The sequence below is a fragment of the Labrus mixtus genome, chromosome 16 (assembly GCF_963584025.1).
Source record: "Labrus mixtus chromosome 16, fLabMix1.1, whole genome shotgun sequence".
NCBI lineage: Eukaryota > Metazoa > Chordata > Actinopteri > Labriformes > Labridae > Labrus > Labrus mixtus.
In genome coordinates, this window is record NC_083627.1 from 6,483,721 (window position 1) to 6,627,899 (window position 144,179).

The 144,179-nt window shown below is 43.1% G+C and overlaps 4 protein-coding genes and 1 long non-coding RNA gene across 5 annotated transcripts in view; 1 reads left to right on the plus strand and 4 right to left on the minus strand.

Annotated features, from left to right (window-relative positions):
* Nucleotides 1-891, minus strand: part of gsk3aa (glycogen synthase kinase 3 alpha a) — a 12,843-nt gene extending 11,952 nt beyond the window's left edge. Inside the window, exon 1 of the mRNA XM_061058988.1 lies at nt 541-891. Coding sequence (XP_060914971.1) covers nt 541-715 — 175 coding nt within the window. The 5' untranslated portion in view covers nt 716-891. The remainder of the gene's footprint in view (nt 1-540) is intronic.
* A 1,230-nt stretch (nt 892-2,121) lies between these two features.
* Nucleotides 2,122-43,682, minus strand: cica (capicua transcriptional repressor a). Its single transcript, XM_061060301.1, has 22 exons — nt 43,502-43,682; nt 35,035-38,720; nt 34,167-34,443; nt 25,966-26,097; nt 23,809-23,962; nt 19,040-19,139; nt 18,632-18,814; nt 18,370-18,496; nt 17,912-18,078; nt 17,048-17,180; nt 16,539-16,621; nt 14,734-15,595; nt 14,075-14,217; nt 12,926-13,107; nt 11,548-11,791; nt 9,977-10,289; nt 9,619-9,740; nt 8,775-8,917; nt 7,888-8,039; nt 6,321-6,455; nt 6,117-6,242; nt 2,122-5,428 (listed from the first exon to the last, which is right to left on the minus strand). The coding sequence occupies exons 2-22, from the start codon at nt 38,503-38,505 to the stop codon at nt 5,166-5,168; spliced, it is 7,512 nt and encodes a 2,503-aa protein (XP_060916284.1). The 5' UTR covers nt 38,506-38,720; nt 43,502-43,682; the 3' UTR covers nt 2,122-5,165.
* Nucleotides 43,683-44,137: 455 nt separating this feature from the next.
* Nucleotides 44,138-49,481, plus strand: LOC132990668 (uncharacterized). Its single transcript, XR_009676087.1, has 3 exons — nt 44,138-44,579; nt 48,582-48,682; nt 49,383-49,481. It is a non-coding gene; the product is annotated as an uncharacterized LOC132990668 (long non-coding RNA).
* Nucleotides 49,482-55,153: 5,672 nt separating this feature from the next.
* Nucleotides 55,154-93,581, minus strand: erf (Ets2 repressor factor). Its single transcript, XM_061058982.1, has 5 exons — nt 93,409-93,581; nt 70,893-71,127; nt 63,488-63,600; nt 60,017-60,912; nt 55,154-59,886 (listed from the first exon to the last, which is right to left on the minus strand). The coding sequence occupies exons 1-5, from the start codon at nt 93,428-93,430 to the stop codon at nt 59,254-59,256; spliced, it is 1,899 nt and encodes a 632-aa protein (XP_060914965.1). The 5' UTR covers nt 93,431-93,581; the 3' UTR covers nt 55,154-59,253.
* Nucleotides 93,582-123,035: 29,454 nt separating this feature from the next.
* The window catches only part of pou2f2a (POU class 2 homeobox 2a), a 62,370-nt gene continuing 41,226 nt past the window's right edge, over nt 123,036-144,179 (minus strand). Inside the window, exons 2-16 of the mRNA XM_061058977.1 lie at nt 137,218-137,283; nt 136,931-136,959; nt 136,559-136,615; nt 134,809-135,054; nt 133,737-133,991; nt 133,475-133,589; nt 132,163-132,254; nt 130,866-131,138; nt 130,613-130,754; nt 130,264-130,412; nt 129,952-130,149; nt 129,758-129,806; nt 129,005-129,152; nt 127,924-127,997; nt 123,036-125,103 (exon numbers count right to left, since the gene is read on the minus strand). Of these exons, the coding sequence (XP_060914960.1) occupies nt 124,724-125,103; nt 127,924-127,997; nt 129,005-129,152; nt 129,758-129,806; nt 129,952-130,149; nt 130,264-130,412; nt 130,613-130,754; nt 130,866-131,138; nt 132,163-132,254; nt 133,475-133,589; nt 133,737-133,991; nt 134,809-135,054; nt 136,559-136,615; nt 136,931-136,959; nt 137,218-137,283 (2,273 nt within the window). The 3' untranslated portion in view covers nt 123,036-124,723. The remainder of the gene's footprint in view (nt 125,104-127,923; nt 127,998-129,004; nt 129,153-129,757; nt 129,807-129,951; nt 130,150-130,263; nt 130,413-130,612; nt 130,755-130,865; nt 131,139-132,162; nt 132,255-133,474; nt 133,590-133,736; nt 133,992-134,808; nt 135,055-136,558; nt 136,616-136,930; nt 136,960-137,217; nt 137,284-144,179) is intronic.

The window sequence follows — 144,179 nt, forward strand, 5'->3', positions numbered from 1 at the left end:
CAGGTGACCTTGGTGAAAAGGCAACTCTGCGTCCAAACCCGTCTTCAGGGAGAGCCAGACTGAAAGCTAAAGCCACACTCTCAACAACACCCCCAATACAGAACAGTGAATGTAGCAATCAAGCTTACGTGTACGAGTCCCGCTTGACCACAAAGAACAACAGAGCCCGTTTTCCTGCTCAATCCCAGTGACCACAGTGAATTCACAAAAGATCCTCCACTCTAATTAACAGATTAATATTGATCAATTTGACTGTTATTACACTGAGTAAAAGCGGTGATCATCAAGCTGCTTATTTGACATCAATGGGGATAAATACATCCGTCGGCCGGGCAGTGAACCAGTAACATACAAAACAAGTAGCTAACGTTAGCTGGCTAGTTAGCATGTTAGCAAGTTACATAGCACCACAGGAGCTTTACCGATTTATATTGAGGTTATAACACAAAACACTTACATATATTTTGAGGTAAAGGCAAACCTTAAAGTGTATTGGATGGGCAGACTCAGAGAAAGATTATGTAGCTGATTTGAACTTACTGGCAAGCTTTAGGTTCGAGCATCCCGACGAGCTGCTGCCGGAGGCCTGCGGGACCCCGGACTTTCCTGTGCTGCTCCCCACGGCAGCGGCTGATCCGGTGGACGCGGCGGCGGTTCCTGGAACACCTGGCGGCTCAGCAAACGAGCTGGTCCTGGGCCGCCCGCTGCCGCTCATATCTCTGTGCAGGGGTCAGGGTTGTTTTTTCCACTATTTCAGCCAATTGACTACTATATGTGAACACCCGGCAGCGAATAATCGTGGAAAGACACACCGAGAATTAGCGCTCCCGTTGCCGCCGGCTGTCTGGGCTGGTAGCTGTTGCTAGACACCTAGAAACAGACCGCTCGCAATGCCACCTGGGAGATGGAGTTCGAAGTGGTAATCGGTCAGGTTTGCTGCCCAGGCTTCCGAAAAACTAAACTACAGATTTAAAATCTAATCTAAAATTATAAAATTATATATATAAAAACAATTAGAACCCAGTATGTTTCTAGAAACATGATGAAACGTGTTAAACTTTTGTTCGTGATCTTCTTTGAATGTTATAAAATAAATTGTAACAGGATGTGGATGGCAGCAATTTTTTTTTTTTATTATAGGCTACGTTTTGTTTATTATGGTGTAGTGAAAGAGGGGCAAATTATATTAAATTATTCTTCTGTCTTCTCCTTTATTTCAAGTTTTGTGATGTCATTGTTGTTTAATTGTTTTGTTTGGTCGATGAATTAAATTCACTTTTTTTTTTACTTTATAAAGACTTAGCAGCAGTAGGCCAAACACTACGCAGCAGTTAAAGGTTATATCGAAAGAAAAAACGGTCCAGAAAGTCTAGATTTTAAACTAAAAATCCTGTGAAAATGACGGATTTGTTTTACTGCTTGTGGCAAGTTGTTCAACAACATCCTCATAATACAGTTTTCACTTTTACATCACAAATGAGTGTCACTCCCAGAAAAACATTTATTTTAGTCTTCTGATGACAATTATTTAAAAATATGATTGAAGTAACAATAACAATGGGTATACCATGACTCTCTCGAGGTCCAGCATTGTGATACATTTAATATTTCTTTTGGATTTGTCTGTCTGGGCATTTTCTGTAGTCTTATTACATATAATCACTGTGATGTAAATAAAATATCTGATTGGGCTTCCAGTCTGTCGTCTCCAGCTTCCCAGTTTTTTTTCTGAATTAAAAGGCTCCCTGACCCAGTCTCCTTACCTTAGCCCACCTCTCACCCAATACGACCCGACATGAAACGCTACACTAATCCAATAAACTCTCTTAGCACTGATATGCTTGACAAAGGCCAGCTAGAGAAGTACACTGTGTTTGTTCCAGGGATTTTGGGGACTTGCCTGGTAGGTCCAGTTGGCTGCATCTGTAGATCCTGTTCATTAGTCTGCAGCCAAATGTGTTCTCTTCCGTTGCCATTTCGGAAAAAGCAAAGTCTGAGTGGCGACTTTGAAAAAAAAAAAGAAAACCTGGGGGAGCGAATCATTGAAATCTGACCCTGATCACAAATAAGGCAGAAACATATAAACTCTAGAGAAATCCAAAAAAGAAAACAGGCATCAAACATTGTGTTAGGTCTTTAATATTTTCAATATTTAGTTTTTTTGTTGTTTAGAAATATTGCACATGGTCAACATGCCTGCTTATGAGATACACTCACATCGCTCATCCTAAAATTCCTTCTCCAAAGTAAGGACAGTTTATTTTTAAGCACAATCATACAGTGTACACGCATACATGTGTGTGTGTGCACATATGTCTGTGTTGGTGTGTGTGCACGTGTGCATGTGATTGCACATGCATGCAGATGGACACTTAACAGCCCTAACCCCAGAGGTGAGAATTGATAGTCGTTGTATTACCTGTGTGTCTTTATATATATATTTATATATATATATATATCCTGAATATATATCGTGTATATATCCTGAATCAACTTGGTTCAATAACAGTCAAGATGGTGGACAAAATAGTCTTGGTGACTATAAAAATACTGTCTCTAGAGTAGAATATAGAATGTTGAATACAATGAAAAATATACTATTGATTATGTTGCTTAGTGGAGAAAGAACGAGAGGTTGGTCGTGTACACACACTACCTGCATGTGCTAAAACATTCACACACACCCAAACACAGACCTAAATGCACATATATGGAAATACCGGTATATATATTTTTGCACACATCCAACTGTATACAGAGAAACAAAAGAGATACCCATAATAATAACTACCCCACTCTTCACCGAGGAAGCAAAGAGCCAAAAAGTGCTATTCAAAAGTTGTCTTTGACTTTTAGTAAGTTAAACCCTCTATCTCTTCAACAAGAACAACAACTGTGTGATTCTTTTTTTTTTGTTTGTTTTATACCATAGTTAAAGATAGTATCACAACATCTCATTCCTCTCACTGACTGACTGCACTGGGTTTAATATCTATGGCACGGAGCCTTTCCCCCGGAAACAAAATAACCCACCCACTTCCAAAAAAGAAATGTCCTATTGCACCATTTGACGGGAAAGGATAAAGTGTCAAGAAGAGAGGGAAGAGGGGAGGGCTCCAGAGACTGCCCTCCAGGGCTGGTCTAGGATCTGCTTTCCCTGAACTAACCCTAACCAGAGCCATCCTGAGCTACATAGCGCTTGACCCGGGACCAGTGCTTAAGGGCACTTTCTAACAACACTTGAGGGGGTCGTAGAGACCCGATTGAGGTAAGGAAGGGAGGATGGACAGGACTGAGGAGAAATGACAGGAGAGGGAAAGAAAGGGAGGACCAGGGGAGGAAAAGAGGGGGTTGATAACATACGGAACAAGGTTATTATTTTTTCTACTAAAACAATCTCTAAAAACAATACTTTCCTGATTTAACTTGCGGCGGTCCCAGACGAGAGGGGCCGCACAAATTGTGCAAACACCTGAATTCTGCGTTTTTAACAAAACGACAAACACCCCTGCTCCCCCTCTTCTGTCTGGTGAGAAATCGTAGCAGAGAGAAGGGGGGAGGCTGGGTGGAGAACCGCCCCAGGTATGATTAAAAGTAGGGGCTGCCACCAACTGATTTGTCCCCTTCTTTGTCCAAAGTTTTTTTTTTCTTTTTTGTTGTGATTTTTTTTTTATGCTGGAGAAGAAACACAATAGAGCCACGAGAGAAAAACAGGCCACGGTAAAACTGGTTATTTCCACGGCAACGATAACGAGAGAAAGCAACATTATATCCACTGGGAGATTCAGAGAAGTTTGGTTAAAATTCTACTTTTTCACTCTCTTCTTGTCCTTATTCGCTATTATTATCTGTGTTCCTATAGTTGGAATATGAAACTCCCGTCCAATGAACATCATCCAGTTTCTTCTTCAGTGTTTTCCCTGCGCGCTCTGATGAGAGCCAGTCAGTGTCGAACTTTACGTTGAATCTTCAAAGCCTCACAACCATTAGTCTCTTTACATAATCTCTTTACGGAGCCTGTTCACACAGGTTTCGGGGAGGGCGCCCCGACAGACATACAGACATATATAATCAGCTCCCGCCAATGAGGACTCAGTCTTTCATAATGGCAATAACTGAAGGTGCAAATATTGGTCACACTACATCCCAACTCCTGCTCTTCCTTTTCTTTTCCAGGAGCGAATAGATTTCATGCGTTCAGCTTCTCTTCTCACTACAATCACTAAAAACTGTGCAGGCCGATGGCTTGGTCAGACCAGGGTTGACGATGTTTGTGTACAAGTGCTCACACTGCACAGATGTGTCCATGTTTGTGTGTCTGCGTGTAATGTACAGTATATTTATGTCTGTGTGTGCTGTCTGTCTTGCAGCATCGAGGGGCTGTGGAATATAAGTGGAGGTCGTTGGGGTTGTGTTTTGTGTCCCGACCACTGTGCTGAGGAGTGGAGGGGGCGAGAAGGAGGTCAAGTCAATGGCATCTGAGGGCTGGCTGGCTGGCTGGCAACAGCAAACTGCATCTGCACAATAAGTGACAAAGTGCCTTTGTGTGTCGTGGTCATTGGTGGCGGCCCTTGTGGACTTCCAACCAAGAGTAACAGTCTGATTTGGTAAGTGTGTGTGTGTATGTGTGTGTGTGTGTGTGTGCATGTGTGTATATCTGGGATCATGTGCATGCTGGAGATTACATATGCACCAGTGTGTGTGTGTGTGTGTGTGTGTGTGTGTGTGTATGTGCCAGAGATAGAGAGTGTGTGTTTGTGTCTTAAACTACAAACTACTGTACAAATGTGCTGAGAGCAGACCTGGGCAGAGTGTTAACTGAAAATATTCTTCATAATTGGAAAGAAAAAGAAAACTACGAGGAGCACTTGACTCATCAGGACTTGCATGTTGTTCATCCACTTCGAGGCTCTTCTTGAGTCGTGAATGTCTGATTAGACAAATCAAGCGCTACCTTGTGTAGTTTGAATATTAGTGACCATAGTCAAAGGACTTTTTTTTTTTTGCCCAGGTCTGGTGGAGATTTTAGTGCCAGTAGATCGGATCCCGCTGGAGAACTGGTGCAACACATACAAGAACATTCTGCGGGGATGACACACTCCCTTCTCTCTCTCGCTTCTTCCTTTTCTCAATTTCTCCACTTTTTTTTTTAAAACCCCTCCAGATTAAGATCCTTCGCTTTTTGGCTCCTCAGGGCTCCGGCCTTTGTCTCCATGCTGCTCCGCCCCTCCGTCCTCCCGGGTTGATTGATTGTAGGAGGAACTGTGGGGCGGGGCAGGGCTGGTTTCGGCTGGCACTCCGAGCTCGAAGGTTCCGGGTGTGGCCGTCTGCATGATCTTCTGACGGACCTCTCGGATCTTCAGCTGCAGACACACCTTGGTGGGGAAGGTGTCCGAGTAGCGTGCCTGGAAGGCCGCAGTGGCCTGAGCTGAAAGGAGAGAGAGAGAGAGAGAGAGAGAGAGAGAGAGAGAGAGAGAGAGAGAGAGAGAGAGAGAGCGAGAGAGAGAGAGAGGAAATAACTTATCAGCATACTTTTATAACACTTTAAAAATGTTTCCAAGTGTCCAAAGGTATAAATTATCAAGTTTTTCTGTTCAATAAAAATCAAAGATTTTATCTCTTGATGAGTAAGGCCCCGTTTCCAATTAGTACTTTTTTCTGAGCGCCAGCTTCTTTTTCCAATTTTTTTAAATAAGTAGAGAGCGTTTGGAAGAAGCGCAGCGCCCAGCGTATTTTTTTTTTTTTTGTGCAGCCACTCCGAGCGCTCAAGTTGACAAAATTGCTCAACTTTTCAGAACGGCACTTTTGATGTCGCCGGCGCTCTTTTCCTATTGTAAGATATTTCCTGTATTTTTGCTGCCTATGGATCGTGTCTTGTACCCTCCTCGCTCCGTGTCTGATCGGGTAAAAAACAATTTAAAATATAAAACGTAACAGAGCCTTGTCGGTCAAACAGCGGCTGTTGACAACAGACTGTTGTCATAGAGACAGGACGGATGTGCAGCGCTTTTCTTCTCAGCCAACAAACGCTTCATGCAAGTGCTCCAGAGCGAGCTTTTCTGCTAGGTGGACATGAGGCCGAAGTTCTTCCCACTGTCAAATCATTTACTTTCTACCTGAAGGAAAGAAGCCGTGCTCCTGAAACAGCTGCATGACCAGGGCCCGGCGCTGATCCAGAGTTCTACGCAGAGAAGAATAGGGGACCCGGTCTATATCTCCGAGAAGATCCTCTCCTTCAGTACCTGGTTAAAGAAAGAAAACGTCTCATTACTTTTAATACATATTCACGAGCTGTCCTGCAGCTATTGCACGCGGTGTACCTGGTCTGTCGAAGGTGAAGATCTCGCCCTCACACTTGGCTGCACTCTTCGGGGTGTTGGGCTCGGAGCTGCAGCTGGAGAGACGGCGAGTCTTCCTCCTTGGGGAGCTGGGCTCTTCTGCTGTCGGCTCCAGCTCTAAAAAAAACCAGGACATTTAAAGGGTTAAGGAAGGGAATGAGGATGAAAAGTGGAACCAGAAGAGTGTGAAACGATGGTGGAATGGGGCAGAGAGATGTTGTTGTGGAGAGGACAGTGGAGATATAATAATCCATGAGGGAGTAAAAGAAGGGAAGGAAGAATCAGAATGAGGCAGGGTGAAAAACATCCATGACAACATGAGAATGGGAGAAATTGAGTTTAAAAAGAGAAGGATAAGGTAAGTTAAAAAAAGAAGCAACTGCTTTACTTATAATTTCCACTGTAAATCACCATTTCCACCAAACACAGAGAGCATTTCATAGAATTGGTTTTGCTTTATTAGAGCGAAGGGATTAAGGATAGAAATGTACTAATTAAATTTTACATGCTATTTTGTCCCATTTGGCGCTCTGTACATAAAGCCACTGCAGCGTCTTCCTGCTGCAGCGATGGAACATAACGACACCACGGAGCTCAAAGTAATACGCGCCTCGTGTCCAACGGAATTAAAATATCACTGAAGCACTTTGAGTTTGAGCTACCACCTACGAGCTAATCATACAAACGCTTGATAATCAGACTGATGTCAGTGGGCAACCGCATCATCAGCGCAGGCCGAGCACTATTTTGGAGTGTGCAAAATCACCACAGACATGGAGCAAACATAGTGATGACACGGTGATGACTGATCCACCGTATATAATTACACTTAGAGGTAATGGAGCGATGCATTATTTTTGTTTGTTTGCACTTTATTGAAATGTGCTGCACATTCATGCACTCCTGCATGTTTCTGATCTAACATGGTTATCTTTCAAAACAATAAAAAATAAGCACTTTGAAACTGTCTCCTAGCTCCACGTCCTGGTTTCAGACCAATGCAGCACTTACCTGATTGATAAATCTAAAAGTCCAGATTATGAAGCACATTTCTTTACAATCATTTGACTCCCAAATCAAAACACTGGTGAGAGGACTTTAGCCTCTGTACATGGGGCGTGCAACATGACCGCTAGGCTATCGGTGCTCCCCCTGCGTTGCAACATTAATTTGAACTTAAAAACCTGTTTTGAAATGCAAAATTACAGAATTTCAAACATGCATTTAAAATCGAATAACCATGATTAACTTTTATATTCAGTGATAAATCCCGATTAAAACACTCCAGCAGCCCTAATTTTTTGCTTTTCATGCATTACTGATATGAAACTGTGTTTGCAATTAAATGAGCATTTTGACAACATTTTTGTGTTAAACTCAGGAGACTCATTTTGCTGAACAGCATGGGACTAATTTGCAGAGAGAGCAAGCTCTAATTCATGAGCTCAAATCTCCAGGGGCAAGGAGATGGTTGAGGGCGTTCGTTCTATATCACTTCAGGTATTTTGTTGAATCTAAGTGTGTGAGTCTCTCTCTCTCTGCCTCTCACCGGTGGAGTTGCGTCTCTTCCTGCGGTAGCTTCCCAGGATGGCTCGAGGTGAGGTGGCCAGACTCTGCAGAGTGGGCGAAGGAAGGACCTCCTCAGGGTTAAACTCTGGAAGCTCGGCAAAACGCTCCTCGAAGTACGTCTCAGACAAAACCCTGCACGCAGAGAACACAGCGGTCATTTCAATCTCTAGTCCATTAAACTGTTGGATGCAGTATCCAGGGATGTCCTCTGCATGTATACACATTTCTCATGCCTGAGGGCTGAGATCTGCCATGTGACCTCAACACCACTCCGCTGCTGTCTAAATAAAGAATATAAAGGGTGAGCACTCCACCCACTCACATCCAGTAGACAAAGAGCTTCCACCATCATTTCATAAAGTTGGGAGGTTTGGCCACGAACTAAAAATGGAGCTCGACGACACAATGTGTGAAAATCAGTGTTAAACCGAGTCAACAAATGAAGTCCTTTCCAGATTTGTGCGTCTCATCTTCAAGCTGCTTTCCACCACAATGACAGAAGACAAGCTACTGTTCAATGAGCCCTCTCAGCTTGAGAAGATGTAAACTGTTAAAATAGAGGGAACATTGTCTTACAATGACCGAGACAGAAGGATCAGCAGACTTGTGTTGTTTGAGTTTGGCACTGGTTCTACAAGAGAGAGAACTAAAGTCTGATCTCAGAGAAAGGCTCCGGAAAGACGAGATGGAGCTTCAACTAAACGCTCGAGTCTCATACTCACTTTCACTTCTCGTTTACACAATTAACCATTTCATGCTCACTCTGATTTCTTCCTTCAAACCAAAGAGAACATGAGAACTCCTAAAAAAAGGTTTGCACAGATTGTAATATTAATGACGCCTCCTGTGATTTAATGTGCTGCTTACTTGTCGAGAGAGTCAGGTGTCTTTTTGAGTGGTGGGGGTCTGAACTTGATCTTCTTTGAGGCAGAGGGGGGCTCTCTTTCCGAAGGGGGAGGTGGAGGGGGGTCCAAACCTGAGGTTGCTGGAGGAGTGGAACGAGGTCCAGCCTGGGAGAGAGAGAGAGAGAGAGAGAGAGAGAGAAAGAGAGAGAGAGAGATGGGTGAGATAACTCTTTAACCTAATAAAGACTCTCTGTAGTCAATGTCAGGTATCAAATGTTCTTTTCGACTCTTCTATTCCTCGATTTTTCCTTAAAGATATTTTAGTGAGCTGGTCTCCTTTCTCTGTTTTCTTGTATCAGTTCTCAGACCAGCTCTAAGTGGTTGAACAGACTGCTCTGATGTAAGTTATTAAAGTGTAAAAACAGGAAACTGGAAAAACAGAATTTCTTGCAAAGTTGTCGTTTGTAAAATATACAAAAGTTCTGATTCCCTTAGAGAATGTATTGATGAGCTCCTTAGATTGATGAATGTGGGGGTAAAGGATAAGCCGAAGACTTAAGCCACCCAGGCGCTGCCCCTGGATTTACAAACTGACACACTAATGTTACCTTGTCCAAATCAAATTGCACTGTTGATCATGGCGTTCTTTGATTTCACACTTTTTCACTGGCTTCACATGTCCATATTTCTGTACCAAAAACACTGGCACCAACTGCTAAGCAGTCAAAAAACATTTTTTTCCATCCGGGTGAAACACCTGACCAGTATCAAAGGTTCCTTCCTTATATAGATAACCGTCAATCACCCCGTGAGATCCTTTACTGCGGGGTTTGATCATAAAAGACTGAATGAACATCTCTTCTCACCTCTCTGCTGCTGTCCTCTCTGTCTGTCTCTGAGTTCTCTCGCTCCTTTTCCATCTCGCTGTTGTGTCCGTCTCTCAGATTTTCCTCTTTGATTTGCAGACAGACGTCCTCCTCTTTTTTAACTGCAACAGATACAGATGATTGTTTACTTAGATATAAGAGAACTGATCCACACAGATGACTAGTTGGCAAATATCTGATGATTCTGCAAAAAATGTCAAAGTAAAGGGCGATGAAGTGAGTGACAATCAATAAGTTGATACCAGTGCTGACATTTTATTTGGAGATTGGGGAAAATAAGACGAGATTCAAGCTGATTTTTGAGACTCTAAACCGAGAGTAACCAGTGGAGCTTTACCTGTTATCATGTTACTCATACAGGTGGCCAATGAGGAACTGAACGCGCAGCTCGTCAACCCCTTCAATCCGTCCTCAGTGTGACCATCTGATTGTCTCTCCTTCTTCACCTCCACCTTTGGCTGCAACTCCACTGCAACGTTAGGCTGAGGGGTCGTTGCAGGTGAGCCCTGGACTCCTGTTGCAGATGGGGAGGAGGGTTTTATCAGGTCCTGGGCCGGGGCGGCCACTGCAGTTGTAAGACCGCGAGAGACCGCGGACACCACACCAGTAGGCAGTGCAATGGTTGGTGCAGGATAGATGGCAGTAAGTACCTGAAGAAGAAGAAGAAGAAGAAAGCAAAGCAAGGATGTCAGGAGAGGAGACAACATGTGGGTAATATGTGGCAGAAGGGCTTTCCTGGGTTGTTTTGAGGTGTAACATACAGACGGATAAAAAAGTGGAAACAGCTTTAAAGGTCACATATTATTCAAAATACACTTCACCATGTTTCTCTAAAACTAATATGTGTCTCTAGTCTGTCTACAAACCCCCCATTGACGAGAAAAGTCCATCCTCTCTGTCTTTTAACCTGCTCCACTTTTCAGAAAATGTGTGCTCAAACAGGCCGTTAGGAGATTTTCCCTTCATGACATCACAAAGGGCAGTAGCCCCTCCCCCAGGTGGGTGACACTCCCACAGCTAGGTGTTTGTTCTGCCCTCTGAGTCTGCCTTCTCACAGTAAACAATAGGACATGGTGAGAGAAAGCCAGAGCCAACCCAAGCCCTTCCAGAGAGGGGCGTGGTCAAACACAGCTCATTTACATATTTAAAGGTACAGACACAGAAACAGCCTGTTCTGAGCAGGGCTGAAATAGAGGGGTTTATAGACATGATCAAATACAGGATCAGAGTGGATTTAGAACAAGAAACTTCACACACATGTTTTGGGGAGCTCTGAGACTTATTTAAACTGGTTGAAGAGGAGGAGAATATGTTACCTTTAAAGGATAGAATTTAAGCTAAAGTCCAGACCTCTGAAAGTGAAATTCAATATATTGATTTCTTGTAGAGTAAAAAAAAGAATCTGTGTGCTTTAAATGAACCCAATAGTTTCAAAATGTTACCACAAAATGCAAAGTCTTCAAGTGACGTCCAATGTGTTTCTCTTGTGTGTTTACTGCAGTTTCCCTGAAGTCTCAAAACAAATGTAGTGATGATTTGTTGAAACCAGAATGCTATATCTAGCACCTTTGAGCCAGCTGCCTTTTCAAATCAAACACTTTTTTTTTTCTCGCACTGAACTTTTGATTGGGTTTAATTAATTCATAAATCTTTATATAAATCATAGACACTTTTGTGCAATCATGAAATTAAAACTGAAAAGTAAAAGAATCACATATTAATTAAATGGTAATGCGCAGCAGGGACTTCATTAACCTTCATGTCTACAAATGATCTTTTGAAGCAAATAAACCCTGATGAAAAGGCAGACTGCTTTTAATATGCCTCTCGTTAAACGCTTCTTTTGACGTGAAAGATTTAAAATTTTTGACCACACACCTACACACTGGGCTTTAAAAGTATATTTACCTGACGCACAGCGGTTCCTGAGGCCTGACCTGGAGGGGTCTGTGATTGACAGCTCAGGGGCGGGGCGGGTGCTAGGAGTGGTGGTTGACCAACAATCGGCTGAACCATGGTCTGCCCAGGAGGGGCGACGGCAGCGAAGCCAAGAGTGGCCAGAGATGATGGGAGATAGGCGGGGCCTTGGGTGGGTGTGGCCTGCTGTGGTAATGCTGTTGTAACTCCAGGGCCAGACTGGACGTAAGAGATCCTACAGAAAAGAGAGGTGAGCGTCAGTAACAGTAACTGAACGGAGCAGCTCTACGGCGACAACACAAATATTAAACAAATACAAAAAACTGATCATGATATATCGTTAAAATCCGGAACAAAAGTCACAGCGCTGTATAAGATGCAGTCTGATTTTGGAGATCTCCCAGAGAGAGAAAAAAAGGTTTAAACTGTTTCCTTTGTGTTCACGTTCGCACTCCTACTAGCTACGGTACGATAGTTGAGCTCTCAGCCGACGGTGAAAGTTGTGATGTACAGACCCTCGTCCATAGAGCCGTGCTGAACACCTCCGCTGGTCGCTCCTTGTCTTTAATTAAGGAGTATTTCAATCAAACCAGCACTCCACAAGCTTCAACCACCGTTTGCTTTAAATGCACCATTATGACCTCATGACGGAGGAAAGACAGTAAAAAAGTGGCGCCGCCAGCCTCGTCAGCATCGCCATGTTTCCCTGCACAGCTTGCAATACTAAAAGAATGGGAGTGAATTAAACTGGTATATTGGTCGCACTGGTTTATAGGACGCAACAACGTGTAAAAATAGGTATCATAAGTGTGTCTTATGGGCTGGATTTCACGTTACTCATTACATTTGAAAAATCAACTATCTAACTGATTTTTCTGGCTATCATTTTCTGTTAAATTTATTATTTAAGTACTTAAAAAAACATTTTAGAAACAGGAAGTTGTTCAGTTTAAGATTATAGAAAACTAGAGAAAAACTCAAATCAACAGCGTATGAAACGAGATGAAACAAGTGGATCTGGGGCGTTTTTCTGGGTGGTCTGGGGCGACATAGTAATTATGGAAACTGTGGTTGGTTCACACTCAGTCAACGGACCGATTTAATTAAACTCTCATGATTTCAGCTTTCAAAATCAAATCAAAATAAGCATCAGTGCACACACAGCTCACATGAATGACAACACAGACACAGTACAAAAACAAACCACACACACACACACACACACGTATTGTCTGAACTTGAAGTATAATTCATGTTACCGGCTGAAATCTTTTATTGCTGCTCCACTGAAGAATGTGAATCAGTCGCTGAGGAAAATAAAAGCAGGTACACGCTGCTGTCTTTCAGGTGTTCGGCCTGCGTTACTGACCTGGTGGGTGGAGAGGTCAGGAGAACGGTCTGTGGAGGCGTGGCACCGGGAGCCATCACCGTTGCCACAGAAACAGGAAAGGGGCTCCCAGGATGCACTGCTGCTGCTGCTGCTGCTGCTGCTGCTGCACCACCAGGATGAACGCTGGTCTGGACCACAGGCATGGGAGCTATCTGGATAATCTTCAGGGGAGGAGACAACATCACAAAGAAAGGATTTTATCATCGATCAGCTAAAAAATACACGCATCTGATTATGAAACACTTATAAGTTAGGTGTATACCAAATGTTTTATGGTCTTTAGAAGAATTCTAGCTCTTCTAGTCCTCTGCACAGATGCGGCAAAGCCTTTGAGCTCAAACGTCTACATTTTGTGATTACATTTGAAAAAAATATTCACAAGGAATGTCATGCAGCAACCAACTGTTATTAGAATAATTAGAAAAAAGGTTGAAACGAGGGCTGCACTGGGTCAAAACATGTGGAGGGACAAAAAGAAGCAGGAAATCCTCACATTCAAGACGGCAGAACAGCCAATATTTAACATTTTGCTTGAAAAATTTACCTAAGTGATTCATCTTTTTTAAAAGTAGTGATGCTCTTTTATTTGTCGAACAGTCCAAACCTCTAAATTATTCACTTTGGACAATATCAAAGGGAAAGAGGAAGCAAATCACTGCATTTTCAAAAAGCTTGAAGAACACAAAATTTACATTTTCCCCCCCAAAAAAACGACTTTCAAGATAACACTACAAACAAATTAATGTTCTGCCTTCTGAATGCATTTAACAGTTTCAGCATCACACACAAGTTTTCAGTCCTTTAGACTTTTCTCTCTATGATTTTTTTAAGGTGATCTCCGCATCCAGCTGCATCGTCAGACCGATCCACACATATATAACGACGCAGCACATGAGCACAGAGCAGACTTCCTCCTAATGTTCTTTTCACCACCCAGACTCTCTGTAGCCCACTTTGTACTCTCCAGGAACATGTGTCGTCTCCGTCTACTTTACTTGCTGCTGCTGATGTTCAGGATCTAACTACTTTGCCGCCTGTCAGCAACCGGGGGGGGGGGGGGGGGGGGGGGGTCTATTTATCTGTAACCGCTGTTGACACTTGTTTCGGTGAACGCGTTGACATTCTTACCTTGTTTCCTGTCGCGGTGCCGTTCTGCACAGGAAGGGGCGGAGCAACCAGGGAGATGGAAGGATGAGGAGGAGTAGACCCTGTTCTGACTGTTGCCATGGGAACCAACATCTTGCTCTGCAAGACGGGCGACTGGGTTTGGACTAATGAGTGAGAAGAGCATATAGAGAGAGAGGGAGAGAGGGAGAGAGAGAGAGAGAGAGAGAAATTAAAAAACACCCAGCTTGAGAAACAGATGAATCGAGCCAAAATAAGAGAGGTGAAGAAGACACAGGAGCGACTGGTGGGCGGAGACGCTCTGAGAGAGAAAGGACATTTCAGACTGTTAATAGTGAAATTTCTAGCTGATAACAGGTTGGAACAATGTTCTGTTGCTTCTGACTCTTATGAATAGAGAGTGATTAAGGCCTGGGTGGGCGGCAGGCATTCATACTCATGTCAACAGTGTTTCTCCTGTCAATCATTTTTCTCCCGTTTATGTAAGCCAATCAAATCTATTTTAAGTGCTTCCTGTGGATGTGATTATTTTGGGGAAAAAAATCAAAAATCAAAGCAGTGTTTCTTTTTTCTTTTAGTTTTTAGAAGGCCAGTGTAAACATTAAGATTCAAATTTAGCTTTTTTTCTTTTAAGCTCAGCCAGTCGTTGCTCGCTGTCTCACCTCTGGTCCCAGGGCTGACTGACGCAACTCTGATCCCCGCCCCCGAGTGCACGCCATTGGCCAGGGCAGTATTGGTGGGCAGGGAGATAATTTGCTGGTGGGTGAGTTGAGGTGAGGAGGGGCTCTCTGTTGGCAGGATGTACTGGACCTGAGCTAGAGGCTTGAGGCTGGCGGGAGGTGTGTGATAGGAGGTGGCAGTAGTTGGGGGGAGAACAGGAAGCGGGGGCTGCGGGGTGAGAAGCTGTATTGGTTGGGCAGCAGGAAAGGGCCCACTGAGAACTAGGCTAGTGACCAGGCCGCTGCTGCCCACAGGGGTTACACTGACTTGACCAGGAGAGGAGGATGAGGACAGGTACCCACCCCCTGTGGCGCCTGGCAGCTGCTGAGTCCCGCCTCCTCCAATCAGGAGAGCGGTTTTCTTGTCCTGGGGCAGAGAGGTGAGGGGGACGGCTCCTTCCACCGACTTGCTGGCGATGGGAATTGGTGTGCTGGCGATTGGTCTTACCACATTGGTCACCATAGTGGGGGCCATGCGGACAGGGCCGAGGACCTGGGTCAAACCGGACTGAGCGAAAGTGAGGGGTGGCTGGACGCCAGGTGTCGAGGCAGCCATGGACAGAGAGGAGACAATTTTCCCACCTCCTTCTCCTCCCCCTGCTGCTGTCTCCTCTCTCCTGGATCCTCCCTCGCTCCCCTCTTCTCCTCCATGTGCACCTCTCTTTCTCTTCCTCTCAGATCCCTCCTCGGCACCACCACCGCCTCCTCCCCCTCCGCCGTTCCCTTTAGATGAGGTGGAGTCAGAGTGAGGGATGGAGGGAGAGGAAGAGGGGAGCGAGGAGCGAGCCGCTGGCTGGAAGCCATGCTGCAGGGAAGAGAGAGAGAGAGAGAGAGAGAGAGAGAGAGAGAAAGAGATCAAAGCCGGGAAAGTTACTTATGTAAACTTCTTCTCATCTTTGTGAGCACACAAGTCTCTCAACTTATAGGAACTCTTTGGGTTTTTAAAGTTTGCTGGGAAAAATGAATTCAGAAAGACAAAAGCTTAAATTAAAGCACCAACGATACGACGCCTTACATGCAGGATTAAGTGAAAGTCTTCAAGGCTCGACCATGAAAAATCTAACTGCATCGACACTTAACCTAAACGGCTAGATTCAGTTTTGAATGAGTAGAAAATGTATTTACGGTGTAGCGTGATGTAGAGACTATATACAGGTAAGAAAAAAAGTCATGGATAAAAACAAAGATACCAATAAAAACAATCAGCTCAGCCCAGCTGGGCGAACCTGAGAACATATAGGCTGTGCACGGGGTATCCTGTTGGCCATTTATATTATCCTTTATACTGTACACACTCAGTTTCACCAAGCTCAAAGTAAACTCCAATAAATATATAGCATGGATCCATTGTGTCCTGTGGCCACTCCAGGTACTGCAGCAAAAACTCCCCTGCATTTTCTTCAAAGGCCGTTTTTATAAAACAGCTGTCTGTGTTTACAGGAAATCTTACACTGTAAAAAAATGTTGATTCTTCTTCTTTTTATCATGAATACTTAAACTAAATGCATAGAGGTTATACATTTGTAAAAATGTTCTCACACTGAAGCAAGCAGTTTAAAATCTGTGAGAGAAACACTACAGCTCAGATTCATTGGGCTGCAAACTTCAGGAGTTCACCTAGAAGTCACAGACTTTTCTGGCATTACCTAGTGGACTGAACAGGAGCCATCTTTGGGTCTTTTCTCCAGGTTTTATTAATTCATCCACGGTGGATAGTAGTCCGTGTTATTGATAATTAGTGCAGCTACCTGTCCATCCGGTTCGTCCTCGTCACTGTCTGTCACTCTCTCTTTACACTTGAGGTCAATGGAGCCTTCAGGACAGGAATCCTCTGAGGGTGAGACATGGACATCAGCTGTTAGCATTAAAACAATTTAAGCATGCATGATATTAATCTTTCAACTGTTTCCTGGTTATGATTTCATTTCCATTTACAGCTGAGTGAGAGAAGCAAACCTGCTATCCAGGCATTCATTAAAAGACAGCTGCCTTTAAACCATCTACTCACCACCAAAGCAAATGGTGTGTTTTTGTTACTGCTCTATTTTAACACGAGTGATTAACAGTCCATGACGGGAGCTCGGCAGATGACACAGCATTTTTTTTTTTTTTTGCTGACATTGTTATTTAGACTGAGAAGGCTGAAGCTTTTCAAAGACACACTGATTGTTATGGGAACTGAAACTTTGACCTTGTGGTTACGCAACAGTCTCTTTAACCACCACAGGATCACTCTGCGGCTGCTCGTCTAACTCACCCATGACATCATCGTCCCCCTCTTCCTCACAGATGACCATACGCTCCTCATCGCTGGTCACGTCCTCACTGGCCCCGCCCTGGTACATGGACTGAGGCATGGGTCGTTGGCGAAACAAGCCTGCGCCGCCGTCCTGTAGAGAAAACCAACTACTTCTTAAAATGATTTTTTTTTTTATATTTGAAAGTAGTTTTTGTTGTCGAAAAAACACTGATTATAAACTCAAAACTAAAAAGAAAACCTGAGTTTCTCGGGAACACTTCAGACTTTTTATTCCCCCCAAAGCATTCATACATGCAGCATAACATGAATGCCTTCAAAACAAAAGAGCTCACATGCAGACCTATTCCTCTGTGATTAGGAGCGAAGCAGCAAACACCAGTCTCGCACCTTCAAAGGCACTAAAAAAGGAGAAAGTGAAACCTTTGAAGTTGGAGGCTGAGCTCCCCCAGAGCTTTCAGTGGGTTTTTCAGCAGCAACGACTCGAGCCCTCACACAAAGAACAAAGAGCGTCCATTTGAACTGTTTTTTCAACAGCGCGCTTTCAGTTGAAGAGTTCAACAGAAACGCTCTGTGGTGTGAAGGACACACGTCTGCTGTGTGTTTGGATTCATGGGCACTCACAAACATTGTTCTGCTTCTCGTCTGCCACTTTGATTTTCTGCCCCTTTTATTTGTTTGACTTTTTCCTTTGTTCTCTTAGATGCAGCAGACTTGTTAGAAGTGCTTTAATAATACTCCTGACAAGACTGGGAGCACATGATTTAAGCTTTAAGATTAAAAACTAGCTAGTGATCTGAAACCGTTTCTTTAATCTCCAGAGTCTGTTCTCCGCCTTTGAGCTACAGATTAACAACCTCGTACCTTCTCCAGGTCTCTCTCCCTCTGCTCCAGGGTGTGCACAGCACTCTGGGAAAAGGCTCTGGGACGGGGGTGCTGCCCCACAAACAGACCCCCTCGACGCTCTGATCCCGCAGGCCAGTTTGGGCCTCCTCCCTTCACCTCCAGCACCTGAGACTCCAAATGAGGATCTGTAGAAGAACATGGATTAAATATCACGCTGTACTTTCATGGAATAGATCAATAAAACAAAGAACCAGCTACATTAAGTCCACACCGACGCACATGTAAGAACAAAATTCCTGCAATATCTAATAAATATTGTAATTTTTCCCCCAGATAAGGCTCAATTTGAACTTTGGACTTATTTTAAGCAATTACAAAGTCCAAAAGAGACAAAAATGATAACAAGCACGAGTAGATTAAAAATGTTCCCTGGTCTAAGAAGACATGACTAGAACAGCTAAATAACACACACACACCTATGCTCTCTGACATGCTCCTCTCCCGAAGATCCTTTGGCGTCCCACGGCCCTCTGACAGCGACTTCCTGCGGTCCTTGTTGCACCACTTCCAATCTGGATGTGCTCTGAAGTGGGCCTCTTTCACCTGAAGCAGGAGGAGACAGTCTGTCTTAACAACTAATTCAGCAAGTAAGTTCTTTTCACTGTTGATTCAACTGGATGTCTAGAGCACATCATCAGCTAAAGAGTAGCTTAGGCATTATGGTGAAAAGATATGAACCTGGAAGGCCAGATCGTGGTACTGCTGCTTCTCGTTGGGCCCCAGAGCATACCACCACTCCCCCAGGATCTTGCTGACTGTGCGGTTGTCCTGATTGGGATGTCGCTGGTGCACCAGGGCGCGATGGCGTTTACTGAAGATCATGAATGCATTCATAGGACGGCGGATGTGGTCTTTCTCTCTCTGTTTGAGGGTTTGAAAGAGGACACAGAGTTAAGACATCAAATCAGTGCTCAGGGATGTGATGGTACAAAACTTAAAACCAGATACATACATGCAGCCTTTGGATAAAGATCACATGTCGCTCTGAATGACTTTACTTGAGTTTTATTTATGCAGTTGTAATGATGCTTTTTCAATCCTGTTTTAAATAACCCAATCCATACTGACGCTGCACGGTGCACTGACCTTTCTGTCTCCGTCCTTGGGCAGGGCGCTGAGGGACTGTGTACGTCTCTTCATAGGGCCAGAGGAGGGAGCTGGATCGTTGGCCACACCTGGGGAAAACCTGCGTTCACACGCACAGAAGGAAAGTGAAACTGTGAGACTGCTAGAGACGGATACGAGGGAACATGACTCACACTGTGAGGGACTTTCAGTGAAGTCACAAGGCTAAAGGAAACTAAGACAGCAGTCCATGTACTTTAGCTGGTTTCACATTTACACTCCTGAAAATATCGAGATCATTTCAGGAGGACTGCTCTGGAGATTCTCCTGACCTGGGTGTTCACATATGCTCCTCACAGCTGGAGACTCCAGTCACATGATATAAACGTCACTCCCCGCTCCGACTGACTCGAGGTGAATTCTCCTGATAATATTCAGTTGAGTTCTCACATCAGCTCACTCGTACTCGCTGGGGGAAAAATACTAGGGGTCTGTCAGGAGTAACTCCAGATGAAGTCAGAGTGAAAAATTATTTCACATATACAGCTCCTCCTGCAAATATCAGGAGTTTTCTGCAAGTGTGATTATTTTTAAAGTACTCTTTAATCTGACTTTTGTTTTGTTATCTTTGCATTCACCATTTCCCCCTCTCATTAGCTGTTCAAGTAATCAAAAACCTTTTTGTTATCTGTTCAGCGTGTTCAGTGTTCGGTTATTTAATACTGAAAAATCGTTTTAATCCTTTCTCAGAAACGGCTCTTTCCAGTAATACTTCATTGCCCTCTTCTTGTGAGCCACTGGATTGTTTCCAGATAAAAGACCAGACCAGACACGGGGTAAATAAAATAAAGCAAATACAGATGCTGTTACAAACTGAGTGAGGTGTGCATTACTATTCTCTTATCATGGTTGGAGAAACAGCTTTAAAATGTTACTACACTAATAGAACTCTCTGTTATACATTCAAAAAAGAGCGCCACACCTCAGGAGAGACAACAAGACGCTTCAGATACTGATACAGGAAGGTCAACTCAACAAGTCTAATAGTGGTTTTAAATTGTGGTTTTCACATTGACAACAGATTTCCTAATTTTGGACTAAAAAGGAAGAAGTGAATAAACGTGGTTTACAGTTTTGTCAGTGCACCTCGCAGGAAAACCGTTCAACTGTGAGCTCAGTTTTGACCACGAGAAAAGATTTTTTTTAACTGTGAGCTGGCAGAGAGACGGTTTAGCTCTCTCATAGTCACCTCAGTCTCCATCTTGTTTATTTTCTCTGGTGGAGCTTGTCAGAGACACTTTTATTACTGACAACAAAAATACAAAAGAGAAACACACACAGTCTCTACGAAGGCAGAAATGTAGCTGAGAAAAGGAAAACTTTACGAGTACCGCAGCAATCACAAGGTCTCACAGAGATTGAGGTTACGTAATAATTTGGTTGGGGTTCAGTCAGATGTGTGTGTTTGAAGGCATACGCCTGAATGTGTGTGTGTGGTTGTGTGTGAGGGTGGAGTAAAAGATTTCTTTGTACTGGAAACATCAGGAACCATAATGGGACATAATAGGTGACAGAAGGCTCATTGAATACTGCTGGTGATTTATTGTAGGCCACTCGTATGAATGAGTTCTTCTCTGAACATGACTGAAACAAACTTCTGTTACATCAGACACATGAATATTAACTGATGTTAGCATAATATGTGCCTATCGTCATCGGCTCATTTTATCTCCAATATGCACTGATATTACTAGATTTAATCAGCAGTCAAACAGCATCGTAATTGTAGTACTTTAGCCTCCCTTTCCCTCCCTTAAATCGGTATCTTTCCCCAAAATCAGATATCTGGTGGGCCGTTCTCCTGCATAATCCTGCATGCAGGTCATATGAGTGTTATTATTATTGCATCACCTGACTCAGTAAATAAAGACTAAGACTTCTCAAAGATCCAACCGAAAAGACTCGGAGAAAACCAGATATTTTTTTTATTTGATTGAAAACAATGACTGCTAACTAACTTTACGTTCTCTTGGTACAGCTCCCTGTTGCAGCTCAAATTTATATTGTTGCAACTCAGACATCAATTTTTTTAAAGCGAGGAACAAGTCCACTACTAAACTGTGGCATCTGATTGGTGCACTGTCTGGCTTCCTCTTAAGTACTTGACACTTACACTATCAGAGGCACGTTACCTGTTTTAATATTAGAGCTGTCAAACAAGTAATAACGATTAACTGTGATTAATCGCATGTTTGATATCCAATTATTTTGCATTTTAAAACAGTTTTCATTTCGCTTTTATTTTATATTAACTACATCCTTAAGCTAGGGATACTTTACTTCCTGTTTCATAATAAAAATACTTTTATTTTGAAGGAACATAAGGCACCTCTGGTTCATCAAAGTTACAACTTAACCATGAAAAAAGGAGCTTGTGATGGATTAAAAGTAAATCAAAATTGCTAAAAGTAATGGTTAAAAAGATGCATATTCCTCCCGACTTGTCAACAGATTCTTTTATTGTGAAATGAGCCATTCAGAGGCGCAGCGGTTCTGTCTTTCCATTACTGCAGGAGCAGGAAGACAGTGCGCCAGAAGGGACAAAATGGCATGCAACGAAAAAAGAAAAGGAAAAGAATGCATTCATGTCGGGCCTTAATTTTATCGAGATATACGGGTGGGTGTTACAGCTGATGGCCCTAATATCTGAACAACTAAAAAATACAGATCAAGGAGGTAGCAAAAGTATGCATAAAAGGAAGTAGACAACAATAAAATTCAAAAGAAACTATCCAAGTTATTTTACCTTAAACTTATTGATATTGTTCTGTCTGCAAACTTGCAGCAGTTGTACTCCCCTTGTGCACATTGCAGAGTAAAGGAGCTGATAAATGGTTGTTAAATATGTCGACTTTGTTTCCATGAATGCCATTAGTTTCTCCATTGAGATGTAGCCGGATAACAGGTGTAACCACTGCACCACTCAGAGCCGGCTGAAGCTTTTCCTTTTGTGCTCTCAATGATGGCGGCTCTATAGAGAGAGAGCCGCCATCATTGAGAGCACAGTGACCCTGAAACATTCAAAACCACACTACCAGCCAGACAGCCACGCAGCCCGTCTGAGTCACTCTGAAAGAGCAGTAACCCAGCCAGACGCAGAGCCCGAGTCTGAGTGGAATGAGCAAGCACAGACTGTACAACTCCTGCCAAAGACACACACACACTCATGCAGTTGGTACTAAAGTAGTTTGTTGTTGTTTGCTTTCTTTGAATTTTGTTGTCACCGGTGGATTTCAGTGCACCTGTTCTGAGCGTCGTGTCAGAGTGTTAAAGGGGACATATTTCGAAAAATCCACTTCGACAGTGTTTTTGAACATATATTTGGGTAACCTGAGTGTCTACCGACCCACAGGGGTTAATGAGGAAACACATCTAGGGCTGGATGATATGGCCTGAAAATTAAAATCTCCGACCTTTTCACACCACACTCGATTTACAATTTGTTTTCTCCCCAAATGACTCAAAAAAATTTTTGCTTTATTTTAACATTAAAATCTAACAAAATTAAACTGAATTTCTCTTCTTGGATTAATGAAGTATCCTGAATTTCCCTTTTCATGTGTTTTCAAACGTGTCTCTAAAAGTGCACTATTCAGGATTCGGGTAAAGCAAAAGTACAGATGTGGGAGAGCAACTTCAGCAAAATCCTTGTGGCTGGGCAGCACATACCTGGGGCCAAAGTTTTAGGCATGTGGATAAACCCAGCAGGTTTTTCCACTGTATATATGGGCACCATATCTTTAGTGATATTCAGTGTGTCTGCATCAGTAATAGCTTTTCACTGAGTCCCTTTCTTGTCATACCTAATGAAATTATTTATCTAATGTTAGCTGCTTTTCAGCAGGTGTTTGTGTTCTGTAGCTGCCTCGTGATCTTGTAGTGAGACACAGTTCTCCCACTCGGCTGCAGGCCTCTGTTTGAGATGTTTGTGATAAATCGGTCGTGCTGCTGAAACAGCCTTTGAACAATCTTTGCAGCGGACTCTGGTTTTATTCGAGGTCTGACGCTGCAAAACCAAACCAGTTCCCAACGACTGACCAGATTGTTTTATTGGGAACAAACTCTTCTTTAATGCTGCTGGCAGCCATGTTGTTGTTGTGTGTGTCTCTGTAGGAAGCAATCGAGGGGGGAGGATGTGGAGCAGTGGAGGAAGTTAAGGAGAAAATCTAGATTTAAATTTTTACAAAACCTCCTGGACCTCAAAATCGATTTATTTCTCAGCCCTAAACACATCACGTTTAAGGTGAGGGAAGTAGAATTAGCTCAATTTAGGGATATATCTTAATAAATTATAATTTACCAAAGAACAAACACCTTGATACTTTGTGAATGAACACAATTCTAACAATTTAAAATAAACAGTTTGGATACTACTCCACAGAAAACAAAACGACCACACTTGCATGTAAACAAGACCTAAATTGGATCAGAGTCTGTCTGGTTGTTTTCTCGGTCTGACTGGCCGCCTGGTCTCGTTTCACAATGTGGTCAATGTGCCACAGCGTTGCTCTACACCTGAATATCAATCAAATCTTTTGTTTTCTGAGCTTCGTCCCTCTTCTTCTTCTCTTGATTCAGTTTGATAACCGTAGCTGTGGCTACACTTTGACAAACAGAAGCATGGCCGAGCACTCAAAATGTGACCTTTTCTTTACAATAATTCAGTTTGGATAAACACACTATCAGGTCTGGCCTTGATGATACGAGGTAAGAGGCTTCTTTGTACTCACGGGTCATCTGTATCACTTTCTGTTTCGCTGTCAGCCCCGCCCCTCTCTGAAGGAGGATTGTCATTGGTCGGGGGAGGGCACGACGGAGATCCCCTCTCGAGGTCTGGCGGACCAGTCCGCCCGTCGCTCACCAGGGCCACAGCGCATCGAGGCTCTGAAAAAAACAGTCAGACATTTATAGGCCTGGTAGAGAGAAGCTATGTGAAAGTAACAGTGCCATATGTGTAAACGCAGGGCTTGCAGCTCGTTGATGGAAAGCTCTATTCTGGCCAACTGACAGTGGGAGGTGTGAGAATCTGCGACTACGTTATGTGATAATCTGCTGCAGTAGTAAGAGAAATGTGAGACTGAGCAGAAGACTACTCACACATAAAGAAAGAAAATGTTCCCTCAAGGGTTCAATACATCTGACGAATATAACAGAAATAATTAAATCCTGTAATTATCAAATATTCTGTACACGGTGTTAATTTGATTCTGCACTTGTTAACAACTTGTTTCCTTTCACAGCATTTGTACCGAATAGCCTTCATCAGGGGTGATGATTTCTTAAAGCAAATCACCCAAATGAAAGGTCGAGTGTAAAACATTTTGGAATCTATCGGTAGCCCTTGATTTGTATTCAGCTCTGCAGGGTAAACCAAACACTGGCTCTAGAGAGGGCCTTTCCTATTTTACACAGCTGGAAGCTATTCATTGTTTCACAATGGTCCGTTAGAGTTATTCTAAACTCCGTGTTCTACTGGTAATGAGACACAACCATGAAGGAGATCCCCTCAAACTTGTGTTTACAACTGTCCAAAACTGAGATAATTTGTCAGTTTTCGATTAGCTAACAATCGGTTGCCAGCTATGCAGCTATTTGAGAAAAATGTATTTATTGATTTAATTTTTAATCGTAAAGAGACTACGGCCCGACCGATATGGGATTTTTGGATTTCATACCGATTTACCGAGCTTCTTATACTGTATTATTTAAGTTGTTGCTAGTTCTGCTTTATTTCCTTGTTAATTGTTTAGCACCAATACACCAAGTCAAATTCCGATTCTGATTCTGATTATCAGCCGATATCTTCCTTAGATCTATCTTCGATCTTTAGATATAGAGATAAGAATACACATTAATTGGGTTAATCCCTCAAATGCAGTTATCAAATGCTTATTAAATAAATTTAATGAAGAGAAGATGGTCGCTCAACTGAAAAGTAACTGTGCATGTACGTGCATCATCGCTCGACACTCTGGAGAGAGAATAAAATGCTATTTGACTGGTGAATAAATCTAGTAATATGATGATTTTACTGATGGTCACTTGATATGCTAAATATCGGCCGATATTATCAGCCTGCTGAATAATCAGTCGGGCAAAAAAAATATTAAGCAAGTAAACTGACGGCACCTCCAACAGCACTTGAGGCTGGAGCTGACTTGAACTGCCCGTCCCCAGATGGGCTTTTAAAACCTAAAACTCAACAACTTATGCACAAGCGACACCGAAATCAAACGCAACAGTAACAAAAACAAACACAGATTGGTAATCAGAAAGTTCAAGAGTTAGAAGATTGTGACCTTGGATTCTGAGAAATGTGAAGCAGTGTGTGCTTGCATTACATCAACCAAACAATGAATCATTAATTCTAGTTTGGAACACACAGAAAAGGCAGATAACTTAAAGGCCCTTGAATAAAGCCTCATGAAGCTCTGTGGAGAATAAAACACAGTCCTAGAGTCGTCACTAAGACGACCGACCATCCCCATCCGGTCAGAATTGGTCTCTGAATAAATTTGAGTGCTCCAGCCAATAAATATTGTTATTAACAATGTTACTGGAACTACATTGGTGTGAACACCAACTGTGCTGATTTGCAATTCAGTTGCAACTGTTTTGGGAAACACAGACTTGGCTGCGGGCATATCCACCCATTTGTACTGGCTGTGTACTGGAGTGTTTTGGCAGAGTTTATTTGTGAAACACAGCCCGACAAAGGGTTTCCTTTTCTGATTATTGTGGGAAATACTTGTTTATTATATACAGTCACATATATATGTATATTTGTATACAAGCTGTGAAATTGTGAAACAAGCTGTCTGTGTCCCTTGCTCAAGTAAAAGGTCATGATGACATGTCCAGAGCAAACAAGTGGGGTCATTCCCTACCTTTGCTCTGATTGACAAGCTGTTGGCCATCAGCAGGCTGGGCAGCCGCTCCTGATTGGCTGGGCTCCAGGAAAGGGACGAGCGAATGCCAAGGAAACACTGGCACCGACCGAGGCTCCACGTTGGTCCAAACTGTGGGAACACGAAGGCAGAGAGAAGAGAGAGAGAAAAACGGAATATTAAAAATGTCATTATGTTTATCCACTTCAGTGTCGTGGTCTGCGGACAGAAGGTAGCGATCTGCCCTCTGGCAGCATGTGAAATCCCACGTGATCATCAGCCAGCGATGAGCCAAAGTGTTACTAAAAACTACACTTTTCATATAAACTGCCTGAGACTGAAGGCCATGAATGGAGTTGTGTATTCAGTCACCTTACTCTGCCCCCATCTCCGACACACGCACAGAGACCATCCCTCAGGATAATGAGAGCTGAGGGGTCATGTGGTGTGAGATGGGATGAGGGAACCTGTTATTTTATCCACAGAGATTCCAGACTCCAGACTACCCACCGTCTAGACTGCAGCCACGCTGCTGTGGAGTACATTAAAGAGACGTGTCTTACGCCAACAAGCAATATCACAATAGAGGTGGGAAAAAATGGTTTTATGTAAAAATCGAGATTCTTATCTTCTGAGATTTTAAATAGATTCATAACTTCCAAAACTTGAGTCACTCCCTGCTAAGGCTAGCTCTTTAACTCAGTAGAATGACAAATGGAGCAACAAGAAATTCAGCCAGTCTCACAGATGACTGGAGTAGATCCTAAGGTATATACTAGTTCAAAAATAGACTTTGAATCCATGCATCCAGAATAATTTTTAATCAAAAATCCGACCCTAAGAATCGAAATCGATTGAATTGTGAGACACCCAAAGATTCCCAGCCTTATATCACAATACTGTTAAAGGTGTTATCTCACAGTTTGAGACAAATGCTTACAAGGACACAAAACTCTGGTAACTCTTTTTTGCATCAGACAAAGCTTCAGTAAGTTGCTGCCCAATGAAAACCATGTTGTTACAAATTTGGTGATTTTACTCCCAATGTCGGCCCAACACTTTTATCCTGACTGATACATCTCAAGAAGTATTTTAAAGATTGCTTTGAGAAATTGCAAAGACATTATTGATCGTAGAGCGTGGATCCTTGTGACTTTTGTTACACCTTGACTTTTTAACCAGCCATTGTCAAGTCAAGGCGATAATGGTCGAAATCATACCTGCTAAATATCATCTGATTAGCATTGTACTTGAAGCCATTTTGGCACCGAGCCCAAAGCAAAGCTGAGCCAAAATATTAGCACAACAAAGCTGCACACACTATAGCCTGGTTCTGTTAACTGAATAATTATATGTCAGGAAGATACTTGTAATTTGTTAGATGAATTAATCTTTAAAAAATGTTGTGTTACCCAAAAATTGTCAAAACAGAAAACAGGTTTCATTTTCATGGCTGGTGAATAATTGACATTTTGGAGCCGTGTGGTTTTCACAGAACAGCGTGTATGTGTGAAAACAAAACTCCTCAGCAGACTTTAGTTTCCCTTACAATCAATCATTTTGATCACTGATCATAACACATCATGTTCATATCACTTTGTTCGACACCAATGAAACCAATAATCGCAACTTTAACTGTACATAAAACATCTTCACTACTGCCTATACTAATAACACAACCATTATTACAACGGAAACCTTTAATGCAATCAAGCTGTATTTACTTCCTGTTAGATCTTAGAGGAGCCGTTGGCCATAAAGACCATCACATCCTGTTACAGATACAGAACACGTAACTGGCATTAAAGGAAATACATAAAGCTAGTTTCAATCCAAGGGTTAGGGTTAGTGATTGGACTAATTCTACTCCACTTAAATGTTCTTCCTTTAGATAAAATTACCAGGAGATATTCCATATTTGTTCTCTTATTATGCTGATGATACCCAATTATACTTATAAATGAATAATCATACAAACCAATCCGTTTACTACCCTCTAAGCATGGCATAATAAAAACCACAGACTGTAAATCTTAAAGGACTGAAAGCTAACTCTCAGTCAACCTAACAACAGGCTGAGAGCTGGAGCTAAGGTGGGGTTTTAAGCCTCCTGACAAACCGTTACAACGCACCCACCTGTCAATCAGGTCAGCTACATGCCTCATTGTGAATAACAAAAATCACCCTCCGTTCAGTGTGTGCCAATCAAGACATGAGCTAATCAGACCTATTTGTATTCTGTTTTTCAGGTTGTAAACATGTTAATTTCTGCTGTAAAAACTGGCTTTTTTTAATGGGTGTGTATGTGACTTCAGATTCTTCTGCGGCCAGCATCTAGTGGACACTTGACAAACTGCAGGATTTTGCACATCCACAGAGTTGATTTGTTGCCACTTGGGACAAACAAATCAGAATGACCAGAAATGCTGTTCTACTTAACTCAGACAAAACCAGAGTTTTTTTTGTTTGCCCTTAACACATTAAGAGTTAATTCAGGAGGCATGTTTGTAACGTTTTGTTCTTCAACTCCTACATTTAAAAACAATTAAAAGACAGTCTCTTTTCATTGCAACTTCAGGCACATCCTGTCTCAAAATGATGCAGAAAACAAGTCCATGCATTCAACACTTTCTGGGCAGGATTGCCTTAACTCCTTATTATAAGGCTCCCACAATAAGACTCTTTAGGTGGTCCAAAATGCTGCTTCAACTGTACTGTAAAGAGCTAGGAACGGGGGTTATGTTTCTCCCATATTAGATCTTCTGAACTGGTTAACTACAAAAATCTCACCTACAAAGCTCTTAATGACACCATTATTAGCACTAGCATTTCATTTCTACTGATGAACATTGTGCTCAAAGAATGAAGGCCTGCTTGTGGTACCTGAAGTCTTTAAAGTAGTATGGGAGGCAGGACCTTCATTAAAGGTGAGGGCTGGCTAGGCTCACCTTGAATGAACCCACTGGTGATACAGGTATAGTCTTAAAGTGCTTGGCGAGTAGATACATCAAGTTCCTCTCTTCTCCTCTCTCTTCATCGTTCATGCATACATTCATGAACGGCACATTTAAGCACGTTACTAACTCTGCACTGTATCTTCCCTCGACCTTTTGTGCTCCCTCACCTCACAGTTTTGTGCAGACTTCCACCGCTGTTATTGGTCTCTATTATTATCATAGTCGCTACTGTTGCTAACTATCTCTCTCTTGACTGTGTTGGTGTTGGACTCTGGTTAGGATTGCGTTTTCTGCCTGGCAACTGTAAGTCTCTCCTTTCTGATTTTCCAAGTACTTGTACTCCAAGGACTCAATTAAGTCTATGTAAAAAAAAAAAAAAAATGCAAAGAGTGCAATCTAGTCCTGCTCTATATGTAAACACTGACATAACTTGATGGGCTTGGTCTGACATTGAGATTTAGATTTTCAGATTTCAATGGAGAAAAACAGTTTCAGTCTCCAGTCCTCTACTTTGGTATTCCACATTCAGGTCTAGTCTGGTGGAAATGAACTGGCTGTGAACTCTGCTGCAGCACTGCAATGCCCAGTTTGTTTCCATTTATAATTTTAAAGCACAGCATTAAAGTGATCTATAAATAGCTAACCAATCACTGGCTTTGGCTCATCTAAAATGGAGATCCAGATACCGCTGAGCTAGATATGAATCAAGATGTACATACAATGATACTGCTGTTGGTTTCACACAGAGTTCAAGATGTTCTCTTAGGAGTGCTGATCATTGTAAACATGACAGTTATCACCACGCTCTGACCTTTGATCTCCGTACTACAAACTGGCAGACAGTGCTTCTGTTTGCATGAGGAACTGCAACTGAGGAAGTGAGGCTTCTTCAAATGCTCCCATGCCATCTTCTGCAGGTGGCAAAGACCAGAAATAGTAAGATATGTGATCTTCAGCAGTAGCTCGGTGGTGAAATTTGAAAGTTGGAGAAGTGAAACAATTCTATGCTACATTTTCTGAACTGAGTACACAAACTTTATTCAAAGGAAAAAACTGGTCCCTTCCTTGACCACTGTTTTTGGAGCTTAAAGCCACCAGGAGAGTTACGGTTTCACTTCTGTGGACCCACCACCATAACTTCTCGCGTAGCATTTTATCTTCAAACTGTCTTCCAGGGACCAAATTCTCCTCTGAGGACAGTTTGTGTTTAGAGTTATGAACATATACCACAGAATCTGTACACTTCTCCAACTTCCAAAACTCCAGAGTGCACCTTTGACTATTTAGCCTCCAAAATAATGTTTACGTTAAACTGACTTTGATGTTGACTTTTCTGTCCAATCTGGGCCCTGAATGCATCTTCTTGCACTATGTAACTTGGGTTGAGTGGGTGTGATCTGAACCTCAAACTGGTTTAAAATTTTGGCCAGACAGTAAACTGCACAAAGGAACGGAAGTGCTGCAAAATCTGAAAAGAAATTCTAACAGCTCAAGGACACATAAGTCGTATGGCCCGACCAAAACTGGCAGATTTAATGCGGATTAGAATATAGCTATCTGGGATTTATGTTTTATTAATTTATCAGACAGCAGCTATTCTTTATTGGTTGTCTCCATTGTTATTGAACCAAATTTCCTAGGCTATCACATATAAGCAAACCAATAGGAAATGCTTAACAGACAAAAACGGTTTTAACCCTGTAATGCACCACACTCATGAGAGTCAGAATGTCACACAGTCGAGATGCATAATCAACTTTCTGCACAGTTTCCACCCACAGTTGCACAGTTGTGGTTGAACTATGCAAACTTAATATTTGGCTCGCCTTACTTTCCAGCTCTTTCTCAACCATGAAGCACTGTTCAGGAAATAATATGATAAGAAAACAAACAAAACAAAACTAACCATTTAGGTCGCCTGTTTACTCTTATCACTCGACGATGAAAAGCTACATTGTTGTATATTAAATATGAAAAACACATCAGTTGTTCACACCATTGTGTTGCACTGAAACATGGGCGCTGTTTCACGTTAAACCAACACAAACCTACTTCTTCACTCATCCACATATGGATTAAAGCACTGCTAAAAATATCCCCCAACAAATGCGATATTCACCACTGCTAAAACTTTTCTTAAAGCTACACTGCCGTTTTTTAAGATTTGACTTCGTAGAGTTATTTTTTTTTATGTGCTTCAGATGAAGTAGATGGACTTAAAGTGGAGTACAATGAACTGGGAAACTGTCTTAATGAGGGCGCTACTCTGCCAGAGCGACTCCTGACACGACTCAGTGTATGAATCTATCGGGGGCGGCTGTGGATCAGTGGTAGAGTCGTCGTCTCTCAACCGGAAGGTCGAGGTCTCGATCCCCAGCTCCTGAAGCCACATTTCCAATGTGTCCTTGGTTAAGACACTTAACCCCATATTGCTCCCGCTGCTTTGTCGGCGGTGTATGAATGTGTATAAATGGTATTAGTTACTTCTGATGGACTCACTACACAGCAGCCTCTACCATCAGTGTGTGAATGTGTAGGTGTGACATGCAGTGTAAAAGAGCTTTGAGTAGTCAGAAGACTAGAAAAGCGCTGCACAAGCTCGAGTCCATTAACCATGTAGCTATCTATTTTATTTGAGAGTCAGACTAACACTCAATTGTTTTTTTGGCTATTTTTAAGATTTTTTTGACGGTGAGAAAAATATAGAATAACACAAACGTCAAATCATTTTAGGTGCTAAATCAATCTGCCTTTAGACTCTTTAAACTTTCAGAGGACCTGCTGACACCCTGGAGAGTCACGGCATGAATACTGCATGGAAGCACTGACAGTGGTGTGTTGTGAAAAATATCAGAGACAGATTACACTGCTTAGACATCTATCTGTCTTTATCTGTTTCCTTTTAGCGAGAGGGCACAGTGATGCAGACGAAGGAACAGCATGCTTCTATCTATTCTACTAAAATCACCTGAACAATGACAGACAGGACTACACCTTACTACTGCGGGAGAAGGTTGCAAATAATTTCTCCTGTGGGTGCAACAGCAATAATAAAGTTCTTGAGCGGCGTAACAAGATGGGACCAAGCTCCATCAGAGCTCTTATCTGTTCTCCACCGAAGGCTGCAGATGTACTCAAAGAGAGCAGTAATGAAACTTGTGATGCTAATGCAGCTGCACTTGAGCTGGGCTATATATAGGAGAAATCTCAGCCGTGGGGCCTCCGCTGCCTGCTGCCTGTGTTTGTTTCTGGGCCCACTGTGGCTCTAGGTGTATTTAAAAATGTATGGCGGAGGAAACGTTACGCTACAGAGGCAGGTGGCCGTTAGCAGCAGTGCGAGGGATGTGAGAGGGAGAGAGACATAAAAGCGCGCTTCGGTAATCAGCTCAGGGCTCAACGCTTTACTGCGCTAATTCTACCGTTGGAAACAGTGTATCCATGACAACACGCCAGCAATACAATTACTCCTTTTACTGCTGAGAGTGATGAAACACATTCACATCACGCTGGACCTGCCCTTGATGCCCTGTCTGAGGTTGTTGATTGTCTGGAACATCGAGATGAGCGTGCATGAGAGTTTGAGTGTGTGTACGCTGCTGGAGGAGGAGGAGGAGGAGGAGGAGGAGGAGGAGGAGGTGTAGATGTCCTTGTTGAACTCCAGCTCTCAGTCCTGCATGTCTAGACATGTCAATATCCTCATAAGTTTCTGTGAAACACCCCTTATCTCTCTCTAACACACACATGCCCACACATAAAATAGGTGACACCCCCCCCTGCACACGCACACTCAATAACTTTGACGCTACACACACTGAGGCACAAATCACACAGAGTGAGCAGCAGGTCTGGGAGTCCGCCTGAGCCGCTGATATATCAAACCTTTTCTGATTTTCACGCCTCAGAGGATGAAGGTTTCATCTTTACCCCTTCATCCAAGTCAAGAAATTATTAATCAGAGAAGAGTCAGGAAATACCAAATACTAAAAGCGAGAACTTTTCCCTTTTGACTCTTGGGTTAATGGTTTTAAACTTCTGCTGTCGCTGCGTCCCTGCCATGCTAATCTAAACATACATATCATTAGAAAACACACAGTTTGACTTTCTCTGTCAGCATGACTTTTCTCATATCAATTAGTCGTTATCAACTCTGAAACTGAAAAAGCTGTAAATTACCAATATCTCTGTGCCCTGAGACACATTCCTGTACATTTATCACACTTTCAGTTCGCAGTTTGAGAAAGTGTGATGTTAAAATGAAACACCGTGAGAATGTTGTGCATTTTAAGTAGGAACAAAAACTTCCTTATTCATATATTCAAAGTAACATTTCAGAGTTTTGGCTGTAATTTTATAAGGTTGGCATGGAAACAAGCATACAGTATATGATTAACCCAACACCTCCGTTGCTCGGCGGCCAATCTTCTTATATCCAACTGTGTGCTCAGGAAGCTGACAAAATACTTTCACGACAGCTTTTTGCCAAAATATACTCTTTAAAGCCGGGTTTACAAGAAACGTCACCCCCTTCAAACTCCAGCACACAACACTTTACTCCTTCTTATCTTATGGAGTGAATACATCTTGAATTTCAGAGAACTATAAATCACAATGACTATAACCAAAATAAGAAATAAACCTTCTAAAGGTGCGACACACCCAGTGACATGAAAAACTAAAAGCAGGACCGGATATGGACTCAAGTGTCGATCAAAAATGAATGTATACATTTACAAAAATGGTATCTATAATGTATGTGATTGATGCTTTTCTTTTTTTAATATTGTGCGTGAATGATATTATTTTCCTGCTTTATTGTGAGGGAGTTTAAGGACCACCTGATAAAGCAAGTGTTTACTGTGTGCTATTGATACAAAACATAATCTTGACCAATGCAGCAAAATTTAACTCATCTTAAATGTTGCAGTCACATAACACATTTTCACTAGGAACTGAAAAAGCCCTAAAAAGGCAAATCAAGGCGGTAAAAATATCTCCTCTTACTTTCTCACAGTGCAAGCAAACAATAGTAATGTGTACATGAGTCATAGCCAGAGCACTTAGACGACACTCCTGTAACCCTCGAGAGATAATGAAAACAAGAAGTACTAAGTTAGAGTACATTAGCTCCAGACGATACCTTCCCACTGTACATTGAAAGTGTAGCTCGGCAGACTTTTGTATCTGACGTGAACAAAGCCACAGCGCCATTATGTTTTCCATTTCCCCCCTCCGATCATTCCTTACCAGTTCCTGGGCGTCCCATGATGATTTGCTTGCGTGGAGCAGGGTGAGGCGACTCAGCTGGCAGTATGAGCGGCAGAAGGGCAGTCGGGGTAGGGTGACAGGCTACCGGCTGTGGTAGGGCCCCTCCAGAGGCGTCCTGGTGTCCCTCAGGTTTCCTCTCTCTCTCTCTGCCCCCGGAGCCAGAGGAGGATAGGACTGAGCCCAATGAAGTGGGCATTAACCCGATGCTGGAGGGGCTGGACAGGGCAGGGTTACCCACTGAAGCTGGAGTCAGGGACTGAAGGGAACATCAGAAAGATATTGTATTAGCATAGAGCATTGACCCAAAGCAAAATATTAATAACAGAAATGTTCTTTCAAAATTATACTCAACCCAAAACTAAACTTTTTGTTTTTAAATACTGAAAGTTAGCAGATAAAATAAATCAGCCGCCTACACCACTTCATTGCTGTTGATCCTTTCTTCGGTATGTTTGTCCACTCAAAGGATTATTTAAAAAAATAAAGCTACTAACAGAGCTTTAATTTCACACTAACTCCCGTGCACGAGTTGTGACAGATGTTTATTGGACTCTGTGACTCCAAGGACCAACTTTAAGGGTCACAGAGATTGTATTTGATACTCAAAGTTTCAACTGGAGTACTTTTGATTTATTTTAATTTAAAGGTGGAGTTAATCGGTCACTTATAACTTTGTTGAGGCTATAAAGAGCCCTTTTTACAATAAAAAAGAGAAATAAGAATAGATCAAATTTGACAAAAAGTTCATATTTTTGCAAGTGTTGCAAGTATTAGACTCATTCAAGCAGATTCCATAAATTTGGATAAGGTTTAAAAAGCATGCCCCAAATAATTGTGACTTTCTTACCGAACTGGAGGTGACCAGGACAAGTGTGGATGTGGGGTTGCGCAGGAGAACAGCACCGTTGGTAGTAGCCCCATTGATTGGAACAGGGACCTGCAGGCCGGGGGGAGCTGCGTGTTGGGGCTGGCTGTGCTCTCTGGACCGGCTTCTTTCTCTCCTTCCTAGTGGGCCATCAGAGAACTTTGGTAGGGGTACATCTGGGTTGCGGACAATGACTGGTGAATCACGGAGGGGCACAATACGACGAGGAGAAGGTTCCTGGGGCAGGGGGGAAGGAGGAGTGGGAGAGACCAGCATGGGTGGGGGTGTGGAGGCAGTAGAGGATGGTGGCCTGCTGGTGGCACTTCGAGGCCGGGGGAAGGAAAGTGAGGAAGGAGTTGTGGGCTGACTCTGGGGGGAGAGGACTCTAAAAGCTGCAGGGCAGTGGCCCATGGTTGTTTCTCCAACCATAGCTCCCCCTATGCCTATTAGTTGATGCTGCTCAGGTTTGGTCTGGTAGTCATGGACTGCAGGCAGTGGAGGAGGAGGGTGGGAGTCGAGCTTCCTTTTGCTGGGGCTCATCGGGACTGTGAAAGTCAGGTTGGTCTGAAAAGTGGGCAAAATTCCAGAGAGATGGCGCTCTCGCTCAACCCCTGGTGTGCCCATCTTAGTGCCACTTAGATGGCGAGGACGCCGGGGGGTAAGTGAAGGAGCAGTAATTGGACTGAAATTGGCAGGACGAAAGCCAAAGTGTGGAGAGGGCGAGGGTGATGGGGTCGGGGAAAAGGGCGACTGGTTGGAGATAGGCGAGAACGATGGAGTGCCTGAACGGGAACCACCCAGGGACACCAGCATGGTTGCTGCCTCACACTCATCAAAGTCAAAACGAGAGAGGTCCTGGGGGAGCAGAGAGGGAAGGACCAAGCGAGGGCGGGAGTCACCTCCACGACTGCTGGCCTCGCTACTTTCCCGAGACGTCTCATCCCAGTCAAACTCTGAGCTGGCCCTCCCGCCACTTAGACGAAGGTCAGATGGCGTCAGAGTCCCTGTGCTGCTGGCTCCTCCACGATCCCGGCTGCCACCACTGGCTTCCATCTCCTTGGTCCTCATTGAGAGGTGTCTGGAGCAGTATCCTCGGCGCTGGGACTCTTTAGAGCAACCCTCTCTAGAACACAGCCTCCTCCACTGCTTCCCATTAAACTTCTTACGGATGCCTGTTGGCGTGCACACCACATCTCCCTTCTTGTACTTTTGCTGGGCAGCCGTCAGTGGGGTGCGGGAGCGTGATGAGGAGGACGAGTTCGATCCTGATCCTGATCCGCCGCCTGCTCCTCCGCTGGAAGAGCCTCCTCCTGAGGCCTTCTCTACTCTGGAGGAGGATGGGGTGGAGGAGGAGATGGGAGGGAGAGGAGGGAGCTGGGGGTTGGTGATGACAGCACCAGCTGCTGCAACTGCTGCTGGATCAAGGCCTAACAGGACAGGTGAAGGAGGGGGATGGGGGTTCAAGGCCAGGTGTGCAGGGGGGATCCCGATGCCCCGCACCACGGACAGGTGGGGATTGAGGTAGCCAGGTGGGGGCTTAGAGACAATGTGGCGGTGTTGGGGAACTGCCATTGGTTTGGCCCCAGGTATGATTGCCCCCATTGGGACCATGTTAAAGTGGGACACCTCCATGTCTTCTTCAGGGGTGAGTGGCATGTATGGGTGGTGTTGCTGATGTTGGTGCTGCTGTTGCTGCTTTACACTGTTCTCCCTTTCTCGCTCTCTTTCCCTATCTCTATCCTGTTTTCTTTGGAGGTCCCTCTCCCCTTCCCACTCTCGCCCCGGAGCCAGGCTAAGGACTGACGCTGGGGTTACAGGGGAGGTGATGTTGTGGCCAGATGAAGAGGAAACAGAAACCATGCCTGGGTAAGGTATTCCTCTCCCCAATACTGACTCTACACTAGGTGTCATTGCTTGGCTCAAACGGCACACCTCCCTCTCCACATCTATCTCTTCCCTGTCTTCCCGCTCCCTTTCTTTGTCCCTGACCCCTTCTTCTCTATCTCGACCCGCTCCAGATGGCAAATCCAGGTCCCAAGGCGGCACCAGAAGCCTGAGTGTTTGTCGGGAGACCCAAACTGCCTGGGTAGCACCGGCTGACCCTCTGCAAATCTCTTCCTCATCCACAGATAGAGATCTTTCCTCGGACAAAAGGACACGATAGCGGTTGGCCACTGCAGGGTGTGTGTCCACCTGCGTCACCACACCTTCTCTGTACCACTGCCACTGGCCCTCACTGCCCTCTTCATTGCCAAATGGTACACAGACACGGGTTCCAATGGGTATCGGATGGACTCCAGGTGGCGAGGCATCCAGGATAATGTCCACCACCCCTGGAGGACTGTCATGTCGATATGGATAACAGCACAGTGTCTTCTCCCCATTCAGTTGCACCTCCAAACTTCCAAATTCACCACTGACCTTTCGGACTACCCCAGCCCGAAACACCAAGTCCGAACTCACCCCTCCATTACTCCTTTCACCTTCTTCCTCCTCGTCACTTCTCCTCATCTGGCGAGCAAGGACACGCTGATTCTTCAGCCCTTTGGCGAGAGCATCAGACAGTGCATCGGGGAGGCTGGTGGGTGCATGTATGACGGCGTGTGAGTCGCCGACTACTTCTAGGTCAGCTGAGTGCTCGCTGGCAGTGTCTGTCGAGGAGCAGCGGGGCAGGGGGCTGGGCGACACCCGCTCTGCATCTCTAACTCCTTCACCTCTTCCAGGCCTTTCCCTCTCCCCCACCAGTGACAGAGGAGGGGGTCCTGGGGAACTTTTCAGATTCCCCTCCCTGCCAGTAGTCCTGCTGTGGAAGTCGTCCATCATGGTCCTACTCTGACTGTTACCATCAGGGTGTGAGACACAGATGTCACTTCCTGAACCCGTTAACCCGTGGTTGATGACCCCACCACCGAGAGGAAATGGAGGGGGTGTGCTAGAGGAAGGGTTGCTATGGTTACCAGTAGTAGACGAGCAGTGTTCAGAGGTATACTTCTTCTTGGGAACTCGAGCCTTAAACGTGGCTGTTTTCCGGCTGAGGGCTGGGTTCGGGCTGTTGTTGGCGCTCGGCGTACTACTGTTACTGCTACCACCACTGTCACTGTGGCTGCTACCACTCACAGCTGACCTCCCTGATCTATCATCCGAGGATGACAACAACTTCCCAGAATCCATCACGAGCGACACCGTTGACTCCGACAACCCTTCTCTGTGAAGCACCTCCTCCTCTGAAGGGCCACGGGCTCTGATTGGGTCTACCTGTGAGGATTCTGAGTGTGAGTTAGACGAATATGAAGAAGAGGGTGCTCTGTCTGGAGGGGATCTGCTTCTGTCTCTGTTCTCATCTGAGTCCCTCTTCTCCCCTCCTTCTGGGGCATCCCCCGCTCCTCGACGCTTCCCCCCTTTTGCCCGAGTTGAAGGAGGAGAGCGTCGGCCCTGTTTTTTTATCGGCTTCATCTTTTCATCTAGCCTGCTTTTTTATCCAAACAAGTCTTTTTATTTATTTATCCCAGAGATTCTCTTTGGCGTTCCTCGTTTGCTTTGCCTTGTTTGTTTCTTTCTTTTCCCCCTTCTTTCCTCTCTATTTTCCTCCTCTGCCGGGGCCTCTCTCCCTCATCCTTTCTCGTCTTCTTTGCGCGACTCCGGCACTTGCCCACCTTATTCCAGAGACTCTGGAAGAAAGGGAACCGGGAGTGTGGGTTACTCATGTGGAAAACACATTCAGACATGCACAAAGCCTATTCACCACGCAAGATACCTACCGACTGTTCAGCTTAAAAAAGAAGTTGCTGAATTAAGAAATTAAAAATGTATCAACAACAAAAAAAAAAACTAAAATGACAAAGTAATTCAAAACAAAAGTACTCAAAATTAAGACTTGGTTTCACAAAAAAACAAGAATAAAACATTTAAACATTGATTTTAAGAAAGGTATTCCCCACTAAATGATGCACCATAGTACTGGAGTAGTAACAAAAATGACTCATCTACGAATTCATTACACATTAATTCATTACATAACATGATCTACTCACATAACACAAGGCCCGCATCCATACCAGGTACATATTGAAAGCACGAGGCCATATTGTAGGGTAAACAGAATGTATCCCTACAACACAGTATGGAAATAATGAGAGGCACTTTGCAATTTGCCCAGACAAGCCTTTCTGCATACACTCCTCTCACACACTACTTCTTGGCCAGGGCAGTAGAGGCGGGGGAATTCCTCTTTGCACGCATACTGAAACCCTCCCTTTCTTTCTCTCTTTCTCTCTCTCTCTCTCTCTCTCTCAAGCTCCCTCTCTCTCACTCTGTGGCGACCTTTATCTATGTATTTCAAAGCGGAGTCAATCCGCCCCTACAAACTCCATTTCCTGTGGAAGACCATTACCTAACTTCCCGTTACTTTATTCCTCCCTCTCTGTCTTCGCTACTATTACAATTTCATTCTTGTCCCCTGCCTGCATTCTCTCTCTCAGATATTGATTTCTCCCTCACATTTCTCACTTTCTTTCACATGCTTCCACTTAAGTCTTGATCTTCATTTCGCCCTGCAGTCATCCAGAAAAAGCAGTGATGTTCCAAATTATTTTTTATTTCACACGAGAGTAATTCGTTATATCTTTCAACCGTGCCAATGTCAACGAGAATAACCGCTGATTCGACGCCAGACTCCTTCAAAGTTCTGCCTCCATGTAGAAAGTAAAAGATTGTTTTTGCTGACTTGTTGAACCGGGGACTGGTGTCATTTAACTGGTGTGTTTGCTGTGTGGCTTATACGCGCGGGACTTGCCTCGGGTCCTCGCTGCTGTGTGCTCTGCCTCATTTCTTCCAACACAAGAGTCTCCTCACAGCTGAGAGTGCCAGAGAGATGTTAACAACAAGTGTAGAAGAGGGGGAGAATGAAACACTCCCTATACGATCTGTTATTTTTTTCATTTTATTTCTCACTCCATCTGTCAAGATGTTCTGGATTGATGTCTATCAAACACCACGAGGCATGTCTACTTGTCAGTGACTTGTCTGTCAGTTTATGTGTCTGCGTGTCTGTCCCTGTTTCTACATCCTTCCTCCCACCAGACTCCTTCTCTCTGTCTGCCTGTCTCTTTTCCCTTTCGCTGCCTTCCTGTTTGTGACTGTGAAGGCTCGCATTCATTCAGCTCCTTTTAATATCTGCTACATCATATCGTCTGGAGAGAAATCCATTTTCAGAGATGAGTGCCGCCTGTCTCAAGGCCACACACACACACACACACACACACAGCAAACATCTATGTGATGATAGTTGATAGTGCACACAGAGTGTTAGAGAGCTCACTGTGCTCTATGTAAATCCCTATTTAGGACAGGCAGGCATAGAGCAGCCACCATAAAATGATTAGGCAGTCTGCCTTACTTGGTCACGATAGTGGTATGCTACGTGTGTTTACTCAGTAGTGCACTGTGTACAACAGCTGGTGTCAGAGTCATGGGCCTAATGATAACAGCGTATAGACTAACTGATGCAACGTGCACTCCCCTCTGTGAAATATGGAGCAGCGGAGCCTATATGGACGCTATAGTAGGCCTGGGGTCTCAGGTATATATAAATATATAAATCGTGTTTTATTTGCTTTGAAGTGTTTACCTGTTGTTGGTAGGTTGACATAAATACATAGTAAACATGACTGTAGGCAGAATTAAGCTCATGCAAGTCATGTGAGGTGAAAAAAATAAGTTGCTAAGTGATCGTCTAGTTACGGGTTTAATCACATGAAAAAAACTAATAGCAGCTTAAGACAAAAGCACCTGGTAATAACCATGAATATAAAGTCTGTTAGCTAGTTTATGATGGTGTTAAAAACATCAGGGGGGGATATGGCGACCGATAAAGTGAATTTTGGTCTGATGCAACATTGCAAAGGTACTCAGAAGACTTCTTTCTGAAACAAACCACTTAAATTAAAGATATTTAGCATGATTATTATCTATAGTCAACCTGGTGTGGACTAACGTCTGACCTGCTACATTTGCTGAGAGGTTGGTTATAGGTCTGAGGTAGGGTTGGGCGATATGAGCTCAGATCAGCATCAGAACATTTTGACTCGATTAAAATGAATGAACGATTATTTTGTTTTTTGCCCTCTTAGTTCACTGACATGGTCTCTACTGTAAATATGCTCAACTATTAAAGCTGGGATATGTTTTCTAAAGATAGAGTGCATATCTGATTAACTATTTTGTGGGTATTTATTGAAACCGAAATGAAAATGACACATTTTAGTCTAAAACAGTAGAAAATAAATAACTTGCATTTCTTGCAAACAGTTTTTCTGCAGTGTTTACATTTTACTTATTTTTGTTCGCTGTTGTCTTCCCTAAAGATTTTCCATTAATTTCACAGCTCTAGTCTGGGTTCAAACCTATTTATTTTATATCAAACCTTTATTGAACCAGGTAATTAAGATCTCTTTCACAAGGGGGGACCTGGTCAAGAAGGCAGCAGCACACGTCATAAATATAAAATAAATATGACATGATTAAGAAACAGTTTACAAACAATGAGTTAAGAGAAAACAACAAGCATGTGGTTCCCAGATAAAGTGCCGAGTCGTGATCACAGATTACAGATCAGAAACACAGACACTGTCCAATGGTTTCACTTCTTTTTTTTTTTTTTTTTGTCTCATAAGATCGAGTGAAAAGCTTCAAGTGAAATGAGATCCTTCAGTCTCAAGTCATTTTGGAAAAAGCTCTCTTCATGACGAGGTTTGTGATGACAAGTTTTACCACCACAAGCACATCCTAGTTTCCTCAAAACATTCAGTTCTGACATCGGTGCAAATCAGAGAAAAAAGAAAAACACTAATACAAACATGCAGCACCTGGGACAGGCCCGTATCTGAACAGTAATATTCTCACACCAGTTTGTCAGCCGGGCCCTAACAGTATTTGCATAAAGTGTTTATCTTTAGAGGTTAACATGAAAACACAGTAAACACGACTGTAGGGGAATTAAGTCGATATAAGTCATGTGAGGTGACAAAGACATTATGTTTCAACCTTTGTGGATGCATCATTTAGCGTAGCGATTGTCCAGGTTGAGGTCATTTATAAATCACCTTTTCAACAGAAACGGGGCTAAAGCAAACTCACACTGTACAAATTCAGTTTAAATATGTAATGCTCTTGAAATACATTGTTGTATGCATATTTAACTGTTCATATCATTCATCAGTTCTTGCATGTCTCTATTATGATTCACCTTACAGTGTCAATATGTGAACGTATTACAATCATTCAGTCCCCTGTAGCTCATCTTAAGCTTCCTGTGTGTTTATAACTCTTTATATTTTTACCAGCACCACAATGCATGACCATAAAAAGTTTTGTCATTAGCATAGCAGCCCTTTGAGAGTCTATAACAGGATTACTACAGTGCTTCATTTAGACAGGTCAGCAAGGATAAATATATTGACACTTTCATAATCCAGAGTAGATAACAGCTGTTAATATCATCCAGACAAGGCCCCATAGCACAATATGCAAACTACAGGAGGTGATGTCGTCACCTCTGGTTTAGCTGGATAGTACCGACTATGTGTCAAGCCCTCGTAGTACACCGATTACTACCAGTTTACTCCACAACACAGCAGGCCGTGGCGTGCAGCGACCAGGCCTCAACTACACACAAGGCCGCTTGGAAATCCTCTACTCACTCTCCCCGGGAAATAACAACTTTAACGCACATATCGACCCTTAATACCATGCAATACGGCACATATTCACTATGCTGCGTGACTGTGAGATGTGTGCCGAGCAGATGAACACGTTAACTTTGTCAATCCATCACAACACAACGACTAACAATGGTTAAAGTGTTGTGTTTTTTGTTTTTTTTTGGCCCATCCGAAAGTGACAGTCGCGTAAAACCGTAGCTCAAGCCGTCCGGATTGCTTTGTAGCGACCTTTGTCGTCATTTGCATACAAGAGGGGGAGAAAGTAACAATATGTGGCAACAAAGTAGTCCAAGGGAGCAGGCCTACAAACCCCCCTACAGCCACGTTGATTCATGAAAAAGAGGAAGAAATGTGTCAATGTAAGAGAGAGAAGAGGAGGGGGAGGAATGACAAGCGTCAAGGAGTTTTGGATACGACGCACTAAAAAATTAAGAGTTGTTCTAGGAAGTCCAGAGGCTGTCATGGCGTTGAATTTATTTCTAGTGGAAAAGTTTCGAGCTCACTATGTCTAACCGCACCGCTCCCTTTTTTTTCTCACAGAAGACACCCAATCCGCCCTCTGCTCCTCTCCGCAGGCCACCCAGTTATCGGAAAATACGCTCAATCAACTCATCTGCTAATACTGTTTATGGCCACAGTAAACATGAACAACGTTAGCAGCTCGGCGAAAAAGCACAACAAGCCCCACTGCAGTGCTGCAGGAGAAAGATTTGTGGGCAGCTTATACTCACCAGAGATAATATATAGTTCCCCAGAGTGATTTTCTGTGGAGTCCGCCGGGTAAAATAGGGCAGAGTGGCCAGTCGTCCGCAGCTGCCAGTCAGCGACCGTTCATGTTTCTCCGGCAAAGCAACTTAAAAGGAGGAAAAACTACTGCCCTGTACATTCTACACTACAGTCGCAAAATGGTGAATGAAGCCCAAAGCCTTGACAACCAGCCGCGGTGGCCAATAGCGGAGCACGAATGCGTACAGTAGCCAATGGAATCTCGCGGAAGGGGAGCGGGGGCGGAGCCGCGCGTCAAAGTAAATTTGACGGACGTCGCGCCGCGGCCAATCACAGTGTGGGAAAACACAGAACAGCTGTTGGGAGAGAGAGGCTGCAGTGGCCAATGGGGCTCCTCTGTGGGGCATGGCTGTGTGACTTCTACAAGCACGCAGGACGGGAATGAAATCTTTTGTTTTTTCTTTCTCCTGTTGGATTCATCTCTTCTTCATTTGTCCGCAAGCAAAAAAAAAAAAAGCAAGCGTAGATTGTCTGTGTTTGAAACGGGGTTAAAGTCCTTGCAGTACACGGAAAGGGCTTGCATGACATATTCAATTTGATATAGATCAATATGTTACGTCCCAAGCTGGCTCATGTTTTATAACTTCACCTAACACGCGTAAAAAAAAAAAGCTTTAACAAGACTGGTGAACTATCTACTAGCTGTTTGTTTTGTAAATGTAATCATGCATGCAGCCTAGTGTCTTCTTCACATGCTCCCTTTGAGCCACAGGTTGAGTGTAGTTTCAAAGGAGTCCCAAAAAACACCAACTCCCAATTTGTCATTCTGCCTCTCCCTCCATCCCTCTCACAAACTCCCCCTCTCCTCCTCCCAGCTAATCAGAGGTGCTCCAAGCGGCCCAGCGTCCCTAAGTCCCTCCTCCGCAGCCAATCGGAGCGACCGCTAGAGGCTGTACGTCACCAGAGCTGCGTGTGATTGGCCGAGAGGCACGGGGTCTGCAGGCCAATGACCGAGTGATGTGGTGAGGTCATTATGCTTGTTGCCATCAGCTTGGCCAAACAGGAAGAGTGAAACCCCAGAGAGTAAGTTGGACCAAACGTGGAATTATGGTTCCTGAGAGAGTGACCCATATACACCGTGGGCCTCCCTGCCCGCGCACAAAACAAACACACACAGTGACACAAACACACACACACACACACACACACAGTGACACAAACACACACAAAGCAGACAGGCATGTGAACAAGCAGGTACAGGCGCTAATACACTGAAGAATACTTGACAACATGCTAACAGGCTGAAAAAAATAATTGTTAAACGCGCACACACGAGTGCACACACACACACACAAACACACTTAAACACGGGCTGTGTGCGTGTGCAACAAACACCAACGCACACAACAACTCAAGTGATGTCCCCCTGCGATTACAAAAACGCACAAAGTGTGTGTGCATTGCTGTGAAGCAGAGCGACTTGCTGTTTCTATAGCTTACAGGCACAGATGGCGAGTTTGGTCAATGATGATACAGAGCTGGCTGGTTGCGGCATTGCAGTCTGCTTGGCACACACGCACACACACACACACACACACACACACACACACACACACACACACACACACACACACACACACGTATATGCACACAAGCAAGCGGGTACACTTCTCCTTGCTACACACAACCAAGCGCACGCATACAAGCAAGCGCCTACACACACACAGCAGACGCAGTGGAGTTAGAACATGCCTGAGCGTTACATAAGCTGTACGTGTACTGGAGCACACACACACACACACACACACACACACACACACACTCTGCGCCTAGCCCTGTGCAAGCAAACACACTCACACACACTATCGGGGATACCGTGTACATTATGGAGCCTCCTGTAGCATGCAAACATATGGACGTGCAATGTTGCATGTTCCAAACATATACTTCTTTTCATTTTGCACACACATGCAAAGAGGATTCTTACACACACACACACACACACACACACACAAGCTCAGCGTTTATGTGTTTACTGTACACATTTCATGGCTTCTACATGTACAACCTGTGACTCATAAATCCATAAAATATGTCACAAACACACGCAGACGCACACATGTAGGTTGCAGAGCGAGCGGGCTCTCCAGACATCTTTCCACACCCCTCATATTGAAGCACTGCAGTGTCTGTCTCCCTCTAACTGACTGCTCATTCAGCGTAGACGAGTGTGTATTCAGAAATGTAGGGCGAGTACAGCGAGCACGCAACTTTGAGGGGTGGCTGGTTTCGTAAGGTGCCGTCGAGAGACATTAGAGAGAGAGGGGAGAGATTTAAAAGTCGGGGAACGCTTCAGAAGGAGACTGTGAGGAGTGAAAGTGTGGAGGAGACTTTCGTGGTAAAAGACAGAAGTGAGACAGACAGTGGAGAGGACTATGAAAGACAGGTTTTTTGCAACGCGGAGACGGACATGAATCATGTAAGCGACAGAAACAGTGAAGTAGAAGACAGACAGACTGGGAAAAGAAAGGATAAAAATGGAGAGGGGAGGTAGACTGAGAGAGACTCTGTGCTGCAGAAGTCAAGCTGTTTGTGAATGAGTGCCACAAATCCGGCTGGTATTAGCACCTGGAGGTACTTTTCTAAGAATGAGGCGGAGAGCTGTGGCTAAACCCCCCCAATCCCAGTCACTTTACACTAAATGCATTACGGCCACTTAACTGCTAAACAGCTCCAGGGACCTTGCACTGTACCTGACCCAACACTCTGCCGCTCTCTAATTCAAGTGAGTGTGTTTAAAAAAGAACAAACGATGGAGAGTGGGCCAGATGAGTCCAACTCCACTCTTCTATCACCCTGAACAACAGTGTGAGGTTGAGTAGATGTAGAAGAGATTAAACAGCCTGCACCTGCTGTGAGTGATGAAATCAGACATGAGTGTGCAGTGTGAGTTATAGTGTAAAGATTTGAAATGTTTTTTTTTGTCTTCGATAGATAGAACACTTCTCATGTATGTTTTTTGTACTAATTAAGGAAAAAACAAACCAAAAAGGACGTCATGCATCCACTCAGTGTGATAATATTGGCCAGCAGCTCTGACAGTGTAACATGACTTTTTATTTTAACAACTTCACACGTACAGTTGACATGTTTTTTCCTTGATGAGACACCGTGTTGCCAACTGAAGTAAATGCTTAACTATGAAGAGTCTGAAAATGACCAGGGTGACAGGTGAGGAATCCATTTTAAATGTCTTTCTTTTTCTGGAGAAAAAAATCATTTTGAGGTCTTACTGTTGAGAAATAATTAAAGTGCTGGTGGTGCAGTGGTTAGTGCGCACGCCCAATGCATGGAGGCTGTGGTCCTCCGGGCGGGCGGCCCGGGTTCGAGTCCCCCCTCATCCACTGTCCTATCTCTCCATTACAGGCACAATAAGCCCAAAAATAAATCTTAAAGTCCCTCAAATCTGAAGGCAAGACACAACGTAAAAAAAGAGAGATAACGTAGTGGTGCATGAAGCTAAAGAGTCCGCTACCCGACGCTATAATACGAATATTTGTCTTTATATCAATGCTACGTGTTATAGTGACACACTCAATGTCAACAACAAAGCGGAGAAGAAAATACCTGCCAGGAAAAACAATACTGAGGATCGCAGCATTTTGCATGCAGACAGTCATGAAACGATCGCAGGTAATAAACGCCACCTCCCACTCCCACTCCCTCGAGGTGAATTCTCCTGATGCTGCGTTTTCACATCACTCAGACTTTCTGCAGAAAAAATACCAGGAAGCTCCAAAGAAAGTCGGAGTCAAAAGTTCGGCTGTTTGCGTCCACACATGCAGCTCACCCTGAAAAACTTCACGAGTTTTGTGCATGTGTGAAAGCACTTTAACAAGTCAACGCTGCCATTTTATATAGCCTGGGCTTTCTGTCGCCCCCTTCTGGCAAAAAGAGTAATTACACAAAAAGTGTAGACATACTTTTGACAGTCAGTCATGAATGTTTTTTGGATCTGAAGCATTCTCTGAGCTCTCAGTGTCTTCAACTATAGTATCAGAAACCTTAGAGAGTAGACATTTCTTTTCTTTTTTCATCAAACGCTCCAATACTCTGAGTGGATGTAGCCGACTCTATGAAAGCTTTGCTTGTTGATATAAAATGTATTAAATGTCACCACAGTCACGAGACTATAACTCTCATAAGAAGTGAAATAAGAGATTTATGAGGTTAAGAGAGCTGTTGTTCATGTTAATCTCAAAGTCAGACACTCGAGCTTTAAAGTCTGAGTTGAGTTTTTTTATCTTCCAGTGTGAAGAAACAGAACAACACACACGAGACATTTTTAGATTTATCATAAATATGGTGTTCAGTTATTGTCTGCTTTCCTCTCTTCCACCCTGAACTATTGTTACCTAGAACAAAAACAAAAACTGATTTGACTTTTCCACTGTCATGTACTTGCAAACCCTGAAACAAAGCGGCCATTGTTTTCCTTTTGTTTCTTTATTTCTTCAATAAGAACACACATCTTTTTTTTATGAAACCTTTGTTTTGCACAGTTCAAATGTTCTCTTCCCCGACCTGACTTACTAAAAACAAGCGTCTTTGAGATGCCCTGAAGGGTTAGGGTTAGGGTTATGTAAATGTTGTATTTGTACTCTGGATGAATATTGAACACCTGTTGCACATGTTTACTCTCCTGTATTAGAACACACCTGACATGACCTCTGTAGCTTTGCAGGTGTTTAAGGGCAGATTTTTCAATTTATTTTTGATAGGACAGCTGAAGAGAGAGAGGAAACGTTGGGATGAGAGAGTAGGGGGGTGACATGCAGAAAAGGGTTGGAGGTGGATTCAAACCCACGACTGCTGAGACGAGGACTACAGCCTCCGTACACGGGGCCTGTGACATAACCACTAGGCTGCCTGGCACCCCTTAAAAAAAAATTATTACAAATATCGTTTATCCTTCAATCAATCAATCAATCAATCAATTTTTATTTGTATAGCGCCAATTCAAAGATGATATACTTTATTGATCTGAAAGGGAAACTACATTTTTACACTCTGTTGTATTTCCAGATTTGGTCCCCACCAGGACTTGAACCGCCAACACACGTCCTTACAGACTGAGCTACTGCCGCCCTACAACTGTTATCTCAAAGACACTTTACAAAGAGCAGGTAAAAGACCTCACTCTTTGGTATATCATCTACAAAGACCCAACGTTAATCCATCATGAGCACTAAGCAACATTCAGAAAACCTTCTGTTTTACGGTCCGTTATGTTACTGAGATCACATATATTTACTGTTTTTATAAGAAATATTTGTAACCTGTATGCATGAAGTTAAAATGAACAATCCTGTTATCCTGAAAAATTAATTTAACCTCAAGTTTAAAATATCAGACAGATGAGTCCCTTAAAAAAATGTAACCAGCAAAGCAAGGCAAAGGGATTCAATAAACAAACAGTGATTTTTACTGTTCATATTCTGAGAGGGGAAAAGTGACACCACTAATGACATTGTCCTTTTCATTGATTCTGACTTCAGGTTCAGTTTTATCCACTTCTACTAAATGCAGCAGTGGTGTCTATTACTCAGTAGATGGCGCCGTTTTCCTGTGATTGAGATGCACTGACCTGCAAGCATGTGTTCTTCCATGTTCCTCATTTTAGTTAACTGAGTGCAGAAGAACTATTAGTGATTGTTTGAGTATACAAAACATTTTAATGCATGAGCAGTCCTCATGCTGCTGATGTAATAATTGCACTGAATAAGTTGGAGGAGGTGTAATGATATGTATGCAGGTACGTAGGATGACAGCAGATCTGAGCGGACGCAGATCTGAGCGGACGTTCTCTCCTTGTGCCTCCCACAGATAATGAATCCTTATTACTGAGGAGGCTGCACTGCCGGCTCACTGAACCACGAGGACAATCCGGGGCCAGAAATACACTCACACGCCCGCTGCTGCTGCACAGGTACTCAACTATCAGTATGTAATCCTCCACACACACATTGACTGACTGACTAACTGCACTCAGTCAGCCAGGCGTCACTCAAATGTAAAAACATTTATTTTACATTTATTTTGGGGCTAAAGGTATTTTTTGGGCCTTTTTGTCTTTATCTGATATGAGAGCAGCATAGATTCATGAAATGTTGGGAGGTGAGAGTGGGGGGGACGACATGCAGCACAGGGCCAAGTTTGGATTCGGACTAGCGGCCGCTGCGCTGAAAACTATCGCCTCCAAACATGGGGCACGCGTCATAAATGCCAGGCTATCACCGATTCTCTTTGGGGCTTTTTATCACTTTTTTTTTCTGAGACAGGACAGTCGATAAGAGTCAGAAACCGGGGAGGGAGAGAGAGAGGGGGATGACATGCGGAGAAGGAGCCACAGGTTGGATTCAAACCTGGACTGCCCGCTCTTGAGGACTTAAGCTTCTGTACATTGGAGTTTATTGGCTCTTTGCAAACACTGTACATTTCTCTGTTGTGGGATGAATAATGGTTTATCTTAGCTCAGATGCTTACCTGGTATCCTGTGTAACATTTAGAGTCCTCATTGCAGCCTCCTTGAGATCGTTTTTTTCTTCGGGGCTCCTTGCGGCTCGTCTCTGCTTCTCTCGCCCTCGTCTTCACTGACTTTCTTCAGCTTCACTGAAACATAACGGTAAAATGCTCTTGAAAAAAATCAAGCTAGATTGGAAAACTTTCCTCAAAGCTCTGTGCATTCATTTTTATATTCGAACACTTTGATCATTTATTCACACCAAGCTGGATCTTTTTTTCAAGGTTTATTTGTGGGTTTGTTATCTTTGTTATCTTTATATCAATGCTACTGGATAACGTCTAATTTAAAAAAAATGTGGCTGGACTTCTGTGTAAGTGTGCAAACATTATATTGGATGTATTAAATAAGACATTTTCTATTTATCATGAGCCTCACCAGGTTATAAATGTCGGGGGTCCTGTGCTTTCACTGTGACCTGTTGGTGAAAGTGAAGGCGGAGTCCCAGCAGGAGTCCAGCTACAATGCATGATAATTAGCCTTCTGTTGTGATCTGGTTTCTGTCTCAGGCTCTCTGGACCGTGACCTGTGACCTGGTCCCACAGCCAGACAACAATCCCTCTCCGCTTGAGGCCAAACAGCCCGTCAATCAGCCTCCTTTTATAACAGCCCGGTTCCCTGTAAAGATCAGCGGCCGATGAATGCTTCAAACAGAATGCTGGGGAGCGGAGAGACACAGAGCGATCAACGCTGGATGTTAGGAAACATGAAATCTTTTACAGGGTTTTTAAAATGAGAAAACAGAGAGGCCGACTAAATGAGGAAGGTATTAAGAAAATAGGTAAAGAGAGGTGACGTTGTTAGTCATGGGTCATGGGTCATGTTATTAAGAACAGCACCACAGAAAAGTAAGTGGAGTATATGTAACCCCCTGAAACTGCGATTGATAAAGTTGCATGGTAAATACATCTATGAAAAAACGATATAACGTCGACTAATATTACGATCCTGTTTGTAAAGTTAAGCTTACCATATACAGTAGTTCATCTTTTTCTGAAATACAGAGCTTGTCAGTAATTGATACCAGGGTTTTTCAGGAGTTTTCTGCAAGTGTGAAAGCTCTCAGATACTTCTCCCTGGTGTAGCTAACGGACAGTTAACTTAGCTGACATAACAACAAGACTGAAACCAGGAGAAACAGCGAGCCTGGTTCTAAAAACGTTATTATAATCAGCATACAATTTCTTATAATCTTGTTACTTTAATCGTTAATTTTACATTATTTCTATTCAATAAAGAATTTGTTTGGAAGAAATATACCTTTATGGAGGTAAGGGCTAGTATATTGTGTGCTGAAAATAGCTACAAATGTGAGTTTTGTACAAAGGAAGAAGAAGATAATAGATTTATTTTACGATGCCCAGTTGTCAGGGTATTCTGGAGAGCTTTGGAAACATCTATTGCAAATCATATCAATTGTACAATTTATTAGATGCCTAAAGACACTGTTTTATTGTATGAAAATAACAAAAAGAATTGAAACAGACGATTAACCTCTTCATACTACTTTGTACATTTAATATCCATAATTTAAAATTCAATAAATCTCACCCACGCTTCACTGTATTCATCACCGAGTGTTAACATTTTATTAAGACTTTAAATTGAATTAACAAGAATAAATCTATAGCCTCCATACTGATTCAAGATGTATTTAAAGACAAGACAATATTTTTATTTGGTTTATTGATGATTTGTAAACAGGTCTTCGTCTGTTTCCTTATCATTTTTATTTTAATGTGATCTATCCTTAATTACAACTAAATGATTTCTCCTGATAGTTCTGACTTCTCATGGGAACGTTTTTGTTCATTGTCCTGAATGATGATTTCAATAAAGTTTATATTAAGGGGGGAAATAAAAGAGCGGTAAATTTCTGGAGGCTCCGCTGGTTGCCTGGCAACCACACAATAGTCGTTTCCACACTTTTGTATTTTGTTTGATTTATTGTGTAACATTAAAAACATTGATTGGTGAGCTTTAGGCTCTAAAGTCTGCCAGTCCCTCTAAAGGTTTGAGGTCCTGGCAGACTTGAAGGCGAGGAGGATAGCTGGTTCTCAATGTTTGATTAATTAATTGAGATAATATGTCTATGGAGCAAACCGTCACCTGGCTGTAGCAACATGGCCGACGATATGGGCCACAGGAGGAAAAAAAGAAAAGAAAAGTAGCCTACTTAAACATCATTTATTTCCATTTAATTACCTTCAGTGGGCATTTTTTCTTCAGAACATGTTTCCAGGCGGCCTGACATCCTAGACAAGTTATGAATATGAGTTTTGTTTTTTATGTAAACAATCTGCAGGCCTTAACCTTTGGCCTTAACTCAATTATCAAACAATCCCGCGTCTTTCTCTGACAAATCTCGCGAGTGTTTGTTGAGCCCTGTCCTGAGCCGTAGATGTTCTTCTCAGATCTGACAGCAGATGGAGTCAGAGGTGCAGTGAGAAACTATGGTGAGAAACAACGAGTGATCAACTTATTCTTGCAATATTAAAAGGTCGATAACTCGCCTATATATATATACATATATATAAAAACAGGAAGTGGAAACTCAGCTCCTCCTTGTATTCTTGTTTTAATTCGTCATTTTTGTTCACTTCAGAAGTTAGAAAAACAACATCAGAAATGTGTAGGGCATATTGTTTTGGATGTGTGAAAACGGAAGTATGTACAGGCTGTTTCAGAGGCCTTTTTTTTGGCTTAAGTCAGCAGCTTTTTTCATATTAATAATTCAAGGATTCTCTCTAATATGAAGATCTGAAGGTTTCCCTGCTCAATTATGATTTTTAACGGTTAAATGGAACAAAAAGCAGCTTTATGAAGCCTTGCATTGACACTAATATGAAGATCTTTTAGTTCTCTGTGTGAGGCGTTAACCCCGTGTGGAGCAGCAGCAGCGGCATCACTGAACAAACTGGTGAAAAAGAAGAAGAAGAAGGCCAGCTCTGTTTTGGGCAGCCCTCCCCTCTCAACCCTGTGGAGGTGGTGGGAGACAGGAGGAGGACGGCGAAGCTGTTATCTCTCATGGTCAACATTTCCCACCCCCTTCATGGCACTGGAACAGCACTGGGCAGCTCCGTCAGTGACAGGCTGCTCCATGAAGGAGAGATACCAAAAGTCCTTCCTCCCAGGCAGACATTTTAGTCAAGCTTGCTCCCAGTACAACAGTTAAGAACACTCCTAAATAATTAATAATGTATGTGCAATGATAGACCCTTATCTGTTTTACAGCATTTTAATTTGTGTCTTTTCTTAAAAGCCTAACCCGGGACAAGGACTGCAAACTAGCCTCGGGAGAATAAGTCCTATATCTATATGCATTGCATTGGTCACACTTTAATTAGATGTTACAGTGCGACAAATAAACTGATACATCAATAATAACATACATAGCTATTCTCGTGTGCACTGTATTTCTCTTCAATGTGCAATACTCATGCATCACCTGCATCTCTTCAACTGAAACTACTTGATTATTTATGCACCGTGTACTTTTTCTTTTCTGTTCATTCTCTGGATGTGTGGAGGGACTTCTCCCTGCTCTCTGGCCTTTACTGACCTCGTCCACATTGCTTAACTGTGCCCAATATTTCTCAAGAATGACAATGATCTTTATTAAAAGCAACATGAGAAATTCTAACATACCAGAAAGAATACCAGGAGATGATAGGTACCTCCTGAGAATATTTACAGTAGCAGCAAAAAAAAAAGTTGATCGCCCTTAAATGGTTACAGAATTATTCCCCCAACGTTAGATAAACTGGCTTTACATCATTAAAGAGATTCACGGGGTGGAAAGACTGACTTTGTTTTTAAGAGTAAAAAAGGACTTAGACATTGCGATATGGTCAAAAACTAAACAATATTTGACAGACTAAAAAAGGTGCTGGATGATTTGCCGCACTCATTCTAATAGACAGGACAGAGGATAGAGTCTGGCGCCCCATTGTAATTTAATTAAATGTTGTTTACCTCCCTTTCACTGTCTCTGACTACCATGTGTATTAACAAATGCTGGGGCGCCGGTAGCCTCGTGCTTACTGTGTGCACCCCACGTACAGAGGCTGTAGTCCTTAAAAGTAGGCGGACCAGGTTGAAGTCCGACCTATGGCTTCTTTCCCGCATGTCATTCCCCTCTCTCTCTCTTCCTGGTTTCTGACTCTATCCACTGCCCTGTCTCTAAAGTAAAGGCATAAAAAGCCCCAAAAAAAGAAAATCTGTATAAAGACTCCCTGGGATTAATGTTGGGTTATGACATGGAAATTGAACATGCCAATGTTGCTGCTGTTGTTTATTTAAAGAAATTAAAACAATTTTAAGTGTTATAAATATTTGAAGAGAATAGATTGAAATCCTCATAATTTAAGCAGCCTTACCCCCTCTCAATAAACCGCAGAGCGGAGCCGATTCTGCCCCTCTGATCAAACCCAAACCAGGAGCAGAGAGATCCTGTGAGGGGGCACAAACAGGAGTCTGATTCAAACCATGAGATGAAGCAGAAGATAAACTCACGTCCTGTATGGAAGAGATTTGCCAGTCTGGTGAGTAATCAAAACTCTCATGTCGGCCCAAGTGAAAACATGAGGTGGGTGTATCTCTGAGGTTTCATGTTGGAGACAATTAGTATCACAATTAGTCAGGTTCACAGGGTAATACTGAGTAATCATATTAAAGAGCTGAAGCCAATGAGATCCACTGCTGTACTCAGGGACACCAATGCAGTGCTGAATGTAAGAATAACTACTGCTAAGATGAGGATATTTGTCTACAGTTGAAAAACAAAGTGACAAGGTTGTCCTCGCACAGAAAGTCGACACAAACGCCCCCTGAATTTTTCTCTTTGTCACAACCAGATCTGATCCATCAAGGTATTTTTCTCGCAGACAGGGACAATTAAATCCATCACGGGCATACTGTGAGCCGAAGTGAAAACGCTTGTCCCCACACACACAGCTTTTCTTTCATGAATTGAGGCTCAATGTAGCAGAGACAATCACCCCCATGATTCCTCAGTGAAATTGCCTATTCATATCAAAAGTGAATTAAATGAAAGAATGACAGAAACACAGACTTCCATTTTGACCTTTTTTTAATGAACCCTGATTATTGTTTAATTACAAATGAAGATGAACAGATAGAAGAGAAACAGAAGTACAGGCGGTTCCTCCATGATAAAAACAAAAAGTCTCCGCCCCTCCTCTGGAGTGACAGCTCACCGTCGAGGCGGACGAGAGAGGAGAGACAGAGAGAGAACATTACAAATAATACATGGTTAAACAGTACAAAGCTCTTTTTTCTTACACAATCCTCCAAAAATTGAAAAAAATAAAATATATACACAACATCAAAAAATGAAAACAAATGTTTCTTCCCCTGCTGTATATCATGCGGGGATTACGTGACCCTCCTCTTTAACACGGTTATAAAATCAGCGTGAGTACAAAAGAAAAAGAAAAGACTGCACTGGAGCCAACTGGTTGAAGTTCATGGGAAAGAGTGCAAAGTGGAACAAAAAACTCACAGAAAAACCAGTCGTTCATGAAGAAGAGAGCGGGCCGCAGCGAGAGGGTACAAAAGAATCAAAAAGTTAATAATATAATAATTACAAGAGTAACAGTAATATGTCTGAAAAGTAGAGGAGAAAAGGATCAGAACTAAGTCAAAGGCTGAGATGTCAACCCAGCGGGGAAACAGTTATTCTCTTGTTATAGTAACACCACAGGTAAGGCAGCGCAGGTGTAACGTTCAGGTACACGTGGTGGATGATCTATGTCTTTTAAGTTTCCTCAAGTGTTTTTTCACCAGGCTCTGTATGTAACCTCCGCTGACGCTGGATGACTGATATAAGAAGCGGAAGGAAGAAGCCAATCACAAGGACAGATTTTAGAAAGTTGGTAAAAAAAAAAGAAAAAAAAAGAAAAAAAGAACCTTTTCAAAACGACTGTGTGTGTTTAATCCACACACAAGACTGGAGCTGGTCTGAGGACCGAGGCAGGGACTTTAGACTATCTGGCACAAAGTGTATTCAATAATTGTGTATGTGTGGAAGGCTGTAACCATAGAAACCACACACTCGCACACACACGCAGCTCAAAATGATCGAGTCAGATTATGGGAAGTCCCTCTTTCTCCACAGAGGTTTGTGATGTCATTTCCTCTGTGTGTGTGTGTGAGTATGTGTTCTGTGTAATTGTGTTTAATAGTGTGTGTGTGTGTGTGTGTGTGTGTGTGTGTAAATGTGTGTTTAATAGTGTATGTGCGTAGTCTCCATGGTTTGCCGTCTACTCCGGAGAGACTGTGGGGGCGTGTGATGTCACGTGTGATGTCATGTTTCCCTTTATTCTAGCCACAGTAAAGCCTCACTCTAACCAGGATGGTGTGTGTGTGTGTGTGTGTGTGTGTGTGCAGGGTTAAGGCAAGCCCATATGCACTCTGATCACACAGAGTTGGAGCTGAGTGCAGAGTCCACTCTCAATCTAAAGTCCAGTCATATCAGGAGAATCTGAGTCGTCCAATCAGAATCAGTCTGCTCTGAACACACGAGAACGGTCCCGTTACATCCTGCGCCTCCACCGTTTTTTTTAAGCACGTGGGTGAAACTGTTGCAGACGGGTGGGGTTCATTATTTCATTGACAAAAAGTGTAATTCACCTGTGACTCTGTAAACCCCGCCCGGCTGTGACTCTAGGTACGCTTAGACAAACACACCTACTGACAAAGTTAGGATGACTTGACTGTTGTTGTTGTTGTTTTTTTTTTAAATCCTCCTTCCCCTGAATGCACAATAACTGTTGTTTTATCTTAACAATATAAATATAAAACTCTGACACTGGTGGGCTTTTGTGGCTGCAGCTCAACGGTCGAGAGAAGGCAAGGGTGAGAAGGCAAAGGCTGAATTATACTGGTATTAATAATAATATGCCCGTTAGAATATATACACATCTTTACCGTTAAAAATAGCAGGATTCTCCTCGGATTTGTATCAAATGACCATATTGAAATATAATATTTGAATTCAATATATATTTGAATAAAATATATATGTGTAGATTTACTTTTTTTCTCTCTCTCTCTTTTACAAAAAGACGAAGGCATGTCGGTTGTGTGTTGGTGTCAAACATTTTGCTGGGGCTGATTCATAAAACTCAGGTTGGCTTAGAAAAAGGCACAATTTTATATTTTCTTTGTTCGTTAAAATGGGCTTTTTTTTCTCTAGTTAAACAGATTTAATAAAACATTGTAGTAAAAATAAGTCGTTTATCGATATCTCAGTGACGGCTTGCCTGAGTTAACCTTGATGCTCGACATTCGTTACACGCTCCCCTAAACAGTCAATCACTCGTTTCTTCCTTGAAACATCACATGGACAGATTATAAGTCCTAGGATCACTGCAAATGCCCCAAAAAAAGAAAATACTGTCCGAGTCTGTACGAGGCACGAGCATCAAAAAGAACAAGATGAAATAAACAGAGGGGAATGAAGAGAGCGGTTGATCTGTTTGTTCGAGGGAGAAAAAAACACGACGATTACCCCTCCAAAGATTGTGCGAAGTCACGCTCTCTGCATCCTCGAGGCTTTGGGTCCACACACACACACACACACACACACACATCCAGAGACAAGTGTGTGTAATTACAGCCTTACGAGAAGCTGCTTCCTCACTCCCTCTACAAGTGATGAGAAAAGGAGCAAAATAATCTGGCACTTTCCTCGGAGGGCCAGCTGTTTTTTTTTTTTCTTTTTTCTTCTGTACATTTAAAACCAAGTCACATTCTCCGGCTATCAAACGTCTCTGAATGCCACGTGAGAGGTCAGAGTTCATCTTGATGACTTGGTTGGACTGTTCTCAGGATCCCTCGTTCAAAGTCTTTTTACACTGTAGTGATGAGCTGAGGATGAAGCCGTCTCGTGGTGTCCGAGCTGCTTCCGGGAGAAAAGACTGATTGGAGGGTTCTTTCTAATCACCTCTTGAAAGGGGGGAAAAAAAATATTCCTCTTCATCTCTTTAAGATCCATCGGAGCATTTCATTCCCTCTCACTGCCCTCCATCTTGTAAGTGACTGCATGCTGATGGGTGCAGACAGAGAGGCACTTCTGTAATCTCTATCAGGGCTGGTAAAAGTGTTTCTTAGTAACGTTAGGATCTGTCTGTCTGTTAAGTGTGAGTCCAGATGAGGAAAATAATGGAGGGGGAAAGAGGAGGAGGATGGCTCACTAACTTCAAGTGGGCCAGATGTGGGGGTGGAAATTAATCAAATCCACCACTGTACAAGTGAGACCGAGTTTTTACTCTTAAGGGGATTTGTTTAACTGCGTCGGATGAACAAATTGAACCTCTAAAGATGCAAGCGGAGACACAGGTGTGAGTTTTATGGCCTAACTGGAACGATGAGAGCGAGGAGGCGTTCAGAAGGCCCTTCCTAAAAGATTTGAAGAACTCATTCATTTAGTTTGAGTCCAATGTAAATACACAGGTTCTCTGCTGCAGCTTTTGGTGTCTTTTGTTGCAGTGGGACAGAGGCTACATAGGCACACATGTTTTTATAGTTTTATATTGACCATCATGTCCAGTGACTTCTTGAAGACCACCAGAAAAAGGAGTTCAGGCTGTGAAAACACCTTCATATTGTTCATTACTATCTCTTGAATATGTAGATGTATGTTGGGAACAAATTGAGATTTCTGTTATTTAAGAAGTTCACGGTTTCCACCAAGAAAGTTTACCCCACCAGGCCTAAGCTCCTGGTATTTTTGTTTGTTTGTATTAAAATGTTTGAAAACTACAGTTACCAAGTAAGAAACGTATGTTTAATGGTAACAGAGACTGTTGGTTAAAAGCTGAATGAGCTTAAGGAAACCTTTAAGTCTGATCACTGATCTTTACTCTTACTATAACACGTGAAACTGCTGGGGCTGGATGATCAGTAAAAAGTGCCCAAAACCTTCCAACGATACATCATCATGTTCAGATAAACACTGAAGAACAATGAATTATATTTTCATTATCACTCAATGTCACTTTTTCAGACGAGAACATGTTCTGTTTACGTTTGCTGGACTAGGAGCCACAAGGCATTATGGTCTATGTAAATCTATGAAGTGTTTGTGTAAGATTCAGAGAGCTGTGTTTGTGTCTCGGTTTCATCCACCCCTGTATGTGCACGTGAAGCTCAGCAGCCCGTGTTTTCCAGAGACAGCTGCGCTGTAGCTCTCTGCAGCTCTGAGCTCGCTCTGCGCTGGGTGGGAGGCGGCGGTAGCATCAACCCCAAAATAACACCTCCTCCTCGTCCTCCCCCGTTCTCCATCTCCACCCCTCTCCTGCCTACCTCCTCTCTCTTCCCCTCCACCACCTCCTCTCCGTCAGCCCTCACTTTCTTGTCCTCCGCCTCGTCCCTCTCTCCGTCAGCCTCCATCTTCTGGTCCTCGCTCCAGCGGCGTTTGAAGCGAAGTTTGAGCGGGATGCAACGCGTGCCTCCGGGGCTGATGGGAGATGCCTGGCCCGGCTCGCTCTTCAGGGCGAGCAGAGGGAAGGCTAGGCCGCTGCTGCCGATAGGAGTTGCGGGAGTCTTGAAGACCTCCTCGTCATCGTCAGGGTCTTCCTCAGGGCTGGTTTGTGGAGGGGCAGAGAGCCTGATCCTGTTTCCGTTAGCTCGGTGATGGTTGTTGAGCTGATGATGATTGTGACGAGCTGTCCGGGTGAAGATGTCCCCTTCATCATCGTCAATGTGATTGAGCTCCTCCTCCTCGCTGATGTCGGTCACCTCCACCTCTTCTTCTGACTCAATATCTGATATGGGCTCCACCTGGAGAGAAGAAACATTTTACAACATGAATATTTATACAACTCTCTGACTGGATCTTCTTTAAATGTTTGAGGGTCAATTATGATACAAAACAAATTCTACATTTTCCAGTTTGAGTCTGCAGTCTCACCTTAATCTTTGGAGGCCCTGCGTTGCTTAAATGAGCAGACCCTATGAACGGGGATGACTGGCTGGAGGAGGAGGATGAAGAAGCAGCCAATGAGCTCCCTGAATCTCTCTGTTTGCGCCCCAATGGAGGCGGCTGCAGCTTGAACTTGAATGGTGACGGGTGCTGCTGCTGCCCCTCCTCTCCGCCTCCTTGCTGCTGACTCAGCGGATGTAAGAGCGGCAGGGGTGGGCCGTGGAGGTGATGGGCCGCCGACTTCTCCAGGGACGGGCGGTGGGGCTGAGGGATGACGATGTTGGGGTAGTGGAGGAAGGCTCGGGGGCTGAGGTGGTAGTTGTAGACGGACTGGGTGTGAGCCTGCAGGTAGTGCTTCATGTCCTCCGGGTTGAAGGAGAAATGGGAGCCCAACATGGGGGAGGACATGGAGGGGGATGGGGTGTAGGCGAGGTGGGGGGTGGGGGTCATGGATAGGGCTGGGGAAAGAGTTGGGGCCAGGAGACCTCCAGGACCAGGCAGGGGGGACACAGGGAATGGAGACATAGGATCTTGGTGGACTCTGTGGGAAGGTCTGGGGAGCCCAGCAGGATTGTGGGCCCCACCGTAGACCCTGAAGAGAGAATCATGAGGCAGACGGGGAGGCAGAAGGCCCCTGAAGCCCCTATCTGGCCCCACGCCTCGCTCTTCAGCTCCCACAGCCTCCTCCAGCTCAGAGTTGGTGGAGGTGCCGTCGCTGCAGTCGCTCACAGAGCCGCGGGCCATACGGCGAGCCACGCTGCTGAACATGCCGGGGCTGCGCAGCTCCTCGCTGGAGGAGAGGATGTCAGAGGGCGTGGAGGGGGGGAAACGGAAGTGAGAGCCTCCTGTTGGTACCGGAGGGGCACTCTGAGGGACTCCTCGACCTGTGAGACACAAGGAGGTGAGAAGTTTTAAAAACTAACAGACGAATGAGAACAAGAATCAAACTAGTACAAGGTCTAAAAATCTATCTCCTAAAAAAATTACTCAAAGGTATATCATGAAATTCAGTCATTGTTTTGACTCAGTCAACATTCATTTTTATTAAAACTGTTTCTGTTGTGTTCTTTTTTCCCTTCACATACAACGCCACTGAATCGCTCCGCCTCACAGGAGGAGGTTCGTCTATAGGCGTGGAGGTGTTTCTCTGCAGTGGAAATTACAGCACAGTTCGGAAAAATTTACTTTGAAGAGGATGTTTGGAAAATGATGCCAGAAGGCTAGATAGAGCTCAGAAGTATGCATGCTACATCTAAATATTTGATAACTTGTTTATTAAGTTGTTTAACTTGGACAAAGACTGCCAAATTGAACATAAAATGGATTAGCTTTGAATAGATGCTCATTTATCTTTACAGACGGTAAGTAGAGACCCCTCCAGACTGAGACTTTGTATTAATCCACATGAAGCTGGTAAAGCAGCTACAAGCTTTGAGGTGATGTTATGACTCCGGCTCTCTGTGAACTAAAACAAACGGATTAGAGATTCTTCTATATCTCTCATTGTGTCTATATACGAGGTTTGTTTTGGTTGGTGAGATATCAGTTTCTGAGATATACAAGTTTTTATTTTGTATCGAGCCAGTTGTTTAAAAAAACAAACAAACATCAACAGTGTGTGCAGGGGATGATTGAAATATGTGTTTTTAGAAAGAGGTGCTACTGTTTAGAGCTGTGGCTCAGTGGTAGAGTTGGAAGGTCGGGGGTTCGATCCCCAGCTTCTGCAGCCACAAGTCTGATGTGTCCTTGGGCAAGATACTTAAGTAACTCCTGCTGCTTCGTCGGCAGCATATATGGATTAGTAACTTCTGATGGACTCTTTACACAGCAGCCTCTACCATCAGTGTGTGAATGCGTAGGTGTGACCTGCGGTGTAAGCGCTTTGAGTAGTCAGAAGACTAGAACATTTATTTTAATGCTTAGTTCTTCAGAGAAGAAACTCTGATAACTAACTGAGAACCAACTATGTGCTGGCATAAAAAACACAAGTGCCAAGTAAGAAATGTGTTTTTGTATTTTTGTAGAGACGAGCGTTTTAAACTGAAGAGAAAGGGGAAAAGTAACTAAAGAGGGTCGGTCACATGTCTCTCATAACTCCAACTATTTTACCCAGAGGGTCACAGGCCCTCAGAAAGAAAACACTCGGTTACACAAAGCCACAAATTCCCCCTCGTTCAGCCCCTCCTCTCCCTCGGTCTCCTGCCAGGGAGACTGTGGCACTGCAATAAATTCTTGGCATCCGCGCACGTGCCAGAATTAAATATTGGAAAAGTCGCTCTTACTGCCATCACAAACATGGGTTGGGTTCCTCTGTTTTTTTCCAGTGTGTCTTTGTGTGTGTGTGTGTGTGTGTGTGTGTGTGTTCTCTCTGTTTAAAAAAAAAAAAAAGCACACATCTAACGGCCATGTGTGTCGGAGAGGATGAGGGGAAAGTGTGTGTTTGTGAGGGTCTCGGCTTGTGCATCAATCCAGATTGACTTAAGTTTGTCTGTGTGTATGTGTGTGTATGTGTGTGTGTGTGTGTGTGTAACCATCGTATCACAACATGTCAGCGTGTGGGCCACATCACACGCAGACTATAATTAAAGTTTCGTGCTGCACTTCTGTCACCCAGTACCCGACACTCCATATGGGCTCTGTTTGCACTGGGTGGCCGGGACCAGAACCAGAGAGGATTTGAGGGATGGGAGGAGAGGGATAAACGGAGACGTGGAACAATAACGTCTTAAAAAACACACACAAAAGCACAAAGCGCTATACCCAGGAACATAATGCGCACACACTACACCCTAGATTCTGTCTACTGCGACTACGATGGCTTCTTATTGAGATTGGTTGACTAAATTTGGCCTGAAATCCAGGACATGAACGTGATTGAGTTATACTGAACTCAGTTCTTAGATTGTGACCAGGGCTGGGACATAAAACTGACCCGAGACTTCACCTTTAAAGATTATCCTGAGAGGTCAGACACATATGAAATCTTAGGATCTGTCCTTAAAGGCTTCTCAGAAGACTGGAGTAAAATATCAGCTCATGATTGGCTCCCTTAGCGTTCAGTGTGATGATACTTTTCAATGTGTAAATAATATAATCTCTGTTTTTAAAATGTCTGAAAGTACCAAAAGAGCTCGCAAAAGTGAAGATGTAACTTAGCTCAGCCGTCATCATGTCTTTGGGGAAGATATTGCGGCTTGAAACGACAGTCTAAACGGGGCTTTTCTCTGTCTCAAATCTTACAGCCCCTGAAAGAGTTCTTGCTACATATCCCTGTATTCGCTTCGTTAACAATCATCTTCAGGCACCAAAGAAATGAGCACTGAAAATGTCCTACTTTCAAAAATCCGATGAGACCTGAGAAAGTGCTGCTCTGAAATATCGAAACAACTCGTATAAACAGATACATCTCAGGACACTTGAGGTTTATGACTTATAACATCAGTGTGAACGTGTGCGTACCGGTGCCCATGTCGATGAAGGGGTAGTTAACCAGCACGAGTTTGTTGAAGTTGAACTTGTAGGTGAATCTCTTCCCTTTGGTCTTGTGCAGGATCCTCTTGTTGTAGTAGTATCTGAAACGAGAAAGACAGACACAGTGTTATCTACCAGTGAGTTAAACACATCATCGACAACATGTGGTAAATCTCAGATTATGACCACAGCTTGATTTCGCCAAATGTTAAAAAAAAAAAAAAACCTGTGAAATCATGATTAACCACTGTTTCTAGTATTAGGCACATTTTTCCAGCTGACTCACAGCTTTGAAGCGGCGCTGTAATTATTCAAACTGTTACCAAAATGATCAACAAATCAGTGCGGTCATTATTCTCTCATAGACCTGTTTGATCCCCGCAAGCGGACAATTAATAAAACTTAGTGGCTCCATTGGTAACAGAGTTTAGGGTTACACATAAGGTGGTCGAAAATTCTGATACTTTGATCCTTTTTGGTACTACTTCACATCAAAACGATTCAATCTACCGGTACATTATTTTAATAATCGAAAGCATAAAATTATTTTAAAAAAAACTACAGACCTTCAGTTATATTTTTAACTAAAAGCTGCTGTGAGAGAAAGAGAGAGAGAGCACTGTCTGTGTTAAAATAATTGTGCAATTTAAACAGAGTGCAGGAACCGGCCTGCTTTTTAGGTCCTAAAAAACAAGAAAAAAACAAATATTGGGAGCCTAGGACTTGTCTGCTAGTGGCATACCTTTGTTGGTGGGTGTGTTATTGAATTAATCTTCCATTTCATTGTTTCCATTCAGAGAAAAGAAGAGTGTAAGATGCCTCAAATTAAGATAACACTGAAAGCAAAAGACAATCATGATCTAGGACACACCTGTTGTTGCTTTGTTCTTTTAGTCAGACCATTAGTCATGACCCTGATCAACCTGTTGGCTTAAGTGTTGATTAGTTTTCATTTGCAGCTCAGTGGGTTTGGCTCCCTGGAGTAAGAGAACAAGAACAAAACTCTGAACCTTTTTTTGTAAAGGTTTATTTGGGGGATTTTTATGCTTTTATTTAAAGAGATAGGACAGAGGGTCAGAAACCGGAGAGTGAGAGAGATAGGGACAAAATGGGGAATGACATGCAGGTAAGAAGCCACAGGTCGGATTTGAACGGGCCACCCGCCTGGAGGACTGAAGTGTTGTGAACCTGCAAAATATTCCTTAATCTCTTCAAAACATGCTGACAGTTTTATTTGAACTGTTACTAGTAATTGCTGCACGTTGTCAGAGTTTATGATAAAATAGGAAATGAAACATCAGACGCGATAAGAAAGCCTTCACTGTAAATCTACATTAGCAAACAATTAAACATCCTGCACCCAATCTGGACACACTGTTACATTCAAACTGGCTGTGTGATTACTTAAGGATGTGAGCGAGCTGCTCTGATTGAGGCTTACACAGGCGGCTCCATTAGTTAGAGTGCATTAGTCATCGTCGACACACACAGAGCGATGTAGAGGAGTGAATAGCGAGCCGCTGACAGCTCATCTAAAAGATAAAATGGCTCCCTGTGACTCACCAATAGCCTCAGGACAAAACCACATTCATATTTTGTTACATAAAAACTTCTATGTCAGAGTTTCTCATTCAGATGAGACCGGCCACTTCATTCTGGGGATGTAAAATGTTATTCATTGTTTCCGGGAGAATCAAGCTGAGGGGAGCTCAGGTGAGGATTCTGATCGTAAACATACAGATTTTCTTGAATATGAAGTAGTTAACATGTCTCCAACTGTTAGGCCCCGTGTCCACCTAGTGTTTATTTCTAAGCGCCAGCTTCTTTTTGCAATTGTTTTCAATGACGATAGACAGTCGCAGCAGAAAGCAGCCGTCTGTAAAAACGCAGCGGCAATCGTTTTTTCTTCCGAGCGCTCTGACTTTTTTGAGCTTTTTTTTTTTAAGTTGAATATCTTTCAACTTTTCAGAAAGGCGCTGTTGACGTCAGCTGCACTCTTTTCAAAACATGACATTCCCTGTATTTTTTCCACATCGTCTTTGCTCCGTGTCTGATCCGGAAATAAATTATCTCAAATATAAAACATGCAGTAAAAAGTAAGGGAGCAATGTCGGTCATACAGCAACTGTTGTCATAGAGACAGGACGGTTGGACGTGCAGTGCTTTTCTTCTCAGCGCACAAACGCTTCATGCAAGAGCTTGGGGCCTTAGTAAGCAGAATATATAAATATACATGTATATAGCTGTGAGAACTTCTGTTTGACATATCCATCCTCTGATCCATTTTCTTGAATCCATCCATCTAACAGGATCAATATTTATTTCTGTCCACATATGTAACATTAATGATATAACACACACGCTGGGAGGTGATTAATGTCCACACAAACCCGATATCCCGACATTAAATTAAATTCTTTCTCTCCAAGTGGGATTAAACCAATTCCAGGAAACAATTGCAAAATGCTTTCTATCTTTGCCAAGTCAAAATCCTTCCTACCGGACCTTTCTGTGCCTCTCCACAGCGCCGCAACCACAACACACACTATAAATTTTTTAAAAATCGTTTCAGCCCCAGAACATCGTCAACACGTAAACAAGATACGATTCTTTCAGTGCAGGAAAATATTGTCTGGTAAAGTGAGTCACAGCAGCAGTAGTGACAGTTGAAAAAACACAATAATGGTGGATGTAATATTTGTCACAATGACGGGAGCTGTGCCCAGCTGTTCTCTGCCTCAGTGTGATCGCAGGATTAGTCACTGGTGTTTGGTTCAATAGAGAACAATGCAGAGCAGTAGTGAGTGAACCAGGAGCCTCATCCAGCCCCTTAATGACTCAATGAGTGAAGGGCCTCTTCTGATGGAGATGAATACTACGCACGCCCACACTGTCACGTGGACTACGGGCACACAAAAACAGGAACACACACAAAGGAGCAGGCAGATGAACAACATGCAGCAGAGCTCAAACACACACAATGCACGCAGGAAACATGGAAGTCATGACTAAACTACTGAGCTTCAACAGGAGATTAGACATTTCCAGGTCCTAACAGTGATCATGCAGCAGTGATCAGATCATTCAACTTTACAAACAACCTGGTGCCTTGTTTTAACGCAGCTACAATTCATTTATCAGACGCTTTTATCCAAAGAGACAAACATAGGAGTAAGAAAAATGCAAGCAAGGATCTAGAGGAGGAAACAACATCAGGAAGTGCAAACAAACAGCTTTACGTCTGACCGGACACACAGGTGCTGACAGAAAGTGACCAGTAGCAGAGCACAACATCGACAGCAGAGAGTTCTAATCCGCATCAAAACCTTCCTAAATATCGTCATCATCAATATCAAACAAAACCATAATCATCGTCGATAACACTTCCCCCTCAAAGTCCAGTTTGTTTGACGTCCTCACCTTAAAAACATCACTGAAGATCTAAAGTTTTTTATTTAAAGCTTTGGTAATTTTTGATACGACTGATTGTTAAAATAACTACTCCTGGTGGTGGTGTCGAAAAGTATCAAAATTTATCGCAAAAGATGCAGCATATTAAAGTGAGGGTGAAAATAAGGAGGACATGTTTATTATCCACGCACATCGACAGCATTGATGAGCAAGTGTTAACATTATCTGGCCCGTGCAGTAAAAGCTGGAGGGACATAATGTTCACAGCCGGGTGGAAAGATGGATGACACTGTGAATGAGTCGGGCAAAAGGCACATGCATGTGAAATATACAAACACACACACACACACACACACACACACAGTATTGAGTCAATGTGGAGCACAGCCTGTCTCACATCCTGGGCCCAGGCTTGCTTCAGGCCTCCTGCTCTTTGAAGACCATTTGAACTTCCTTCAAATAAACTAGAAAGGACTTTGACTGTATAGACTCGACCTCTTATGTATTTAACACGCGCAGATAGATGTGTGTGTCTCTAAACACACACACGTGTACCACTGCACTTCAAAGACGCAGAGAAGCATCAATCAAAGACTTCACACATGACGGAGAGAGAAGCTCCATCTAAAGAGTTCAGAATTAATTAACAGCCTTTCGTTTATATGAAAGGTTTACAAAGCACAGAAAAAGACGTTTGGCTCCGGCTGAACTAAGATGTGAAACACTAACTGAGACCAAGAAGAAGAAACATGTCCTGCATTAACCTAGTCGGTAAATTACTGCGACACCTCTGTGTGGGTTTATACATCATAAGGAGGATACAGCTGTTAACGAGCAAAGCATGATGTGGAGAACTTATTTCTGTGCATTAGAGACTGATTATATATACGCTTCATTAAACTACAGATTGTGGCAATTATTCCACAAGTTGAATCATGACTTACAGACCTAACTCAACAGTATGCACATCTGAATCGTTGAGTACAGGGTGCTGGACAAAAAGTCCGGGCCGGAGTCTTTCATCAGACATGAAGGGCGAGGGCCCCGAAATGTCACATGTGGTGACACATTTCATTAAATGTAATTTGAGCAGCTTCTGGTGTGTGGACTCAGTTAAAGCAACAACATGCAACTTTTCCACCTTATAAAATAGAACTTTCAAAGTTGATCTAATAGTACAATCACTTCCAACAGTGAGAATGGGGTCCATCCCATCTCCATAGAGCGCCCCCGGTCGCTTGTGTATAACACTATGTAACTTCGGAAGCGAGTCAAGGTTCTGCTGGCAGCTTTGCCCAAGTCTCTGTGCTGTTCATTCAGCATCAATACATCGAATGACACTTATCAAAGCCGGTTTATTTTTAAATAATTTTATATCTTTGTCATGGATTTTTATCTGCTTATGTTTGTTTTAAGTCTCTGGGAACAAAAAGTAGAAGCCCCTTTAAATTAATCTTATACAAAGCCATGTGGGAGAACCGCTCGTTGCTTAAAAATCAGGCAACGTTAGCGCCATCAAGGTGATTTAAATATTTGTTGTCAGCTTCTTAAAAATGACACTGTGGACAGGTAAAGGTGGTGCATTGCTAAATAACAGGGAATTAAATGTATCTTTCAGCTACACTTTCTAGAAACAAGGTTATTGTGTGCACAAACAAACGTCTTGGATGAAACTGGTCAAAGTGTTGCATTTATATTTTGTTCAGTTTACATTCCATCTGTTGCACAGTTCGTCCTTATGTAACGATGTTAAGTCTGCGTTGTCCCTGATAAATGAAGCGTATAAATAAAACTACAGTAATATATTACATAAGCATCATATATAACTCAGGAGTACAGGCTCTCATTCTGATCAATAAATGTGATATCACACTTATTCCCATACAGGTTCAGATGAGGTTTGTGTCTTTAAATATGCAGTAAGAGACAAGAAAAGCTTTTAGCAACAAACAAGACACAGATGGGCTGGAGGAGGGCTGACATATAACAAGGTGTTAAGTGTACGTGTGCGTGTGTGTGTGTGTGTGTGTGTGTGTGTGTGTGTGTGTGTGTGTGTGCGAGATGAGGCTATGTAACTAGTCATCACCATGGCAAACTATAACCCACACCAACCTACAACACAGGAGGCGACACTGATGGCTAGCAGTGTGTTTGTGTGTACATGATTATGAGAGAACAGACTGGCAGCTAAATAAAACTCTGCAGCATCCCACATGTGCTCTGTGCATGCTCAAGGTGTTTGTTTCTATATCTGCTGTCACCCTGGAGTATAAGCACGCAGCGCAGATGCACAACTCACGACAGAACAACAACAACAATTATTCTCGCCTTTCACATCCAACTTCTTTGCATCTGATTTCCAATTAATCTCTTAAGCAGTTACAGAAAGGTTACCACAACATCTACCGGTATGTCTGACACCTTTTCAGGACAAATTTGCAAAAAACGAATATCTTGCATGGCAAGTTTTCAAAAAGGCAAAACTAGAATACTACCAACAGGCTCCAGGTGGAAATTTACAAGCAGAAAAATAATTTTTAAAGTTTACTTAATTTTAAGTCGTTTTTAAATGCCTTGGTTTGTCTATCTGCAGAGATTTAGACTGTAAATTGACAGCCTGTGGCTCGTAATCTATTCTGTTCCTTACTATCACCTCAAACTTTCACTGTTTCATCGGAGCCAACCACCTTGTCAACGCCTCGTCCTTAGAACTTAGAGCTGCTGCATCACACTGAGTTAGTGACAGCACGTTTTGTGTCTGCAGAGGTCACTCCTCATGACAGTCTACCTGCTTTGCTGCTATCTGGACACAGCGCCTAAGACAGCTCAGACAAACTCTTCAACCTTACAAAAGATGATTGAGATGCAAGAGCATGCCTGAGCTCCAGCAGAACTCTCATAACTTTAATTAGACGCTGCTAAAACGCCTTGAAAAGTAATTTGATGTTCTGCATTACAAAGGAGGACAGGGATGCACATGAAGGTACCCGTCAATGTTTACAATAATGCAAATGTTGGAAATAAAGCTCAAGTGTCTGGAAATGTTTCCATGGTCTTAGAATCATTATTCAACTTAGAAACTTTAAAAAAAAAACAATGCCCTTAATCTACAGCGTCTGTTTCAGGTTAACAGTCTGCTTGTCTGAGCTCTGTAACTCAACAGTGTCTAAATAGAGAGTGTGGGTCATGGCAAAGGAAAAACATCTATCATCACTTTTTCTCTGCTCAGTCTTTTCCTTTGCTTCCGTTCACGAAATGTCATTTGAGCTTGTTTTTACACCTTGTAAAGTGCAGAGAAACAAAACAGCAGTAAGGAAAGAGAACAGGCAGAGCTGTTTTTGTTCAACTTCTGGTATGTGTGAATGTTTTTTGTGAATGTACACACTGTTATCTCATCCCTTACAACTTATATTTATTATGAAATCAATATTGCATGCTTAACTGACTTCATCCTGGTTCATCTGGAGTTCAAAACAACATGACACCTGTTCCTGTAATTCAAGATTTATCCAGCAAGGCTCTTAGCTCGGAAACTGACTGCTGAGGGGTTGATACTCGTCAGGAACAAACTACCTCAATATATAAAAAGGTAAATATTGGTAACGGTTACGACAAGTCTTACTAAGATGGTATTACCAAAAGGTGTCTGGTAGGTGTTATGATTCCTTCCTAAAAGAACTGCTGATCCTGCATCGTTTACATCGATGTTTATCTGCAACAGGTTCTTTTTTTTTTTCCTGCCTTTGTTGCTACATTTTGGTCTTTCTCTGCACACCGAGCACATGGAGAACAGAGGTGTAGATCTGTTCATCGTCTGCATGCAACTATGTTTCCCAGTTTATTGTCAGGTCTGCACGGAGGATGATAAAATGTACATCCCTTGCAGCCTGCTGACCACATGAATTTCTAAAGTATAATTTAGGCCTAAGTGTGGGGATGTTATAATTGTTGTCTTCAGTACTTTCTCCCACTGAATTCTCACCTTAGCGCTCGGCTGAGCTTATCATAGTTCATCTGGGGTTTACACTTCCTGGCCCCCCACAGGCGGGCCACCTCGTCCGGGTCCTTGATGACAAACTCTCCATAGTCTCCCTGCCAGGCGATGACGTCGTGGTACTCCTCCTTCCTCAGCAGCTCCAGGATGAAGTGCCACAGCTGGATCTGTCTGGAGCCCGGGCTCGACTCTGGCTTGTATGCCCAATCCGGGAAGGCAAACCCTGAGGGGGGAGCAGAGGGGAGAGGGTGTTTAACTCGATGATCAAGACCAAAGGGTAATAAAGAGACAGGATTGAAAAAAGGAAAAGGTGGGTTAAGTTCAGCTCTTTTATCCACTCAGGTCTTTTATTTGTCTACAAATATTGGTCCACTGCATGTGATAAACAATTGTCCTATTTGAGTGATCAATCATTTATGTTACTGCAGCTGTTCACTGCTGATGGCAGTAATGACTTCAGAGTCTATGCACATTTTTGGTCCTAAAACGAGTGTTATCTTTGTCTCTGGCTTCCATTTATTGGTTCTTGAAGGGTGTGCTTGGCAAAGTTGGCAACATTTGAGTTACCAAAGTAAATCGTGTGGTATAAAAAGTATTCAAGTATCAATCATTTTGACAACCTTAGGAGGGAATCTAACAAGAAGTGGATTTGTAGAAGGATGAGACTGCTGGGAATCACAGAATCAAGGATGAAACATGTACGCTGAAATGTGTAACACATTTTGGTCTTAGGCGCCGCTGTGGAGTGAATCTCGAGTATTTCAGCGTAATCTGTTTCCAACAACCGCCGTCATATCAAAAGTCCACAGCTATCGCCTTCAAAGCCTGAAAATCAGCGTTGTTTAGACAGATTAACAGGCCTTCAGATATGTGCAGACAAAATATAAGCTGTGGTTTTATAACTACTATCAGAGCACACACTCGCACAGGCGCGCACACTCACACATACACTATTATCCAACAGTTAAAAGTATAGGGTTTGAATTGTAAAGCAGTGGGTGGCAGTAAAAGACTCAACACCACTTCAACACAAGGCCATGTTGAAAGGCTGGATAGGAGAGGCGTAGTGACACACACTAACACACACTCTCACACACGCACCTCATTAGGACCAGATGTGCCTTGGAAATCAGGCTGAGAAAACTGAGGGTGGGAAACATATGGCCACAATATAACAATGCTGAATTGTGTGTGTGTTTTTATAACTGTAAAGAAACACACCATCCTAAATACCAAGGTTACAATCAGTTTCCCACACTCTCGCATAGTCTGTCATATCTGCACAGCAGCGACAGTGAACTGTTCACAGTGATATGTCCAAGGCGGACACTCCTGGGATGCCCGATCAACCATCTTGTAATAACAGAGTGTCCCATTATTGTGTTCATTTAAATAGAGACATGTTGCCTTGAAGTGTGAGTGGACTAAGAACATCTAAAGCCACTGTGTGTATCCCACTAATACGACATCTTAGAGACAGGGATGCAAACCAAGCAGTTTTAAGTAGTGATGCACCGATTGTGAATATCAGGGCCAATACCAAAATAGAGGTTTTAAAAAACAATTCAGGCCCCGAGTCCACCTAGCATTTTTTTCTGAGCGCCACTTGTTTTCAATGAGTGGAGAGTGGTTCCAGCAGCAGGCGGCCGTCTGGAGAAAAAGTGCAGCGCCCAGCGTCCTTTTTCTGAGTGCTCTGCCTTTTTTGTGCGAGCACTGTGAGATGAAAGTCTGAGTTTTGCCCCCTACGGATCATATCTTGCACATCCTTTTTAGCCATTTTCAAATGAGCTTTGAGATTGGATGTTTTTTTTTTTTAAATAGCTGAAAAAAGAAGACGTACCTGGCAACCCTAATCCCAGGGTAAAGCAAACAATAACTACATATGGTGCCCAGATGGTTATTAAAATCATTATGACCCTATTTAATTGCTTAAAAAAATCCTCCTAATGTCTGGGACACAGTCAAGTGAAAGTAAAATGTACAAAGATCACACGTTGTACCAGAATCCAACATTTCAACACAGGGACTTTACAGCTTTTTATAGTCAGACGTTCAGGAACACCTACAGGTTGTGTGTACTGCTTCAGTGTTTGTAACTCCTTCACAGTGGGTAAAGAGGAACATCTGGTGGAAACAGATCGTGCCAGTCTTTCTGTGAAGGTGAGTAGTCGACAAATCCAGAGTGAGTCATGACATTCCTGCCCACATGGGTGGTTCGTTCTCAAAGAAGGGAAACGGTAACGCTCTCTCTGAATTGTCATAAACTGCTTCTACAAATAAAAAAAAGTTCTGCTGATATCAACAGAAACTCGATGATATGTTTGATCAAATTCAAAGCACGAGTGTTTCATTTACGGCCGGCCTTTACATGTGTTTCTCCTTATCCAGATAAAGATCACACTTTAATAGCAGGTGTAAACGGAGTCAAAATGAGTCATGGAAAAACTAATTAAGTCGAACATGATGAAACCAAAGTCCAATATCAGGTGTGCAGAGTGCAGTTGTGTGCCAGCCTGGCGAGAATCTAAAGTACAAGAAATAACACTGTCAGATGTAGCGGTCGTGATTGGTGTAGTAGAAATACATAACTGACTAAAAGAAGGAATATCTTCACACAACAAATAAATACACTTAAACAAACACACTCAAAACATGCCACAAAAGTCACATAGACCCGTTGAACAAAGCAACAGAAATAGTCCACATCTGTATTTTTGTAAACTGAAGAGTATCTTCAAAGACGTCATATCTCTAAAATCCATAGTTCAAAAGCCCTTTCATGGTTTAACACACAATTTAAATAGAGAGGAGATTTGATTCTGATTTTGGATGTGAATTGTGAGACAGCTGAATGAAGACAAACGTACAGATGCATTGAAGTAGTACGGCTATTGCTACGTAAACATGATGTGTTGTCAACGCTTCAAAAGCTGAAAACCTCTTAAAGCATTAACATTGTGTCATATACATATCGTACTACAATGCAGCATAAAGGGACCTGATACATGGAAGTCTGAGATCATGTTGCATAAAAATAAGAACAACTTTATGTAATATGCTTTTAATTTCAGATCAATTTCAACAGGATTATGCAATCAATGATATCCTGCAGGCAATTTGCTCGTGCCTGCAGGAAGCCTGTTATCAAAGGGTTAAGAAACAGGAAAAAAAATCCTAAAAAAACAGACCGACTCCCAGTGACTAACTAACCACATGCTGCTATCTGATCTCCCATGGTGCTCGGAGAATGAGCCAAAAGACAGACAAGCTGCCTATGATGGCTGATAATAACTATTTGAAGGCAGATTACTAATGGGGTTCGAGCACATGATTCATGCAGCAGACAATGAGGCTCTTGTCGCCCGGGACAGGTTAGGCGTTGTGACACAGACACAACATGCTGCTGTATAATGGGGTACACTGCTGATTGCTGGAGAAAAACACACGTGAACATACTCGCGCGGATGCACACTGACGCATATAAAACACAGCGGGAGTGGATTGAATCAAAGTGGGCGAGCTAATATCTCTCGTACCCACACACACACCAAGTACACAGACACACAACACAGGTTAGTGGGGAGAGGTAAGTGGGTTCATGCGTGGGTGCACAGAGCACACAGACAAAGAACACAGGAATAGCAACCGTGCCCACTGCATGTGTTTGTGTGTGTGTTGCAGATGTCCCTGCTGACTCATAGCTTGTTCGTTCGTCGTTCACAGATTCCGCGTTTCTCCCCCTCAACACCACTGCCATCTCTTTCTTTTCTCTTCTCTTTCATTCTGTCCCTCCCTCGCTCAGCCTCTCCTAAGACACACCGTCTCCTAGCAACAAAAGCTTTTAGCGCTAAAAATAAATGTCGGAGTCACGACAGACAAGACAAAATATGATTCAATAACAGAAACTTGCCAAAAAGAGTTTAGAGTTTGGGCTCAGATCCAGAGAGCTGCAGCGTGAGGGTGTGATCTGTCTAAGGCTGCCTGGCCAGTGGAGACTTCTCGCTGCAGCTTCACTTTTTAACTGTGTTTACAACTCGAAGGACACGATGCCCTGTCCTTAATGCTCTGGAAAAAGCAAGTTTCCACAAAAACCAAGAGTCTTAAATCTGTACATTGCATTTTGATCCCGAGGAAATACAATGATAGAAAATCAGACATTGTGACATTCTGCCCTATGCAAAAATGTTAGTCCAGTTGTAGTTGCTTTTCGTAGTTGACATAATGTGAGTAAAAAAACAGGAGATAATCATATACATAAAGATGTTCAGTAAGAGAGGGACAGCAAAAGAGCTGCAAGAGCTGAGTAAAACTTTGTCATTGCACACAAACCCTGAGAAACCTACATTGTTTGTCATTATTTGCCCTTAAGCTAATTGATTAGTAAGGAACCAACATTACTTAGCCACAATTTTACGATATGTTTACACTGTGAGCATGTACTGCTTCTGGCCTTCTTCTTTGCTCCAGAAGCCACAAGTTAACAGATTCCCTTCCAGCTAGAAAAATAACGTTTAGTGAGGCACTAGCAATTTGTATTTATTTTCTTTAGAGCTAAATCTTAAATCTCCAGCATCTATGTGGAAACAGGCTTCCTTCATGAATAGCTTTTTGTCCCTTGCCGGGTTACAGAGAAATGTATGTAAAATGTACAACGCGACCTCTCAACAAGTGAGGACGGAAGGTTTGGTTGATGTCTACCAGAGCGTTACATGACAAAGTCAAGATTGAATCATTGTGAAAAGCAGAAGCAGAGAAAGGTGACAGAAATGTTAAACAGTGTTCCTTCTCTCTAATGTGTTCTTCATTTCTTACATCTGTTTTGTAATTTATGTGTCATGATGGATGTCAATCTTGCTGGCTGCAAACAAATCTACCTACAGGTAGAAGTAAAGTCACCGGAACCCGAGAAATGAGGGGCAGGGTAAGACTTTTAATGCGCTGGAAAACTCCGATGTTCAATGCTTACTGTTTGTGAAGTAAGCTTTTAGACAAGACTGTGGTAACACCCAGGTGCTCCATGATTTTATACCCGAATATGAGAAGCATGCCAACTGAACTTTACCCTAGTTTGTAGGAAATCTCATGTTTTCACAACACAGGTGACAAAGGAAGGCAATAAAGCAGAAGGTAAGACAAAATACTCATATATATGTTAAGATTATAAAAAAAGGAAAACAACTACACTGCAAAATTGGATAGGGCTCATAACTTTGCGATGGTGGAGCACTTCATTGGAGAAGCACCTGTGGCCCCTCTGAAATCATTTTTTATATTAATGGGCATATACATGAGTCTAATAATGTAATATGTGCTTGCAGGGAATGCTAAGCTCTTTCTTGAAACAGTTAAAGGTGTTGCTAGGTTGCATCTTCATAGCAACCTTTGAAAACGTGATTCGTGTTCAATCTGAAAGTGCACACTGGCACATTTCACAGAGTACAGTGCACGTGAGTTCAGCGAGTCCTTATCAGCGTCCGGTTAAACATTATTCCTGATCAATGTAAGGAACATTGCACTGCTGGTTTACAGCTACTTTTAATTGGTTTATGGCACTTATCAAAAGATACAAGTCAGGGAATTAGACATACGAACCCAAAGCCCTCTGTACTCCAGACAAGAGGAATTTTTGATTGTCAGGCGGAGGTGAAACACACCATTTCAGGCCTCATTGGATTCTAAATATAGCAAAGTACATGTTAGAAAAACTCATTTAGTATTAGCCTGCAGTCCCAAGCCACCTGCGTTCTCCTTTCCAAGAAAAACATGCAGGGTTTAAACATGCAGGCCTGCTTTTCTAAGGCAGTCTGACGTCACCGCAGTTGGAACTGTGCTCTTAAAAACCGATTGCGATCATTGGGGTATTGTCCAGAAGGCCCTGCAGCCGCTGAGAGTAAACACAAACTGCCTACTACTCTACGTCTCCTGCTCTCCCAGTGTTACGTTCCTTTAACATGTTTTTCTATCAATCCATCTATCCCCCCGTTTATTTTTCCCTCCCTTCCTCCCATTCTTTGTTAGGTCTATATTTAGCCGTTGGAAAGGTCGGTGTGTCTGTCTGCAGGGTAATGATTCAGGGGCACGGAGAGCCCCGCACAGAGGTAACAGGCCAGGCTAAATGGCCGGGCGCTGGAGGACTATTGAAACCTGGATGGTGTTAATCTGGGATGGGATCAGGACAGCACAGAATGGCAGGAAATAAAGGGGAGCGAGCAGGAAAGGGGGAATCTCTGTTGGGCTATAAAAGGTGCTTGCATGTGCAGAAAGTTAAATTCTGCAGGAAAAAAGTTTCATTTTTTAAACTAACCAGCTTTTCAAATGTTTTTATACAATCTTTAGGAGGTTAACTCTAAAATGACGAACCATTCATGGAAAAGTTCTGGTTGACTGGGTTACCGTTTTTGTTTTGCTGTGTAAACTACACGTCTACAACACCGGGATCATAACAGACAATCTAACAGTGCTTTATTGAGGAGTCCTGAGCTTCAAACTACTGTTTTAAAACCCCACACTCCTCATTCCACTGATCTCATAATTACCCTTAAAGGATGGGAGTTCAGATTGGAGGAGCCAGTGGGCTTAGAGCCAGGGATGAGTCGGAGAAGCAGAAGCAGAAGCAGAGAGGAGGAAATCGGGTGGAAAGATAGAAGAGGAGAAGAGGAAGAAAAGTGGAGGAGATAAAGACATCCAGCAGAGATCAAAGTGAAAGCAGGACGGTCATCCGCAGGTGCACAACGTGAACCCTCACCTCGCTTCTCACATGATGCTTCAGTTATATAAGACTTATGGAGACACAGACGGACAAACAGGCAGACAGAGAAGGAAGAAGGGGAGACGGGGTCAGTGTTAGGGTGGAGGGATTCAAACCAAAATACAGACAGAAAAAGGAGCCTTGATATATCAAGCAGTTGCGGTTTGAGAGAAACGACCCAGCCTGAAGTTTGAATGTTTAGCATCCAAACAAGAAACAAAGCTGTGGACTCAGTTTGATGAGGACAAAGAAACGGTCACAGAAATGGTAAAATGTCAGAAAGCAAGGGAAACTCTAGAATATGTTGGTAAGTTTGCAAGACTTTTTGCAGGCGGGAAAGCATCACAAGTGTGTATAATGTCACTGACTATGGTCTTAGATTTACATTGTGGTCAAGTGCTGAGATTAACCCTAAAAGCTTTTTTTAATAGGCAGGCTGTCAGGAGATGATTTGTCATAAATATCTTGAATTTTCCCGGATAATAAGAAATGCTAGGATGCTGGAGCCTTTATTATCCATCAATGAGTGACCATTGTGTGGCTTTAATCAGCCAACTGGTTCTTTTTTGGGATTATGCGGTTGCTTTCCATCTCAGAAATCTATCATCCAAACAGCGTGTGCTGTGAAAGATGCTTCCCGTAGACCGTGATCGGTCCAAACTAAACAAAACCTCCCCATTTGGACGAGCGCTTTAAAAGCATAGACAGCTGCACTGCTGTGTTCTGCAGAAGAGAAAGACTTTAAGACACAGCAGAGAGGAGGAGGTTAGACCGTTTGCCACAGCGATAAAGCCTTGGCCTGAAAAGTGAACCCTCTAAGTATTCAAACCATCTCTGGTATAACTGAGACAGCTCAACCACTCTTTTCTGTGACACAGCGACCGCCTGAAACTCGCCAGACGGAAACCTGTCACGTCCTGGAGAACTCTGTAGCACCTTGGAGGCAGCCAAGGCAGTGATTAAGTCAGCACCTTCCTGGTGTGTATGTGTGTGGCATTTAAGGGTGACTTATCATACTCCGACATGACGGGAGGCTCCTGTTGCATTCAGCATGGCCTACATGATTACAGAGCTCATTTATGGGTATAAAAATCATGTTGTGTGCACCATACAACCTTGTTTTAACAGAAAATTAAAATGATAATGCTCCAAAAGGGAAAGACAAAAAACAGATTAAACACAGGAATGAAAAGGATTATCACTTCTGTGTTAGTGAGAGCCAAAAGATATTAACAATTAAGTCAGCGATGATCTCAGTGCTCGAACTTGCTTCGTCTTCATTCCTTTGTAGCCAGAGAGGAACAAGGAAACATACATGCATGTACACGTGCCTTTGTAACCCGTCTGAGCATGCTTTCTTTTGAAAATAAAAAAAACATGACAACCCTGTAAAACATTCAACAGTAATGAGCTCCTGGCTACCTGACGGTGGATTTCAGGCTTGTTTCCCATTGTCAGGGCAGAACTTGGTGAGACAGAACTGTGTGTTTGTATGCACAAGTGTGTGAGGAGAGAGAGAGAGTGAGAAAGGCAGAAACAAAGAGAGGAGAGAAAGTGAGATATGACTGTATTGTGTTTATGCAGAGGTGCACTGAAGCAGCACTGATTTGGATCACCTGTTGCACAGCAACACTCACAAAAAATACACCTAACTATGTGTTTTGGCACATTGTCTGTCTGCAGGAGATAATGCAGGCTGGTACCCTGCGGAGTGAAGTGAACCAATGTGAAGCCCAACAAACCAGTCAGACTGCTGCTTTGCTGGTTTGTAACATCAAACTGGGCAGTCAGCTGTTACAAAGAGGCTGTGTTTAACCACAAGACTTGAAGCTACAACAAGCAAGATGTAGAAGCTTCAGAGGACGTGGAACACAAAGGGTTTCTGGGTCCTTAATCCAGGAAAAAAGGTTACGCACAGACACCTTGCACTCCGAGTCCGATGCGTTTATTTTTGGTCCGTCCACATGAAAGCAAGCCAAGAGCGAAGAGAGTTTCCCCTGTTGATATAATAAAGCAGCTGCATCATTATCCCGATTGCTTCCAGGTGTGTTTTCAGTATTCCAGTTTGATACGCTGCTAGCTTTACTGGAACACAGATTAAAAAGAAGTCCACCAATTCTATGGAAGCAACTAATCCTGAGCAGCGGCTGTTGGTATGTTTGAGGTAGGGGACACTTCAGACAAAAGGATGATGGATGCGGAAGAAACAGAAAATCGAAACCTGGTTCCAAAAGATATAACATACTAAAGTGTGCAAACATAATAATAATAGACACAACTTGAGTTCTTATTTCTTTTTTTAAAGTGTGTCAATTTCAGACAGGGAAAAAAACAAACTCGCAAAGGCCTTAAACGTTAAGGTAAAAGTATTCAGATAAATCAAAGAAACTTTATTGTGAAAAAACTATTTAACTATGATCAATATTAACACAACTTTTAACTGAAGATGTCAGATAGAAGCTACCAAAGAACAGGAGTCATTTGCAGAGGTTTTATAGAGGGGACTTCAGAGCAGGAAGAAGAAAGACAGAGAAGATAAAAATCTGCATTTAAATCTGGCTTCTTAGTTGTGGTTTGCTTGCCAGACTACTTTCATTTTCCTCCAACACACACACACACAAGCACACACGCCTGCAGAGTGGTTAAGCCAACAAGTAAAATTTGGTGACTTCAGCTGTTGGATTGAACCATGTGAACACTAGAGAGCACGTACACTCACAGAACCACACACACACACACACACACACACACACACACACACACACGTCACCGCAGCCCAGAATAGGCCCACAGCTCCAAACCCAGGGAGCTTGGATGAGTGACTCACTCTCGTACTCCCCGCCAATCAAATCTCATCTCTTCCTCTACAACTTTCCCGTAATGCCGCTTTCCTTTCAGCATCTTTCCACACAGACAAAGAGGCTCCACTGTTGATTAAACGACCACGACAACCAACACGACGATGCTCGAGGTTCAGACCGTGGACGTGACTGTGACATGAAGAATTTACTTTACGATTTGTTCTGCGATTTTAATTCAAACAAGTTTCGATCGTGTGTAAAACGTCCTGAGGTCATAAAACTCCAGACAAGCCAGCACCACACGGCGACTTTTATTATCAGAGTGTGTGTCAGGAGCAAATATCACAGAGGAATGTGCATATTTGTGTTCTGATTAACACTCTTGGCAATGAGAAGTACATTTTGTTTATACTGTGTAGACTTAAATCGCACACTCGAGTCATAAGGATTTAAATCTGTTAAACATATGAAACTCAAATCCTTAAAGCCTGAATTTGGAAAAGAACAACAGAGGAGAACATCTTATTAGAGGCTCTTTAATGTGATGTTGTGAAGCTAACAGCTTGAGTGACAGTAAAGTAAGAAAATCCTGCTTACTAAGTATCCGAGTATGGATCAATTATCACACAGGTTCTCTTTACATGTAGTCAAGTCCAGCTGTGCTAATTGATCATTAAGGTCATTTAATGTCCTACTTTCCTCGTCCCTTTGTGCAAGCATCGTGGGGGAATCAATTTATTGATGGAAGTTTGTTTGACTTCATTAACTTAGGTATGGCCCCTTTCAGCTAGTTACTATTCGACATTCTTCCAGTAGACCTTGGAAACAAGTTAGCAAACTGAACAGATTCATTTAATTTAAACCTGATCCACGTAAAACACTTTTTTGGGGGGCTTTTTATACCTTTTATTTGTAGAGACAGGACAGTGGATAGAGTCAAAATTGGGGAGAGAGAGAGAGTGGGGAATGACATGCGACAAAGGAGCCACAGGTCCGTCTCGAACCAAGGCCGCACGCTTGGAGGACCATAGCCTCCATACCTGAGGCAGTTGCATTAACCACCAGGCAATCGGTGCCCCAATACATTTTTTCCCCGTTTTACATCTAAAGCTTGTTTCTGTTACTCTCCTAATACTTTATTATTGGAGCAAACTTGAATTGTATCTAATCTCACCTTAATCTTGGTCCTTTTTGGTGAGTCAGTCTACTCAGAACACTAAAAGCAATTGCAACCGTTTTTGCAAATTCACTTGATCATGAGGAGTTAAAAAAAAAGAAGCTTCACAACAGCAACTTTTTCAAATGCCACAAAATCTGGCATTTTAGGACACAGCAATCACTAAAAAGCAAGTGAAATCCTTGAGAGACCAACTTATGTGGATGTAGCTGCATATTGGAAATAAGACAAAAACTATCTGCCATCAGATGCAGCTTGAACAATCCCATACTTTACGTTCAGTTAAGGAGAATTTGTCTTCATTCCTTTAACTTGAACATGAATTCCTGTTATTTCAGGCAGAACACTGCGAGCACTGTGGTTCTGAGCATAGCTGTCACTCCTCACTCTTTGGCTAATAACGTTGTTGAGCTAACACTTGTAGCTTATAGCAGAATCAGTGACAGTGATTCGTTCTGGATGAGCGTGTCTGTGAATTTCTTGAAATGTTAAACAGCCAGTACGGGACTTTCTACATGTGTGATGTCTGGGTGTCTTAGTCAGCCTTTCCTCATTGGCAGAGCCACCGCAGTCTTAATTCCTCAGTCTATTGCATTAAAGTTGGATCTTTGAGTCTGTAGACTGAGCGGCTCGCTGCCTGTGTTAAAACATTAAAGACAGAGGCACGACGGCGTCACCGCAGGGAGATGGCAGCCCAAATGAGCAAGCCGCGCTCGCTAGCTGTAGTGAGAAAATTAAAAGAGTGTGTCTAAGAGTGCATGTGTCCTAATGCAAGACAGACATCACCCTTTTTCGGGGCATGTGGGGGGTCCAGGTCCGCTAATAAAGTGTGCATGCTGTGAGTGGGCGAGATGAGTGAGAGAGTGTCTGAGGGACTAACCGACTTTCACGTTTCAATAAAGCAGAGACCGCCTCATTCATCACTGCTGCTGCTTTGAAAAAAAAGCAGGGACAGAACATGGGTAACAAATCTTTGTCTTAAGAGTTAACAAATTTTCAGCTAACCAATTCAACATGTTAAGCCTTATTCTTCTTCTCTGGTTGATTATTCAGCATTCTTTCTCCTCCAGATCATTTGCCTCCGTTAGCTCATTCATATCAATCAAGCGCAGACGTTTAGATTAGCAAGGTTTTAAGCTTTATGTTGACGTTATAATGAAAACCACTGGCTGATTTTGAGTGTTAAAGAAAATACACAGAGAAGACCAAAGGGGAGAAAACAGTTAAGCTCATTTTATGGTCGACTGACGGCGCTGACCTGATCAAACTATGTCATTCTTATCACTGATGTAATTTATGACTCTCCTTTGAAGCAGCTGAGATGACGAGCCATAACTGTACTTTTCCCTTTAACATCACAGGCTTTAAATTGTTCTGATCAATAGAAGAATATGAACCTGTTCTTATGTTGACGAATTTAATTAATGAGTTCATGATGACTAAGTAGCATTAGCTTATCGTCGCTGCTGGGGATAAATAAGTTAAACTTGGTGTGTTTAGACCGGAGAAACTACATCTTAAAACCAAATTAAAGAGACATTTCTAAGACCGCTGCTGTGGGAACGTCACCATTTACCAAACCCACTGTGACCTACAGGCGTGTCGAAGCATATAAACCTGTAACATTTTAAGGGCCTGTGTCCACAGAAACTGCTTTTTGCGCTGGAAGAGCTCAAGTTTCTCACAAGAGATCATTGCTAGAGCCTAAAGTTAACTTCTGCTTCCCCTCGGTAATGTCCGTTAGTTGCGTTTAAGATAACACAGTGTGCTCAATATTTGGTTTAATTCAAGGAAATATAAAGAAAACAATGTTAGAAGTCATGTCCTGGCATCAGCAGCAGACTAGCGTCTTCTCCGCCATTGTTGATGACAAAGCTGATATCAGAAGCGCCGTCCCCGTCTTGATTTTGATTGGTCAGTGAGGTAAAGGTGACATTCACGAGCACAGAACAAAGATTTCCAGAGGAGATTTTTTGTATGTATTTCTATGAGTTCAAATTGGATTAGTTTGCAATGAACGCTGTGTAAAAAAAAAGCATTGGGAAGGAGGCAAAAAAAGATTGAAGGCAGAGGCGTGTGTGAGAAAGATCGACACTGGGAGTATATCCTGCTTGTATGTGTGTATGTGTGGTTTGGGGTGTGAATGTAGTTTTTAGGTAATGAGCATTTGGCATACAAAAACTTCATAGTTTTCAGGTCTGAAACTCGCTCTCACGCAGTCTCATCAGACATAAACACACCACACACAGATAACCACAGACACCCAGGACAAGCTGTGACAACCATAAAAAAAAAAGAGGTCTGTTGGGAACCCTGCGGTTTTTATCTCTCTGTGAATCCATCTTCTTTCTCACTGTCTCCTGCAAAGACCTTGAAAGGTTTGATTTAATGACTCTGGAGACTGGAGACAAGACAAAAAACTGGATGCAAAGTTAGCAACGACGAACCCTCACAACTCTGACTTCATTCAGACAAAACAAAACATGGCATTATTCACATTATTTAATTCAAAATAGGAACAAACGACAATGTGAAATGACAGAGCGAGGTTCATCATATAGCTTCCAACTTTACAGGCAAGGAGCAACAGCCTCTTGGCTTGCTATAAAGTAAGCAAAACTGCTGGTGTGGAAAAAATGATTCATTTTGCTCTTTAGCAAATAAACATTACTGAAAATCAGCTGGAGTAAACCGTCCCTTTCATAGTATCAGAAATATGCCTGTCAGGGCCGGTGAAATGTGTCCTGGCATTGAATTCAATAACTTTGGCATGGCTACAAGGACGCCTTTACAAGTAGTGATCTTTCATTTCAAGCTGCGGCCTGCAGCCAGTTTGATACTTGAGTCTTTTTGTCATACGCATTTTTAAAATAAATCAATCACTTCAGAAGGAGTCTAAAAGTCTTTAAAGCCATTTTTTAACCATTAACCCTGATGACAGAGTCTGTAAATGTAGACAACCTTAGTGTACACACAGAGGAGGAACGTGACCACAAGCAAACGCCTCACTTCTTAGAGACATTGACACACAGACGGTGTAGTAAGGTTTAAAAGCTAAACTGTTTGATTAAAATATACTCTTTTCTCTTATTTCTGCTGCCTTTTCATGCAAACGGAAACCTACGAAACACAAAGAGGTTTATGTGTATCACCAGGGTTGCTAATTTGGCACGTCTGTAAATTGCACATGTCACAATTTCAATCGAGCAGTGTGGGCTAAAAATGTATGTGCAACGGCAACAAGTGCATAAAAGTTTGGTCTGGGTAAACCTACTTTAAACAAGCTCTAAAACAGACAGTGCTCTTTCACCGTCTGCAACCTGTTGGCAGAGTTTCACGTTAGTGGCTCAGAGGTGGTCCCACTTGGGGGAAAAAAATGCTATTTAATTTTTTATTATTTTACGACTGGTTACTACATCAACTGAGATTTTTCTTGCTGAAGACTTTCCACTGGTTGTAGTGAATTGCCTACGAGTGCCAAAGTTGCATTTAAGTGTGTGTCAATGATCCCTTTTCATTGTAAAAGACATTACAACATTGATTTTACCACCTACTGTAGGGGTTGCTAATTGCTGGAACATAACCTGGCTGGCTCAGTCATAGCTAAAACAAACTCCCCAAAAACATATGGCATTGGGCTATTTTTGCCCTGACAGCAACTTGGTTGTAACTCCTTCAAATCTGGCAGAAGCAGCATAGTAATACGGGACCACACCTAGTCTGTCCCCTCATCCTCTCTGCAGAGTGTAAGACTCACATGTTGGAGGAGGTTTGGCCCAAAAATGAAGCCAAACCAACCACAGCGCCCCTCGTCTGAGTCTCCATGAACCAAAAATGATAGCCATAACACACAGAGACCAACTCTCCACACCTCTTTCAGTACGTTTGAGTCCAGCCAAAACACACGAGACAAAGACAAACCCACCTCTACACCTTCTGTCTCTCTCTCAGCCTTGGTTTGATTCAGGGACCTCCAAAAGAGCTCCAAGGGTACATGCTATCCGTCTGCATTTTTCTTTTGCAAACACACGCTTCAATAAAAAAGCCTGATAACCTAACAGTCTGAGGCGACACACACATCTGATGTTCAAGATCTGCATCGCTACATGTTGTTGAAGCACTGACACTGAAATGTTCGAAAAGATCATTCTGTACATCTTGTTGGTGTATTGACAAATTGGTTTGTTGCTCAAGTTTAAGAGTAACTAAGAGAAATGTTGCTCTTAAATGTTTACCATACAGATCAATCATTCAATTAAGTTTACAAATTACATCTAATTAATAAAGATCAATACTGGCAGAGGGCTGAACCAAGCATGGTACGAGTAGACCTGTTGGGTACCCAAATAATAAAAAATAAAGTTTTTATTTATTGCATGAATCAGCTGAAATGTCCTTTAATTTATTGTTAAAATAAATAACACAAAACATATTAAATGCAGTTTTCTTTTCAGAGATTTTGAAGCCCTGGTTCAAGCTTGACTTTATCAACTGCAGTAAAACCCCCAACTATGCCACAGCTCCTGTTCTTTTTACCCATTACAAACTCTGCCCAGGACATTTCACAAAGAAAGAGGAAGCCTTGGATTTGTAGAGCACTTAATTTGTTCTTTAATGGTAGAACATTTTCTATCTTTTTTTTCTGTTTAAAACTTCTTCTTAGACTTGTCTCTTGATGACTGAAACTTTACATGTGCTGTTCCACTGCTACAGAAGGAGAAACCTCAGTTTATAATTGTAGATTCTACTTCTAACCAGAGATGGTGCTTGTGGGGAAGGTTACATAATTTTTGCATGGCCACAAGTTGTAAATATTCTTTAAACAATATAAGAGCAGAGGTTCATAGAAAAGAGTTTTAAATAATTGTGATCGCTACACTGACTCCGGAAACCCGGCATCCGGTCAGGTGTTTCAGAGATATCTGTCCCTGCAGCAGACGCCTTCCTTATCTGCTCAGTGGAGCGAGTCTTTGGTTCCACTTGACCCGCTCTGTTCTTTCATCTGCCCCGCTGGGGGTCGACTGTCACAGAGCAAACACAGATTCACTCGATCATAAACACTTACAAATACAGAGAAAGTAAGAAGGCTGACAAAGACATTAAATATGCATACTTAACAAGTGAAGGTAAACAGACAAAAAGTCACAGGCACTTTGTCTAGGTTAGGCATGTATGTCTAAACCTTTATCGAGTTGCAAAGCGAAGCTACTTCAAAGCAATTACACAGAAAGTTTCTGCTGGGAACACAGAAGCAACATGCATGGGCAAGGGTAGAACGTACCATTTAACATGTAATGGGTAGGTTAACCCTGGAGCCAAGTGAAGCTCTTACATTTGAGTGTTTTAACTTAATGTAATTGTAATGGGAAAATATCATCCTCCAATCTCCTGTCTGTTGCTGTGTTCTGATGTTTTATATTTGTGTTACAGAAATCATTGCTACACATTCCGATTATTTGAAATATAAAGGTTTTTGTTTAAAAAAACAAAAAAAGATTGGTGAGAGATTTTGGGAGTGGTGCTGGCTTTATATGCAAATATGTGCTTCCTTTCACAATGGGGGAACTGATTTAAGTTTATTATTAGAAGACTATCAAATCAAATCCTCTGTTTTTTATCCATACAGCTCTAAGTATACGAGCATTATTACTGGTGTTATACATTTTTAAACTAAACTGTGCCAATATATAAACACTTCAAAAAGCAAGAAACAAATATTGGATGTGTGCCCTTATTTGGATCCCTCCTGTGAAAAAACTCACTGAGCGCAGACGAGAAGTGCCAGAATAAAATATGATTCAGCTAGATTCAGCAACCGCAAAGAGAATTTATCATGAAAGAGGAAAAGAGACTTTCCCAACAGAAACCTCTGAAGTACAGTCAGACTGAAAGTTATATGGGGTGCATCACATTTAGTCTTTACTAGAAAACAGTTCCTCTGCTGTTATTGCTTTTCCACCTGCATGCATCGCCCACAGCTGAAGTTTACAAGTGGAAGCCGTCTGTGGGTTTTGTTAACAGCCATCATGGGAAGTGTAGGAGATCACTAATTTCAGTATGAATAGACGAGGCAGGCAGATGTGTAGAGGTGTAGTTTGAAACAGAAAACTCACCATATCTAGAAATTACCAACTGCAACTATCTGATCTAATCAACAGCATGCATCATAGTGCCCTTAGGCAAGGCACTTTACAACTGAAATGTCCCTACTTTATTCACTTAGAAGTTGTCTTCACCACCATCCTATGCATTCTGAAACGTCGTATTATTGGTATCCCAGTCTGGGAATTCCCCTTGCGTTACGGAGATGCGGAAGCACGACGAGAAGAGAGACAGCGGGAGCTACTCGTACACACACAAACTCAGACATGCACACACACAGTGCTGTTCTCCCCTGCTGGCTCTTCCGATCCTGTCTAGCCCCTTTAACACCTCTGTTTCTACCTCCGAAGCAGGCACAGAGGGGTGATCATCTTGTCCCCCCATAACTTCTCCGCAATATTCATACTGAAGCCGAAAAGTCACAGGGATGTAAATATCGAGCCCTGCACAGCAGTCTGAATAGGGCTACTGTGTATCATTAACCAGAGTGTGGAAAATCCAAAATCCAGAGAAAAAAAACACAAACAGCTTAAAAATTGAGCCTTTTAAGATGCCAAACAAAACATGTCACCTTACACTTGCCGTAACTCGTGTGAATAATTCCAAAATTAGATGTTTGAACTTGACATCAGCGAAACCTACAATCACAAAATTATGTAAAGCACCAAATTGAAGCCACTTTTTGAAGCATAAGCTGAAATAATTACACCCTTTTCTTTACAAAAGTGGATGCACTGTGATTTAAAATTATAAAAAAATGCAGGCCATGAACACACAGCGTGCACAGCGACTGTCAGGCTTTCCTGTGTGTGAGGCCCCCATGTTTGTTTGGCCAGCATGTCCCGGCTCGTGCAAACCTGTTGTCTATTCTCTCGGCTTTGTATGGGTCACTGGAGCCACTGTACACACACACTTCCAGGAAGAGAGGCCTGCTGTAACATCGAGAGACGATCACCGCAGCACTGACCTGAAACCGCCATTCGACAACACACCAGAGAAATGCTGACGTCACTCGCCGGACCTTTTTCCAGAGTCTGCGTGTCCGGACTTGGCTCAGGAGTAATCAGGAATGTGATCAGGTCAACCTTTGCACTGACCTGATCGCTAACAGTAACCACATAATGAGAGGAAAACCAGGGAAAAGGTATTTCCTGTGAGAGACGCTGGCATTTAGGGGTCTTTTGGTTATGGCATTTCCCTCATAAATGGATTCTGTTGTGATTTATGGTACCTATGGGAGAGGCCTGATCCAGCTTTGACACTCATGTTAGCAGCCTTATCTTACTGCGACTGACTGGTACTGCTAAATTAACCTAAAACCTCTTGAAAGACACAAAGGGCTTTGCCAAAAATAAAGAATAAAACCACAACACTGACAGCCACAAAAACCACCACACTAAGACTTAGCACTTTCCTTTACACTTCTGGTAAACTTTAATGGTTTTTACTTTGTTTTCTGTGGTGGTTTTAAAGATTGTTTTACTTACTATCCATGCTCTGGTGCCACTTGATGTATTTTGGTTTTCATGTATTATATTTGTGTAGTTTATTTCAGTCAATGAGCCTGTGCTGCCTATGTTTTATGGTTTTACATAGCTGCGAAACAAAGGTCTCCACAGGGACGATAAAGTGAAGTCGAAGGGGGGAAATAATTGGTCAATTAAATTGCCAATATGTCTGCATCTAATTTTCCATTTGCTGATTGCTCTTCTGGTTTTTTAGTGACAAATCTAGTCAATGTTTGGTCATGTTTGGTCACCAAAATGGTGAAAAATGTCTTCCAGTGATTCTCAAAGCTAAAGATGATGACTTCAAATGTTTTGTTCACAGCCCAAAATGTTCAGTTTGATGCCATAGAGGAGGAGCAGAAGTGATCATTCCTAGTAGCTCTAACTATTTCTTTTAGAGTGATTAATTGTTTCATTCATTGATTTATCAAAAAGGTACTGTTTCCAGCTTCTTTAAAAACCGGATTTGCAGCTAGTTTTACAACATTTATGAATGTAAATAAAGAGCCATCCAAAAAACAAAAGATGCGTTTTAAGGAAGTAATTTCTGGCTCTGGGACCACCCCATTTTTCATATTTGTTTGACATTTTACAGACTCAGGACTCAGCCCTTTAATCCCCTCTTTTCTGATGTTAAGTAACGTAAGCAGCAGACATTAGCAGCACATGACACCGCAGCATCTCCACTAAATGACAGAGAGACAGACAGCGTGTCCCAGAAAAACAGAGACAGCTACACCACATCACCATCACCTCTTCTCAAATGTTCCCTGAGACAAACAGCTTGGCCTCAACTTGCGTAATTGTGTCGTCTCTTCTGCTGCTACTGCCAGCAGCATAATTCAGTATGATGAAGAGACCGTAACACAACAGAGGAAAATCACAGGGTCATATATTCTAACAAAATGAGCGTGGACTTATTAGCACGATTTCAATCTGCATAAAATATACGTCTAGTTGTTCTTCCTGTAGTTATGACAGACTGAGTCAACTGCCCACAACCAAATGGTCTTCCTCAAGGGCAATTTGGTCTCCAGTAAAGTCAAACACTCACTTTGTTGTGACCACATCAATGTCAGGTAGAGCCGCACACTGACAGACATATGGGGGACCACGTTCAGACAGGTTTGCACGGCGCGCACACACACATTTACGCTCACAAACACATAAATACACTCACAGCCATAAACAGCAGCACAGACCTCACCAGACTTAACACCAGCTAATTGCTCATGTATGGCTCCTTTCACTCCACACACACACACACACACACATAAAGCATGCCTGGGCCGTCTACAGCTGTGACGTCTCACATGTGGCTGTGTGTTGATATAAGGAGTAACACAAGTGGAAAATTGGAGCTGGTGGGGCCAGACTGCTGACTTCCTGATAGGAAGAGAGTGGAGGTTGACCCATATATACATAAAGTCGTCAACTGGCTCCAACACAGAGGGAAATACAAAGAGGGCAGACAAAGGGTCAGTGTTGCTCCATGCATAATGCGATGTGGATGCAGATCAGGGTTACTCAATGTGATGATAATAGCACGGCTCTTATGGGTGGCAAAGGGAGTTTCTATACATTGATCAGATCGTGTTTTTCTAATCAGATAATGTTTGATATTGCTGCCAGTTATGTAGTAAGTCTTTACAAAAACAAGGTAATTTTAGTTAATTAACCTGTGCCTAAATTGTCTGTAACACATTTTAAGAATAAAACTGTTTGAAAAAATGCCGACAAAGGATGTTCTAGTTAAAAATCAGTGTGTCGAGAGAGGCTGGGAGCTGAGCTGCTGCGAATATAAGATCTGATTTTTGAGCTCATCTTGTTTTGAGGTTAGTCTCTTTACGGTCTCCTCCTCTCCACAACAAGTGACCCACTAATTTCAGGACGCTCTTCAATAGGCAGAGTGTACAGTAAGGGGGCTGCTAGCTGAGCTTCCACCGATGACCATTTAATTATAGTGAAGTAATTATTTTCATAAACAATTTCCTCTTCTTTGGACTATGATGAAAGTTGAATTTAATTTTGACCTTCATTTTTAAATAAATACATCCTCTTTCTTCACCAGCAGCTGAAACAAGGTTTACTAGTGTGGAGTGGATGTCTGGGCCAACTTCTACTTTCCTTTAAAGCTAAATTCACAGACTGACTGAAGTCTCTATTTATCATGATTATCAAGAATAAGATTGTTCTATATAATCTATGGAGGTCTTTTAATTACTAAGCCCTCATGGGTAGACCTCTATATATAAAAAACAACTTTCGACTTGTCCCTCATACTGACCAGCGTAAAAGCTTCATAGCTTCATTTAGATTAGTGACTCACCGGAGTTAGTACGATTCACTCTGTAAAGGCTGAAAAATATGAACTAACGAAACCTACAAACAAAGTTGGCTGTCTTTAAAAAGCCGAGCAGACACACCAATAAAAGTTTGGGCTTCTTTACGCAGCTTTTTAAGCCTTCCCCTGCTGCGCTGCTAAAACAAGGACGTCTACTTTTAAAGCTGAAAGGAAGTGTGTAGCATAACCTTGCTAATCCGAGCCGGTGGATAATGGAAGTCATTAGGAGAGAATACAATGTTCAGACGTCTGAAATAGACCTCAATGACACGTTGGGCAGAGTGGTGCTTATTTAGAGTTTCCTTATGTAGGCTAACATTTGTTTTTGTCCATTTGCAATTAACTGTTTCCTGTGATTTTGAACTTAAACGTTATTGCTTATGGTGTCACAGTATCCAGCGTTTTTTTTAATTCATGCATGATGACCTAAATAGTCCTGATCTATAAAAACAGTTGTTTGATGGACGACACACTCAGTTGTTTGTTTCAGTGTCGGGTTACTTGAGTTTTCTCATTATTGTTTTGCGATATGAAAAAGTCTTCTGAGGCAGTGCAGAGACTTGAAACTCATATCTCTAATTATAATGTTGTGTTGTGGTGCGGCTTTCCCCTCTTAAACTTCCATTATGCGCACTGGATCTTTGTCTGCCCAAGATTACCATGCGAGACGTCTGACTAAACTGAATTTGAGAGCACCTTGAACGCACAATGGAGGAGAAATTACAGAAGGAAAATCATACTCATTTCAAAGACCATAAATGTGTTTGGAAAAATGAGTGGAATTTGAGATAGTTGCGCCACAGAAGTCTGAAATCTGTTTAAATTCCTGAAGCGTATTCGGTTAAGCTGTTAATTATACTGCTGGTGTCAAAGGTGAAACAGTTCTTCTTGCTCGGAGTCGTTCAGGAAGAAAAGAAAATGCTGAATCGTGTAAACAAAGACACACTGTGTTTCCTTGTTTATTTTTAGAGTCCGACACAGAACTTTATCTGTCATGTTATCTCGGTTAACCTTCTCTACAATCCCAAAACTTATCAATTGGCAATGGCAGCTGGTTCCAGTTTGTATCTTTAGCTGCAGGCAGTGGTGTAATGATGGGTGGAAAAGTGATCTCCAGCTTGAAACAATGAAAATGCATCATCACCAACACGGTCATAAATCAATGAACATATCTTTTGCCAATCATTAAAAATAAATGTGTGCCAAAACGCTGAGTAAACGCATCAGTTAATTACATTTGCATAACAAACATACCTGTTTAAACTGCGCCTTTGTTCTTTGGGCTCAAGGGGAAACTTTGTGGGTGCACAGGTACTTAAGAGGTTTGTTACATTTGGTGTTTGCTTTACGCATTTGTTCCACTTAATTTGAGTCTAAGGCATCCACTAAATCTGCCGTGCAAAGCTATCGCAGGGGTCAGCGCTCTTTGACCCCTGACCCCTGTCTGCTTTACCACTGAGCCAGGAAATTATGCGAACCTCCTCTTGCCCTCACTGTAAATTTCACAACATTTGGAGCAAAACTTGGTGGAAATAAGTTTTTTTTTTTTTACACTTTTACACAGGGGAAACGGTGGCCACCCTGAGTTAGACTCTCTTTATTTGGGTTTTGAGAAACAATAACATGAGGCTCAGGTCGGATCCACGCTTTGCCTAGCGCCATAATTTTGTCACACTTTTCCCCCTGGAGCTGGACCCGTTTGTTAGCATGCTAACCAGCTAGCCTCCACAACTCTGCTTGCTTGCTTGCTGCCCGTTGTTGTTTTCACTTGAAGAAAAACCGCAGCGGATACAATGTCTGAAATAAATGCGGCGGTTAACTCACCCGAGTCTCCCGGGGTTTTCATCTTCGTTGCCGTCTTCTCGGCGACTTTCTTCGTCGACTCGTAACTTTCAGACTCTTGAGTTAGCCAGCCGTTAGTTAGCGAAGTTAGCTCGCGAAGTTAGCTCGCGAAGTTAGCAGTGACACCCCACTCCTTCCTCCGGTGTTCGTTCTCCTTCAGAAAGAGGCTTAAAAGTTACAAAAAAACACCCGCTAACTCAACACAAGCGTGCGTGTTTTTATCTCGACACATCGGGGGCTTGTTGTAAAAAAAAAGTTTTAGAATGATTAAATTTGATTGAGAAGAAGAGGGGGTTCTGATGAAACAGAGGGAAAAGTTGTCCGGAGTCTCTGAGGAGGAGGAGGAGGAGGAGGAGGAGGGGGGGGAGAATCCAGTCGCCTGGGTCTGAATGGCGCAGGTCGAAGTTTGGAGGAGTCGTGCTGCCGTGTGTCGGTGCTGGAGCAACGGAATGCAAACGACTAAATCTTCATCCCGTTTGTTGCAACGATGTCGCATGGTCGATTCCTCCTCCACATCATCATCGTCCTCTCCACCAGCAGCAGCAGAAGAAGAAGAAGAAGAAGAAGCAGCGGTTCTTGTGTCAGGAACAAGCAAAAAGAAAAAAAAAACCCGAGCCGAACTCTTTCTGTGTTTTCTCTGCGCCTCTCTTTCTCCGGCACGGACTTTTTCTTTTTCCACTCACTCACTCACTTCGTGCTCTATCTCAACACCCCCTCCCTTCCTCTGTCGGGGTGTCGTGTTTCGCTCTCCTCCTGCCACACGGGGCCGCCCACGCTGACCCACGGAGGGAGGGAGGGGGGAGAAGAACTGAACGCCCACTTGTTGCCAAAGATCGTCTATGTTTTCAGGAGCTTGCTTTTACTCAAAGTTGAGTTGGGAGGAGATTTTTCTTTGAAGTTTTGACCGACAAACTAATCAGAATCAGAAATACTTTATTAATCCCCAGTGTTAAAGGAATACAGCTATGTATCAAACACGTGCTAATGAAGAATAAACTATGTTTAAAGTGCAGAGTGTTTAAGAAAATAAGCTATATATAAAGTTCAGTAGCCTAGTAACAGTAGAAATATTACAAGAGTATTGCACAGTATGTTTAAGTATATTTCACATTGTGTTCATGGACAGATTATTGACCAGTTAGGATTCTGAATAATGCACAGTCAATAATGCACAATGAATAATAAGAGGAAACTAGGTATTGTACACCATATAGTGCAAAGATTTTTTATTTCACTTTCATAAGTTTATAAAAGTGCATGGTATGTTGGATTAATTAGAAACATTTAGGCTATAAAGTATAAACCCCCAGAGGCATGAGAACCAGTCTGATTAACCTCCTTAAGTTCTCCAAACTCATTTGAAATTCTTTTCCCATTTACATCAAATAAAACACATTTTATTTTATAACTATCATAGCAATTTGTGGAAAACCTTGACTTTTTCTTTAATATAGTTTTCCTGTTGCAGACATGAAGCTAGCGTCCGTCTTCACACTGAGGTCAGTTTCCTCCGTTTTTGTTTTTTCTTTGGCAGTTTTAAAGTTTTATTTGTAGCCCGGGGATAAGGAACCATGACACCATGACCTAAAGTTAACTGAATAAATAGCAAACACTTTTTGCAATACATTTTCTTTTTTGGCTGCCTACCATTTCCTGTTCCAGTTTCTGTTTGTAGGCCGTTGTATATATTTCAGTATGTGTGCACAATGGCCACAAATAAAAATGATTTTTTTAAATCATATTAATAATTTAACGACTATTATCTGTATAACTGCATTTGTTTTTGCATTGTTTATTGGTTTAAAAGCTCCAAACCAAAAGATTAACCTTCATATAATACAAAAAAAACTACAATTGATCATTCTCTCCAAAAATAAAGTATTGACTGATTTTCTGAAAAAAAAAAAAAAAAAGATTGTGAATAATAGTCTATCTTTCAATAAATGAATAGAGTTATTGTTAAAGCTATTAAAATTCAGGTTGTTCAAAACAAATGACAAACAATGATATTGGCAGTAACACAGAATCAGTTTAATCCTGTTTCTTGTTGTGCGTCAACGATGTAAGTTTTTATATTTCATTCTGAGTGACACGTCGTCGTGTACGAAGATCTTTGATGAGGACCAGTCGCTGCTGCCGCTGCCCGGAGCTCCGCCGCTGCCTCATAGATTTGTCGCCCCGCTCGCTTTCGGTTGCCGCGTCACGGCGTTGCTGTGGAGACCCGTCACCGCCGCGGGTGATGAGAGGAGCCGTGTTTACCTGTAAACTGCGACAGCGATGCTGCCAGGGAGCCGTCACCCGCCATGTTTTACCCGGGGAAGGACGGCCAATCCACAGGTGTTTTGTCCCACAGGATTGGACGGTGCACGGCACTGAAATTCACATTCACTATTGCGGCACTATCACACACACACACACACACACACACACACACACACACACACACACACACACACACACACACACAGCTCTTTTCTCCCACACTCCTCCTCTTCCTCTTTAATGAAGGGCCCTTCAGCTCTTACATCAGCTCTGAGGAGGCAGCAAGGAAAGAAAGAAAAGGAGCAGTAATAACTGAAGAGCCTGAGCTGGAGGAAAATGAAGTGGAAGCTCAAGTGTGTGGACTGAAGGTAGCCCCCCCCCCCTACCTTTCTCCCTTTTCTCCATCTAATCAGTCATCCCACCTTTTTCCTTCCCTCCTTCCATCTCCTCTTCGTCCCTCCTCTTCTCTCCTCGTTTGAGTGGCAGTGTGTGGGAAGTGAAGGCCAGCGGGTGGGTGAAGTATTACATACGATTGTCACACTGTCACAACCGCACGCACATCAACACAACATAAAACATCTCATCATCCACCACGGCTTTCTGCTGTCCCACACTCGTTCTCCTCCTCCTCCTCTGTGGGCACCTCTCCTCCACCAGATTCAGTCTCCTCCTCCTGACATGTCCCCGTACATCACACTCCTACTCCGCTCCTCTGTGTGGGTCCTTCATCCTCCTCACATTTGTAACTTCATCTCCCACTATCTTTTTTTCGCCTCCTCACCTACCTATCTCACCTCGTCTCTTCTGGCGTCCCTCTCTTCCTACAAACATGTCCGCAAGTGCAACTTTCCCTCCTCGACTGATTAGGCCTGCAAGTTATTATCTTTTCCATGAAATACATAGTTCACATGTTGTGAGATATGACTCTTTTGAGCTTTCTTGGGTAATTCTTTTAAGGCTTCCTGCAGCGACCAATTGGGTGTATCTTAGCTTGAAGACTGGGAGAAGATGGAAACATTCAAAGGGTCAGTTAGTTGTAGAATTTGTCGATGCACTTCTCGAGGTCTGACTACAGGTCATATCATCCCAGTGAGCTCTAAGCAGGATGTCAACGTTGAAATATGGTCGAGTGATGGAGTCAGTCTGCCTAAGACCTTTTTTTCAAACATTTTCGACTGGGTAAAATACGGCTATAACATCAACGTGTCAGACAAGACTTTGCCAGACACGGTTTTGATGTTTGTGCAATTGTAGGAATGAAAGGGTGACGAAAAAAACAAGAATTTTTTGCAGTGTTGGGTTGTATCTATCTACCAGGGTACGTACTTTCTACAAATTCTATGTTTCCTGCAACAATCATAAATACGACTACGTGAACAACAAGGTTCTTAGACAAAGTAAAGGCCCTGACACACCAAGCGGACGGCAAAGAACTAGTGGCGACGAACGCCGACTGCACTTGAATCGCGGTCGCTTACTGGCCGACGATCTCCTTGGTGTGTCAGGGCCTCAAAGGGAGTACTATAAGAAGAATCAAAAAAAAGTTTTTCCAGATGACGGTCTAGTACCGACAGTGTGCAGGAGTTTCCTTTAAAGCTTTGATGTGCACTTTGCTCTCCTACTCGCCCGTCATGTAATGGATGTTTGAAGGTTTTTTTTTCTATTAAGAAGAAGAAAGTAGGACATGGGCAGGTGCTTAGGCAGTGCAGCTCTGACTATGACGATAGAAAGAAACCTGAGTGCTGACGGAAATGATTGATACCTGATGGAAAATAATCCAGGGGACACAGTTGAAGTGCATTGTGGGATTGAATGTCAGCTCAGTCGAATGTGTAATTGGTTTGTTGGTGACGGTGATGCACTGCACAGAAATACAACCATTTCACCCGAAACATAAATGAGGTACGATTTGAAAATCACCACTTGGTGTCCTAGTCTAGCGATAACTGTTGCTAGGTTACAAAACGTAACTTCTGCTTGCCTCTGTGTGTCAAACATGAACTTTTACTCAAGGGTAATGTCACAAAGAAAACATGAAAACAATAGGAAGGAGTCCTGGCATTAGCAGCGGCGAGCCTCGAAAAAGACGAGTCAGGATAGTTTCTCCTCCGTCAGTGATGTTGACAAAGCCGATATCAGAAGCCCCGCCCCTTCTTTGTTATGATTGGTCTGTGAGGGAGAAGTGAAGGTGAATGCCGTGTGCTGAAGTTGTGCTTAAACAAAGGTGCTTGCAAGCAGAAAAGTAAAGCGCTGTGATTTTTTTCTCAATATGCCAGACATTTATCTTAAAGTGTATTTTGCTTGGTATTTCTGAGATATAGCGTAATGACTTGACCGACATCTCCGGTGGTGTATACACTTCTTAACACCTCATACAACTCCAACTTAAAAAAAAAACAACAACTATCCATTGAAGCCAAGCTAAGCTAACTAGCTGTTTCATATTAAATGAACAGACATGATAGCTGTATCAATCTTATCGACCAACTAATTCAAGAAAGCGAGTAGAACCATGAAAACCGTCCTGATGAAATGAATTTATACCACAAGAACACTGAGATACTTCAGCAGCATTTCTCTCTCTCTCTCTCTCTCTCTCTCTCTCCTGGAACAAACTACGTCACTGAGCACCGTCATGGCCGTCATCTGGGCACATTTCACCTCCTTCATGTTCTTCTTTTGGAATTAGAAGAGGTGAAAACTTCATGTATGACCACGTTGAAAGCCGCAGCTGTTCAAAACGCAGAGTAGAGCCGTTTCTGTTAGAATGAGCACGCGGCTCCAACAGGTTGTGATGAGTGTCGAACGTACGTCATTACTCCACTGCTGGACGTGTGATGTCTGTCCAGTGTGCATGTTCTTAGTCAAAAACAAAACGATCTTTTAAATGGATAAAAATAGCTACGTTGTTCAGGGTATAATTCCAACAGGATCATGAACACCACACTTTTTCAAGATATGGTTCACAGGATGGAAAGGGATTTGTGTCTCTCTTAAAGTGTGTTTTATGATACCTCTAACGGTCGCGTTCATTGTTTTATGATGAGCAATTAAGGGTGTGAAAATGCTGAACAAATATCACAAAGTTTACGGTAACATCTCGAGTTGTCTGAACACAAAGACGTTCAATTTGACAGCAAAGGAGACAAGAAAACGTTCTTTTTTAAAGGTTGAATCTTTGCCTAAAAACATAAAAACAAGCTCATTAATTAATCAGTTTATTCAAAGACAGTCTGACCCCTCCACAGCAGGAGATGCTCGAGTGTTTTGAAGTGCATGAATAATGGCTGAGTTCCATTTAGCTTCTCAGCGTCTTGTGTTGTTCATAATGAATCATGTTTTTTATTTCTGTTGAAGCTTCCTCTCACTGTTGGGCAGCTCAGCGTCATCGTCGGTGTTTTCGCGTTCTCTGAACCGATCAGAGTGCCTTCCTGTGTTCTGTTTGTCACTTTCCCTCGCTCTGCTCTGCTGCTGACCTTTTGCTCCACCTGAGGACACGCTGAGACTTAACCCCGAGTGACGTGTGAACACTCCGCCCTGCATGACGTCGTCAGAAAGGAGGAGGTGTTTAAGGGGTTGACAGACTGAAGAGAGTCGTTCTTCCTCAAACTGTGTGATGCATATGATTTAAAAAAAAACAAAAAAAACATCCTCTCACCAAACCTTCTTTTTAAAAAATGTGGAAGGTCTTCAGAGAGCTCATCAGATGAAAATCCTCATAATTTCCTCAATTCAATGTGTATGTTGTTCTGGCAATTTATAAATAATTATTGGTAACTAAAGATATATATTTTCAGATTTAGTTTAAAGCGAGATGGGATTAGGCCCTGTCTCCACCTAGCTTTTGTCCCGGGCGCTGGTTGTGCGCTCAAAAGTGTTTTTATAAAGCGTTTGAGAAGAAAAGCGCTGCACGTTCGTCCTGTCTCTACGACAACGGTCTGTTGACATACGGCCGCTGTATGACCGACACAGACGCATGTTTTATATTTTAGATCATTTTTTTAACCAGATCAGACACGGAGCAAAGAGGATGTGGGTACAGGAAACGATCCATAGGCGGCAAAACTAAAACTACAGGGAATATCATACATTTGGAAAAGAGCGCCGGTGAGGTCAAGAGCGCCTTTCTGAAAAGTTTTTCAACTTGAGCGCTCGGAGCAGCCGCACGAAAAGAGGCAGAGGTATTCTCCTCTCTCTGCATGTTTAATGCGCTAATTTGTTTGTATGTTTTTTTTTTTACTGATTTTTAAACAGTTTTCCAACCCAGAATGAGAAAAAAATGTTCTTCATTTGGCGTCTGTAGCAGATACTGTTTTTGACATTTCCCCTGCAAAACTTCCACACAAATAAACAGTCCTGCAAATCCAACACCAAAACAAAGATTTGGAACACTAGCCTAGAGTATCACAGAAGGACTTCCTCCTAACACATGGGGTGAAATATGTGAGAAGTATCATGAGGCCAGTTTATTCTCTGTGGACATCTTGAGGCAGAGCGGCGTCCACAGTGGAAAGCAGAGTGTCTTGATGTAAGCAGAGGGACACAGAGGGCAGCGTGTCTGTTGTGTAGATGGCGGTGTCGGGGGATTCAGACATTATCGTCTACATGTGAAAGCATGGTGAACAAAGGGCTCAGCGGGAGGTGTGACGGCTGCATACGTGTGAATTGGTGCTGTGATTGGGACTAATTGATCACCAGAGTCACCAGCAGTTCATTAGAGGGCCGGTAATGACCCTCATCAGTAAACAGGAGCCATCAATCACCGCTGATTGGTAAATGATGAAGACTTACAAGAACAGAACGATTCATGATTAGAATATTTTAAACACCTGATGAGTCAAAGGATTACTCACTGTGGGCCAAATGACATCACACTTTACCCACAGAGGGGTTCGTTGTGACTCAGTCTTATGGGGTTGCTTTGTGTTCCACTGTTCACTTACAAGTGCCAAATAAGTTTGAACACCGGACAGTGAACCTCGAGTTCAACCACAAAACAGTCAAAAAGATGTGTGATACTCGAAACGAAAAAGGACGCACAGGATTGTGTATCAGTCTTTACAAAAAAAAAAACAGTGACATGTGCTGTTACCACCATCTGCACTCCTGAAAATATCGCGATCATTTCAGGAGGACCGCTCCGGAGATTCTCTCGACCTAGCCGTTCACATATGCTCCTCGCAGCGGGAGACGATGCCTGTCAGAGGGGAGGGGGATCGGGGGATTTCCTGAGGTAAGAACTTTACACAGAGTTTCTCCTGACAGACCCCTGGTATTATTTTCTGCAGCAGGTTCAAGTGAGCTGATGAACGCAGCAGGATGTCATCATCATTTAAAAAACACTGTATCTAAATATAGAGCCATCTAAGGGGAATCTGACTTGAAGTTATAATGTGACTCATGGATGAAGTCAAATCCACTGCAGCATTTCTACAATAAATACTCAAAAAGGGGAATTGAGGTTTTCAAGCCGTCTCCCTGTTATCAAAGCGCCACACAGAGTGACGATCAGCTCTTTGTTTTGGTTGGTAAGTGTTTTCTATCCGAGGAAATCTGCCGTGTTTTTGAAAATGGAAAACCGGCCTGAGGGGGCAAATGGTAACAGAGCCACACCCAGAGGGAGCCGCACTAACGCTCCACAACACGACTGGGATGGGAGAGGCCTTTTCACACCAGCCCCATCTGTATGCATAATAAAACACACACATTCACACTCACAGGGTTAGGGAAAAAAAAAGAAAAAAAAAACGAGGCGGCTTCGTGACAGCACAGAGTGTGTGTGAGCGGCCGGAGGGGAAAGCGTTCGTGTTTTGAGCTAAAGATGAGTGATGAAGACATTTTCCATGTCGCGTTCCTCCGCTCTGCAGCATGACCGTATGTTTGTGGAATAAGGAGGCCCTTGTCTGTGTGTGTGTGTGTGTGTGTGTGTGTGTGTGTGTGCCCCCTGGCTGGTCAGATGATGTGTGTTTCTCTGTGTTCACTTGTCCTTCAGTCAAAGCTGGGGGACAGTTTTTGCTGTGTAGATGAGATAGAAAACTAAAATGGAGGGAATAGATACACGAGGAGAGGTTTAAAAAAAAAAAAAGAGGTCAGAAGAGGAGAGCTGAGGAGAAACTACCAAGGATAAGTGGAGGGGGGAGAGAGGGGGGGGGGGAGCGAGAAAGAAAGAAAGAGAGTGAGAGGCAGAGTGAGAGAGAGTGAATGGGCCCTTTGTGATCAAAAGGCTTGTTTATTTTCTTGGCGCTTGAACCCTTCAGGAGCCACATTGGGCCTGTCTGCACTGTCTCGCTCACAGCCTCATCGCCTCCTGAAAAACCCGGCAACCGGCTCTGAATCACAGAGAGGAGCCCGAGACCGCGTCAGAACCAAAACAAGCAACGCATAAAACAAGCAAAATGTACGTTTAACATCCTGAGTTAGTCCGACTCCAAAACAAGTGTTTCTAATGTGTGACACTTTTACTTTTTCTTAAAGCTTTTTCTTAAGCTTAAGTCAGTGAGAGGTTTTTATTTAAATCACATCGATTAACACTTGTTCATATTTAGAATCCATACTATTTGAACTTTTTAATTCACTTGAGCTTCATCGCTCACGAGCGCCTGGACGTTTCAGGACATCCTGACGCTGAAAGTTGTTTTTCAAACTTGTCCCTCACAGCGTGAAGTTTCCCCCCACGTCTGAGGAGAGGGGTGGAGGGGTCTCACATGAACACCCCACCCCCCCCCCAGGAAGTGTGCCAACTCTTAAAGCCAATGTTTCATGGTGGCCAAACCTGGTATTGCAGCGTCACATGAAGCCATTGGGCCCAAAAAGACTTTCCCCCATATGCTTATATCGGGAATAAGACGTGTACAAATCAGCAGATACATTTTTTTAAGGTACATCAGCTTCCCAATATCAACACTTACATAAACCTTTTTTAAAATCTTTAGGTCCTAAAAGATTTAAACTGCAATTAAATCCAAATTCAGAGATATCTTTGTTGACATAATGAACCCCTTATGAGTCCTCATATTTCAAATGTTGAAGCTCCATGATTGTTTAGAACTCTTGACCTTAATCATTTGAACTCAGGGTGAGCTTCTAGCTTTTCCAGAGATTTTTTCCACGGATTTTAAAGTGAGATGATTTCCGTTCATTGTGAAGACCCGGAGAAGAAGTTCAAGTTCTAACTTCATACTGAGAGCGCCGTAAATGAAGCGCCGCTGTCAGTACGTCTTTGTGCTTTCATATTAGCCCGGTTCAGACTGCCGTTTCAAGGTGTGATGTTTACATCTCTGTGACGTTTCCCCCTTCTTGAACGTCACAGAGGCGTCACACAGGGACAAAGTGATCCCACAGAGGCATTATAGGGGCGAAATGGGATCACTCACTGTTCTTTATCTATATATATCTTCTTTATATATTTACTCTGACTGAAAGTGGAAAAACAAGAACCTTACAGTGAACACAGCCTCCTATTTTAACAGCCTGCATGGAGAAAGGATCCTTTTCATAACTCGAGCTAAAGAATAAAAAACTCTTCGAACTTTACATCCTGATAAACTTTACTGATTACATGAAGGGATGTTTCTTGAAGCAGGCTCAGTCAGAGCTCACTGGGACACAAACACTCTCTGTTCCCGTCTCCCCCTCTGCCCCCCCTCTCTGTTTTCTGTCTCTCTCTCTCCTGCCCTCCTCCAGCTGGTATTCACACATGTGTAATGGGATTAACACGCTCCCTCGCCGGCGAGCAGAGGCAGGGAGCGGGGACAGAAATGGAGGAAAAGAGAGGAGGATAAGGCCAGGGAAGAAACGGGGGAGGAGGAAAGAGAAAAGGAGGGGGGGGAGGCTTAAGAGGGGAGGAGAAAGAGGGGTTGTTGAAAAGGACAACAAATATAAAGAGGAAAGAAAGGAGGGTGGCAGAGCTCCTTCCATCAGCTTGTTATGAGGCTACGGGAGGTCACGGGGGACATTAAGCCTCATTTAAATTTTTGGGGTGGACCCCCTCCTTTAAGCTTGATCTGCATCCAGTCAGAGATGTATTAGAATAATAATCTGCAGTGATCAAAATGAATGATCTCTTATGATCAAATACATTTAGCCTGAGTTGATCCATGTCGGAAATAGAAGAGCTCACAATCTGAACAAATAAAACACAGATTAGAGTTAAGTGGTACTGATGTCACAACACTTCAGCTAAAGAAAACACACATTTAACTCACGGCAAAAAAAAACCTCCGGTGGGTACAGTCTGAGCCGAAGATAAAATCATATGACGTGACAACACGCACTGAAGTGCATTTCAATGTTGTGACGATAAAGAGAACCAACAACAAAGTCTTTGACTGAGAATCTTTGAACTGGACTGACTTTGGGAAAACAAATCAGCAAACTAATCGATGATTTCCACCTAAGTCTGTGCAAACCAAAACTATCTGCCGGCTACATTTTGTTGACCTGACTCAAAGTATTGACATTCATACGGACACGTTTTTTTTTTCCCGACATACAGTAAGCCTAATGTCCTCTTCTTCAGGACAGGAGCTCGTCTTTTCTTCAACAGAACACACTCTCAAGAAGAAAAGAGTATAAAGCAACGATCACACCACCCAGGTAACGGACTGTTTACGTGGCTACCCTCTGGCAGGCGCCTTCGACACATCAAGGCGAACACAGAAAGACTCAGGAAGAGCTTCTTTCCTCAAGACTGTAAACTCCACTCTCCTCAGTTAAAAACAAAACAGAACTGTGACTACATGATGCACACACACCACACATTCCAATCTGCACATTGCACTTTGACACCCTGGACACTTTACACTGTTTACATTACTCTATATTTTATATTTTGTACATTCAAATAATTCTTTTTTTTATTTTTTACATTATATTCTATTTTACTGTATATATGTGTATTAGTAATTTGAGTGTTTATTGCATGGCCTTGCGGAACAGTCCTTACATCTGTATGAGCATGTGACAAATAAAAATCTTGAATCTTGAATCAGTCAGTCATCTTGAATATTTCCTGCTTCGTTCACACACAGAAATTGGACAAAGGGCTGGCTAGGAAAAAGTCTGACATGCACTTCACCCGGAAAACCTTTTTGGACATTTTCAGGATGAGAAGTTTTGTGTATGTTTGAAAACACGGTGACTGCGTTGGTCTTCTAACACCACGAAACAGAGAGTTTTGAAGACGCTCGCCGTCAGAAATGAAACGAGAAGCTGTGAATAGAGACGAGTGCTGCAACAGGGTCGACAAATAGAAAGCGATCACGTGCTCTTCAAAGATAAGATGTTGAATTACAAATGAATACATGACTGTCCAGGTTATTTGCAAAAAAAACTGAAAACTCTAAACTGAAAATCAGAAGCAGTATAAAAGTCCTTCATTTAGCAGGGATGTTAGACCTGTTAAAGTCTTTTTGATACTTTTTTCATCACTTCTCATCTCATCTGTGAGCTCTGATTCATCCCATATAGCTCGTCAAACTGTGCAGGTTCAATCAGTCAGTTATATTTCTGATCACAGACAGCAGGGGGGGGGGGGGCAGAGCAGACTTTTTGTTTCAATGGACAAAGGAGAGTTGTAGCCGTTTCCCCAAAGTCTTTGAGTTTCAGTTTGGTCAGAGAGCTTTATAAAAGCATCCTGAAAATCCAATAAAATGCTGACTGTAATGTGTTTGAGGTCGAAGAGGCCTCTTAAAACGAGGAGTGAATTCTTCAAAATGACTTCTGTCTCATGAATCAGTCCCACACCCTCTCCTCCTGACGTGTAGAGTGATTTCCACTCAAATGTGTTTTGTTCTCACTCACTAATGAAGCAGCACAGATTATAAACTCTGCATAATGAATTGCACGGGGAGATCCTCCAACACTCACTCCGCTATGTGGATGGACTGTGGGAAAAAAGTGAGCATTTAATTAGGTGCAGGTCGACTCTTCTGCGGAGACACGACATTCAATAAACCTTTTAAAGTAGAGGCCCACAGAGAGATAGAGGCCACATTCAGGCCTTGAGGAGGAAGAGGGACTGCAAGAAGGAATGTGAGAGTTATATTTGACCTATTTGAGGCCTCGTGCCAAGTCTGTAATGGAGAGACGAAGAACATGAGTAAGGGAAACACGAGAGCGGCAGAGTACACAGACGAGAGGAATCGGCGAGTGAAGGAGAGAAGTGTGAGCTGGCAGGGCAGAGAGAAGGGGGGAGAGAGAGGGAAAGCAGAGGGGGGGATTAGAGAGCGGAGCAGCCGGCAGTCGTGCAGAGTGCGAGCGAGGTATGTGTGGAACGGTGTCAGTCTATATAGAGCTCAGTGTGTATGTGTTAACAGCCTCCTCTGTCTATCTCTGGAGGAACTCCCTCTTCCTATTCCTATTGGCACTGTGCACCGCTTCCTCCCTGAATACTCAGACTGCTCCGTCAACTCTGTCAATATAGAGCCACACCGCCTGCATGTCACAAGAAGACCATCACCTAAATATCATCCACCGTGCTCCGTCCACATGCTGGATTTAAGTTCAGTGTTTTTTTTTTTTTTTACATCGATCTTCTACATTCTCCAGAGTTACTTTCAACGTCGCGGGGAAACATGCTGAGGCCTGCTGAGTTCAATCAGGTGGTTACATCAGGCATGTCGCGTTTATAAATAACGCTCGTTAGGTAACTAGACTGTCAACACTGCGGACGGGTTGTTAGAGGGTCCAAGGAGTCAGGAGGAGGCTCTCAGATCAGAGGCTCAGCTTCAAGTTCATGCGTTTGTTTGGAGAGTCGCTGAAACAAAACAAGACACATGCAAAAAACAATATAAGGAAGTGCAAACGACCATGAGGACACCCAAAACAACGGCCAAACGATGCAAACGACCACAAAGAGACACTCAGGATTGTGAAGAGGTACAAATAGTCGTCAACTACATCTTCATAGAGACACAAAAAAAAGTTGCAAAAAAACTACAAGTAGAGAAAAAACCAGCACAAAGACGCATGAGATAAAAAGATAGAATGACAATGAAGACACAATAATATAAAAACTATATATAGGAACTACAACAGAGACATGGAAAAAATAATATAAACAGACTACTAATGACTAGAAAGAGACAGAAAAGACTACAAAGAGACTTGAAACAAGACTAAGGGCGCACTCACACTATGCAAAGTTGTCCTGTACCCGGATTAAAGGAAGAATATACAACTTTTTCATCCAGCAGATGTCTCCCTTGAGCACCAGCATGAAACCAAAACAACTGGCGCTGCATTGTTGTGTTATCATGCTAATGCTAGCACTCTTTATTATGCTCGTGTCTTCACACTGCATGTAAATTTGAACGGAATGACCATGATCTAAAAGTGCTTACTTGACATTCAATGAAGCAGTGAGTACAGTATGTTTTTCTTCTTTTCTCTAGTGCCTCAATTAAACAACTTTTATACACGAGGGCATGAGATACGGCTCGGAAAGCATCACAGACAGCGGGACTCGGGTGTCACACACATGACTCAGTTATTTTCAGAGGATATATTTGATTTCTGCTACATTTAAGTGTGAAAAATCGCATATTCTTGCTTTAAGCATTAGCACGGTAAATTGTGAGAAAATGACGGCCTTAAAAAAATCCTGGCTGGAAATGAGTCCTTGAGCGTCTCTGTGCAGGAAGCTCCGTCAACATTCAAACGGTGATTTATTTACCCTCACTTAACTGATTTAGAAGTCAAATGTGACTCAGCGGCGATAGAGAAACAGGCGCTTTGACCTCCCTGAATCTCACAGAGGTTCATTCATGACGTTTTCCTGTTTGTTGACAGCAGAGACACAGAGAAGTATGCAAACGTGGACAGCGCCTACACGGACACACGGACACACGCCAACGAAAACACTGACCAGGTGCTCAGATTTGGTTCAGCGTTGGACTTAATGTCTGTGGCTTGGATGGAAATCTGCAGGAGCTGGAGTGTGTTTCTCTGTTTTTATGTGTGTGTGTGTGTGTGTGTATTTTCTCATCTATATTCCAGGTTTTCTTTTAAGGAACGTTTGTTGTTTTTCAGCATGTTTATCATCTCCTACAGCGGAGAAGAGCAACTGTGATTACAGAGCGGGACACATTAGTTTGATTCTCGACACTTTAATGCATTTGCATGATGTCTTACTGGCAACTAAGTTTGAAATCCACACGGCAGATTTAGTCATGTGTTCCTCACATTTGCAATTTACTGAGGAGGAGTATTACTGAGGAGGGGGGGCCGTATATGGTCCCAGGGCCGCCAGTTGCCCACCCTCGTCCTTCAGTTCTATCGTCTTAATTTCTCTCTCGTCACTTCCTTTCTTTTTTCCTGATTCTGTTCTTCATCATCAGCGTCTTGTTTCCTTTTTTTTCTGCACGCGTTGCTGACAAGGAAACGGATCACAGATTCGACGGGCCATCTTTCCCCTCACCTCCTGCGCCTTTATTGTTTGAATGTGAAGTATATATTGAGGCTGACATGTATAGTCTGTACTGTCTTGTTCAGACTCTGTTGTATGTCGGCACTCGCCTGTACCTGTGTGTCTTAAAGATACATTTAAGATACTGAGCAGACAGATAAAGGCGACTCTGACTGAGAAAGTCTGAGAAAGTGCTCTGACTAAATTAAAAAAAAACCCTGAAATAAAAACAGAAATAATTGCATCACAGTGAAGGTTTGGCTGCTTAGTTTTCCCCTCATTCAAAGACCGAAACCTCTCAATTGATTCCTAGTTATTTCCATTTAAATTATTGACTTTACACTTCTTCTATTTTGGGATGTTTCCGAGGTTTTGGCTCTGAGCTGAGCCTTAAATCCAGAGTAACTAAGACACAGTGGCTCATGGTTTTGGACTCTTGCAAAACCACTTCAATGTGTTTGTTTGACAGACAAATTGGTCGTCAGTACCATCAAGACGTTGACCTTTTATCTTCAAGACGTTCCCTCATCCACAGGGTGATCCTGACACCTTAAATTAGCAGGTTTTATTCTCGCTGTGTGCAGATATAAGGCACAGAGGAGGAGAGTGTTGGCTTGATGATGTCTCGAGTATTAAATATCAGAAGTTGGGTCGAGGCAGGGTGGAGTGTGGTGGGCTTGGCTGCACACGGATACGCTTGGATGGCTTTGGATTGAGACTGAGTTTGTGTGAGTGGGGTTGAGATTGGCTGGCACTGTGTTTGTGTAGGTTTGGCCCGGGCTGGCGGGGTCGGCCTGGCGGGGAGCAGCCTATAGACGCAGCAGTATGGGAGAGTCCCGCTCCCTTTTTTTGGCTGGAGTCGAGAGCGTGATGGCAACAGACATCACACCAGAGCTGCGGTGAATAGCCAGCCCGACAACGCGCCAACCCAACCAGCCATCCAGCCAACCGCGAGCAGCCGGCCACCTACCACACACCCGGAGCGCACAGTTTTGTTTCTATAGCTACAGAGGGAATGTGTGCATCACCGCGGTTACCAGGGGACGTTGTGTCTGGAGGTGTCTGGATTTCAAGAACCTCAGAGAGACAGTCGAACGTCAGAGGCAGATGTGGTGTCGCGCTGGCTGCTGTATTTACATTTTAGGCGTGTAGCCATGTGTTCTCATGCAGAGACGTGAAGACTGGGGAGGAATCAGGAGACCGGGTCACACCAGATACATCCATCATGACAGTCAGGAGGGGAAATCCTGATCTGAGGGTTCACAGAGATACGGAGAGTCTGAGGAGACTGGATTGAAAGACTTTCTTTGTAATCCTGAACTGAACCAGTCTGTTCCTGTCATAACATCACAACACAAACAGTGTTATTAAGTCCTCAGCTGCTGTACTTAAGTACGCCTGGGAGGATCTTTTACTCAACATTTTAGGTTGAAATAACTTCTTGTTATTCAGATACATTTCTTAAACAGCAGTACTCGCTTTTTTTTTACGGAACCCTAAAGCGGAACTGCCTTCATACACTTTATCTAACTCGGTCTTTTCATGATAACGAGGACACTGCAGTTGTTTTCAGGAGATCCCAAAATATTTATCTTGTTGTCTTGCTAACACGAAGCTGATTTTCTTGTGATAATGACTTAAAGAGGACATATTATCCCCCCTTCTCCACCTTTTCAAACAGTCCCCTGTGGTCTAAATGAAACATCTGTGCTGTGCTTTGATCAAAATATAACACGAATCAAGCACCAGAGGAGGTTTGTGACCCTGTACAAACCAGCTCTCTCAGAACACTCCGTTTTGGTGTGTGTGTCTCTTTAAATGCAATGAGCCCCCCCCTGAGTTTTCCCCGTCGACATCACTCCTCTGTAGAGAGAATAAAAATGGAGGATCTTTGTAAAAGTTTTGTTCTAGGCTGGAGGTGGAGTCCTTTGGTGGAGATATCAGGGGAGGGGAGGGGATTTTTTAAAACCAGAATCCCACTGTGACATCACAAGGAGAGCACATTTGAAACGGAGCATTTCTCTCTGTGTTGTAAGACTTCTGCAGACCACAAACAAAGAACTGGATGGGTTTATTTCACATTTTGTGGGTCAGTAGACACTCAGGTTACCCAAATATATGTTCAACAACACTGTACAGGTGGATTTTTCATAAAATATCCCCTAAATTCATCTGTTTTCTCAAGACATTGAGAAATTCACCTATAGTGTCGTTATCCGGAGACTTCGAAATAAAAAAGTAAAGATCTGAAAAACCAATTGAAGTTTGCTCATTACCACAAAAAAAACTGTCTTATGTCGGCACACGATTTGTGCGATCTGTGTTTTTTCCTTCTCCATTATTAACTGTACTGTAATATAATAAACAATATTAACCAGCAGATTCCACTGGATCCATGTGTGCCACGCTCCGTCCGCTCCGGAGCTGATCATGCCCTCTAGTTAACGCTGATGTTTCCACTGACATGCCGCGCGGCCCGTCTCCGGCGCATGCCAGAAGAGCCACTCCGCTCCAAATACGCACCGAGTCTATTTTCAACGGAGCCCACTGCAGGCACGCTTCAATCTGAACAGAGCGGACGGATCCTGACAGAAAGCTTCCGCTGATGTTAAAAATAAAACCCAATGTACAGACTCCCAGTCGCATATCCCATCAACTCCATCAACATCCCATCAGAACAGGAAGGAACAACAAAATCAACATCAGAGAGGCAAAGTAACTGAAGGCTGTGCACATGGATCGTATGGAATCTGTCAGTAAATTAAAATGAACCCACAAAACCATGAGGCAACAGGATTAAAGCTCCCGTGAGAAACTTTCAGTGTGCATTGATTTTGGCGCCCCCTGCAGACGGAGCTGTAGGTCTCATCTCTTGGCAGACTTTCTCCCGTAGTATTTTCTGATTAGAAATCTCCTCCTGCTTTCTTTTAACAGTCAATCGTGTCACTTACTGAGTTTTTTTGGTTTGAGAAAAATGTAAACAAAGTCTGTTTTTGCAGCGTGCTGTAACTCACCTTGCGTGACACCTTGTGGCAGAGGTTTCAGACTTTAATAAAAATACTACATAGAAATTCTTGATCCTGACGTCGATGGTCGTGTTTGCTTTTTTAATCGTATATAGAGCCGTCAGTATTAGTTGAAGTCTGTTTCATAACAAGCTAAAAACTCCTCCCTGTGCGATATAATGGTAAACAGACTTGAGCTTGTTTCTTTCTTTTCTCGTCTTCTGACTACTCAAAGCTCTTTTACACCGCAGGTCACACCTACACATTCACACACTGACGGTAGAGGCTGCTGAGTAAAGAGTCCATCAGAGGTAACAATTTGCAATTCGGGGTTAAGTGTCTTTCCCAAGGACACATCGGACATGTTGCTGCAGGAGCTGGGGATCACACCCCCGACCTTCCGGTTGAGAGACGACTGACTCCACCACTGAGCCACAGCCTCCGGGAGCTTTAACAAGAGAGAAATGTGAGGTATGGTTTAAGTTACAGGGTCGCATTCTTTACAGGAAGTACTTTGTCTTAGTTTCAGACATCGTGAGGAGGCGACCTTTGGATGAGTGACATCAAATGGTGCGCGGTTAATTTGAAAGGTTATCATAAATAAACACCATCGACTAAACAAACAGAGAATCAACAGTCCAGCAGCACAACAGCGCCGAGTGCGAGCTGTTTGCTCAGTCATTTTCATATTTATTCAAAATGACTCAAACCAGTGTGACACGTTTGTACCGGTTTTACGGCACAGACCGTTTAACTGCTGACACAGAATTTACATGTGAAATGTAGCACAGCACGGCAGCTCGTACAATGAAGCTGTCCAATCAAAACAAGGAAACGCTTGTTTAAAGGTAATCTAGCGGAAGCTGACAGCAGACAACATAAACTCTTTCTTTCCTGTCGCTCTTCTACAGGTGATCACTGGGTTTCCACAGCGGGAACTTTTTATCCAGGGTGGAACCTTTGTAGGGATTTATTCTGTTTCCACTGCAGGGACCAGCGTCCAAAGGATGTGTCCCCCCCCCCCCCCCCCCCTCACCTCAGGTCAAAAAGCTCCAGCAGCACTTGTAGCACAAAGATCAACTTTATTGACAAAATTAGACATCATTTCTGATGTCTCACTTTTATTTCAGTGAGCATTTTGTGTTTGTGTCTCTCAGAGAGATCAAGTCTGAGGAGCAGTTTTTATATACGGGAGAGGATGCTTTTGAAGAAATGGGCAAAAAGGGGAAATTTATCTTTAGATAAAGTTAAAATGTTTTTATTTCCTTGTTTGCATACGTGTAGCGTTCTTAAAAATGAAATCCTGACACTGAACAGTTTGTTTGTCTAAGCCTCAACATCACGATCAGGTCCTGCTCAAATCTATTCTCACTGACTTTTCTTTAATGACGTTCTTAAATTCTCCCTATTTTTCCTCCAGGTCTTTAATGAGACACCAAATCACGAGCAGAACACAGAAGAGTACAAATCAAATTAGTGGTGGTTTCACTGAAGCTGCAACTCGGCTCACGTGTGTCTCCTCGTCATTCATGAGGGAAGAATTGATTTTGACTGTTTTTAATGAAGAAGACGTTTTTAAATGTGTTTCCAGAGACAAAACATGAAGAGCAGCAGAAGTTCTCCTGGTCTGGAGTGACCTCGTCATCATCAGAGTGATCGTGATCTTTTCTGTTGAAAGGGCGCCATCTAGTGGTCCATGGTTACTGCTCTCAAACACGCTGCCTCAGCTTCCTGTTTCCCTGACTGACTCCTGATGTTCATCACTGTGTGAGGCTTTAATAATAAATGTCCTCTGTCTCTGTGGTGTCTCTTCTTTATTTAACTACTGTTAATAAAAAGATGTTCTCCCTGATGTGTGTGTGTGGAGGATCTTGACAAACATTTGCGGTTCAATTTGTTTTTGTGTCTTTTTATCCAATCTAATCCAACTTTATTTGTTAAGCACTTTAAAACAACCACAGTTGACCAAAGTGCTGCACAGAAGAATAAGTGAAATACATAACAGCTCCCATGAGAGAAAAGAAAACTACATGTGAAATACAGAATCAATTTAAAAGACATAAAACAGAAGTCAAATGAATAGGCACGCAAAAAAGAAAGAAAGAGAGAAATAAGTCGACGTCTTACTGTGTGTCAAAGGGAAAAGAGATGAGGCCTGTTTAACGTGCTGAGGTATATCGTTCCATAGTTTTGGACAAACGCACGGTCCCCTCTGAGCTTCAATGTCTCATGATGTGTTTTGTTATATTTGTACGTGTGTCTGCTCGTTGTTTGTGCTTCCTGTCTGAAAAAAGAGATTTAATAATCCCAACGAGTTTCTTTTCTGCTGGAATAAAAACATGAAATAAGAAATACATTTGTTTTGAACTTTTTTCTTTTTTTTCTTTCAGGAGTTTTACTACATGAATGAATGGATGAGCTATTAGAGGTGTATAAAGTTTTGGAGATGTCCTGATGAAAAAAACACAAACTCTTCAGCAACATGCTTTACTAAAGAGAGGAGAAGATATTTAAGTTATCGTGTGGATAGTTCATGGAGGGGAAGTGCAACATTTTAACAATTAAAGAGTAAAAGAAAAAAAAAAACAGGCAAAGAAGCGGAAACAGATCAAGATATTATCGTTTGCTATGAAACCTTTTCTACCGGTAACTCCAGCTGCTCTTTGACCTCCACACGCCGACCTTCAGCGTGTGCGCTGTGGTCGAAACCAAAGCCGCACGTTTCACGGCTGCTTCACAGCTGGAATTCAAATATGGTTCCCAAACATTTGGATCACTCACATCTGGCATGCAGAGTGTGTGAAGGTGCAAACACAGAGATTGATTGACGAATCAGAGAGCAGACACGGCTTTAGGACCCTGAGAGACGGAGCGTGTGTGTGTGTGTGTGTGTGTGTGTGTGTGTGTGTGTGTGTGTGTGTGGGTTAGAGACAGAGGTAGTTTCTTCCCTGCAGCAGGCGAAGCTGCTCCTCAGGGACCTGTGGGTTACAACATGTTCGTTCCCAGAAGAGAGACTGTGACTGACGGGAAACACACACACACACACACACACACACACACACACAAACGCGCTGACAGACCAGGCCACCCAGATCTGAACCACCCAGGACCAATAGCAGCGTCGTTTCTTTTTTCACGAGATCAGTTCACGATGGAGGCGGCTGAAAGTTGAATCTACACATCATCAGTCGCACACAGAAGCCTCGTATCTGACGCCTCATTTGGGCTTTTCTTTGGCCACAGCTGGCAACATAAGGTGGAAAATGTTGCAGACGAGTGTTAACCAAACGGAGTTAAAATAGAGCTTTAAAGTTCCCGAGGGAAGGAGCTCAGAGCTAAATCTGTGCTCTTCAAAATAAACTGCAGATATGAAACACAAGGTCTCAGATGAAACACTGATTCTTAGGTTACTGGTGCAAGTAGACTGCCAGTGCATGCACCAGTAGATTTAACATTTCAGAACTCGGTAACATGCTGGACAGAAATCTGAGCGAAACCGAGGTCTCATTTTCACCCCGCAGCTCTCCGTATGTGCCGTTGGACCCTCTGGTGAGATTTACTGAAGATGGCAGGAGCTGTGGGGGATTTTGGCTTGGCTGATCTGTAACATTACGAAGCTGCAAACCAATCTGGATCCAACTCATGAAAAAAAGAGTGAGGAGCAGACGAAGACGCGGGTGAGGCGGAGGAGGAGGAGGAGGAGGAATCATGAAGAAACTGGCTGAGGACATGCAGTCATTGGAAAGAAAACAAGTTGGATCTTCTCTCCTGAAACAACAAACAACAACAACAACAACAACACACTACTGGGCAGAGAATAGGAGTGAACGTGTGCAGGGACCTGGTGAGCTCAACAGGAGCACTGACACATTAAATATCTATAATCCCATGGCAGGTTTTCATGGCTCCTGTCCCGCTCCGGGCCCCTTGAATGATTCACAGGTTTCCCCTCTTCATGTGTAACTCCAAGAATGTAAAGCAAAGTGCACACGAGTGCTGAAAACTCCTGCTGCCATGTCAGCAACTCTCGACAAACCAGAAGAGTGAGAGGATTCAGAGAGACGGGGGACGGGGGGGGGGGGGGAGACAAAAGAAATGTGGAACATTCAAGACTAAACTTCCTGTGTGGACTTTCAGGAGAAAGATGGAATCTTTATGAGACGTCTTTGCAGCTCATAAACGGTTTCATTTACCTCTTGAAAGCTCCTGTGAGTCAGTTTTTGATTGATTCTGAAAGAAGTTAATACTGATGCCATCTATGAGCTATAAAAGACCACCAGCGACTTCCCGTATTAATTCTGGATATTCATTTAAAGGGGACATATTTTGAAAAATCCACTTCGACAGTGTTTTTGAACATGTATTTGGGTAACCTGAGTGTCTACCGACCCACAAAATGTGAAATAAACCCATCCAGTCCTTTGATTGTGGTCTGCATAAGTCTTACAACACAGAGGAAAATGCTCTGTTTCAAATGTGCTCTCCTTGTGATGTCACAGTGGGATTCTGGTAAAAGAAAAATCCCCTCCCCTCCCCTGATATCTCCATCCATGGACTCCACCCCCAGTCTAGAACAAAACTTTTGCGCAGGTCCGCCATTTTTATTCTCGCTACAGAGGAGTGATGTCTACGGGGAAAACTCAGGGGGGGCTCGTTGCATTTAAAGAGACACACACACCAAAACAGAGCGTTCTGAGAGAGCTGGTTTATACAGGGTCACAAACCTCCTCTGGTGCTTGATTCATGTTATATTTTGACCAAAGCACAGCACAGATGTTTCATTTAGACCACAGACGACTGTTTGAAAAGGTGGAGAAGAGGGATAATATGTCCTCTTTAAATCATTATCACATGAAAATCAGCTTTGTGTTATTTCTGCACGCTGCAGGAACTATCTCATGACATTTTCCTCAGCAGTGATTCACAGTGTCTAATCATAAATCCCTACATACACATGAAGGCTGGTTGCACGCTGGATGATTTTCAAATCTGAACCAATTTAAAAATAATTAGGTAGACCACAGACATGATGACAGCTTCCATCGATTATTAACAGTACAAACCTCCAAACTTCACGATTCTACCAGACCCTGAGACCAAACACCTGGGCCTTTTCTGAAAAGCCTCAGTTCAGTATGGAGGGCGGACTCTTCCGTAATCTGAACCCTCATGGTCATTCCGCGGGCATCTTTTGGGTCCACCTCAGTAGACTGAACATTTCAGCATGGATGCTAACTTCTGGGTTTTTACTGCAGTTTGGTTTGTATGCATCCTTTCAGGAAGCAAAAACAAACGAGGATGAATGCAGCCGGTTCAGGTAACGCACCTTTCAAAAGATGTCACTTCTTGACCCTACAAGTGTAGCTAAACTGAAATACGGACAATACACACTCTACAGGGAGACGTATGGTGAATAAACTTTCCTGTCTTTGTGAGCGAGCGTAAAGTCTGAAGTTCATAAAAAGTACATTAAAGTATCTTATATTTGAATTGAATGTCTGGCTATTCAAAAGAAACTCTTTGGCTCTCAAGGAGAAACAGAATATTCAAAGCCTTCCTTCATTCAGTCAGGTAAATGAGTTGTTTAAGATTAACCAGCTTCCACCTCGCTGCGTCTTTGTGAGGCTCAGCGCTTCAAACTGTGAATAAAGCAGAGAAACCAAAGGCTTTAAATGTTCCTTTTGTCCTGACTCTGTTTAAGTATGCCTTGAGTTTGTTTCTTATCAGGTTTTTCATCTTGAAGGAGACCCAGCCCTTCACTGAGTGTCACTCTGTTTGAGCACCTGGCCTCTGGTTTCTTTTTGTGTTTGGAGGACAAAATGTTCCGCTTACAAAATATTTTGTTTGACTTTTTTTCATTCCTGAATCCTCTTGGAAATAACACAAGATCACTGTTTCTCTCGGTATGTTCTCTGGAATTTAAAGCAGCACCAAAGAGCTTTTTTTTCTGGCCACTTGGGGGGGGGGCAGCAAAAACAGGATTTGGCATTATCACCTGATACAGATGAGAAGGGAAAAGTTGTTTAAGTGTCAACCTGCTCATTTGATTGGAGTTAGCCAACCAGCTAATGATGAGCTTTTCAAAGCGTTTGTCACTTCAGTACAGCCCGGTGTGAACTGCACGATCGTATAAAAGTCGTGGAGGAATGTCAGCTCACGACCAAAGCTCACGATTTATGCGCTCACACTGCACGCCCAGGTTGTCAGAGCTCACGCTGCACGAGTGAAGTCGGGTCAGAACATTCCCAATTGTCAACAGAAAACCTGCACAGCTGGAGGTTGAAGTCCGATCTGTGTATTTCAGTTCTCACGTGTGCAGCTCCAAAACACACAGTGACAAAAACACGAGTGATCACAATAAAAACTAATCTTCATATGAACATAGACTCTGTAAGTAAGATTTAAGATTGGGAGAAACGGCCTTTCCTGCTCATCTGGAGAGACTGAGATTTAAAAATGAAGAAACTTTACTGAAAGTATTTTCATTAGTGTTGTAGTACTCAAAATCACTTTGGTCTTAAGACTGGTCTCGAGTCCACTTTTTGAAGGACTCGTCTCGGAATTGAAAACATTTAAACTCGGTCTTGTCTCGATCTCAGAATGGGCGGACTTCGGACCGGTCAAGACCACCACAGATCCGCTATTTTCCCACGTCATTACGCCTCTTTCTAAATAAAAGAATAAACTTCAGTTCATTTGTTGTTTTTGATTTTTAGCCCCCGTTTATGTCCGCAAACTTCCCGGTGTGACGGTCTGAGTGAGTGACACACAAGATGATGATTTTTCAGTGATGTCTTGGTCTAGTCTCGGTCTCGCCCTGCCTTGGTCTCATCTTGGTCTCTGAGCGTTCTGGTCTCGGGTATGTCTTGGTCTCAGTTACTGTGGTCTTGACTACAACACTATATTTCATGGTATGGACTAATACTGTGTCCAGCATGCATCACTGCTCTGCACATATCTCATTATATACAGTACATACCAGTTGTTGTTTCATCTGTGAGTTTGTTTTGTGTGATGGATCCTGGACTGGATGTGTGATGAACAATAAAGACACGGGAGAGTAGACTTTGGTCTAAATTCGCACTTTATTCCTAACACTTACAGGTTGGTTTTGTCCCCGTTTCCCTGGCCCCCAAAACAACAGGCACACAGATAGCGATGAGTTAAGGGACAGTAGAGAACAGATTCAAACCCAAACGTTTCCAACAGAATCAGGTTATAGAATCAACTCAGACAGAGAGAGCCTCGAGGTCAAAAAACAGCATATTGTAAGCTTACTTGAAAACAGAAAGAAGGACCCAGAAAAACAGATACTAAAGCTTAGAGCAGTGTTTGCCTCCTCTTTTATGTTCACCACCATCAGCATCATCATTTGGCTATATTAAAGAATACTTTTGGAGTTGTACAACGTGGAGAGAGTAAATAAAAGTCAAGGTGAGAAGATACAGTGGAGCTCTTTGGTTTTCACTATTGAGGTCTTTTTCTTTAGCAGTAAAATCTATCTTTGCTGTCCTCTTAACCTTTGGATTTAAGCTGCATTGTAGAAAAAATAGAAAGGAAAAACGTTTCTTTTTTTAAAAAGTTTTTCACCTAAAGAAATGAACAAAAACACGGGGCGAACAATATCCACTTAAGTTATTCTCCGTTTTTTACGTTTTACATCTTAGTGTTCTCAAGGCCAAAGAAAGTCGTTTTGTGTGTCTCGGTGAGTTTGGAGAGTTGAGCATCGTAGTAAAATTAACATTCACAGCCACAGAAGAACTACAGTAGAAAAACTGTCAAGGCCTGAAGTGCTGTTTTTTATATGAACAACAGGCGCTTGAGATGTTTTATTTAAGCAGTTACACTCCCCTAACAAGAGTCCTGGATGTTTTATATACACATGGAATGACTGTGAGTGTGTGTGTGTGTGTGTGTGTGTGTGTTGTGTTTGTAGCGTAGTGTCCCACTGTGGTAGTTTTAACTTTGGTATCATTCTCTGTTCACCACAGCCGGGTCGGACTACACAGGCACACATACAAACGGAGCTGCACTGCTGTCGAAGGGAGACATTAAAAAAAATGTAAAAAACCTGATGAAGATTATTTGACATCCGCCTATGTAGCTCTGCAGTGGATTTGAAAACAGCAGGATGGTTTTATAACACAGCAACAACATAAATTAGCACATGTACGTTCAGTAAAAACATTAAACCTGGAGTTCAAACGTTTCCCCCCCCGACAGCAGTGATAAATATACACACATCATCTTCCTCCCTACGAAACACAGGCAACATCCTCAGCACTTCACTGAACTCCTCCAGTGACCGTGAGCGGACATGTTGGTGTATTCTGTCGGTTAAAGCCATAAGAACTGGTTCATGTAAATCTTTGTTTCTCCTACGATCAAGCTAACTCGCTAGGGCCAGTTTCACATCCCTCACTCCTGAGTTCAGACAAGTCACGTCTTTGTTTTTGTCATTAAAGCTTGAATGTCTATTTGGTTTTTTCATCAGAGTATCAAGAGGTATGAGTTAAAGCCCCCCTCATCCTGAAGCGGGATGGAGGGAAGCAGAAAGCTTTTTCAGAGAGCAGGAGGAGGAGGCGCGGACAGAGGACATGGCAGATTTTAAACCAAAGCATTGTGGGAAACTTTGTGAAATGTACCACCGACCAGTTTTACAAAACATGCTAAAGTTTTAGAGAGCTAGCTTTATCTTTTAGGATCTTAAATCTTGAGTAAGATACTAAACCTGGTTGCATCATAAAAAAGTAGACATACCAAATAGTTAAAATCTGAAGTAATGTTTGAAATGGTTACGAGAAAACCTCCTTAGTGACGTCTAAACAGAAAGTCGCCGTTAGCATCATGAGCTATGACGTAACTGTGAAGCATATCAGCGTTAGTAGCTTTTACTTGCAAACAAACTTTAAACTTCTATTTTTCCTTTTTCCACAAATACCAAGAGTTGCTGTTTTTTTTGGAGTTTGTAGTAATGATGTTAATCGCACTTACGCCACTTAGCTAGTAGCTAAGGCTGACATCGTTAGCTTAGTGTTTTGAAACTGAAGTTAGCTTCATTTAGTTATGTTTGAGAAAATCTGGTTAAATCTTCTAGTGGAAATTAGAACGTAAACTTAAAGCATTTTTAAAGTGAACTATGTGGTATGTTTTGTTGACCATATTAAAGACAAGCTCATTTACTTTTCAATGCAGCTCGCTTAGCTGTAGCTAAACAAGCTAATGTTAGTTTATTGGTTAGCAGTAACTCCATTAGCTTTGTTACAGCTTCACTTGGGGGTTATTTCTTAGACATTTGGTTCAAATATAGTAAATATTTACTTTTTCAAACAGAGGGATACTTTTAACGTTTCAAAGTAAAGTTAAGACCTACCTTTTTTTAATCTGGCTTTTAATTTGAAGTGATTTTACAGCCTTAGTCAACATTTTTTTTAACAGTAGGTCTATCTCTGGTCTTTGTCATTTCCAGATGTAAATTCATTAATTCCTACATATTGTATTGTGTAACTATTAATTTTTTAAATTTTTTTTTTTTTTAAGTCGTCATCTATTGTTGTGAATTTCTCTTTTTATTTCCGGTCCGTCATTTTACTGTGAAGCACTTTACACCGGCTCTTTCCTCGTACAAAAAACTTAAAAGGTAGAAGCTTTTCTCCTCTTTTCAATCAGAGCGGTTGCCTAGGTAACATTGATGAGAGAAGATTGATTACAGTTACACATGTTACCGGTGCTGGTATCTAAATACCTAACGCTTCACTTCCTTGACAGGTTTTCCCACAAAGCTGATTTAAAACCAGCGTTTTCCTCCGCCCCCCTGCTACTTCCTCTCCGTGTCTCAGGTCACAGCAGTCTCTAGGTTTGGTTTTGCTTTGAAAACATTCGTTTGGCATCTTCTATTCTTGTCTTGATCTCAAGAACACCTCTCTCTCTCTCTGCAGATACAAGCCGCACAACAACCCCTGAAAAAACTATTACAAAGATCCAGAAAGACATAAATAGAATCCAATAAATACATAAATAAAGGGTCAATAAATTAACAAGGTGAGAGACAAAGTAGTTCATCAAATACAAACGGACCGTTTTTTCCCCATCACCCCCCCGAAAAAGCACACACCTCCCTCACACTATAAATACAAATATTTTTTGTCCAACAAAGAGCCCGTGAGAGATAAAAGGTTTAAAGCTTTTGGTTCATCATCTTCGGTCGTCGTCAAAGGATAATAGTCCCAGCCTTTTTTTTTTTTTTTTACATCAGCAACAAGTAAGAGCAATTGAACATAGATTATTTCCCCCTACAAAAACCTATAAGAACTAATGGATACATTCCCTCTAACAGTGGGCGCTAACACACGTTAGCATGCCCCCCCAGCCCCCCCACCCCCCATATCATCTTAATCATTGGTTGCCTTCAGTACCTGTGTGTGTGTGTGTGTGTGTGTGTGTGTGTGTGTGTGTGTGTGTGTGTGTTTTTGACATTAAAGCTTTACTCTGGTTTCAACCTGGGCCTTTTCTTTTTTCCTCCCATCACAGCGATCAGCTGTCACCAAAAACAAAACTTCATTTTGGCTTTTTGAAGGAACGTCCTTAATAGGGAATCAATTCTCGAAGTGTACTCTTGAGATATTTCTTATATTTCAGGAGAGAAAGGGGGCGACTGTGGCTCTCTCAACCGGAAGGTCGAGGGTTCGATCCCCAGCTCCTGCAGCAACATGTCCGATGGGGCAAGACACTCAACCCCAAGTTGCTCCCGCTGCTTCGTCGACAGCGTGTGAGTGTGCATGAATGGGATTAGTTACTTCTGATGGTCTCGAGGAGTCAGAAAGTTAGAAAAGCTCAAGTCCATTTACCATATACCAAAGTCTAAGAAGAAAAGCATGATGGGAAAAATGTGTGAAACAGGTCCAGGTTGAAAACGACCAGAGTTTTACTGTTGGGTGTATTAAAAAAAGCATCAAGTGGTTTTATTTTGTCCGACATGTTTAAGTGACAGAAAGAGTTTTAACTTCGACTGACGGTTTGGTTTTTATGTAAGAGAATCCTCTTTACTGAAACATCCTCACACACACACACACACACACACACACACACTCATACATGCACACACACAGTCAGCTGAATCACTCGGACATCTTGTGCATTGGTTTGGTTGTTCTATTTGGTATTGTTGTACTTCTAAAAAGTTTCGCTTTTGGTTTTCAGTTTTGGCTTTTTAACATTCTGGATGAAATAAAAAAAGTTTTTTTTTTTTTTATCTTGGAAGCTACATTTTCACAGCAATTTCCAACCATGGACAAAAAAAAAAAAAAAAAAACCCAGAGCACAACCAAAGAGACAAGAAGATATGAAACCCACCGCCCCTCTCCCTCCCTCCCCCCCCTCCTTCCCGCCGCATATTAAGTAGAAAGCAATGAGACAAATCCATACATCATTAACAGACACACTATGGAAAGCAAAAACAAAAATATATATATTCTCAAAGTCAGTTTGTTGAGGTTACTCCATATTTTATCCATCCAGGGAAAAAAAAACAAAGTGAGAACAAAGCCGAGGTCGCTGGCAGAGGGCGGGAGGGAACGATTTCTGTCTGTCGATACAAGAACGGCAATCACAGCTAAAAGACGAACAGACAGACAGGGCCTTCCTCCCCCCTTTTTCTCCCCTCGTCCTCCCCCTCTTTGTTTGTATTTGGTTTAGTTACAGTTCAGTCACTCATACATAACTAGTAGCAGTAGTAGTAGCTTTTGGTTTTGGGTTACTTTTTGGTTTTTTGGTCCGCCGCTCCGAGCGCACCTCCTCCTCCTTCCGGCTCCTCTTCCTTCTTCTTCTCTCCTTCTTCACGCTTTCCCCCTGCAGCTATTTTTTTTTTTTTACACCTTTGGCTCCTGTCCGCTTCTCCTTCTTCTTCTCCTCTTTTCTTCTTTTGGCCCTTTGATGTGATCTTTGGAGACAAAGGAGAGGGGCAGATGGGATGGAGGGCAGGGGTTTGGGGGCAGTTAAGGGGAACGCCGGTGCTTCACCTCTTTCTTTTGTTCTTTTTTTTTTTGGTTTGGACTATTTCTTATGCTTGTAGTGTAGCTGTGTGTGTGTGTGTGTGTGTTTTTTTTTTCCCTTTGACACTACTGAGGTTTTGTCTGGACACTCGTCTCCCGGGCGAAATCCAGAGACAGCGCTGCCAGAGGCGATGCTTTGGTATCCAAGAGTGACTGTCTGGTGGTCGATGAGCAGTCTGGAGGATGACATGATGAAGGTGTGGGTGTGTGTGTGTGTGTGGGGTAATAATAAATAAAAGAAGGCAAATATTGCTGAAAGAAACCCCAAGACGATTCCTATCTGCCTGTGGTGTTTATGCATCCTCTTTGTAGGCAGTATAGATACTGTAGAGAGTGTAAACTTTGGTTTGAGTGTAAAGACAACAATGAGAATATCATAATAAAGAGATGATGATGATGGTGATGGAAATAAGAAGGTGAAGCAAATAATCCCCAAAAACTGACGTCAACGGCTTAAAAAAGGGAAAACTGAGCGTAATATTAATTCTGCCTTGGCTTAAATAGGATTTTCAACGCACATGGTTGTTTTTTAGGTGCCAGACGGGTGGAGTTTAACACATGTTAGTGTGTAATTATTGTCAGGAAGTATCGCTTCACAGAAAAGCTTGTAAAAGTTATTCTTGTCCGCAGTGAGTATGGGTTGGCATACGAGCTAACGCTAGAGGAATCGTAGGAGTAAACTCCACCCGTCTGCCACACCAGGCTGGGTAAAACAAACACCGCCTGTTGTTTTTAAGGTGGGGTCAAACTGTAAAGCTGTGAAGAGAGAGGTAGGTAGATATCTTGCGTCTGGGATCAGCTGTAAAGCATTTAACGTGTGTATTTGGTAAGAATCAGGATAAAGAGCGATGAGTATAAAATCATAGAAAAATAGATGTTCTGTGAATGAGAATAATAGGAACCCCGAGTGAGCGTGGAAAATGTTTGTCATGACGTAGGATGGAGCACTGAACTGATCCTGGACCGATCAGAATACAAAAGTCTTTTTGAACTAAAGCTTTTCTCTCCGTTTGTTGTTTTTTTGTCTTTTTTTTGGTTTTCAGTTTTTGGTATTTGGAGATTTTGGTTTTCCTCTTTGTAAGTGTGTGTTTCTTTTCTACCATCTTCCTCTTCATTTGGTTTGCGACCACATGGCCTTCCATGCTTGTTTAACAAGTCTTTTCTTTTTGCCTCCCATTTCTCACACACAGTTTGGCTTCTCATCCCTGCCCTCAGTCTCGGTTTCTTCTTCTCTCCAGCCGATAAAAAGCACGGCGCTCGTTTCCGTGCCACCTCTCCAGCTGTAGATCGTTATTTGGTTTCAAATGTCCCCCCTCCATTCTGCAGTTCTCTCTATCCTCTCCATCCTCACTCTCTCTTCTCGTCCTCCCCTCATCCGTCTGTGTATATTTTTGGCTTCAGAAGACTTCAGCGGGGAGACGCAGAAAGAGAGAGATGAAATCAGAGATGGATCAGACAGAGAGATGGCTTTGGTTGAAAGGCGAGGTTGTAAATTTGGATTTTTAAAGCTCTGCTTCCTCCTCTTCCTCCTCCTCGTCCTCCTCTGATAGGATACTTTGGCTGTCAGTCAGCAATCACTCGGCCATAGCCCCTCCCAGGGGCGGTGGCGAGGCTTCGCTGAAGGAACAGAAAGAGGCGGGACTTGAACAAGGAGACGCGGACTCCTCGGGGCAGGAGGTCGGGCTCATGAGGTCGCTGGCACCGGACGGCGGAGTTTGGGAGAAGGAGGGCCTCAGGCCGCAAGCACCAATGCCGCCGCTGACCAGACTTAAGGTGGGCGTGGAGGCTGTCGCCATGGAACCGGTCACCATGGGGAGGAGGGTGGGGCGGTTGAGGAACAGAGACTGGCAGAGGGAAGAAGAGACAACTGGACCCCCAGGTCCGCCCAGGAGCATGTGACCCGCTCCCCCATCCAGGCCGGAGATGGACAGCTGACCGCCGCTTGCTGCCAGAGCTGATGAGGAAGGATGAGAGAAAGAGGAGAGGAAGAGCGAGGAAAGGAAAGGAGAAGAGTGTAGGAGAGGAAGAGGAAGACGGAAAGGGCATCAAAGAGAAGGATTGAAAGAAGAAGAGGAAGAGGGGAGAGAGAAAGTTTTGAAGAGGAAGAAAGAGAAGGGAGAATCAGAGAAAGGACAAATAATGGAAGGAAGAGCCGGCGATATGTAGATTTTGGTGGCAGTGAAGAAAGTTCAGACGAGGATAAAAGCGAGAGATGGAGAGAGGGATGAATGAAGGCAGAGAACAGAAAGAAGAAATCGTTTGAAGGAAAGCAGAGAGAGAGATGTGGAGGACAGAAAGAGAAGTCAGTGAACACATCAGTTTCTGTGCATTGAAAGTATCCCAAATGGGACGGTGGACATGTGGACGATGAGGGATGACTGCAGGGTGGATGGATATTAACATCTGATCGTCTGTGATTATACTGAATCAAAAACAGACGATCGAAGAGTCAGAGTAACCCAAATAACAACAAAAAGATTTTCAAGTAAATGTCAGAATACATTTTTTTTTAAGGTTTATTTTTTGGCTTTTGTGCCTTTGTTTAAGAGACAGGACAGTGGATAGAGTCTGAAACTGGGGAGAGAGAGAGAGTGGGGAATGAGAAGCAGGAAACGAGCCACAGGTCAGATTTGAACCCGGGCCGTCCACTTGGAGGACTACAGCCTCCGTACTGGGGCGAGTGCCCCGCGCCCCCAGTCAGAATCATTCCTGTGCTACAAAGAAACTCCTTTTAAAAGGGCTCACTAATTGTTGTCAGAGTTAACTCAGATACTAAAGACAAACTTTTACTGAAATTTGAACCCGTATGGAGAGAAACTCCCCGAAGTATCTCTTGTTATCTGAGTGAACTGACTCTTTGAAATGAAAATGTGGAGGTGAAGGAGACTCGATCCTATAACACAAGGAGGCTAATGACGGTGAGCCTGATGGAGTGTTTACTACACTTGTTCATGCACACAACAGCAGTAACTCTCTTCTATGTGACAATGAGTCCAGTTGGATGATGTTTTTTTTCTTCATTCCTTCATCTTAGTATCTGTGGATGTCTGCACACAAAACCAAGTATTCTCAGACAATCAACATGACACTCAACAGTTGTGATACGCTGTTGATAAAAAAAACTCCAGCTTTCGCTCTCAAGGCTTCAAATGGTTTTAAAAAGAATCTTTGTCGCCTTCGATTCTCTCTCTGCATCTTTTAGAAAGCTTTGCCGTGATGTATAAACCGTTTTTTAATCTTTCTCTTTGTATTTCCCACCCATTGTTACAAGAACTTCATTGAAGAGTTCTGTATTCTGATCGCAATCTGAACTTAAAAAAGGAGAGGATAAATACAGGACATAGAAATGTTGTATTATTTGCTCAAGTGTTTACATTTCAGAGTGACGAGAAGATAATGGATAGAGTCAGAGACCGGAGAGATCCAGATTCAAACCCGGGCCGCCCGCTCTCTCGAGGACTTTAGCCTCTGAACATGAGGCGTGCACTCTAAGCACTTTTCCAATTTAATTCTGTATTTTTTAGTTGACACTTTCTTTGTGTACCTTTCCTTATAAATTGTACTTTTTATTTTTTGGGGCCATGTTTGCCTTTATTTGGACAGCTGAGGAGAGACAGGAAATGTTTCGAGGAGAGAGAGAGAGGGGGGGCGACGTGCAGCAACGGGCCGAGGTCAGATTTGAACCCACGGCCGCTGCGGCGAGGACTACAGCCTCTGTACTGTACATAGAGTGTGCCACATGACCGTTTGCTTAAATATATGTCTTCCAAACTGTACAATGAATTGCTTTGCAGCTCGTTTTGAAAAATATAATAACAGACTACAAACTTCCTGACGCTGAAAATAATCTTTGCTGCAGAAGTGCAGCAGCAAACATGTGGGATTAACTGTCCATCAGGCAGAACGCCACCCGCACACCTGCCGACTTCTGAACTCCAGTCGTCAACACTTTTATCCATTAGAGCACCGCCAGTGTAAACATTCATCGCCTGTGTGGCCCCCGGAGGGATCCAACCCAGAGCTCCTTTCACATGGACACTTCATCTCCACCGCGCTCTTTTCACAGAGGCTCCTCTTTCTTCTCCCCGTCAGCCTCTAACTCCATCAGAGCCGGCAGTGCCAGGCCTGCAGTTTCCATAACAGACTGTGTCCTTCTCATCAACACATGGCCTGGAGGAGGCCGCCCTCTGAATGACGCAGAACAGAGTGGGAGAAAGAAGAGGGGCAAGGTCTGAATTGGCGCTATAAGGGAGATGCACCACTAAGGCGGATTCAAAGCTGAGCTCCACTCACGGTATTTGTGCTGCTTAATTGATTCGGCTGCAGATCATCTCGTACAAAAAAAGGAGAATTTTGAGTGAAACTAGTTATTTAGCCAACAGGGTCCCGATATTGAGGGGGTGGGGGGGGATTGTGCCTGTTCAACTGTTTACTGTAAGCTGACTTAAGCTCCGCCATAAGGGGCTGTTGTCACTTTGTGATAATAGCAGACTATTGTATGAGAATCAAATTGAATCTCTCACCATACTGAGCGACTCAGAAAGTTTGAAGCTAAGAAGGAGGAAGAGGAGGAGGAGGAGGAGGAGGAGGAGGAGGAGGAGGAGGAGGAGGAGTGTGGCTTCAAGGAAATTCATTTTGGACAGAATGGATGAAGGGTGAAATGGGAAGTGGTCTTTAGAAATGAGACTCATGAGGACTCTCAGGGGCCAGAGGGGCCGGTCTGCATGCAACAACAACAACAACAACACACACACACACACACACACACACACACCTTGCATGGTAGCCAAGGGATTGCTGCCAATGAGGGCCGGGTTCATCCCTGTGCTTACTCCCATCATTGTGTTCCTGAAATGAGGATGGGCCGCACATTCACACACATAGACACACACAAACACACACACACACACACACACACACACACACACACACACACACACACACACACACACAAACGCAACGCCAACATTCACACATGTAGAGAAGCAGTTGACAGGTTAGGTATATAAACATTATGTAGTGTAACTCATGGAAGACGCAGGCCTGAAGTTTCCTTCTAATGTCTCTGAAGTTGTAGCAGATTCAAACTCAGAGGATTAGATTGAAAACACGTCTCCATGTGTGTGTGAACATGCAGAGCTTTTTAGTCAGACTGATTACAAAGCTAAGGACCCGGGGGCCGGACAATAAAGCCCACCACAGCAGTACACTGCGTGTTCCCCCTCAACAACACACAAGCTTGTGATAGGCTGCGTGCACAGGACCAAAGATGTTCTATTGAACAGGAGCACTGTGCTGTTTTTAAAACTTTACTGTGGCAACAATGTGACAGTTTTACCCCCTGTTTATTAGTTATTTATTTTTTAATTGTTAATAGATCTGCGGGCCAGTCTGATGTCATCCGCGGGTCAGAGTTCAATAGGCCTGCTGTAGTCTACATCCCTTGCATCCAGTAGCTGCAGACAGCCTGAGCTCTCTGGTGAGCCCTCTTGAGGTCTCCATCAGTGACATGCTTAGTGCATAGCCATGTATATGAACAATTACACTCATGACGCAGCCGGTTTTGTTCAAGAACGGAAGGTTAAAAAGCAAATATATCTCCGCAGAGAAATGAGGAAGCAACCAAATTTGACCATAATTATTATTATATTTAGGGTTATGGTTGTTTTACTCCTTTTAAATTCAGACATTCACAGTAGTTCCAATCTAGATTTGCTTACATAGACGACTACTGGCCTTGGCTCAGGTCTGGGCTGTGAGTGTGTGAGCGCACTTCTAGTTTGATCACATGAAAATATATTCCAACCGTCTCGGATTGGAAGCTGTCGTACATTAAGTTGTACATAAACAATCACCCTGTGTTGAGCCCGTGGGTGGCGAGGCTCTGAGGGGCGGGGCTGGCTGTGCTGTGAGGGGGCGGGGTCACAGCAGAAGAGGTGGAGCCCACTGCAGCCGAGCTGACGGGAGTCATGGGGCAGGAGGCTGAAGGAGAGGAGCTGGCAGCTGAGAGGAAGAGAAGAAGAAGGAGGACGTTAATACAGGTTTGTTGTCACTGGACGGTGGTTTGCTACTGAATAAAGACTTTGGTGACACGGTTCTCCATCATGGGACACGATAGGGAGCTTTTAGAGTGTCTCATTTAATCCACTTCAAGCACAGACTGGGGAGAGAAGTTTGATAGGAGAGTATTAGCCTGGGCTCAACAGGACGATACATTTCCAGCTGTGTTTGTTACCTGTCAGGTCATCTGTCATATCTGTGAAGCCTGGGACGCCGCACACTGTGGCTGATCTCTATAAATCACAAGAACGAGGCCCGACTCACGGGGGTAAACAACTCGAGATGGTACCAGTGCTTCCATGTTGTCGTCAACAAAACATCATTGTTTTCTATTTCTCTCTCTCACAGAAATCTTTTTTTTTTTTTTTTTTTTAAAGTGATTCTTCAATGTTTCATCAAACCAGTCGACAAAACTCAAGTATCAACTTCTCCCAAATAATGTCAGGACCGGTTCAATCTTCCTGTGGCCGACCTCGGGGGTTGAGAGGCGCTGCTCTAACCTTTAATTATTTATTGACAAGCAGGCACAAACATTAATTACAGCTCACCTGTTGTGCTGAGGCTGGTGGGGACCTGGGACAGACCCTGACTCGATATCTGGAGGGGGGGGGGGGGGGGGGGGGAGAGAGATAAATCAGATCAGGAAATACAGCCATCCTTCCATGAAGCAAACATCAGCCCCACTTCTGGTGTAACACACAAGAGAAGTGCAGAGTACTGAAAGGTTAGTGTTGGAGCGTACCATGTGTGGGCTGTAGCAGGAGGCTTTGTGCGTCACAATGGGCGAGGTCTGGCTGGGCAGGGGAGGGGTGGTGCTGCTGGAGGGGTTGATGCGCTTCTCTTTCTGCCGGCGGTTGCAGAACCAAACGCGGATCACCTCCTTCTCCATGTTGAGCTGCTCGGCCATGAGCAGGATCTCCTCCGAGGTAGGCTTCTGGTTCTGAGCAGGACAATGACGGCACGATGAGTATGATTGACACTAAAGAAGGATTTCTGACGGAAAACGAGAGACGATTTTCCGTTTTGCAGACACACAGATACACATTTCTCCCACCATGTTGAAGTTGCGCTCTAAGGCCACTCGCACGTTGGTCTCGATGCTGGTGCGTTTCTTCCTGCGTCGGCCGGGTAGACCCTCCATGCCCAACAAGGGGGAGGAGAGAGAGGACGGGCTGGGCAGCATGCTGTCGACCGCCATGGTTTCTGACAGAGTGTTATAGAGCGCGAGAGAGAGAGAGAGACATGAAGATGTGTTAAGATAACAGACAGAACAGCAGTGAAGGCAGTGGTTTGATTGTGTTGAAAGAACGCTACAGTGCTTTGTACTTTTCCTCTCGTACAAAATGGAAAACATTATAAAATCTACATGATTGCAAAGATGAAATCGCATGTTATGTGTTTACCTGCGTCACCGAGCCACTTCTCGAGCAGAGGTTTCAGCTTGCACATGTTCTTAAAGCTCAGGTTGAGGGCCTCAAATCGAGAGATGGTGGTCTGGCTGAAGTCATTGCCATACAGTTTGCCCATCGCCACGCCGACGTCTCCCTGACAGAGACAAAAAAAACAACGTGAGAAACCGACCTGAGACATCCGCCTGGTCAGAAACACACTCCCTCTCGTCCACCTTTCTGGTCCTTGTCGTTTCTTGTGTCTTACCTGGGTGAATCCCAGCTTAATGCGTCGTTGTTTGAAGGTGCGGGCAAACTGCTCCAGCTCCTCCAGGTCGCTGGGCTCCTCCCCCATGTGAGCCCCGTGAGCCCCATGACCTCCAGGAGTCAAACCGGACGCCAGAGAGGACGCCATGGAGCTGCTGGAGGCTGAAGTAGCTCCTACAGACGTCACAACGCCAACACTGCTGCTGCCGCCTGAGGCGACGAGAGAGCCGGCGCTGCTGCTGCTTCCACAGACCCCATCACTGCTCTTCTCCCTCTGACATGTCAGGAAAACAGAGGAATTAACAGTCCAAACATGAATATTTGCTTCTTTCAGTTTGATCCAAACAACATTTGAAGAATCCAGTTTGAGGCCCGAGTAACTTAATGACATCCGAACTATGCTGCACAATGCTCCTCTGATAAATTATACAGTTTCAAGGTTATGACAAGTGTTTCAGAATAAAATAAGGGTGAATTTAAATAAACTGTTCAGTGAATACACATGAGGTCATCATCTGGGAATAGTGCAAAAAAACACACAAGATCTTTGACCCAAGGAGTCCTTACGAATAATTCAGAAAACGTGCATGAGAAATAAGCTGTGATTTACATATTTGGGTACAGGGGTTTAACCTTTGCAGCCACAGGGTCAGCTGACACACAGGTACGCCTGAGCGGGAATTTGACCCCCCCTGATGTTTGGGAATATCCACTAATTGAGCCGACATCATGCATGACATCATCTGCTTCACGCCTCATTTACATTCACCGTCTCTGTGCATAAAATACACCAACTCTGCCACTGGGTTCGACACGACTTCATCACAGCTTAATGAAAAATCTATAACGGCCCCGGGATGTGTGAGGATGCATACAGGCGTTATGTTATAGAAGGGAAAGGCTGAGGATACGAGGCGAGATGTTTGACTTGTGTATGAATATATAGTCACGATATATGATTCACATTCTGAAACTGCGTCGACTATGCAGAGAACCTGCTGTGGAATACTTTTTGTTTTTAAGCAGATTTTCAAAACAAACAGGCAGATCGATGCGGCAGAGATCATGTCATCTTGTGCACTCGTGTCTCTTCTAAAGCAAAACACGACTCAAAAAGACAATCAAGCATGCTCGCATTCTGCTGTTCATTGAGGGTAAATTTCAATCTGAGAGACTTCCACGATGCAGAGATTCAGCATCGACTTGATTTGCATGGATACAACAAAAAACCACTCGTCTTTAAGTTTAGACTCTACTTTTCAAAGGTGGCTCTTTTTCTACACAAGCAGATGTTCTACCTGTGCTTGGAGGCCCAGACGTGGAGGGGTTGTCAGTAGCCCCCCTGGGCTTTGCTGAGGTAGCTGGATCAGATTTGGTGTCGAGAGCAAACCTGTGACAGGAAGGAGAACCAAGGTTACAACACTTTCTAAACTTGAACTCTATTTGATACCATGTTTTAGCAAACACACAATCTCCATTATTTTAATGGTCTATAGTGTCGAAATGTAACGAAGCCTTGAAATAACTACAGATCTTCAGTCGTATTCTTAAAGCTGAAGCGAGCAGAAGAGCGAGAGAGAGCGAGCTGTCTGAATGGCACAAATATTTTAGCAACATTTTAAGAGGTATTTGTGCAATTAAGAAGACAATGTGCAGGAGTTCACTTGGAATTTTTGTAATTAAAAAACAAGAAATTAGTCAATACCAGGTGACTAGAACTTATATTGAAGTTGCCGTGGTAACAAACGAGGTATCGATATGGTTTGATTCAGTTTATGTGTCAGGGACCATACGTTTAAGTGCAAGCGATGCAATGAACGCAGGATCTCCTCTAGCCGAGGCTTATGTGCAGTCTGTCTCTGGTTAGGCTTTTAGAGAAATGACACACCTGATACAACAACACCGTGAAGAAGACAGAAAGACTGACGACTGCAGCAGACATACTGTAGATTAACAGCGCCATAGATGCATAAAAACAAACAGCGCAGCAGACACAGAGAGGTCGATTGATGATGACGACGAAGGATAAGAATTACAAACAACAACTGAAATAACCACCAAGAAGTCAAACATGCTTAAGACATTCAAGACATGTGACCTGAGTCATGAGTTCACAGATTTGCCTTGTTATTAAAAAGCTTCGGAGTCAGATCATGTCTTTATTTCTGATGCAATACAAAGAGTAAGGTCTTTTAACTGCTCTTTTGTAAAGCGTCTCGAGGCGACACGTGTTAGAAATTGGCGCTCTACAAATAATGATTGATGGATTCATTGATTGATGCTAGATATTGAAGTTTAAAAATCTGGTGTATGACGTCCCTAAGCTGAGAGGAACCAATGACTAACGAGAACAGCTCACCAAAGAAAGCTAAAGACAGGACATTCCAAAAAGAGAGAAGCTGTTACACCTTTTCTCTATACAATTAAAAAAACAGCAAAGAAATCAAAGAAGAGAAAAAGTAGGAAGACAAATTAAAGAAAAACTGATGTATGCACTCTTAAATGATGCATGCTTTTAACTAAAAACTACAAATAAAAGTGTATTTTTTTCTTGCTGATTTGATCTGTTTGTTTCTTCAGACCACTGTGTGTCCAGAGTCCAGTCCTTACCCTGCTGCGTCTGCTGTGCCTGTGCTGGCTGAGACAGGAGGAACTGGGCCGGAGACTGGAGAGGATGACCTGGCATCAGGACCAGCTGCTGGAGCTGCAACAACTGTTGGATGTCCTGCAAACCAACACACAATTATGTCTCAGTACACAGCACCAATTAATCAAGCTTAAAGGTTAAGGTTCTGCAGAGTGACCGCCAAAATAAAAGTCAATTAATTAATTATTGAAGTGGAAAAAAAAAAAAAGAGTTTGCTATGAATACCTGTGCAGTGAGCTGGATTGGCTGCGACAGGGTCAGCTGCGGTGCTTGTACTGTTTGCTCCTGTTTGGCTTGCTGCTGCTGGGATTGTGATTGGATCTGCTGCTGCTGTTGCTGCTGGTTGGCTTGTTGCTGCGCTGCTGCATGGGCGGCGTGAGCAGCATGGGCAGCGTTTGACTGCTGAACTGCGGCCGCCAGGAGCTGAGCCTGAGCCTGCTGGAGGAGGAGCTGCTGCTGAGCCGGGAGGAGAGCGGCAAGCTGGAGGGGGAGAGCAGGCGGAGGGAGAAGGATACGGGTGATGGGAGGATGTAGAAACGAAGGAGGAGGTGGGAGAGTGGATGTGAGGAGAGGTGAAGGTGAGGAGCGACAGAAGAGAGGATGACAGAATGAGCAAGTAAAGGAATAAAAATGAGGAGGGAAGGCGAGACACAAAGACAGTGAGGAAAAAAAACACTCCAGGAACAGAGTTGCAGGTGAACCTGTTAGCGGACAGTTAAAGCATGCCAGAGCAAGTCAAGCAAGAAAAGCCATCCTCTTCACTTATAGAACATTTTGTTCAGGTATTTAACTCCACGTGAGAACACTGTTCCTGCTCATTTCTAACTTCAGGTTCTGCACCTATTGGTCTCTCCTTCAGGGCACGTATCCTCTTGCAGTAAATATTCCTTTGTGTTTGACAGAGCGGGACATAATGAACTAAATAACAGAGTCTTTTGAGCAGCTTGTTGATGGTTCAGACCTCAGAGGGTTGATTTATTTTACGAGGGGAAAACTGACCAGAGCCGTCCTGGTTTGTGCTTCATTATTTTCATTATCTTTTAAATCCCAGAGAATTAAAAAAAGAGCCAAAGACAAAGAGAAATCTGGACTGATTTCATTTGGTCCTTTCACGAGAGATCGATTGAAGTGGTTTAAGCCGTTCTCAGTTCTCAGCTGTTGCCATATTTCCAAAGCAGTTTTATAAAAAGTCTAGAAAAGAATCAACACGTGCAAAATAAATGAAAGTGAAGTGAGCTGCTTTAAAGCATTTGAAAATCAGTTATTGGGTGGGCTGTGTTTGTGTCTGTTGTCTCACCCCTGCTAGCTGACTGCCGGCCAGCATCATCTGTGTGTGGTGGTGTTGTTGCTGCTGCTGTTGTTGTTGTTGTTGCTGTTGCTGTTGCTGTTGTTGCTGTTGTTGTTGCTGTTGTAGTTGTTGCTGTAGTTGCTGTTGTTGTTGCTGTAGTTGCTGTTGTTGTTGTTGTTGTTGTTGTTGTTGTTGTTGTTGGGAGGGAGGAGCAGCAGCGCTGTGGGTCATCTCAGAGATCTCTTCATTCTTTACCTAAAGGAGATCACAGGGCACATTTCAGTTTAGTCAGTGTATCTCCTTTTTTTTTTGGCCGTTATTTGATAGGACAGCTGAAGAGAGACAGGAAGTGTTGGGAGGAGAGAGAGGGGGGGTGACATGCAGCAACGGCAGAGGTCGGATTCAAACCCCCGACCGCTGTGATGAGGACTACAGCCTCTGTACATGGAGCACAGGACATCACCATGAGGCTATTCGGTGCCCCAAGTTTCTTCATTTTAGAACCACATAAATCAAAGGAAGTGTTTTAATAAGATGCAGTTACTTATTCATACAGTAATGAACACACAGGTTTAAATCTTAGAAATGGTAACAGACATTTTATGGTTTACACTTACAATCTGACTTTTCAAGTTGTTGTTTTATTGCTCAAACCAGAGTAAAGGTTTTCTTAAGTATACTCAAAGTTATCAAAATGTTCAATACTTAGATGCTTTTTTACACCACGTGTTTACAGAGTGACAGAATCATCATTAGAACTCCTTTCCCTGACTTGGACTTGAACCCGAGCCTCCTCTCACTGCTGATTCACAGGTTGACGCGTGTGCCGGTCATCCGTCCAGAAGGATGAGTCAATCGTCCTCGTTTTCAGGGTGTCAGAAATATTCCACGGCTGCTGACCTCTGACCCCCAGCTGTCGTTACCTGCTCACAGCGCTGTCATTACCCATCAATCACCGCTACTCTGTGCAGCGCCTTTACTGTACGTCTATCACTCAATATGTTCCTCGTACACATCCTTTCTCTTTCTGCCTTTTCCTCTCAGAGCTCTCTGATCTCCAGCAAGGGAAGGAGGGAAGGAGGGAAGGAGGGAAGGAGGGGAGGGGACAAGAGGTACGTTTTGCATATTCAGAGCTGCTGACAGGAGTGTCATCTCAGGCTTTTTAAGAAGATTTATTCACGGCAAAGCACTCACACATACTCACATATAATCACATATCTACATGCGGGGAGTTACACTGTATATAAATATGGACGGTGCATTTCCATCTACTTCTGTTGTGCAGAGTTGAAGCCAAAATACAACTTAATGGAAGGTGGAAGGACTGTTGTGTTAGTGATTGTTAAGTTTCTTCTCGTTGTTCCTCCTTTATCTGGGAAAGAACGCTGCACGAGCTTCATTTGTCAACTGAGCTGTCGATCATGATGTCACGTCCGCTCCTTTTGGCACCAAATAACTAACTGAAATAAACTAACTGGACTCTAAATCTTTTGGCTTCACTTTTTGAAGCTGTTGCGTTGTCCATTCTTTATACAGTCTATAACACAAACCTACAAAACATTTTTAGGCATCATTACTGTCATTTTTATGTATGCATACATTTCCCCTAAAAATTAAATATACTGACTGATTTCAAAAAATAGTTGCCATCGTTATTAGCTTATATGCACACACACACACACACACACACACACACACACACACACACACACACACACACACACACGTGCACACTCTATCTGCCCCTGAACTGGCTCACCTTGCTTCCAGCCAGTGTGGGAGACACGCTGTAGGGGCTGGTTTTCATCAGCTGGACCTGAGGCAAAAACACACCAGCAAGAAGATATGATCACTATCATTTAACGACAGCAACAAAATCAACCGGTGACAGATCAGGTAGAAACTGGCTTTGTGTAATCTGAGTCACCGAGGTCTCAGTGAACCAGCTTCATGTAAAAGGCCGTCATAGTCTAAAACCAATCAAAGGATAATGATCAGCTAGACGTAGATTTTAAGAAACAGCGCACCAGTTTATTTGTAATGACTCTTTAATGAATGTAAATAAAGTAAATACAGTCAAATGTTTAATATCTCAGGAACCAGTGATGATAAAAGAAGGATTAAAACTCACCTTGTGATCAGGGCTGTTTCTGTCTGAGTCTGAAACACAGAGGGTCACAGTTATTATACTGTGTGTTTGTGTGTGTGTGTATGTGTGTGTGTGTGTGTGTGTGTGCACATTTAATATAAGTGTGGAACAATTACTCAAAAACATGACAGACAATGTTTCTCAGACCAGATAATGTCTGTTAAAAAACAATCACATTTTAAACAGGTGTGTAAATACAATCTGTGTGTGTGTGTGTGTGTGTGTGTGTGTGTGTGTGTGTGTGTGTGTGTGTGTGTGTGTGTCTGTACCTGAGCTGTCCCCTGGATAGTCAGCCCCAGGCTTCTCCTCCTCTGCTGCTTTAGACATCCTGATATCTGCAAGAAACACACACAGACACACACACACACACACACATCAGAGGCTTGCATGGAAACACACAAATACAAATAAACAAACTTACTGCCGAAAAACTTTCAAGAAACTCCAGAAACACGACTCTTCACACACCGTTTCTGTGATTACACTTGACATTGCATTCATTGCATCTCTCCGGCTCGGCTGCTTGTTTCCTTTCAACACTCAGACGGACACAAAGGATGCAAACAATCGCTGCTCAATGAAGCCGCATCAGCGCTGTGCAAAGGACGCTGACGCTTAAACAAAAGGGACACATTTTGCACATCAAAAAAAAAGGAGTTGTTAAAGTTCATCCTGAGTAGCTTTGAAAATACAAAGAGGAAATAGAAAAGTGTTCCTATAGTCAAGTGATAACCCCGTGACTTCAGTGGAGCTGAAAGCTTGGCGGTATGAAAGCGTTTCTTCAGGTCTTTTAAAATTCTGCAGTGATATTTCATGACTTTTAACAATGACTCCTGCTGATAATTTTCATCCTGTTTTCATTAAGTACGACCCGCAGAAGAAAAACCCTGAGAAGCCAAAAGTTTAACAACAACAAAACTGATGACTCCGTGTTCTCATTTAGCTCTTTGGATGTAAACTTTATCGACTCCCGAGCGCGGGACTGGGATTAAGAATCAGCTTTTCACCGCAGACATGTGGACTCCCCTCCGCTGTTTGTGGCGACCTCTGGGACTGCAGGAGTAATTGGTCCGAGAGGAGCGAGCCAGAGGAAGTGCTTACCCGAGCACCAGACATTACTCAGCACCACAGCCGGCGCCATGTTGGATTAAACGGTGCAGCACCACTACTACAGCAGCACTGCGCTCTCAACGCCTCGTCCTGTCTTCGTCTACAGAAACACAGACGTCTTGGTATAACTGAGCCCAACATGTGAGCTCTTTGAGGTTTAGTAAGAATGATCTGTGTGCAGGAGGTTCACGTGCCCGACAGGAGATAATAATCCACGGAACAGCACGCTCTAAAAACACCACCCCTCTTTGTTGCTATCAGTATAACTTTATCCCCTATTGAGTGTGCGTTCAGACATTCATGATGAAGCACACATATGATGAGCCAAATCTACAGCAAGAAAGAAGCAATACTTTGAGGCAAGAGAAGAGACGAGCTTATAGGAAATATAAAAAGATAAGCCTGGTGTGTGGGCGTTCGGTGTAGTCAAGGTGTCGTGAGACGGGATACAAATCGGATGAAGAAAAAGAAAAGGGCGGAGAGAGAAAGAGAGAGAGAGAGAGAGAGAGAGAGAGAGAGAGATTCAGAATTTGAGGCAAATTAGTGCATGAATAATTATCAGAAGCAAAGAGGAATTGAAAGGGATAAAATTATTTTGGAGAAACAGGGACAGAAACAGAGACGCAGACTTCACTTTAGTCCTCAAACTCTCTTTTTTATTTTCTACATTAATGCCCCCCAAACATATGAGGCAATAAAGTGGGTACAAACTGTCCTGGGGTCAGTGTGAGCTTATGGTACTAAAGCACCGTGAAGTGGTTTTATTTATGCGTTCATAAATATTCAAAATAGCCTGAAACATGAAGCTAAAATCAAAGCCAGGAGTCAAAAGTCTTCATGAGTGCTTGAGCCATGTGGGGGATGCAGTTACACTAAATAACCAGATGGTGGCAGCACCCTACTGGGAATGCTCAGCCAGAGCTTTGATTTGTGTGCGCTGTTCAAAGCACCTCACACAGAAACTCACAAGAAGAAATCCGAATCATTTCAGTCAGAACAATTTTGGTATTGAACAAAAAAAAAAAAAAGACAAAAAGTCTGCAGTCACAGAGTCTGAAATACAATCTTCAAGTGGAAGAATTCTCACAAGAAAGGAAAAGTTCAGTGAGTGCAGACGCCTCAAGATGCAGAAACATTAAATACACTGATTGTTAGCTAAACAACTTTTTTTTTTTATTTGACTTTGACCTTCAGCTACAAACACTTTTCTGTGTAAGAAGGATTTTTATTTGCTCCACATCACAGCGGAAACACTCGAATAAAAGCTGAGATCTGGACACTTAATCGCTTCTTCCCTGTCTTATACATCGAGGTGTATCTTACACACACATTCACTGAGTCCGCACGTTAGAGTCTGTTGCAGCTTAACTATGAATGTTGCTTCATCAGTCATACACGTCTTTCTCTGCCTCCACCACCACCATCAGATCTATTGCCACCCCTTGGTGCTGCTCTGAAGTTCTTGTAATGGAAGCTGCAATAGTACAGATAAATTGATGATACTGCCGCGAGTACGCCGCAGTCAGCTGTGCTTCAACTATTACAAATATAGCTGCAGATTTTTAATGAGAACAATTCCAAATCAAAACTTCTGGAAGATACAATCGACTAAAACGCTGGATCTATTTCATTCAAACATGAGGTTAAATTTAATTCACTCCACCTCTCTCTCTCGCACTCTAACACACACACACACACACACACACACACACACACACACACACACACACACACACACGTTTATTATTCCAGGCTCCATCATCCTCTCAGCATATGAAGGGAGGGACCCCCATAAAATCTTTCTATCATCTCATTCCCCCCTCCTTCTCTCCCCCTTCCCCATAACTGCCCCTAACCCCTCTGGCCATGGGGCCTTTCAACCCCCTCACCCCTTTCATCCATCCATCCATCCATCCATCCCCACCACCTCGTACTTGGTAACACACCAAACACTAAAAACCCCCCTGAATGTTACAGATGTTCAGATGGTACAAAGTTTTAACGTTACACACACACACACACACACACGTCTCTGTTTCACTAAAGTCGGAGAAACCAGCACCAACACTTTTCATTTTCACTCTTTCTATAAATGACCATCGCCCCGGCACACTCCTCCACCCTGGGGCAAAGTTGACGGCAGCAGCCGCTCAAATTCAAGGCAGACCCCCCCCCCAACTGAACCCCACCCGTCTTTACTCATCCTATCAGTGCTAATAACAGAGAGAGAGAGAGAGAGAGAGAGAGAGAGAGAGAGAGGCCACTGGGCAGATGATGTATCTGTCTTCTGGGTTGACATGGCCAGCCGGCTTGCCTGTGTGTGTGTGTGTGTGTGTGTGTGTGTGTGTGTTAGATGGGGGTGCAGGGTCACTGTCAGGGAATTAGAAAAGGGGGAATAAGTGAGAGAGAGCGAGGGGAGGGTGGAGTAAAAAGGGGGATCCGATGGCTGGAGGGGGTCCTAAACTTGCCTCCCCTCCTCCCTCTTTTTATGCCCACCCACCCCGCCTCGGTCACGCCTGTCAGGGGCCGGTGACAGACGGCGCGTGGGTCTGTGTGTGTGTGTGTGTGTGTGTTTGAGGGGGGGTTGCCCTGCTGCTGTTTGGCGTGTGGATGTCAGAGGTCAGGCACATGGTCCCAGCCACCTCGTGCCTCGCTGTGACACACACACACACACACACACACACACGCAGAAGCTGCCTGCCTTTCCACCTGTCCCCTGTCACATTCACTACCAAACACACACACACACAGCGCCAACGAGCCGATCTGCTGCTGCTGAGATGTAAAGATGTTTAAAATCTGCCATGGTAAAGAAATAAACACATTTAAAAAAAAAAACCGTAAAGCTTCAAATTATTTATTGTTAAATAAATAAAATGGTTTCGTAAATACATTTTAATTCTATGTTATTGTCTATGACTCTTATTTTTTTAGGATCCATTAATATGAAAAACAAAAACAAATAAAAAAAAAGTCATTAAAAAGTGATTCCAAAAGTATTGTCACACATAAAGTCGCATCGAAAAGAAAAAAAAGGAGCGCAGAAGGCCTAGCGGATAGGTCGCGCGCCCCATGTACAGAGGCTACAGTCCTCATCGCAGTGGCCCTGGATTCGATTCCGACCGTGTCCCTTTGCTGCATGTCGTCCCTCCTACTCTCTCGTCCTCACGTTTCCTGTCTCTCTGCAGCTGTCATATCTAATAACGGAAAAAGGCCCGAAAAACAACTCGACCTCAGTCTACGCTGGTGAGCAAGCAGAGAAGCTACAATGTTTGTAATGTCTCATTATGAAGAGCATCACAGAGGCGGAAACACAAACACCCTGAGCGGCCTTTATGTTTACATGTGGCTGCGTGTAATGAGATGTACGCTGCTTTAAATGAGCAGCACACAACGGAGCAGCGTTTACGTTACTACGGCGAGTTCTCCATAATGAGAGCGACAACTGAAACATTAGACTTCCAAATCATGTCGCCTACTGTGCTGATGTGAGCTCATACTCTGCATTAGATATGATAAAGCGAAACGGGTTCACAACCTGTTTAATGCTGAGGGTTTGAATCTCACATTAGTGTATAATAATAGGTCCGTGTGTATATATATATCGTCCATGTTTGTGTGTGTTGTCATGGTTACGTTGCTGTGTTGTAGTTGTTTGTACTGGGATGTTTTGTGTAGTGTTGTGTTGTCATTTTGGAGATCATGTTGACCCCAGGAAGATCAGCTGCTGCGTTGCAAAAGCTAATGGGGATCTAAATAAAAAACAAACGTGTTACCGTAAATGATCCGGGGACAAAAAAAAAAGATTTAGAAAAAGAAAGTTGAGGCTTTCTGCGCCTCTTTGACGTATCACACGTCACATATTTACCACTAAGGTCGTCCAAAAAAAAAACCAGAATTCTAAACTTAGATATGATACAAGAAAAAAATCTAATAATATTGATCTCTGTTTGTTACCATGGCAACAAAATACAAACGCCTAGACACAGGATATTTGACATCTTTCCTGTTTTAAGATGCCAGAAAAATGCAAGGTAACTCGGGCAACCTTATCTTAATTTAGACAAATATGTTGGCAACGTTTCAATGTCAACGTTGTGATGGAGAAATGGTTTAAATGAATGAAGAGGTGCAGTTTGTTTTAAAGCTTCGGTAGTTTTCAACACTATTGATTGTTAAAAAACAAACATTAGATTGTCTGAAAACACGTGATGAAGAATTAAAGTACTTCAAACTTTGACAACCTAAATCACCATCATCAATCTGAAGACAAGAGCGTTGTTTCTCATTTCCACATCATAAAAACTGAAGGTTTATTTTCATATTTTTGGGCCAATTTAGCTTTTATTGGACAGGACAGCTGAAGAGAGAGGAGAAGTGAGTGAGGGATGACACGCAGCAAAGGGCCGAGGTCAGATTAGAATACAGGGCTGCTGCTGCTGCGACGAGGACTAAAGCCTCTGTACATGTGGCTGACGACATAACCGCTAGGCCCCCCCATGCGCCCCTGAAGGTTTACTTTCCATCTGAAGAGCTACAGTTGCTGCTCCGCTCTACTCAAACCTCCAGCCCTGATCCTGGTTTAAACAAGTCCTGCAGCACAGAATCAAACTCACCTCTGCATCATTGGTTAGCATGTTTTGCTAATTAGCACTAAGAGGAGTTACAGCTGCACACATTTAGCCTGTAAAGAAAGCTACACCTTAGCCAACATGCTAGCCGACATTGGTAAACCCAGCTGTGATAGTCTGTGTTCTCCATCTTCCTATTAGCATCCGTCCTCCTTCACTTTGTCCCTCACCTCCAACTGCTCCTTCTCCTCCACTTGGTCCCTTTCTTGATTTATTCTGATCTCCTCTCTACCTTCCTTCCTCTCCTCCCTCAGCTGTAATGTGACCGTCTCTCTTGAACTTCTCTCTAACCTCCACCCCACCCCCCCTCCCCTCTTCCATCTAAACCCCCTCTACCTGTTTCCCTGCCCTTAATTCCTCCGTTTGCACCTCTCTCTGTCAAATCTAATCTCTGACATCGTCTCTCTCTCTCTCTCTCCTCACATCACATCCTCACCTTCTCTCGTTTTTTTTTTGTACATTGTTGGAGATCATTCTCATTAGTTGACCATCATTTTTGGAAAAGATCGGGAGTTCGCTTCTAGGAAACGAACTGCCAACTTGTGCAACTACAAACCACGGTACTGTGAGACACTTGTAACTTTCATGAAATGAGTCATTGCTTTAAAGGAGGTGTTTGCACATCCAACTGTTTCATGAAGAGGGTACCAACAGGTCGTCAAACTATCACGTTGAAAAGACAAAAATTCCGCACACTTCTCTTGCTCGACATCAGCAATTTACAACGAAGCGTTTCGGTCCCTCTGAACCTTTGTCAGGTCAAAGGATCAAACGTTGATGCCTAGTAAGAGACGTGTGCTGGATGTTTTCTTTCCAAAGAAATGAGTCACTCAAACACAATAAGCTTGTCTTAAAGCAAAGAGAAAATAAAGACAAAAGCAAGAAGTGTTCATATCGTCATTAAAAAGCTGAACCTGAACTTTGTTTAAATACTTGTGATGATTCTGACCGTATAGAACTGTTTATGTTAAAGCATATTTAAACAGATTTTCATCACAGTGTTCTTCATCAATACATGAATTTCAGAAATTCTCCTCAAGGGTCATAATTTTGTCTATTTTGAGGTCATTTTTTAGACTTTGTTGTGAAGATTTTACCTCCAAATATTATCCTTGATTCCTCTTCCTTCTGACGTTACTTTGCCAGATTAAATGTTTGTATCCCTAAAACTGTAATTTGTCTCCTTCTGTGTCTGTATCTCCCCCTTCCTCCCCCCCCCTCCCCCACAGCTCCTCTTCCTCTCTCTGTCTCCCCCTTCATCCCCCCCCCCCCTCCCCTCCTCTCCTCTCCTTCAGTAGTGGTCAGCCGCAGCGGTCATGGCACCACTGGACAGCGCTCTGCTAGCACAGGACACACAGACCCGTTGCCAGGCAACAGCAATGAAAGATCACTGTGTGCGCGTGTGTCCACATGTGTGCACATTCAAGTGTGTGTGTGTGTGTGTGTGTGTGTGTGTGTGCGCGTCTCACATGTTTGTGTGTGTACCTGCG

Coding starts and splice junctions, on each gene's coding strand:
- cica (XM_061060301.1), bottom strand. CDS start 38,505: ATGAAGCCGATAAAAAAACAGGGCCGACGCTCTCCTCCTTCAACTCGG. Junction 16,622..17,047: donor GGGGGACGATGATGTCATGG/GTGAGTTAGACG, acceptor TCTCACCCTCAG/AGGATTCCTGTCCTGAAGGC. Junction 15,596..16,538: donor AGGACGAACCGGATGGACAG/GTAGCTGCACTA, acceptor TCTTCCCTGCAG/CATGGCTTCCAGCCAGCGGC.
- erf (XM_061058982.1), bottom strand. CDS start 93,430: ATGAAAACCCCGGGAGACTCGG. Junction 71,128..93,408: donor GAAAACCCCGGGAGACTCGG/GTGAGTTAACCG, acceptor CTCCCCCCTCAG/GGTTTGCCTTCCCGGATTGG. Junction 63,601..70,892: donor AAGCTCAGCCGAGCGCTAAG/GTGAGAATTCAG, acceptor TTCTCGTTTCAG/ATACTACTACAACAAGAGGA.